Raw genomic sequence first — 144,179 nt, forward strand, 5'->3', positions numbered from 1 at the left:
GAAGATGACAAACACAGTATTTTACCCAAGTAATGAGATTTATCTCCTTATAAGGAGCACAGAGGACAAAATAACATGCATAACTTCAATCTAATCATGTGGAGACATCAGACAAAGCCAGAGAGATATTCTCTAAAATTCTTGACTACTAGGGCCGGGGATTTAGCTCAGTGGTTCCAATGCCTGCCTCTCAAGCGCAAGGTCCCGAGTTCGATCCCCGGTACCAAAACAAACAAACAAAAAAAGCCTGTGTCAGGTAAATGAGATTCTTAACTATTACTAATCAAAAGTCAAGATCATAAAAGACAAGAAAATAAATTAGAATAGGATCAAGAAGCACAAATTGGAGGAGAACAAAATTGTACAAAAACTAAATGCAATGTAGGATTCTGAATTGGACCCTAGAACACTAAAGGGACATGAGGGAAAAATTGGTAAACTGTTAAGGTCTGTGATGTAATTAACACTATTACATTATTATTAATTTCCTGAGTTTAATCATTATATTATAGTTATATAAGTTTTTAATCTTTGGGGAAGTTGAGCAAAGGATATATGTGAATTTTCTATACCATTTTAACAAATTTCTGTAAGTCTAAAATTTTTCAAAATAAAGATTTTGAAACAATATTTATGTGAGTATGTTACACTGTCATAGTCTAACCTGGAGCAACATAGGGAAAAGGATTCTGGTTCACTCACTTTGGCAGCACATATACTAAAACAGGATTCTGGATCATGTGATACCAGGCTCATCCTCTGTGAGGTAGAGAGTTCTGCAGAAGGAAACAACAGTGATAACAAGTTGTGACAACAGACCATCTGGCATATTCCAGCCCCCCCCCCCTTTTTGGTACTAGGTGTTGAACTCAGGACCTCGTACTTGTGAGGCAGGCGACAGCACCACTGAGCTAAATCCACGGCCCTATTCCAGCCCTTTGAAAACAGCATGCATACAAACACTCGCTCATGTTTAAAATGCCAACAAGTAATAATAATTCCATCAAATTTTTAGGAAAAGAAAACGAAAATCTATGCCTCAAAAACTTAAGTCATGCAGAGAAGAGATTTGGAAATTCAAACGTGTGACTTTTGACTCATTAAAGCTAAAGATGACACACAATTACTGGCTACAACCAATTAGAAAAGTATAGTCTTTCAGAAGCTGAAGAAGTACTTTGTAGTCACAGTTGGGAGTGTTGCATAACAAGGCTGGCTGATCCACCACCCAGCAACCACTGACAGCAGTAGAAATTGGCCCTTTAAATTAAATCTATCGATGCCTTCCTCTATACTCAGAGAGAGGAGTTGAGTCTGTGGGGTGGGTGGTGGGAGCTTATGCATCTCCTAGCCTCCATATCCTCTGCAAGGAAAGAGACAGAGCAGCCAAAGGGAGGGGAAGTGGTATAAAATCTTCGTAGCAGGAGAAGGCACAAAATAGACTCCTTTCTGAGGACAGGAACTTCACCAGGCTTGTGATGGAAGTGCCATGCTGTGCACCAGGAAGCTGATCTGGTCATGAGTTTTGTCTTGCAGGGAGTAGTTCATTTTCGGGTGTCCGATCTCAACATTGTTCGTGGAATCAGCCCGCTGCAGACAAGCAGGTCTGCGGGCGCCGTAGCAACATCGCGAGTCGTGCAGAACGTGCCAAATCAGCTCACGCCCCGGCAGCAATCCACTGGACCGCTCCCTCCCCGCCCCGGGCTCCTTTGTACAGCCAACTGGTTCCACACTACAAAGATGCAGAGGACACCGGACCACCAGACCACTGTACTGGGTAAGTTGGAGTCATCTTCACCTCCCATCAGGACCGGGACTATCTTCAGGGGAAGGGCAGCTGGAACCTGCAATACAACTCTACAGAGTTCAACCCTACAGGAGGACAGGGAGCTCAACTTGGGACTTGTAGCCAGAAATCTGCCTGAATCTCATAGGTCTGCGACTAGCTTGCTGAGACTCATTGACTTATATCTGTACACTGCAACCCATGTTATCTATTGTGACAGCAGAGACATACCCTGAAAGAGGCCCTTCATCTTCATGGTTATTTTTTATTCCCAAAATTAGTTTTATTATTTTGTTTTTCTCTTTTCTTTTCTTTTGCTCCTCTTATCTTTAATTTTTTTCCTACTCTTTGCAAATATTTTTCTCTCCTTGTTTTTCTTTTCTTCTTTCTTTTCTCTTTCCTTTGTCTCTCTCTAACACTCACTCTCTTGCTCTCCCACATTGTTCATCTTCCCTTTTTGTCCCCGTTTTGGTCCTCATTCAGAGTTCTTCTTTATTTTCCTAGTATTCTCTTGTTCCTTCTCACCTGTGTCCTCTGACCACACTGCTAACCTTCCCCGATCCATCTTCCCATCTATCCCTCCCTCCCCAACCCCTTCTAACTCCCCATCCCAAAGGGTAAAGTCATTATATTGAAGAGTTTATTCACTATATGTTGGGTTGGTCCTCGATCTTGATTTAATTCACACAGCTAAAGGTGAAAGATTAATAACTACCACAAAATGTCATTTTCAAAGATGTACTTGATGCAATGGTGTTGCTGATTGTATCACTTGGACTAAGATGTTGTTATTGATCTAGTCAATGACCTTCCTAGTATAAGGAAAATGAGATAGCCTTAGAGTCATTAGAGACTCAAAACTTAAAGACCAGCTATATCTGGAAGACACCTCTGAGAAGCAATCATTCCATAAGGGTTCTAATTACAAGCAACAAAGATACCTACAATAAACAATTTCAAACTATCAACCCTGGAGTTAAACTAAGGACAGTACCAAAAACAAAAATGAGGGGCCGGGGATTTAGCTCAGTGGTTTTGCTGCTTGCTGCGCAAGCGCAGGGACCCGAGTTAGATCCCTAGTACCCCCCAAAAAAAACAAAAACCAAAAAAACAAAAAAACAAAAATGAGAAGACATTTAAGCAAGGCACAAACTCAGACTTCCACCCCACCAAGGGTAAATCCTGGGGGAAATGAGATGGAAAAGTCCCATAACCAACCACCTGGATACCCTGAACTGATAGCACAGGAAGTAACAAAACAGATGAATGAGGCTCTAGAAAAATTCAAAGCAAAAATAATCTCCCAGATATCTACAGAGATGTTGAGCAGAATGAAAGACATGATTAGAGGATCTAAAACAGAAACAGATAAAAAAAATAGATGAGCTCAGAAACATGCTGGAAGCCATGAATACTCAGCATAAGAAAGAAATGGAAACCATGAAACAGATTCAAACAGATATTCAGGAGATTAAAAACTCCACTGAAAGTATCCACAGCAGATTAAGGGAATCTGAAGATAGAATATCAGATATAGAAGACAGGATCGTGGTTAGAGACCATGAAAATAGAGATTTCTTAAAAATAGTAAGGGACCATGAGAAATCAATCCAACAACTGCTAGACGATGCAAAGAAGAATAACATAAGGCTGATAGGAGTCCATGAAAGAACAGGAAAAAGCACAATTGACATAAAAATCTGTTCACAGAAGTAACAGTGGAAAACTTCCCAGACAGAGGTAAAGAATTGGACATACAGATAAGTGAGGCATATAGAACTCCAACTAGCCATGATCAAAAAAAAAATCTACATCTAGTCATATAATAGTCAAGATCCCAGAAACCCAACAGAAAAACAAAATCCTACAAGCAGTTAGAGAAAAGAAACAAATCACCTACAAAGGAAAGCCCATCAGAATCACAGCAGACTTCTCAAAACAATTTTCCATGAAGGCATAGTGGGTTAAGGGAGAAATTGTTAATACAGCAGGCATAGCAAACACGAGAATCTGAGCCACTTGTTACTGTAACCCACTGTGCCTTCAGGACATGTTCAGGCAGTCTCATTACAGTTTCCACTTGATGTTGAATTACTGGTGTGCATGAGCAACTTTATAGAGTTATGGGTCCAATAACACTTGTATCAGAATAAGCAATGAGATGAGATGATAATTATTAGGAGATGTTTCTTAGAGAGGGACTAGCTACCTTATAAGGCGGCTTGACTTTGTTCCTGCAAAGATTCCCTATTGGATTTCGTTATGGATCATACTGCTTGAGTCACTTAGAGAATCATTGGATCTGCTGGGTCATAAGGCTCAAGTAGCAAACAGCTAGTAATAAAGCTTGAGTCAACTGCTATGCCTTTGCTTGCTTTAGCTGCCACTCAAAACTGAAATAGTACAGGTTACTCAATAAGTAAGTCTAGAAACACAACTGTGTAAATTCTCTTCCGTGATCGTTGATTGTGGTATGTCAAGTTGACTCAAGCAAGAACAACCTAGCAGATTAGTAAAGTGTGTCTGTGGATGATTGACACATAGACTGCAAACTGAGGCAGGAAGACTCACCTCATGGCACCAATCAGCCGATTTCTAGCCCAGATGGTATCAAATGGGAAAGAAGAAAGTCCCTCCTTTTCCTTCTTTGGAGGAACTCCAATCTTTACCACTGCTCTTGTATGTGTGTCTTCAGTTCCTTCAGGCTTCCAGCAAAGACTTTTCACCCTTCAAGGCAGACCCTTCAGCTTTCCTGCATAGACTAACAAGGAACTCTCAGTGAACTCCAGATCTTTGACCTTCGGCTGGATCCTCTAGCTGTTTAGTGCACAGTTGGCCATTTTGCATTCTTCCATCCCCGATTCCACAGGTGGCCATTGTAAGCCTACCTAGTAAATCCTATATGTAGTCATGTACATATTTTATAGTAATCTGTTCCTCTAGGGAACCCTAAAATCCAAAGTAGACAACCAAAAGCAGTGTCTCTTTATTAGTGGTAGTGATGCAAGATGTAGCAACTCATCTTTCATTTGAGAAGGAATACTTCAGCAAACCCCAAACTACAGAACATCTAGAAAATTCAATATTCAGCCATACGTGTATCTTACAAAGACATCTAGGATATTTGAAATATCTTCATTATCATATCTAAACAGCATCATATGCTGAAATATAGTAGAGCAGAATGATGATTAAATGTTATTTCTTTTCTCTCTCTCTTTTTTTTTTGCTGGTGGTGGTACTGGGGATTAAGCCCAGGACTTTTTCACAGCTCCTTTTTATTTCAAGACAGGGTCTCACTAAGGTGCTCCAGGTGGGAATGAAATTTGTGATTCTCCTGCCACAGCTTCCCGGAGGGCTGGGAATGCAGGCATGCACCACCATGTGCATCTAAAGATTGAGTTTCTTTCAGACTAGATTATGACATGGAGTTAAAAATTTAACACAGATCTGAGGAAAGATGGTAAGAATACATTGCTGGGGGCTGGGGATTTAGCTCAGTGGTTCTGTTGCCTGCCTTGCAAGCGCAAGGTCCTGAGTTCAATCCCTGGTAGCAAAAAAAATTTAAAAAATTAAAAAAGAATATATTGCTGATTTTGCTAGGTGAAAACAACTTCTGGTAGTTATTCTTAATTGGTAGTTACAAAAAGTTATTGTCAATATCAATTGCTGCAAAACAGGTACCAGTGGATATGGCCATTGTGCTAATAAAGAGGTAACATTAACAGCTAGGGATGTAGTTCAGGGGTACAGTGTTTGCCTAGCATGCATGAGGGCCTAGGTTTGATCTCCAGCATGATATACACACACGGGGGAGGGCAATAATAGGAAATCAAATATAATTTAAATTTACAGTAATCCATTGTCCACCTCCACAATTATTTGTTTGCACAAAGGTAACAGGCAAATTAAGTGGGGGATATTTATGTTCTTTATTGGTTACATTTAATCTCTGAAATTTCCCACAGAATCTTGTATTGCCTTTTTTTTTTTTTTTTTTTTTTTGTGGTACCAGAGATTGATCTTGGGACCTTGTGCTTGCCAAGCAGGCGGTGGAGCCACTGAGCCAAATCCCCACCCCTTGTATTACTTTTGAGGGAGTGTTGCAGAAATTCCAAGACTTCCACTCGGCACTTCCTGTTATACTGGTAGCCTCCATTCCATGGGTTTGATTCCTAGCACTGAAACTAAAAGGAAAAAAAATTCAGGTGAGGTTCTGAGAGAGATTGTGTTGGATCTCTAAATTACATACTTCTCAAGATGAAATTAGGTCCATGTCCTATACTACTCTTAACAGAAGAAAAATCTGAAGATACTCTGAAAGGAGCTAAATTCCTTTTTATGAAAAAAGAAAAAAAAGAAAACAATTAATTTTTGTGCATGTGGCTAGAGATCAAACCCAAGGCCTTGCAATGTTAGACAAATGTTCTACCACTGAATGATACCCCAGGTCCCGTGCTTTGCATTTTTATAGTTAGAATTATCTTGTGGATTTTTCCTAGGCAGTCATTGTGGATCTGCTACCCAATTTGTCCTTAATTTTGAGATTATATCTACAAAATTTTAGCTTTTCCTACAAGAATGCCAACTTTCAAATGATTGTGAATGTTTTTCTATCATTCCAAAATGGTGTTTTTTAAAACTTGATTACTCTTCTGGATCAAGGGCCTCATTTTACCCCATTTGTTCCTTAGACCTAACAATCTTAACTATTACAACTTCCTACCTGGTAAAACTTCCTCCTTAAGATTTTAGTCTGTTATTCCTGGCACTTTTTTTTTTTTTTTCGGTACCGGGCATCAAACTCAGGTCCTTGCACTTGTGCAGCAGGCAGCGAAACCACTGAGCTAAATCCCCGGGCCCTTCCTGGCACTTTTTCAGCTCCAATAAGTATAAATTGCTCTCTTCCCGTTGCCTAGAAAAACCTGACACAGAAATCCCTAAATTTCTCATTGTGAGTATACTGAGGGCTCTCCAGTAGCATGATTTATCACCCTACTTGGGATACTTTTCGGAATGGAAAGGGTCAATACTAACAATGATACCATGACAGCAGCACCATGTAAGCCAGGACTGTCCAGAGTAGCTGTGGAGGGGCCAGGGATTTAGCTCAGTGGTTCCACCGCCTGCCTCGCAAGTGCAAGGACCCGAGTTTGATCCCTGGTACCAACCCCCCCAAAAAAAACAAAAACAAAAGGTACACTGGTCTCCAACTCTCTTCTTGGGTGTTGCCTCCAGTTTCCATTTCTTCCAGAGTAGCTGTGGATGTGTGGTCACGTGGACCTGGTCCACGTGGTATGAACTTCAAACTTGGGATAATTCCTGAGGGATTGTGGGAGATTGCGAACTTTGCTGCCTTTATATTAGGTACATGTCAATGAGGTACACATTGTGCTGTGAAGAGATAGTCTCAGTATTGTATTAGTTAGAAAACATCACATTTGCCTTTCGTGTTAAACAAAATTTAATTTCTATTGAAAGTGCTTGGCAGAAGCTTCCAGGAGAATCCCTTTGGTAAGAACTGAGGCTCCCTGAATGAATGACACTTTCTAAGATCAACAGGTTGTCTTTAAGTAACAGAAACCTCTAGTCATTGAGTATAAAGCTGGTTATGAATGCTTGATTATGTTTATAAATAGAAAGCAATTTGAACTTAAATACCATTGCAAACATTAAGATTGTTAGCTGTATATATTTTGAAGCACTAATAAAAATAGGGGCAGAGGGCCAGGGATTTAGCTCAGTGGTTCCGCCGCCTGCCTTGCAAGAGCAAGGACCCGAGTTCGATCCCCGGTACCCAAAAAACCCAAAAAACAAAAAAACCAGGGGCAGAACAGTGTATATAATGTACTACTATTTCCATGATGGAACCAGACCATTTATATACACTTACTTGCTTGTAAAATGCATAGGCAATCTTGAGACTGACAAAGAACTGGTAAGAAGAGTCTCCTCCAGACAGAACCGAGAAGCTGAAAGACATGAGTTAGAGGACCTTACCTTGTCCACACTTTTATGACATGTGAATGCATGTCCCACTGAAAGAGTAACACTTGAAACTGAGATAGAAGAATGATTAGGTTATTTGTGTCTAGGAAACTGGGACCCTGTATGTCTGGCCTCTTAATCAGAATCAAGACTAGTTCCTGCTGAACCATTAAAAGGGAGGCCCAACGGCTGGCCCTTGGGAACAGTTGGAAGCAACATTCTGGCACCTGATGCCCATGGAGGCTGATCCACCTTTGAGAAGCCACCTGGCTGGCTAGCTGAATAACAAAGGACCCAATCCCTTTGAGGACCCTACTGTACCTCATGACAACTAAGTAGTATTAAAATTTTATGTGTTTGGGCTGGAGTTATAGCTCAGTAATAGGGCATTTGCTTAGAATAAATAAGGACTTAGATTCAATCCTCAGTATGAAAAAAAAATGAGAGCAAAAATGTAGCTCAGCAGTAGTGCTCTTGTCTAGCATGCACAAGGCCCTGGGTTCAGTCCTCAGCACTGAAACTAAAAATTCTGTGTTTCCTTCTTCAATTGTCTGTCACGTTAATCTATACTATACCAGCCTTCATGTAAATGTAAGTGGGATGAGACCTATATTTTAGTATTGTTCCTAATGTTTCACTTTAGTAGCAAGAAACCTTTATTCCATTTTATTCTTTATGATTCTAGACCTTAAAGTTTAGCCACTACTGACATTGTGTGTGTGTCTTGCTAAGACTTGAACCCAGGGCCTTGTGCATACTAGGCAAGAGCTTTATCAATGAGCTACATAGCTAGCTCCTTGTTACTGACATTTTAAAAAATGAGATGTATTTTCTAGCACAGTTGTTCAAAAAAGAGGCAACTTTCAGTCCTCAGTGGCATCTACTGTTTTACACGTATAAGTTTTCTAGCTCAGGTAACTGAGAAAAAATGTAGACATTTCTTAAGGTATTCCTTGCTCACCCTCTGTGACTGTTTCTCTAAGTTTCAGACAGAGTGGGCTATGATGGTGCAGTTTGCAGTCAGGTACAGATCTGCCACAGTGGAATTACTTTGCCCCAACATGGTGGAGCACTCTGGTAATCCAAGCTACTGAGATGCTGAGGCAGGAGCATTTCAAGTCTAAGGCCAGTCTGAACAACTATATGAGACCCTGTTTCAAAAAAATAAAATAAAAAACAAACAACAACAAAAAGAACCTAAGAAAGAAGGACTGGGGCCATGTGTGGTGGCACACGCCTGCAATCCCAGCACTCTAGATGCTGAGGCAGGAGTTTGAGGCCAGCCTGGTCTACATGGTGAGTTTGAGGCCAGCCTGGTCTACATGGTGAGTTTAAGGCCAATCTGGACTGCACAGTGAAACCCTGTCTCAAATAAATTTAAAAAAAAAAAAAAAAAAGAAGGACTGGGGAATACAGTTCAGTGCTACAGTCCTTGCCCCTAGCAGGCAGGAGGAGGGCCTGGGTTGACTCCCCAGTAGCATTACTACTACTAATAAGAATGACTTTGTAACAAAAGTTAAACAGGTGTTAGCATAACAAATGTCAATTTTGTAAAATAATTAAATTTTGTAGGAAAATAGTTTTTAAAAAATTAATATTTGAACATTTTTGACATAATGATCACATTCATCATAGGTAATTTGTACTTGTACATAATATATCTTAATTTTTTCCCATTCTTCTCCCCTCCCTTCAACCCTTCTTCCCCTCCCTATTTACAAAACTTGTTTCTATTGTTTTCCTTCTATTCTTTTTTTATCCCTATTTCTTTCCTTCCTTTCTCCCACCCCATCCCTTGTTCCCCTACCCATTTGAACATTTTCTCCCTACTTATCAATATCTAACTTCCTTTTTGCTCCTTATTTACACTTTGGGTTTCTCACACAAGAGAGACAATGTAATATTTACACATGTGACAAATTTATTTCACTTAAAATTAAGCTCTCAATGTCCATCCATTTACCTAAAAATGTCTCAAGTGTATCCTTCTTTACGGTAGAGTAGTACTCCATGGCATATAAAAACCACATTTTCTTCATCTTTTCATTGGTTGATGGGCATATGGGCTATTAGTTATAAACTATGGTGTTATAAACATGAATGTGCATATATTGCTGTGGTATGATACTTTTAACTCTTCTGGGAAGATTCCCAGAAGGGGAATAGCTGGGTCAAAAGGAACCTCTAGTTTTGGTTTTTTGAGGAATCTCCATACTGATTTCCATAGCGGTTGTACCACTTTACACCCCCACCAACAATGGAGGTTTCATTTTCCCCCACAGCCCCACCAGCATTTCTTATTGGTTGATTTCTTGATGATAGCCATTCTTTCTGGAGTGAGATGGAATTGCAGTGTTGTTTTTTGGTACCAGGGATTGAACTCAGGACCCTGCGCTTTCAAGGCAGGCACGGTGCCACTGAGCTAAATCCCCAGCAGTGTTGTTTTAATTTGTATCTCTCTAGTGAGCAATGATGTTGAATATTTTTTCATATATTTATCTACCATTTCTACTTCTTTGAGAAGTGTCTATTCATTTCAGATGCCCATTTTTGGATTGGGTCTTAAATTTGGGGAGTTTGATTTTTTTGAGTTCTTTATATATTCTAGATACTAGTCCTTTGTCGAGGAATAGCTGGTAAAAATTTTTCCCACATTTTGTAGGTTATCTCTTCACTCTGTTGGTGGTTTCTTTCACTGTGTAAAAACTTTTTAATATGATGTGATCCCGGTTGTTGATTCTTTGTAATATTTTGTGTGATCAGGGTTTTGTTCATAAAACCTATGCCTACACCTGTATCTTCAAGAGTATTACCTATTTTGTCTTCCAGAAGATTATTTCTGTTTTGATATTTAGATCTTTGATCCATTTCAATTTTAATTTAGTACATGGTGAGAGATATGGGTTTACGTTTAATCTTTGGCATGTGGAAAGCCAGTTTTCCCAGCACCATTTACTAATGAAGCTATCTTTCCTCCAGTGAAGATGATAAGGTAGCCGAGTGTGCTTGGAGTTGTTTCTGTGTCTTCTATTCTGTGTCACTGATACTTAGGTATGTTTTTTTTCTACCCTGGTACTATGCTTTTTATCATGATAATTTTGTCATCATGCCTAACTTCAAGTTATACATGTAGTATAACTTCAAGTCAGGGATTGTGATGCCCCCTGCCTTGCCTTTGTTTCCCAGAATTGCTTTTGCTATTCTAGGTCTCTTTTGGTTCCATATGAAGTTTAGGATTGTGTTCTCTAGTTCTGTGAGGTATGCTATTGGTATTTTGATTGGAATTGCATTAAATCTGTGTCACAGTTTTGGAAGTACAGTGGACCCTTGTCTTACAAACTTGATCAGTTTCTGATGGCTGGTTGTAACTCAAGTTGGTTGTAAGTCAATAAAGCTGAGATCTGGATGTTTACCCGGGTACATGCTATAGACAACAAGAGGCAGATGAATTGTCCATTAACCTAATTAACACAAGTTGTTCGTATGTCAGGCTGGTCATTAACTTCAGAGTCCACTGTACATATGGCCATTTTGACAATATTGGTTCTTCCTATCTAAGAACAAGGGATATCTTTCCATTTTCTGATACTCTTTTCAAAAGAGAAAATTATTCTTAAGGAGTGCTTACTGAAGTATCTTAGAGTAAAGCAACTTTATGCCTGCACTTACTTTCCAAAGTATGCAAACACAGTCATGCATACACATGTGGGGGAATGAGTGAGGGCACAAAGAAAATAGACGTGCAAAATGTTAAAAGTTGTTGAATCCAGGGCCGGGGATTTGGCTCAGTGGTTTCGTTGCCTACTGTGCAAGCGGAACGATCTGAGTTCCATCCCCCGCACCAAAAAAAAAAAAAAAAGTTGTTGAATTCAGATGGATGGAATATAGCTGCTCATTATAAGATCCTTTCAACTCTTCTGTGATGTTTGAAATATTTCAAAACAAGTTGGGAAAAGAAAAATAATATATTGAAGTACTTCTAACAGTCATATTAGCAAAGACTATTGCTTTTTCTTAGATAGAAGCCTGGAAGAGATTGGTGACACATATCTTTGCCCAAACTGGTTTCTTTCTGAATATAACCACTGCACTATTTGCCAATATATGAGGACCCAAATAAGAGAGTGCCTAGTACTGACAGTGAGACCACTCTCAGCGTCAGCAGTGAAGAATCTGTCTACATCTTGACCACCACAAAGATAAATGACAGTGGTAGACAGAGATTGGTGGGAAAACAGACCAGACAGGCTACATCAAATAGGGCATTCCTGCCCAAAGGATATCAAAGGACATCATTGCATTTAGGGTGTGTGGCCAAAAGATGAGCTGCACTCTCCAAGACAGCTGGTAATTCAAGCTTCTGGACCCCCAATTCATCCTCAGAAGGTGCAAGCCTGCTCCTTCTCCTCTTCCTCATTCCTGGGGATCCCTCTAGAGGCCAAAGTGAGCCACTGACATATGGGCTGTACTGGGGCTGAGCAGTGCTGGTTTTCTTCCAGATGACCTTTACAAGTGAGGTTCCCTGAAGGAGAGTTAGTAGTGGTCCCTACCTGCTCCATGAAGGCAACAGTCTGCTCCTGTGGGAGCACAGAATCCTCCACGTGCTGGCAAAATGCCAGAATGGGAGTACCTGTGCATGGGAAAACCAAAGGGGAGGGAAATCCTAATCCCTGTGAACCAGCAGGCAGGAGTGTTCATGGATGCACTGGCGATATTCTATATATCACTGATGAAGCAAAGTAGGCAAAGGAAAGGTGGACATCATTGGACTACAGGCTTTTTCATGGTGCTAACATGCAGGTTACGAGGCAGCATTCTAAGTATGAAATGATGTGGTTAGGGAAGCCACAGAAGTAAGACCAGCACCCTCCAGAGGCAAGAATAGGTCTGCCAGTACCTGGAATCGAATGATACCCTTTCTGTAGTTGGTGACTTTAGTTGTTTTTTTAGCCATCAGCTACCTAGGTGGCCCTGGGTTGCTAAAACACCTTCTTCTGGATAGACCTCCGCTTTCCTAAATTTACAGGCCTGTGGGCCATTTCCCAGCTGGTGCCAGTGCAGGGCCACTGCCCTTGGGCTGTACTGATGGAGCAGAGTTGTTAAATGAAGAGACATCCTTGGGATGATGTTAAGATGAAAGTAGTCTTCAGTTAGAAGTCTTGTTAGAAGGACAGTCCTGGTAGTGGCCAAAGGATAGGTACTGGAAGAAGCAGATAAGAAAAGAGCATGGAGCACAAAGAAGGCAGGACCTGAGTCCATAAGAATTTAGCTGTCAAGAAAATGTTCCTAACTTTTTATCTGCTACAGAATTTCTTTGATGCTCCTGTGAAGCCTGTGGACCTTCTCAGAAAAGTGTTTTGTCTGGTTGGTTTTTGGGGCCATACTGGGGGTTGAACCCAGGGCCTTGTGCATGGTAGGCAAGCACTATACCACTGAATTGCATCCCCACCACCTCAAAAATGTTCTTAAGTGCATAAAATAAACTGCACAAGGTTCAAAAGTGAACATATTATATACACAAATGGTGTCATCCAAATAAATTTTAAAATATGTCCTTAGTAATACTTATCAATGCATTAAATACCAACCTTTATCAGTCAATAAAATAACAATAAACCTTTGATATGGTGATGGATGTAGTTAGTGTTTTGAAGTACAATTTGTGTAATTTGACTAGGAAATATATGTGATTTCTATAGGTGACAAAGTTGCAGTTGTGGCTAACATTCCTAAAAGCTATTGCTTGTATTTATCTTGGAAGGAAATGCAATTTTCATACAGGCATTAATGAAAGTAAATGTTCTGTTTTCCTATTCAAGGTCTAAATTCTAAAAGATGATTATATCTAAATTTTGTTCCCAAATTCCACCTTAGAACCCTGCTATGGAATCCCATGGCCTTAGAGGCCATATCTTTTTTCTTATCCCTCCTCTGGATAATGTGTCCAGGGTTTCTCTAGGTTTGCCTTGTAGAAGCTTCTGGTTCAGCTGTCTTGTTTCAGAGCAAGAGGCAAAATTCTTCATTTCTTCTAACTTTGTGTTTTTCAGAATTTTTATCTACAGCCCATGATAAGAAATGCATCTTGCATTGAGACCAGTGTCTCAGTACACAATACACACAATGAAACCAAAAACCAATACCCTACTCCACGTAGAATATTAATTTGCTAGGGCTGTCATAACAAAATATCACAGAGCAGGCAGCTTAAACAAGCATGTCCCTGGGGTTGTGCAGGCTGGCCTTAATCTTGGATTCCTCCTGCTTCAGCCTCCTCCTTCAGTATCCAGCTATCCAAATTTCTTCTTCTTTAAAGGCCTTAGATCCAAATACAGTCACATTCTGAAGTCTTAGGGTTAGGAATTCAACATACGAATTTAAGAGTAACACATCCCAGCCCATAAATGAAAACAAATATATTTACATAAAATACAGTGTATTACTTACTAATATTTAAATCCAATAGTCTTAGGCCATTTGGGCTGCTATGACAAGAGTCCCATAGACTGGGTGGCTTAAACAACAAACATTTATTTCTCACAGTTCTGGAAACTATAAGACTGAGATTAAAAAAAGAAAGTAAAAAGATTCTGAGATAATTCATAAGTTTTTTAAAAAAAGGATTGAGATTAAAGACCCTGGCAGATCCAGTATCTGGTGAAATCCACCTTTTCGGTCTGCCATATTTTCACTGTATTCTTACATCACCAACCTCCTTTTTTGGTTGTTTTTGTTTGCCTGTTTGGTTGGTTGGGTTTTGTTTTTTGGTTTTTGTGGGGTTTTTTGAGACCAGGTCTTGCCTAGGTTGTCCTTTGACTCGTTATCTTCAGCCTCGTCCTCCTGAGTGTGGTGATTACAGGTGTGCATCTCTATCTATCATCCTGTTCTATAGTTTTGTTTTGGGCAAGGTCTTGCTAAATTATACAGACTGGCCTCAAACTTGTGATTCTCCTGCATCAGCCTCCTAGGTAACTAGGATTACAGGCATGTGCCACCTTGCCCAGCCTCCCATGTCTACTTTATAAGGGCATTAATCCCCTTATGAAGACTTTACCCTCAGACCTAATTATTTTCCACACCCAGTTCCTAACACTGTCACATTGAGGTGTTAGGCTTCAACACAGGAATTTTGGAAAGGGGACTGGGAACATTGAGTATATTAACAAACAGGTGAAAATGCATCCCCCGCCCCCCCTAAAAAGACTTAAGAAAGACACATTGTAATAGATATGCTTGCTTTTTGGTAAACTTAGTACAGACTGAAACATATGGAACAATACCATATGCACGGTGGATGTGCAGACAAGTCTTGCTTTTGATTTTAATCCAGTCAGGATTGAAACTTTAGTTGACACTAAGGAATGATGTCTGGCCCACATTAGGCAAGAAATAAATATATGAATAAATAAGCAAATACTCCATATGATACTCTTACCACATGTACCAGACTAAAAGGGTTGCGAGACTTATACCCTTAAGGTATACTGCAAATCCTATAAACATTCTTTCCTTTAAGGTATATTTTTATTAGTTTTGAGAATTTTTTTTTTTTTTGGTACCAGGGTTTGAACTTGGATCCTTGTGCTTTCAAGACAGGCAGCGTAACCACTGAGCTAAATCCCCGGCCCTGTGGTATATTTTTATTAGTACAAGACATGTTTGGAGTACAACTTAAAGGTATTTTAAAATTTATTACCTGACATATCAAAAGTCAAATGTCCTGCTGGGGATTTAGTTCAGTGGCACCGTGCCTGCCTCACAAGGTCCTGAGTTCGATCCCCAGTACCAAAAAAAAAAAGTCAAATGTCTTATACCCATGCATGATGGAAAAGATTCTTTTTCAATTATTTAGTTATTTTTATTTTGGAAGAAAATTTTTATATGTCCTCTTCATTTGCCACATAATATACCATTAAATATGATAGTTGCAGGCTACTTCGTTAATATTTACATGGCAAACAAGAAATTGGAATAAGTTTATTTTTTTCCTCTTTCCTTGAACATACAAAAAATAGTGAATGTTTAAATTAAAAAATTATAGTAAAAGACACATTGCTATGAATCTCCCTCAAAATGCTCAAAAATATTCCCCCTCACTTTGAACAAACATCCTATCTTTTTTGGCAATGTGTCTTTTACTGCACTAATTTTTAAAATTTAACTATTGTTTATTTCAAATCACCTTTTGTTTTTGAACGGTTTACCTCCAGTTCAGCATGAATTAATTCTTTTTTCATGGAACAAGCATGTGGTGATTTTTTTTTTGGTCCATTATTAGGGATTGAACTCAGGATCTTGCGTTTGCGAGGCAGGCACAGGGGCACCACTGACCTAAATCCCCAGCCAAGTGATTTTTATTAAGAATAACTTTGGGGGAGTCGCGCTGAAAACACCGAATCAGCCTGCTGCAGACAGGCAGGTCTGCAGACGTGGTCCAGTGGACATCCTCGTCTTGTTCCTGATTTTAGTGTGAAAGATTTCAGTTTTTGACCATTTAGTATGATATTGGCTGTTGGTTTTTCATAGATGGCTTTTATCAGATTGAGGAAGAGATCATCTATTCCAATTTTTTTGTAGGGTTTTTATCCTAAATGCATGTTGAATTTTTTCAAATGCTTTTTCTGCATCTATGGAGATAATCATATGTTTTTTGTTCTTGGCTCTATAGATATAATCTATTACATTAATTGATTTGCGTATGTTAAACCATCCTTGCATCCCTGGGATGAGGTTCAAGTTTTTCCCATTATGAACCCTGGAACCATGGGCAAATAAATTAATGTTCTTGAATCTTGATTCCTCATCTGTAGCATAGAAGTAGTGGAAATGCTTTTCTTCTAGAGTTGTTAGGATGATCAGAAAGAGTTTGTAAAAATGAGTGGGACACGGCAGATGATGACTATCATCACCATTAAACTAACAACTGTACCCTTTACTGTACTAAATACTCTAATAAATCCCCCACCCCCAAAATCCAAAGAAGTCAGAGCATTAAAGAAGAAAAGCTTGGTGTTAAAACCTCTAACATAGCAGATGACATGATACTGTATATAGAAGACCCCAAGAATTCCACCAAAAGTCTTCTAGACTTAATAACCAAATTCAGTCAAGTAGCTGGTTACAAGGTCAACACACAAAAATCAATAGCTTTCCTCTACATGAATGACAGACTCAATGAGAGAGAAACAGGGCAAACAATTCCTTTCACAAGAGCATCCAAAAAACTGAAATACCTAGGAATCAACCTAACAAAAGAAATCAAAGACCGCTTCTCTGAAAAGTATAGCACTCTGAAAAGTGAGATTGAAGATGATATCAGAAAATGGACAGATATCCCCTGCTCCTGGGTAGGAAGGATTAATATAGTGAAAATGGCCATACTTCCAAAACTGCTACATAGATTTAATGCAATTCCAATTGAGATCCCAGCAGCATACTTCACAGACCTTGAGAAAAAAAATCCAAAAATTCATTTGGAACAAGAGGAGACCTAGAATAGCAAAAGCAATTCTAGGTAACAGAGACATGGCAGGGGGTATCATAATCCCCAACCTGCAACTCTATTACAAAGCTACTGTGATAAAAACAGCATGGGACTGGCAAAGAAACAGACCTGAGGACCAGTGGAACAGATTAGAAGATGTAGAAACAACACCAGACACACTCAGCCATCTTATCTTCGATAAAGGAGCCAAACACCCTCACTGGAGGAAAGATAGCCTCTTTAATAAATGGTCCTGCAAAAATTGGGTTTCAACTTGCCAAAGATTAAAACTAGACCTATATCTCTCGCCATGCACTAAACTAAAATCGAAATGGATTAAAGATCTAAATATTAAAATAGAAAAGCTGAACCAGTTGGAACAGAGGTTAGGTAGAACTCTTGAAGACATCGGTGTAGGAAAAGATTTTATGAACAATACCTCAGTTGCCTGTGAACTAGCACATACAAGCAACAAGTGGGATCTCTTCTTATTAAAAAGCTTCTGCACAGCAAGAGAAACCACCAGCAGTGTGAAGAGACAACCCACAATGTGGGAAAAAAATCTTCACCTACTCTTCCTCAGACAAAGGTCTACTATCTCGAATCTATAAAGAACTTAAAAAGATCAGACCTCCCAAATTTAAAGACCCAATCCAAAAATGGGCATCTGAAATGAATAGACATTTCTCAGACAAGGAAGTAGAAATAGCAAATAAATACACGAAAAAATGTTCAACATCACTGGTCATTTGAGAGATGCAAATGAAAACAATGCTGAGATTCTACTTCACTCCAGAAAGAATGGCTGCTATCATGAAATCAACCAATAACAAATGCTGGCGGGGCTGTGGGGAAAGAGGAACCCTGCTCCACTGCTGGTGGGAGTGTAGACTGGTGCAAGCACTGTGGAAATCAGTATGGAGATACCTCAAAGAACTAGGACTGGAAGTACCATTTGACCCCGCTATTCCACTGCTGGGGATCTTCCCCAAAGAATTAAAAGAATCATACCACAGTGATATATGTGCACCCATGTTCATAGCAGCACAGTTTGTGATAGCTAAAACTTGGAAACAGCCCAAATGCCAATCAACTGGAGACTGGATAAAGAAAATGTGGTGTTTTTTTTTATAAAATGGAGTACTACTCAGCCATAAAAAATGAGAAATTAGAGACATTTGTAGCTAAGTGGATGCACATTGAGGCGATACTCTTCAGTGAAATAAATAGGACACACATGTATAAATACTGAATAGTTTCTCTGGTGTGAGAAACTGAAAGTGTAAATGGGGACTAAAATGTATGATAGGTAATGTGAAATAGGAAGAAAAGGGGCAAAGGGGAAGGAGGTGGGAGGGGTAGGGGAAAGGATAGAAGGGAATGGGATTAATATGAGAAAATGGAAAAATAGGAACAAAATCTTTGCAAATAGGGAGGAATGGAGGGGTTGAAGGGAGGACTGGGCAAGGGTGAAAGATGGGAACCAAGAGAGATTATGTAAAGGTGCAAGTTTCCAACGATGAATGTCATTATATTGTATACCTAAAATGTACCAATGATTAGGATGAATAATTGATAATGCAAAATAGGAAGAAAAGGTCCAAAGGGGTAGGGGTAGTGGGAGGGGCAGGGGAAAGGAAAGAAGGAAAAGGAAAAATGCTGAGAAATGGAAAAAATGGAAATAAAGTCTTTGTAAATACGGAAGGGTGGAGGGGGTGAAGGGAGGGCTAGGAATAGGGAAAAAATAAGAACCAAGATGCATCATATAAAGGTACAAGTTCCCAATGAGAAATGTAATTGTGTTGTATATCTAAAATGTACCAATGAAAGAATAATAAAAAAAAAAGAATAACTTTGAGGGCTAGGGATTTAGCTCAGTGGTTCCGCCTCCTGCCTCACAAGCACAAGGACCTGAGTTCAATACCCTGTACCAAAACAAAAAAAGGATAACTTTGGTTCAGCCAGAGATTAAGCTCAGTTGTTCCGCCACCTGCCTTGCAAGCGCAAGGTCCTGAGTTCGATCCCTGGTACCAGAAAAAAAGGAATCACTGGTTCTAAGAATTCCACCCTCAATTCTGTAATACTTTCCATTAAAAACAATTACAAAAGAGTAAATACAAAATATATTAAATTATGAAAACACATCCATTAAGGCTCCCTTTAAATATATACACTCAGACAAGGCAAGATTTTCCAGTGAAGAATAAAGTCAACTGTTATAGCTTATAAAGCAACACTACTTTACTATCAGACTATAAAACACTCAACTATTTTAAGAAAACCACAGAGGGCCAGGGATTTAGCTTAGTGGTTTCGCAGCCTGCTGCGCAAGCCCAAGGACCCAAGTTCGATCCCCAGTACCAAAAAAAAAAAAAAATGGAGCCATTTTTACAAAAAAAAAAAAAAGTGGTTCAGAGCACAGGACTGTGAAGGTGTTCCTGAGTCCACAGGTCTGGACAGAACAGCGTTGAGGAGAGACTAACTACCTTCAAAGCTCCAGCCTGTGATCCAGCTAACCAGACTTCAAGAACCTCAAAACCTGTACCTCTGCTATTTAGCATAGCCCATTACTTTATGCTATTTACAAATCTTCTTCTGGCTGGACCTTGTAGCACTAACTACAGATAACTCTGCAGATTTGTTTGTGATCAGGAGAGAATGCTTCTTTAAATTAACTTTTTCTCAATGATGAGTGAATTCTAGGGAAGTTCTAGAAACAGAATTCATCCTTGTCAAGGAGCCTGGTAAGGCCCTTGAGAATTTGGTCAAGTGGTAGAACTGCTTCAAGGACACAGATAGATAAAAAGTCCAGTTAGATAAAACAATTTGAGTCAGGCCAAATTTCTACTTTACTAACCACACCATCAGTCCACATATACAAAAAAAGAGCTCTGAATGAACATGCAGTCAGACATGTTCTTTCAAAAATCATCAGTTACCACACTTTCTTCTCTTAAAGGAATGGTGAAAAAGAGATTCACACTCCAATCTTTGAAAGCAAACTATTATAGAGCAATATTTATCTTAAGCATCTTGTATTTTATTCAAATAATACTTGCTGATGAGACAAATAATCCATTTCAGATGTAATCAACTAACATATTTTTCTAACTGTGTACCAGCCTCCACTTACTCTTATCCTGTTCACATTAGGATTGTATATGGTCCCGTCAACTGCTAAAACTAAAGCACTTACACAGAAACCTAATGTCTACTGTGCTAAGGAAGGTCTCCAAAGCCCTGGTCCAGCTCTCTATTGTCACTAGAGGAAGTATAGGCAGAGTTTTCAATGTAAAAGTTACTGGCTGAGCCATCTCTATGAAGAACATACTAAATCCACCAACATTATACTAGCAGTATAAAAGTACTTTTGCATGAGAATGGGGCTGCTCTTGTAACTTGGATGTCTGAGGAGCACGTTAGCCAGCGTGAGGAAGATGAACCAGCCTGCACTGCTCCTTGGCTTTTCTAAGAGATGCAATAATACAGTAGTCATCAACACCACCTCTCTCAACACCACTGGGCTGAGAGAGTGGCAGAAGTCTTTCTGCACGAGGAAAAAAAATAGTAAAGAAATATTTGAGCATTAATCAGAAATTATCAAAGTTTGGATTCTAATGATATCAAAATATACAAACACTGTGTAATGTTCCCATAAAGCTCCCCATGAACGTCCCCCTTATGGCTTTCTGGAGAGATTAAAAGCTTCTGGGCCCTCTACTTCTGAAATTGTAGACTATTTCCACTTTCCAAAGGACTGCAGAACCATTTCATCTAGAAGGACTAGCTCAGCACAAAGTTTAAGTGTGAAACTGCAGAGAAGCCTCACTGGCTGTCAAAGCAACACTGAACCTGCACACTGCATCCTCCTGGGTGTGGAATACCACCACATCCACACTGCCCCACAGCATGAATTAATTTTTACATACAGTTTGAGATAAGGGTCAAGGTTTTTGTTTTTCTTTCCATGCGAGTATTCAGCAACATTTATCCAAAAAAATGGCTATATCCCCCACGCGTGTGTGGGGGGGTATATTTCTAGACTGTTTATTTTGCTCCAGTGATCAACACATTTGGGGTTTTTTGGGGTTTTGTTTTTGGTATTGGGGATCGAACTCGGGACCTTGTGCTGGAGAGGCAGTCATCGGTGCCACTGAGCTAAATACCCAGCCCTCAACACATTTGTTTTTGTTTTGTTTTTTATAGTGCTAGATTGAACCCCAGGACCTCATGCAAGCTAGGCAAGTACTCCACCGAGGTATTGGCTTGCGCGACTGTACATGACACAAAGGGATGTGAACCCCGTTAATTTTTTTTAGAAGGTACTGGGAATTGAACCCAGGGGTCCTCTACCACTGAGCAACATCCCCAGTTCTTTTTTTTTTTTTTTTTGTGGAAGCGGAGATGGAACTCAGGACCTTGAGCTTGCAAGGCAGGTGTAGTGCCACTAAACTAAATCTCCAGCCTCTCGTTTTGTAAAAACTAATTACGGGCCAAAAATAGCACCTAGAAAAGGGAGTCGTAATCTTTTATCAGACTGGAAGTGTGCCTCAGCAGCCTTGATTAAGACTTCTACAGGCGCATCAACTCTCCATTCCAAACCTCGCGCCGCCTGCGCTCCTCTGTGACTGGAGAACGCCGGCAGGCGTGCCGCGCCGTCTGGAGCCTCACAGCGCCGGCCTGCTGGAACTGGCGCGGACCCGACGCGGACGCCCCTACGCGGCACGGGACTCCCGCCACGCCGAGGCTCAGACGGCCGCGGTATCCGGCGGTGACATCCAGACCCACGCGCGGCACGGGAACGCGGGCACACTCGAGAAGCTCTCAGGCCAGCTTGCCGCCGCCCCCGCCCCCCTCCACTCCTCCACTAACCTTCCCGCGTCGCACCGCCCCACCTCGGAAGAATGAAACCCAGCGCCGTCAGACTGCGGCGAAGGGGTGGGATCCACTATCTTCCCTCTCAGAGAAGAGAAAAAGCTGAACCTACTCCACACAGCACAGGGACGTGTTGCTCCAACCAGGTCTTTTGAGGCCCCGCCCTGGAGCTCACCACCTCCTTCGCGGCCCGCCCTCCTGGCGCCCGGAACTACACTTCCCAGAGACCTCCGAGGCGCCGAGGGGCAGAGCCGTCAGCTCTCCCGCTCAGGCCAAGAGCTGAGTGGCTTTCTGGAAGGTGGGCGGGGCCATCCGTCACCAATCGGCAAGAGGCTCGTTACGGCGGCGGAAGCAGCGGCGCTAGAGTGGGGCGGGGAGCAGAGTGCTAGTGCCCCGGCGGACCGGCGACGCGGGTCCGGAGCCCGAGGACGTCGACCTCACAGGCGGGGAGCGCACGGAAACGAGCTCGAGGCGGTGTGGCGGCCACTCGGCGAAGCACCCAGGTAATGGCGGGACGGGCGCCTGGGAGGGCAGAGGCGACGAGGGGGCGGGGCGGCCGAACCCGACTGCAGTGTCCGTCCCGCTGCGCGTCCCCGGGGAAAGGCAGCGGCGCCTCAACTCCAGTACCAGTATCTGGGGCCGCGGCTCTTTCGCAAGCTGGACACCACGGCTGAGCCGGCGGCAGAGGCAGGGTGTCCTGTGGCGGGGAAGGGAGAGGCACCAGGAGGGGTGGGCTGACTGCGGCGTGGGGGCGTGGCGGCGTGGCGGCGTAGGCCTCGGCTGGGAAGCCGAGCGGCCCGGAGGGCGCGGGCGGGCGGCCCGGGGAGTTTGGCTCCTGAAGCAGTTTAAAGTGACTCTCCACATCCGGGCCCTGCGCCCGCCGCTTTCAGACCCCGACAGAGGCGGGGCCTCCCTGCTCCCCGCCCTCCTAGCCCGGAGTGCCTCTCTCCCTCTGCCATTGGCCCAGCCTCGAGGGGTTTGGGTTGTCCCGGCAACACTCGCGCCTGATTGGCCGGCGGGCGGCGGGAGGGTGGGGCGGGCCCAGAGCGCTCAGGCCGCTGTGGATTGGTGTCGGGCCTCCAGTGACGCTCCGGGCGTGGGGCCAATGGGCGGGCGGGGGAGGAAGGGGCTGGTTCGGGGGAAGAGGACTGGGAACCGATCTGCGGCCGGGCGGCAGGGTGAGTGGGGCCGACGGGATTGGACAGCGGCGGGCCCGGGGCGCCCCGGCTTGAGCTCTGTCCTTGTCCCCGGAGCCCAGCGTTGCCACTGGGATGGGCCTTCCGCGGCACCCTCGGCCCTGCGCCCTGGAAGCGGGAGGTATGGGCGGCGGGCGGCGGCCACCGGTAAAGAGGCACACTGCTTATCCTGTCGAGGGACTCGGCAGGACGCCTGCCCATTGCCGGTACTCGGAGTCGGACTCCCGAGGGGTCTGGAAACCCGTGACCTCCGATCTTTCCAGGGATTTGGGGTGGGGTCGGGGCCAAGTAGAGGAGATCCGTAGAGTGTGGCTCCTGAAAGCAAAGTGGGTGATGTTTTTTAAAGAAAATAGAGGTCTGGGGTCTCTCTGGCTAGGGGCCAGGTGAGGGCGAGTCTGTAAAAGAGAAGAAAAAATCCGTAAATGGAGGCCTTTACAGAAAAGCATGTGAAAATGCCTTTCACTTCACTTCCTAATGTAATATTTCTAATTCTTTCTTGGGGCTGGCGTTTCTCCTCTGAATCTTCTTATGACATACTAATTACGGTTCTGTTTACCTTCGTGTGAGGTTTGAGTCTTTCAAAGAGACATGCTGTTTTCCAGAAAACTTTACAAAAGATGCATATGCCTTGTGGTAACACGCGGCCTTCATAATTTAGATAATGTCTTCATTTACATTGATCACAAGTTACTGTTTTAGGTAAACAATGCTGCATTTGCTATTTTATGGGAAGATACCGTAGATGCTAAAAGTGTCTTGCTTTCTCAATATTGGTTCCAAATTTACAAGCTAGTAATAACTGTATGACTGTGTACTGCAGGTGGAAATGAGCTCTCAACAGTTTCCTCGGTTAGGAACCCCTTCCACTGGGCTGAGCCAGGCGCCTTCACAGATTGCAAACAGTGGTTCTGCAGGATTGATAAACCCAGCTGCTACAGGTGAGATGTGTACCATTCTTCTATATTGTTTCTTGTTTTAAGAGTGTTGCCAGTTTTATAACTTAAAAATTAACAAATTCCTTCTAGGATTTTAGTAAATACTAGTGTATTGCATTTGAAGAAAGGTTATATTACTATACTAATTTAAATATATTTTCCTCTTATTTTAATGGCTTCTTTTATGTGTAGTACTTATGGAACTTACAGTAAAGCATGCTTGTAAGAACTGATTTTTAAATGCACTAATATGTGCTCATTTAATTAACACCCACAGGTATAGTAATAGTGCTATGAGGGACCCCAGTGGTGCATAACTCTTATAGGTCTTGCCTCTTAGGAGTTTACTGTCTAGGAAAAGAGGTCTTTAAAAAGTACATATGAAAGTTAGGCGCGGTGGTGCACACCTGTCATCTCAGCTCATGTGAGGCTGAGGCCAGAGGATTGCCACGAGTTCAAGGCCAGCCTGAGCTACATAGTGAGTTCAAGGCCAGTCTGAACAAATAGTGAGACCCTGTCCCAAAAAGCCGAAAAAAATTACATATGCACATATGCAGCTTGGTGTTTAGTCATGGTAAACCTTGTGAGCACTATAGTGATTCTCTGTAGGTGGTGATTTTCCCTCCTGAAGAATGTTGGGACAGTATCTGGAGATATTTTTGGTATCACAGCTCCGGAGTGCTACTGGCATCAGATAGGGGGAGGTGAGGGATGCTGTGTATTCTAAAATGTACCATATTGTCCCTCTCCCCTCAAACATCTAGTTAACAGTGGAGAAGTTGAGGAGCTCCTTCAAATACTTTTTTTGTATGCACTAAGTAAAAAGATGGCATTGAAGTACATTTTTTATGTTTTTTTTCTTTACCATGAAGTTTTGTGGGGAATGGGGATTAGGTGGTATTGGGGATTGAACCCAGGTCCTTCCATTGAACTACAGCCTAACCCCTTCCTTTTTTTTTTTTTTTTTTTTTTAAAAAAAACCTTTACACAGGGTCTTGCTAAGTCACTGAATGGTGTGGGTTGGGCTCAAACTTGTGGCCCTCCTGCCTCAGCCACCAGAGTGCTGGAAAGGCAGGCATGTGCTATCATCATGCCTGGCTTTCACCACCCAGTTCTTGTGTTCCATATGATATATAGTGCCTCTGTCTCCTCATAGCTCAAATCAAGAGCTGAAGCCACTAATTGGTCTTTGTCTCTCACCTGTGGGTGGTAGCACTTCTCTGTTTTAACTTCACTTTCTGGTTTGCTTCCTTCCCACCAGCTTAGTTGTTACAAGTTTATTTTAATTCCCTTTAGATTTGAAGTTCCTTTAAGCTTCTTTATGCCTCCTATGATGCTGTATCTACTCATATTTTCTGAATGAATAATGTAAAGTCCCAATTTTTATGACGTTGAAACTTCATACATTCTTTTCCTGTGTCACAGTCTTTTGTCTTGCTTTCCCCATTTACTTGACTGATTCTTGTTCTTCCTTGAGGTTTCATCTTAGATGTTGTTTACTCTGGGAGTCTACTGACTCCATCTTCCACAGCAACTCAAGTTATGAGAGCCAGGACTGTTTTTCTCATGCACCTTTGTATGTGCTGTGCTTGCTATTGAGGAGGGGCATAGTGTGCTCAGCAACTTCTTATATTTTTGGAGAGCCACCTGAAGTTCTTTATTCCTTAACAGATATTTTTGACAGTATTTTGTCTTTGGTATAAACTCACAACAGATAATATAAAGGACTGTAGCTCAGGAGATCATTTTAAAACATCTATTCTTTGCAGAGAATTGCACTCTCTGTTTAAAAAGGTGTTAGCAATAATTGTCCTCAAATTTTGTTGAAAAAAGAGATCATTGACTTAGACCAAAAATGTTGTAATTTACTTCTGAAGAGTGCACCTGTGTGTTTATTCTTTCAGAGGCCCTTAAGAAAATACAATAGAAGTTTTTCCTAAATAGTTAAATATTTCTCTATGTTTCCTGTTGCTTGTATCGTAAGAGATGATTTAGGATCCTAAGCATGTTGGGATTTCAAGCACAAGTTCAAAGTTAAGCATAGAGAACTAATACTTCATGCTTCTTTTCTGGTAGAAATGAACTAAATTAAATCCAAATGTCTGAAAGGAAATGATGAATCCCCAAAGAGCCTAACAGGAAAGGATCATTACGAAGTTTTTAAAAATCAGTCTTCCTGTACCGATAGGAAAATGTCATGAAATTGTCTATTTCCCTTAAACATTTTATTAGAGAAAAATTATCTAGACCAGAAGGAAAGTTAAAAATCAGTACAAAGTGTAGAAACAGTAAAACTGTCTTTATTCATAAATAAAACGATCATGTATGCATAAATCCTAAAGAATCTTACTTGTATTTTTTTATTTCACTTATTTACTTCGTGGTACTGGGTATTAAACCCAGGGCCTTTGCAATGAGCTACATCTTCAGGTGTGTGTGTGTGTGTGTGTGTGTGTGTGTGTGCATGCTAAGTTTCCCAGGCTGGAACTGAACTTGAGAGCTTAAACTTGTAATCATCCTAACCCAGTCTCCTAGAGTGCTGGGAATACAGGCAATCACCACCATACCAGGCTTTAAGAAATCTTTTATTTCTGTATTTATTTCCAGTGCTGGGAATTAAACCCAGGATCTCTGCACTGAGCTATATCCCCAGTCCCCTCCCTCTTTATTTTGAGAAGGAGTCTCACTAAGTTGCCCAGGTGTGACTCAGACTTGTAGTCCTCTTGCCTCAGCCTCCCAAAGTTGTGGCATTACAGGCATGTGCCACTGCATCCAGCTCTGGAAAAATCTTCTAAAAAAACCAATTAGAATTGATGAGTAAAATTAGTGAAGTTGAGCCAGTTGTGGTGGCCTGTAATCTCAGCACTCTGGAGGCCGACACAAGAGGATCGACACAAATTCCAAGCCAGCCTCGGGTACAGAGTGAGTTCAGGGCCAGCCTGCACTACATAACCAAGACCTTGTCTCCAAAAACAACAATAACAAAATTAGTAAAGTTGTAGAATATAAGATCCGTGTACCAATATCAATTACTATGTATGTTTAAATACTGGCAATGGAAAATGAAGTTTTTACAGTGTCATTTATAGCAGCATACAAAACAATAGTGAAGCTGGGCATAGTGGTACATGCCTGTAATCCTAGCATTTGACAGGCTGGAGTAGGAGGATTGAGAGTATAAGACCAGCCTGGGCTACATAGTGAGTTTGAGCCCAGCTTGTATCATATAGTGAGACCCTGTGTCAAAAATACACAACAAACCAACAAAAAAAATCTCGTGATACAACAAAATATATGTAGAGCATGGAGTTAGAAGATTGTATGATTGCTAAGAAAACTAGGTAAGTGGAAAGGTTTGTCATGTTCATGAATTTGTAAACTCAATATTTTTAGTGTATCAGTTCTTCCCAATGTGATCTGTGCAGTCAAATTCTAGTTGAAATTCCAGCATGCTTTGCTTTTTTTTTTCTTTTTGGTGGTACCAGGGATCGAACTCAGGACCTTGTGCTTGCAAAGCAGGCACAGTGCCACTGAGCTAAATCCCCAGCCCTGCTTTTTTTTTTTTCAACTTGACAGTCTGATGCTAAAATTTATTTAGAAATCCAAAGAACTTAAAATAGCTAAAGCAGTTTTGGCCAAAGAAAATTGGAGAGCACTACTATCTTATTTCAAAACTTGATACAAAACTCCACTAATCAAGATGGTGTGGTATTAGGATAAAGATAAAAATATATATCAGTAGAACAAAGTGGTGGATGCAGACACATGTATGGTCAGTTGACTTTTGACAAAAGTGCATAATTCAATAGGGAAATTATAACTGTATAACAGAATAGTATTGGAACACCAGGCTACCCATATAGGGAAAAATGAACCTCAATGCTTACAATCTCCAAATTAACTCAAAGGTATCATAGACCTAAATGTAAAATTCAGAATATCTTAAAAACAAAAAGCCAGAAGAAACTATTTGGGACCTTGGGGTAACCAAAAAACTAATCGTAGAAGAAGTAGTTGATGCAAATTAAAAATGAATGCTCCTCAGAAGACACTTTTAAGAAAATCAAAGGTCATGCTGTGCCTCAGAGACAGGACATTTTCAATGTTTAATCTATTAAAGGAAACATTTTGAATATATAAAGAATTCGTAACTCAGTAGTAAAAATATTTGAACAAAGTATTTGAACAGATCAGAAAGAATATATAGATGCTAAAGAAGCACATGGAAAATCACTCACATTCATCATCAGGGAAGTGCAAATTAAAACCACAATGAGAAATGATGGTACATCCACTAAAGTGACTGTTAGAGATATTGACAGTACCAAGCATTGGTCTGTGAAGTACACAGGACTCAATATACTGTTATAGGTGGGAGTGCAAAAAGGTCTGATCACTTTGGGAAACAACTTGGCACAGTGTCTCATAAAATTAAGCATACACTTAATATATGCAACGAGCAATCCCATTTCTTAGGTAAATGGAAGATAAAAGAAAATGTATGGTTATATAAAGTCTGGCCAGGGATTTAGCTCAGTGGTGCCGCCGCCTGCCTCACAAGTGGAAGGTCCTGAGTTCAATCCCTGGTACCAAAAAAACCACAAAGAGATACAAAACAATACAAAGTCTTGCACTTAAATATTCTTAGATGTTTTATTATAACAGCCAAATATGGGAAACCCCAGAGCTAGATAAGCAGATTGTGCTGTATCCACAATATGGAATACTACTCAGCAATAACAAAGACCAGGCAGACTACCAAAATATGTCATAGCATGGATGGACCCCCCCATGTTGTAGTAGGAAACATTCTACTAAAGGAAGGCAAATGTACAGGAGCACAGATTGTGTGATTCTGTTTATGTGAAAGGTATAATGACAGAAAGGAGATTGATGATGTCTAGGAATAGCAGTGGAAGGGAGAGAGTTGACAGCACAGGGCCATGAATAAACTTGTTGGAAGGCTGGGGATTTAGATCAGTGGCGCTGTGCCTGCCTTGCAAGCTCAAGGTCCTGAGTGTGATGCCCAGTACCAAAAAACAGACAAAAAAATAAACTTGTTGGAGTAATGGGAAATGTTCTGTATCATTGTATTGTGGTTATACTACTGTATCCTTTTGTGAAATTTTATCTAATATTTCATAGAGAATAAGAATTTTATATTAAATTATATCTCAGTAAAAGCCGATTGATTAAAATGGTTAAAATGAAGCTATTCTTCACAAAATAAGATGTATGTGGTCACATAAAAAGATGTTCAACATTGCTAGTCATTGTGAAAATAATAAAGCCATGGTGAGCTGTCACTGCACTCTCACTAGAATGGCAGTACATCAAACATTGTTGAGGAGTGACTAGAATTCCCATACTTTGCTGGAGGACATAAAATGGTGCAGCTTCTGTGGAATGCACTTTAGCAGTTTCTTAGAAAGTTTTAAATGTGCTTAACATCTGATCAAATCATTCTGCTTATAGGTGTTGCTGAGGAAGTTTCTTTTAAAAAAAATCATTGAATTTACTACTCATAGAGTAGCCATTTTATTGTATATAAATTCAGTTGGTTTTATAAATCAGAATTTTAAAACTCCAAATGATCTGGGAGAAAAATCAGTATGTGACAAAATAGATATTTATCAGTCTTTTCATTCAGCATTTCTGTTCTTAGAAATTTTTTACCTGAAGAGGCGTTAATAGCAAAAATTTGAAAATAACTTAAGATAACCATCAGTGATATAGTGGCAAAAAAACCTATAGTACATATATGTAGTACAATCCCACATAGCATTTTAAAAATGATACTGTATACACGTATTCTGTATTACTCTGTAATTATACTCCTAGGTATATGTCAACTAGAAATGGTCTGGATGTTCACCAAAAAACATAAATAGAAGAGTATCACTGGCAATATTGTTATTTATTATAACAAAAAACTGAAAATATCTAAATTAATGGTAAAGTGGGTGGGTTTGTGGTCTATTCACAAAATGGCATATTTTATAGCGTTGAGAATGTAGAATTCTCTGCAGTAATGTGGCTCAGTCATATCTGTAAGAGAAAAAAAGCACGACACAGCAGAGTATGTGAGTTGTTTGTTAGTTAAAGTTTGAATAGACACTGATGTTGTGTGACAGGTCAGGGCAGCGGATCTGGGTGGGGAGGGCACGGTGACTAGGCTGGAATGGCACAGGCAATGTCTGGGGCTCATGCTGCTTGGTTTCTTGAGCGCGGTCTTGGCGACTCAGTTCTGAAAGTCCATTGTACTACACAGTTAACACTTGTGCATCTAGCTTTATGAAGGTTAGACTCCAGTGAGAAATAGTTAAATAAAAACCCACCCCAAATTCAAAAGAGGTGAGAACTCTGAAGTTTTGCATATTTTATTGAAATATTAACTGTTGGTGCCTTTATGAAATAGATCTTGGGACACCTTTACTTTCTTCATAGTGTTACAAATAATTTAAATTTTCTTCATAACTAAATATTTTTATGCCCAGAAAAAATAAGAATGCTATTTTGGAAAAAGGATAAATAAGTGTGTATTAATATTTCCACAAACTCTTTAGTACGTTAGTATTTGTTCCTTGATTTTCATAATTTTTCAATAGGTTCTGTGTTCTGGTAGTCCAAAATTAAAAAAAAAAAAAACAGTGTCAGTGGTAGAGTGCTTGGCTACCACATGCAAGCCCCAGTACCATTTAAACAGTAAGCATACAGTAAAAAATATCTCTCAGGGCCAGGGATGTAGCTCAGTGGTTCCACCGCCTGCCTCGCAAGCGCAAGGACCCGAGTTCGATCCCTGGTACCAAAAAAAAAAAAAACCCATAAAAATATCTCTCATTCCTGTCCCTCAGTCTTGAAAAATTACATGTTGTTAGAGTTAGGAGCTATACTAAATATTAGGTTTATGTAACTTAAACTTTTTTTAATGAAATTTTCTCCTATCCTGTAATGCACTTTAAACTATTTGAGCTTATTTTAAATGGTCATCAGGCCCTTTGTTCATAAGATGGGAAAGCTACCCTATCCAGAATCCTGTAAGTGCCACTCTTGTCTGTGTGCTGTATTAATTTAGTTGGGAAACTGATATGTTTCCTCACTCTTCACATCTTTTCTAGTCAATGATGAGTCTGGTCGAGATCCGGAGGTCAGTGCCAGGGAGCACATGGGTTCCAGCGGCTCCCTCCAGGCCCGGGAGGAGAAGCAAGAGCCCGTTGTGGTAAGGCCCTACCCACAGGTGCAGGTGTTGTCTACTCACCATGCTGTCGCATCGGCCACACCTGTTGCGGTGACAGCCCCACCAGCACACTTGACGCCAGCAGTGCCACTCTCATTTTCGGAGGGACTTATGAAGGTAATGGAGAGGGCTAAGATTTTATACTGAACCATAGCAAAAGATAAAACTTTTAACAAAAATTTTAGGCTGTGTCCTTGGCTCAGACTTCATATTTTCTTTTTGCCCTGTCAGTTCAGCTCCTTGTAACTTAGAGCTCTGCTGTTCTGCAGTGCTTAGACTTTTGCCGATGGGCAGGGGCCATCACGAGATCTTTTCTGGTAGCCATATTGATGTTGATGTTATTCAGCTTAGGGGCATGCTAACTTGGAGCAGCACTTGTCTTGTTTTCGTAGCTGAAATTTGGGAGTATCTGAGCATATGGCCTGTGTATTACCTTGGGTTATTTTTTAGTTACTGGGGTTTTGTTTACTTCTGCACATACTTGGGAGGAAGCATTGTGTAGAAGAAAGAGCTTGGGCTATGAGCCATACAGATCTGGGCTTTAATCTCAGTTCTACTAACCATCTCCGTGGATCTGAGAAGTCACTTAGCCTTGGTACATTCCCTCTATTAATTGAAAATGCTAGTGCTTCAGTGCAAAAGCTGTGTTACTGACAGATAAACCATATAGGACTAATTGCATCTTTACTAGAATTCTTCAAGATGATTAGTGTACTTTTTAAACTCTAGAGTGAAATGTATCATTAGAACGAGCTGTTGATATGTTTTGTGTGGTTTTCTGTTCACAGCCGCCCCCGAAGCCCACCATGCCTAGCCGTCCCATTGCTCCTGCTCCACCTTCTACCTTATCACTTCCCCCCAAGGTTCCAGGGCAGGTTACTGTTACCATGGAGAGTAGCATCCCTCAAGCTTCAGCCATTCCCGTGGCAACCATCAGTGGACAACAGGTGTTTTTCTCTTAATTTGCTGATTTTCAACTAAGATGCCAAAATGTTGATTGTTATATATTGAATAAATACATTGACCAATATCCTAAACAAAAAATTAAACAGGAATTGATATCTGCAAGGGAAATATAGTAGGTTTGAGAAAGAGACTAGAGAGAAGCTAGTCTTTACAAGTGTCTGCTGCTGTGTTCTGGGGATTACCCTACATGTGGGTTACAAATCAAGTTATGTCAGGCCGTGTCCATGAGGAGTCAGAGTCCAGTTTGTCTTTGGTTATACACAGATAGCTCTGAAGGATTGAGAACCATCTTAGCATTGAGCATTGTTTCTCTGGGTTTTCTTGGAGGACTGCAGATGTGTCCCTCTTAGGATACTGGCATGGTCCCTCAGACACCCAGTTGTGACTGTTTATTTTATTTTATTTTTTCAGTTTTACAATACCCTTCATTCAAGTATATTTGAGTGAGCTGAAGAGCCCATAGGGGAGTACCTGTTGAACACTGACATTTAGAGATCATCAACAGCATAAAGAATGATGTATGCAGAGACATAAAGGAAGTAGGAAAAATTAAGCCTTCAGCTAGGGAAGAGCATGAAAGGCTAGTTGGCGATGAGAGTTTCTAAAAGTAGAGTCAAATATATCATCTTACTGGGTTCTAGCATCTAGATAGGCCTGAAGCGTTTGAAGGCTCCTTACAGTCACCTGTGACATATCTAATGCCATGGATCGTTACGGAGGATGGTGTGAGAAACAGCTAAAGCTATGTGTCCTCAGCTGTTTCTCTTGAAAGTTCTAAGAGGAGCAACCTGACCCATGTATGAGGCAAATGGCTTCCTGGAGGTAATGTCTATGATGAACGGAAAGATGATTGTATCCTGTTTCTTCCAGGGACATCCCAGTAACCTGCATCATATCATGACCACAAATGTACAGATGTCCATTATCCGAAGCAATGCTCCTGGGCCCCCACTTCACATTGGAGCTTCTCATTTACCTCGAGGTAAAAACTCTTATGTTTTGCCAGGTGTGGTGGCGCACTGTGTAATCCCAGCACTCAAGAGACTGAGGCAGGAGTATCACCATGAATTCAGGGGCAACCTTGACTACATAGTGAGTTCAAGGCCACCCTGAACTACATAATGAAACCCTGTCAAAAAACAAAAAAAAGACTCCATGTTTTATTCAAACTCTCGAAGTACAATGGCACATACACACTTGGTAGAAGATGTGGTCATATAGAATGTATCCAAAGTCAGCTTATTAAAGTTGCAGAACAGTAGAACTAAGTGTAGTATATGTTTTTAACATAGTCTAATATATGTTTCTTAGATTGCATTAAAGAAGTCTATGTGGAAACTTAAGGCAGTGCAAATTTTTCGTGTATTTTAAAAAATTGTTCTTCAGAGGAACTCCTCAAGGCTATAATGATCTAAACATGGTCTTTTATTTTTAATAAAGTCAGAAATACTAATAGTTGGATATCTTTTTTTTTTACAATGCTAGGAATTGAACCCAGGCCCCTGTGTGTGGTAGACAGTGCTCTACCTCTGATTTATACTCCGAGCCCAGTTGTGAATATTTTTGAAATTTACTGATAATGATCACTCATTTTTTTAAAGTTCACATAGCAATACGTATTTATTTATGTAGCAGTAATTTATAATTAAGTTCTCATAAGTTGTAATAAATTACTAGTTTTGACCAGAAATTATTACTTTCTATTGGAGAGTATAAAACAATTGATTGTTGGCACGATCAGTTTAGCAAACACAAAATCAGGTTTGTTCAGTCATAGCATAACTCCAGGTTTCCCAACATGTGGTTCACAGGCCCTTTGGAGGGGGTGTGTGATGTCAGCCCATTTTCGTGAAGACATTAAGACACTTCCTTTTTTACAGTGTTGACGTCGGCATTAATGGAACAAAGCCAGTGTTGGGTAAGGTGAAGTGTCCCTGCCTGGTGGTTAAAGCCCTGGAACCTTAGAATCCAGGCAGTAGCGCCACACTGCTGTTTATTGTGCTTGGTACTTGCACAATAAAATTAAATTGCACAATAAAATTGTAAAAAATTTAAAAATAAAGCAACAGCTAGTTTCATTTAAGAATGTCCTTGAAGACACAGTATGAATTATTAATCTTATTAAATCTCAATTCTTGAGTATACATTTTCTTAATTTTTTTTTTTTTTCTTTTCCTGAACTACTGGAGCCAAGCAAGGTTATACTGTGTTGGTCCCCTGAGTGGATGTGCCACCATGCCCAGCTTTTTCTTACTTTCCTTTGTGAAGCAATGGGAGTATAGATATCATACTTCAGCTGAATGCCAACACACTGAGTTTTAGAAATCTATTTAAAGTGTGAACTCATAAGCCATGCTAACAAAAAAAAACTTTTTTCAGGTGCAGCTGCTGCTGCTGTAATGTCCAGTTCTAAAGTAACCACGGTCCTGAGGCCGACCTCACAGTTGCCAAATGCTGCCACAGCACAACCAGCAGTACAGCACATCATTCACCAACCAATCCAGGCATGTTGGGGTGCGGGTGCTCAGCCAGCAAGTGCTTTGTGCCTGATGGGGTCATTCACTCTGCCAGGCAGACCACAGTGTGCCCTGGGGTGTAGGAATGGAGATGAAAGGGAGTAAGGGAAGGCTTTTTGTTGAGATAGGAGTGGTGATGAGGATTCAGAGAGGTGGAGAGGAAGTGAAGAGGGAAATAAACCACAGCAAGAAAGAGAATAATAGTTACAGACAATGTATAGTGAAGTTTGGTTAGGACTGAGAGGGAACCAGGCATGGTGGTGCATGCTTGTAATCCCAGAATTCGGGAGGATAAGGCAGGAGGATCGCCATGAGTTCAAGCCCAGTCTGAACTACATACAAGTCCCTGCCTCAAAAAATAAAAAATTGAGAGGGTTTTTTTGTTTTGATTTTTGGGTTTTTTTTCCCCTGTACCAGGGATCGGACTCAGGACCTTGTGCTTGCCAGGTAGGCGCAGTGGCACTGAGCTACATTCCTGGCCCTGAGAGGGTTTTTAATTTGGATAGGGATCTGTGAACTCCTGAAAGTTCTTTTACACATTCTCATGCATATGCTTTTCTAGGAGGATGGTCTATGCCTTTCACCATTTTTTGTTTTTTTGGTACAGAGGATCGAACTTGGGACCTTGCGCTTGCGAGGCAGGTGGCGGCACCACTGAGCTAAATCCCCAGCCCTCACCATTATTTTTTCAAGGAAATCTATGGCCTCAGTACTACTGAAGTAATAATATAGGAGATAGTATTATCTATTAACTGGGGACACTAAAATGCGGAGTATAAATTGATTTGATAGTAGTGAGCATCTGCAGATTTTTTTAACTAATATATGATTTTTAAAAAATCTGAAAGATTAATGTAGCTGAATTACATAAGGAAATGAAAATCCAAATGCTTTTAGGAATCATAGATGTAACATGAAGCAGCTGTGTTTAAGATAATAAGGAAGAGTCCTGATTGGCTTTCAGAATAAAACAAAAGGCCTTGCTGGCCAAGAAAATGTAGTTGGAGGGCACTTAGGCCCCTAGGAGTACATATAGAATACATGATTAATTGAAAAAAGGTGAGCATCAAGATATGGCATTCACTAGTGAGGAGAAGTAGCAGTGACCCCAGTGAGAGACAAGTAGCTATACACAGAAGTAGCGGATAAGAGAGCCAAGGTGAAAAGAAAGGGTAAAGAATAGGTGGAGTTTGCTTGTACATGACCTTGTATATACCAAGGTCAAGAAAGAGGGTTGAATCAAGGTCTTCAGAATGATGGTGGACAAGCAAGGGAGGCCCTGTGTGGAGCTCCTTTGTCAGATAATGTTACACGTAGATGTAGTGGTAAGGACTAGGGCTATCTAGCCATATGAAAAGATGGAGAAAGCATCTGAGCTTTTTTTCCATTGGGCACTGTGACTCGTGACAGCACAAAGTACTGTTGTTTTTTTGCATGCTAGCTTGTCCTGAGAGCCAAAGTGCTATCCAATTTGCATTAAGAATAGGGGACTGTTTTGGCCCCAGTCATGTTTGGAAAGAAGGTCTCCAATACGGTCCAGCCAATTAGGATTTTTGATAATTCCAACTCTTTTTTTTGTTTGTTTGTTTGTTTTGTTTTTGGTACCGGGGATCGAACTCGGGTCCTTGTGCTTGCGCGGCAAGCGTTGGAACCACTGAGCTAAATCCCCGGCCCGATAATTCCAACTCTTGGTCTTAAAATCACCCTGTTTGAAGAACTCTAGTCAGAATGATGAGAATTTATTTACATTAGGAGACAAATATGCTCATTTGGAGGTCCAAGTTTCAAATTGTACTTTTAGTGTTTTGCTTATTCTCTTTTAGTTTTCCTTTTGTTTTAATGAATTTTCTCTCCTGTTGGTAGTCTCGTCCCCCTGTGACCACCTCTAATACCATGTCCCCTGCTGTGGTAGCAACTGTCTCGGCCACCAGAGCTCAGTCTCCAGTCATCACTACGACAGCAGCACATGCCACTGATTCAGCATTGAGGTATACAGAGCCATCCTCCCTACTCCCTTTATTGGTCCTTGCCTTCCTTTATTCCTGTATTTAACTCATTATTACTAAGTACTTTTTTATGTTCTACATACTCAGAATAAAGCAGTGAGCATGCAGAGAAATTTCTGCCCTCATAGAGATTCTGTTTTTGGGAGCTATAGTTATAAAAAATAGGTTTTTTGGGGCTGGGGATTTAGCTCAGTGGTTTTGCTGCCTGCTGCGCAAGCTCAAGGACCCAAGTTTGATCCCTGGTACCAAAAAAAATTTTTTAAAATAGGTTTTTTTGTTTGTTTTTTGTTTTGTTTTTTTGCCGTACCAGGAATTGAACTCAGGACCTTGTGCTTGCCAGGCAGGTGCAGCTCCACTGAGCTACATCCCCAGCCCTAAAAAATAATTCTTAGATGATGAGCATTGAAGAGAAGTAGAGTGAGGGTGCTTTGGAGTGTCAGAATGGTGGTCCAGAAAGCTTACTGTTTCATATAAGGTGGTCGGGGAAGGCTTTGTGGGATAAGAATACATTTCAACAGATAATTGAATGATGTAGTAAAGTGAGCTATAGGGTTATCTGAGAGAATTGTATTCTGGGCAGCAGGAAGAGTTAGTGTGAAGGCCCTGAGACAGGAATATGAGTATGTTTGTCATGTACAAGAAGCAGCAAGGAGACCGGAAGTAAGAGACTGGTAACATTCATTTAGGCGGTAGTAGGGGCACCAGATCACAAAGGGCCTTATGGAACACTCTAAGGGTTTGGGCTTTGCTGTGGTGTGATGGGAAGTCTCAGTGGACTTTTACATGGAACAGAGCCATGATCTTAAGTTGTAGTTGGATAAGTTGGTTCCTACAGGCTGTAGAGAGGCAGAGTTGCTGCAGAGAAGCTATATGGAGAGTATCTAGCCAGAATCTAGACGTGATGGTAAAGGTGGAACAAATGGTTAGATTCTGTATTAATTTGAAGATGCAGGGTTGTGTTTTGTTTTGTTTCTGGTACCAGGGATCTAACTCAGGACCAAGTTAGGCATGGCATCACTGAGCTAAATCCTGAAGATGCAGCTGAGAATTTCTGAAGAATTGCATGGTGGTTTGAGAAAAGAGAAGGAGTCGGGGTTATAGTGGTACTAGTTGGCCTGTGCACCTCACAGGGTGGAGTTGTGTTAACTCAAGATGGAGAACAGTGGAGAAGAAGTGGCGTTTTAAGGTTGTGATGCTGGGAGAAGCTGATAGATAAGGCCAGAGTCCAGGGCAAAGAGCCAGAGAACACAATTTAAGTACACAATATAGCTGGGGAAGAGGGTGATGTGAGAGAATAGAGCACCCTCTGGAGAGGAGGAATATTCTCAGTGGCTGAGGTTCATTAAGACAGGAAGGGAAGGGCCCATTCAGAGAAGAAGTTGAGTGTGTAGGATATATCTCTTGCTGTAGAGCAGTGGTGTGAAACCTATGGCACACATATTTGTTTTTCTTTTAAGACAGAAGATATTAATGTATGAGTTGTTTTTTCTAAACTAAAACCTCAGTACTCAAGTTTATTTGCAGTGTTGGCACTTTTTGGTAAGTATGTGGGTTTTGTGTTCCAAAACTTGTCTCTCAAAGGTTCACCATCACTATAGATGAATTGTAAGTCCAGAGGGTACAGTGGAAAGGCTGCGTGTTTGAGAAGGGAAGGTAGTGCAATTGAAAGATATGCAGAGTGACGTGTGGATGAGGTCTGGTTAATAAAGAGTGGCACAGGCTTTTTGTTAGTGACACTGTGATACTGATCCTATCTGTGGAAAAACAAGTGGCTGTTGTCAGCGAGTTGTTGAAGAGATATGTGTGGCAGAGGTAAGAGTTTAGAAGTGATCAGCATGTGGGGCACAGTTAAAGTTTTGAGGTAACTTGAGTCTGTCCAGTCAGTGGATGGACTAGAAAGAGGCTTTAGAACCCAACCCTGAAGAAAGTAACATTGAAATGGAGAATAATGCCTAGGACTTATTTTCACCACGTGTGACATTAAGCAGGTTTATCAACTCCTTTCATCCTTAGTTCCCTCCAGTAATTTGGGATACTTTACTTTGTGGTAATTAAATAGGTTGCCTGAGGTGTAAAGAGATATAGCTGCTGAACATAAAACACTTCTTCATTTTAATTTTATCTTAACTTTAGAAAGTTGATTATTCAAACAGTGTGATGAAATTCAAAATGTGTACATACATGTACAATGAAAACTGGGGTTGGGCTTTTTTAAATCAAGTTATGAAAGTGTTTTTCTGCACAAATTAAGTGTTTCAGTAAAAGATAGATGTTGAATTTCCTGAGTGCTTGTTCAGTATTCACTCATAGAGCAGAAGTGCATTGTGTTTGCCTCCTCTGTGCCAGGCACTGTGCTAGGCACAAAGTTGAAGACCAAAATGGAAATGGAGCTTTTGCAAATGGGAAGGGGAAGAAGATTTAGAGGGAGCAGGGAGGGGTGGGAGGGGAAGGGGACAAAACATAAGAATTAAGATGTGCTATATATATGTCCAAACTCCCCATGATAAATGTAATCATGTATTGTAAAATGTACTAATTTTTTTAAAAACCTGATCATCAGTTGAGATGATTTTTCTATTTATATCTTTATAATTATGATAGATTCCTAATATCTAGGTCTTTTTATATTCTGTAGATAGCATGTTTAAAACAAGCCAATTTATATGAAAGAAGTAGATGATAGAATTTAAAGCACTGTCTTCCACCAGGCTCAGAGGGCTCATAGAACCTGTCAAACATTTGGATCTGGGTATCATGGCACGTACATGTAATGGAAGCACTCAGGAGGCCGAGGCAGGAGAATTGCCATGAGGTCAAGGCCAGCCTGGACCACATAGAGACCTTGTCTCCTAAAAAAAAGGAAAAGAAAAGAATTGTACCAGACTCAAAGGCCAAAAAACCTATGTAAATTGCTACAAGGTATACAAAAAAGAAGTAAAATTCAAGAAAAATTTCAATGGTTTTACTTTTTTCATCACATGCATTCAATCCTGCCTGCCAGTATTTGATTTTTTTTTTTCCTTCCACTTGTCATTTGGTTGACTGTAATTTGTTCTTTATTACTTTCTTCAAAAAAGGCAGGCTGGCTGTCTGTCCTTCCTTCCTTCCTTCCTTCCTTCCTTCCTTCCTTTCATTTTTGGTGCTGGGGATAGAATGGAGGTCCTGTGCATGCTAAGCACATACTCTTCCCTTGGCTATGTCTCAAGCCCCCAAAAAGGCTTATTTTAAAGGACCAATATTTTGAATTTTCACATGCCCAAAATCACTTACTTAGGTCTTTGCACATAACCAGCAATTGGCTGATAGAATTTTTTTTTTTGTTTCTATGATCCTTCCTTGAGTGCTTTATAGGTGTTTCTCCCCTGGATAATGGGAGCTGGATGATGCTGAAGCCCGGCTGGCTTTTGTTTGTTTGTTTATTTATTTCATTTATTTGTTTGAGACAGTCTCACAATATAATTCAGGCTGGCCTTGAACTCACTACAATCCTCCTGCCTCTGTCTCCTGAGTGCTGGGTTTACAGGCATGCGTCACTGTGCCTGGCTAGCCTGGTTTATTTTTTAACCCCTAAAAAGACCTTCATCTTTCTTGATTGCCCCAGAGCCTTCATCTTTAAATTTAGCAGCATTACCAGGATATATTTTATAGTCACTTCCTTCATCCTTACATAGGACATAGAAACATAGTGTACCTTTTTGATATGTAGCATAAAAGTGTATGAAAAATTTTCTTGAATTCTAATTTTATATATTCATTCTATCCCATGTTATCAGGAGGTACCTAATTATGATATGTTGAATCTTTTTACATGACTTCCTTATGTAATCCTTTCTATTCTCTTTAGATTCTGCTTATGGTTCTCTCCTTCCCTTTCCATGTTGTCAGCATTCATGTTTTACTCTTCACATTGCCGTCATTCCTGAAATCGATGAGTAATTGTCTTTTGTTTTTCTTCTGCCTGCTCATTTATCTCATTGGTTGTTCACTGGAGCGTCACTTCCAGTGAGCTCCTGTACCTTTTCTTTGTATTTTGATTTCATAGCAACAATTACTAAGTTTTTTTTTTTTTTTTTTGGTACCAGGGATAGAACTCGCTTACTATGTTTTAAAATTCATGGCACAATATTCATCTGCCCAATGAGAGCTCCTTCCCACCTTTTTTCTTCTGTCTGTAAATAGATCTTGTGTTGGTTCCCTTGTAAGTTCTCTTCTTTGATCAGATATTGTGTATTCTGGATCAAGCATTTGTAATTGTTTCTTGTTATAGCCCGAGCTGTACTGGATTAGGAGACATTTGTTGAATTATTGGATATTCTGTGTTTTGGGTTTTCCCAGACACTACTGCTCTCCAGCTGATAGACCACTCAGTGGCAAAGCCTCTCTCACCACACACTGTGTTCCCCACTCTGCATCTGTGCAGTTACTGGTTCAACTGTATGTCCTGTGCTGCCAGCATGGTACCCACTGGTATAAACAAAAGACCTTGCTTTCTTGTGTCAGAGTATGCTTCTCACTTTGGAGAATTATACTTTGCTCAGGTTTATACCTGAAATAACTGTGGAAATCCTCTGTCCATTGGCTCCTGCAGCCCTTTTTAGTTATCACTGCCTTTGCCAGTTCCCCTCTCTTCTATGACTTAAAATTTCAAGTGTCTACTAGTCTTGCCCAAGATGGAGACTACAATTTTCTGTTTTCATTGCTACTGTTCTCTGAGAGGAGGAGAAAATACCAAACTAGTAGTCTCTACCTGCAGCTCTCCTACTCTGAATAAGTCAGGCAAGGACCCAGCTGAACACCAAAGAATAATCACAATGGGCCGGGGATTTAGCTCAGTGGCACCGTGCTTGCCTTGTAAGCACAACATCCCGAGTTCAGTCCCCAGTACTACAAAAAAATAAAAAATAAAAAAAATAATAATCACAAGACCCATGATTGAAAACCAACTTCTTATTTTCTGTAGATGTCAAATTACTAAATTGGGTCTCTATCTGAAGTTGCTTTTCAGGTTACTAGAAACAAAGAGAGCCAGGCATCATAGTGTATGCCTGAGGTCCCAGCATTGTGGAAGGCTAAGGTGTAGGAGGATTGCACATTTGAACCCAGCCTGAGCAACTCACCAACTTAGTGAGACCTTGTCTCCAAATAAAAAAAGTAAAAAAGGGGGCTAGGGATGTATCTCATTGTGAAGCCCCTGGATTCAATCCCAGTGTGTGTGGGTGGGGTGGTGGGGCAGGGATAGAGAAAGAGAATATATATAGGATTAAGGCAACAGATTTGGGAGCACTTTCTAGTTAAGCAACTTTAATCTCTGGCCTTGTTTCTTGGTAGAAGAGGTTATTGCCATGGTGCTGTGGATATTACATTTATTTATTATGTTTTAAAGTCCCTTTCTTTTTCTCCCATTTGCCGTAAATTTGGCTGGCGAGAAACCCCCACTTTCTCTCTTTTGGAGGGGAGCGGTATCAGGATTAAACACGGAGCTTCATGTATATTTTATTTCAAGGCAGGTCTCACTAACTTGGCCAGACTGGCCTCAAACTGTTCCCCTCCTGCCTCACCCTCCCAGGTAGCTGGGATTATAAGCATGCATTCTCGTGCCCAGTGAGAAGCTCTACTTTTTTTGTCATGTTATGTGTATTAAGCTCTATCTTACTTTCTCTCCTTCTCTAGTCTTGAAATCAGCCATATCTCCAAGATCCTTGTTTCCTTCTGGTGGAAAAGAGTATTTAAAACCCACTATCTGGGTGGTAGGGGTGCTCATTGCTTCTAGGACATAATTTTTGTGCTGTTTTTCTGTAGACTGATTTCCAAATTAAATTTAGTCTTACACATTTCTTTCTTGCATTCTTAGATTTTATATTTGTACTTTTCTCTTGCCTTGTGTATTAGTTTTTCATTTCTAGGACAAAATAAATACCTGATGTGTACAACTTAAAGGAGAAAAGATCTATTGTGGGTCATAGTTTCAGAGGTTCCAGTCCATGGTCAGTTGGCTCCAAGACAGAATCATCATGGCAGAGAAAAGCTACAAAACTCATGGCAGCCAGAAAGCAGTCAAAGAGCCAGACAGCAAGGGGCCAGGGACCAAAAGTGGTCCCCAGGGGATGCCTCCTTGACCAATCCAGATAACCCAAACAAGATTAGCTATCACACATTGGATTCCTTTCTTAACAGTAGATTCCAGAGGTGACTCCAGATTAGTATGGAGAGCTTTACTCTGTTGTTTTGGCTGCATTACACCCCAGCATATCATTGTGTTCTGGTTTGGCATATGCAGTTAAGCATTTGTGATGATGCAGTCATGCATCATTAAAGCACTGGGGATGTGTTCTAAGAAGTGCATTGTTAGGCAATTTCATCTTTGTGTGAACCTCCTACAGTGTGCTTGATCCTACAGTCTGATAGGTGAGTCCTTCAGCATGGCTTCTTGGTACAGTCAATATACACAGTAACCTCAGGTAAGCTGCTATCAGTATGAAATGATGTCTTGCTTTACAGTACACGTTTTAATAAGTAGAAGGACACTATAGTAAAGGTGAAATGGATAGTGTAGTAAATGCAGAGACCATAACAGTGGTTAATTATTATCAAGTATTACGTACTGTATGTTATTGTATGGACTGTAGTATTATACAACTGGATCACACCCAAGGACTCACAGGTTAGGCAAGTGCTCTGCCACTGACCTACACCACCAGCTCCTTTCCTAATTTATTTTCAGGTGGTACCAAACTAGAAGCATAAAAGGTATATAGTGATTTATTTTCTCCTATATTTTCCATCACCTAAGTTCCTGTTAAATTCTCTTTGCTTTCTTTTTTTTTAAAATTATAATTTCTATTTTATTTTTTTCCCCAGAGGACAGATTTTCTTCAGTCCTTCTGGACTCACTTTAGCCAGGCATGGTAACATGTATCTATAATCCCAGCACTCCAGAGGCTGAGGCAGGAGAATTACAAGCTTGAGACTAGTCTGGGCAATATAGCAAGACCCTGTCTTAAGGGGGTCTCAGTAAAAAAAGTCTTGGAATTAATCCCCAACTACCATCCCCCCAAAAGACCTCACCTCCTTCCATGGCTTTGTGGTTGTGGGACAGCTCCAGCAAGTTTAAACAAATGGGAGTGGGGGGGGTCCTTGTTTTGGGCTTTACAGGATTAATTCCTATCCTGCTGTGAGTAGCACATCTCAGACAGTGATGTCATTTCAGTACAGCTTTGGGAACACATAGGCATTGAAGACACTTGCTTCAGAAGTGTCCCTGACAACTGACTTCTACTGTATTTCAGTTTACTGCCATTTGTGCTACGCAATTGCTTCACCAATAAGCTATGCCTCCGACCCTTAGTTGACTTAGTTTCCCAATGGCTTTGTCCTTTGGCAAATATCCGTGCAGTTCCCAGGCAGAGAATTGCTGTCTATGGCCAGGCCTTGTTGGCACAGTCATTGTTCTTTTTCTTGTCTCCTTGGCAAAGACCCAAGAGAGCCCTTTGCCTTTCTAAGGCAATTTGTTCATAGCTTTTTGGGTATCCTTTCAGTGTTTCTTCATGCAAATATAGTTAGATTCAAAAGCAGTTTTTATTTTTATTCTTTTTATCCAAAGAATATTTAATTCACATATCCCTCTTTGCTTTTTTTCATATAATATGTACTGAAAGTTTTTCATTTCAGAAATTGAGTTCCATCCTTCTTTTAGTAGCAATATAGCAGTGTGTTATATAGATCCATGTGAGGTGGCTGCTGACCCTTTATTTTCATAAATAACATCACAGTGAATAACCTTGTATCTGTCAGTACACATATGTGCATGTATATCTATAGTGTAGACTCCTAAAGTGATCAGAGGGTATGTGCAGTTGTAATTTTGATATCCTTAGGGCATCAACACCTTCCTGGGGGTTTATAACCAGTAACGCTCCCTCTATGTTTAAAAAAATCTTACTGGGGGGCCGGGGATTTAGCTCAGTGGTTCCACCGCCTGCCTGGCAAGCACAAGGACCGAAGTTCAATCCCTGGTACCGAAAAAAAAAAATCTTATGGGTGAACAATGGTGTCTCTGAGTGTTTTAAATTTTATTTCTCTTTTGAAGAATGAGAATGACCTGGGCACTGTGGTATGTGCCTGTAGTTCTAGCAGCTAATTTGGGAAGCTCAGGTAAGAGAATCCCTTGAGTTTAGGAGTTCAGGACCATCCTGGGTGACATAGTGAGATTGTCTATCTGTCTCTCTCTCTGTATTTGTGTCTGTCTGTCTGTCTCCCTGTTCCTTTCCCTCCCTCTCAGCCATACCTGGGATTGAATTCAGGGCCTTTGCACTGAGCTATGTCTCCAACTTTTTAAAAACAATTTATTCTTTTTTTGAGACAGTCTCAGTAAGTTGCCCAAGGCTTGAACATGCTCTTTTTTTTTTGCCTTAGTGTTTCATACTGCTGGGATCAGAGGCATGTGCCACTTTGTTTTTTGTTTTCTTTTTTTAGTTTTTTGGAGCAGGGTCTTACTATGTAGTTCAGACTGACCTCACACTCACTATGTAGCCCAGGCTGGCCTTGAACTCACAGAAATCCTCCTACCTAAGCCTCTGGAGCACTAGGATTATAGGCAGGTACCACCATGCCCAGATTATCTTTTCTTCCTTAAACCATTTGTTTTCTTTTTTAGTGAACTGACTGTTTACATCTTTTGCCCTTTTTTATTGAGCTGTTATTTTGCTCTTTGATTTCTAGAAACTCTTTCATAGTTTTTGGATTCTGAAAGCTTGTGTGTGGTACTGGAGATTAAACCCAAGGCCTCATCCGTGCTAGGCAAGCACCATACTGCCAAGTCACATTCCAGTCCCGGGAGGCTTTGGTAGTGAGAAAAGTGAGAAAGCTCTCTCTGGCTCTGAAGTTATAAAAGAATTCTGTTGTCTTTTCTACATGTACATTTTTTTTTTTTTTTTTTTTAGTACCAGGGTTGAACTCAGGACCTTGGGCTTCTGAGGCAGGTGGCAGCACCACTGAGCTAAATCTCCGGCCCTACACGTACATTTTTAATTGCCCGAAGTCTGATTTTGTTAGTATTTATCCTGGTATACTGTGTGAACATGGATCCAATTTTATTTTTTCCAAATGACTGTGTAGGTTTACTAGTACCATTTATTAAATAATACTTTTTCCCCCCCAAATTTGAGAAGCCAACTTTATTATAATATCACTTTTTCTTACCATTGTTAAAGTTTCAGTAACTTGCTACCAAATAATTTGACATACTCTTGCTATCCTTTTCAGTCATTGGTCAGTCATAACTGTAACTTTGTATTGTTTTAAGAATGTTTTTTCTAATAAGAAATGCTGTAAAATTGGGGGAAGTCAGTGTTTTGTGTGTTTTGTTTTTTGTTTTGAGGAGGTTTTTTTTTTGGTACCAGGGATCGAACTCAGGACCTTGCGCTTGAGAGGCAGGCAGTGGAACCACTGAGCTAAATCCCTAGCCTATAAGTCAGTGTTTTGAGAGTCACAGATTAGGGTGCTGTTAGTCATGGTTTTCTGTCAGTTTCCCCCAGGAAACTTGTCAAAACTTCCTAATATGAGAACTTTATTGTACATCTTCAGATTTTCGCATAGACTGAAGTGTAATTGTTATAGTAATGCTCACTCAAGATTGCTGAAGAGGGTTGGGGGTGTAGCTTAGTGGTAGAGTGGCTTGCCTAGCATGTGTGAGGCCCTGGATTCCATCTCCAAGCACCAACCAAAAAAAAAATTGTTATGTCGCAAGTGCAAGGACCTGGCTTCAATCCCCGGTATCACAGAAAAAAAATTGTTATGAGATGTGAATTAAATATATTGTCACTAAGAATTACTCAGTACATACTGATAACATCTACAATAAGAATGAGACAGTTTTAGGAGAAAAATCTAGGGGGTCATTTACTTCATTGGTGTGACTAAGACCAATTATCAGTTTAAGTGTGGGTTTTACAGACCAGTGAAAAAATATGAGTTGTGTGACTGGATTCTAGCACAAGATAGTAAACAGCCTTGTCTGCCTACACTGGTCTGTGGGCAAGTTGTAAGTCACATAAAATCTTTCTGTCTTTTAGTCGGCCTACTTTGTCTATCCAGCATCCACCGTCTGCAGCAATTAGTATTCAGCGTCCTGCCCAGTCACGGGATGTGACGACAAGAATCACACTACCATCTCACCCTGCATTAGGGACACCAAAACAGCAGCTTCACACGATGGCTCAGGTAAACCAGAGTTGAGGAAACGTATGTGTACTTGATGAGATAAACCCAGTGCTGTGCACAGCTTAAGGACTGGATGAAGTGGGAAATGTTCTGGCTTATAACTCTGTGTTGTGGGGTTCTCCCCACAGAAAACCATATTCAGTACTGGTACACCAGTTGCTGCAGCAACAGTAGCACCTATTTTGGCAACCAACACCCTTCCTTCAGCAACCACAGCCGGTAAGTGGTGAGCTAACTTTTCATTTCTCACCTTCAGAGAAAAAAAACAGGCTAAAAAAATTCTCTTACCTTTCTCAAGAGCTTTTCCAACACTTTTAAGAATCTGTAAGCCTAGTGTGGTGGCACACACCTGTAATCTCAGCACTTAGGAGGCTGCAGCAGGAGGATTGCAAGTTTGGGGCCAGCCTGAGCTACATAGTGAGTTCAGGGCCAGCCTGTACTACATAGCAAGAGCCTGTCCCACTCACCCCCAGAAATAATCTGTAATGTGTGCAGAGAGGCCTTTGTTAAAGAATTTCCTTTTCTCCCTCATTTCAGGATCTGTGTCACACACACAAGCTCCCACGAGTACAATTGTTACCATGACAATGCCCTCCCATTCATCCCACGCGACTGCTGTGACCACCTCCAACATCCCAGTTGGTAAGTGCTGTGTGACCCTCACACAGAAGCCTCTCAGGAATTTTTCAGCCCCTTGACCAGGCCCTCAAGTTGTTGTTTAGTACCGGTTGTTTTTTAATTGCTGATTTTCAGAACAGCACTGAATCTGACTTTTAGTAGTATTTGATATACAGATTTGGCATTGATGTTTGAAAAAAGAAAAAACAGTCTTTGAGTGCTCAAAGTAAACTTTAACTCTGATTTTGACTTCCTTCTCAAACTTTACCTCTTCTTTGTGTACCTTGTATAGAAATGTTAACTTTACTGATAGAAACAGGAAAAACTGTCTGGAATGAGGAGAATGTGTACACTGGTAGATGGTTCAGAGAAGAATCTCTGGGTAGTAGTGTAGCAGTGGGAGAGCACTAAACCGTGAGGTGGTCACGGTTTTCTTCTGCGTGCTGCCCCAAGGGACTTCATGACCATCTTGTAATTTCTTTCAACTTTGTTTAGTCCATTGTTAGGTATATGCATTTTTTGGTTTTATGAGACAGGGTCTCACTGTGTAGCCCAGGCTAGCCTCATACTCATTATGTGGCCCCAGCTGGCCTTGAACTTGCAGTCCTCTTGCCTTAGCCTTCCCAGTGCTGATTATAGGTGTGCACCACCATTCCCGGCTACGTGTGTTGTTTGAATATTGAATCTTTAGTTTTTTGCAGCTAAATATTAGTCATCAGTTGGCAATGGTTGGCAAACTTTTTCTGGAAAGCCAGATAGTAAACATTTTAGGCTTTAAAGGCCGCATAGGTCTGTGTCACAACTGCTCAACTCTGTTTTTTGTATAATGAAAGCAGCCATGGATTGTACATACACAAGGAGTGTGCCTCTTTTCCAAGAAGACTTGGCTTATAGAAAGAGAAATGTAAATTTCTTATCATTTTCATAGTTCATGAAGTACTCTTGATTTTTTCCCCCCTAACCATTTAAAAATGGAAACCTATTTCTAGTGCATAGGCCATACCTAAACAGGCAGCAGGCTGGATTGGTCCACAGGGCTGTGGGTTGCCATTGTCTGTTGTAGGGACTGATATCTTGTTGCCACCACATCCAAAGCAGAGTCTGAGACCAAGAGGCAGAAAACAGCTCTTGTAGACTCAAGAGCCGCAAGGCTTTAGTTTCTAATGTTTTCCCTGATTTGGTTCTGTAATGATGAATGTGCTATCTTTATTTTGAGATAGGGTCTTGGTTTGCAGTTCAGACTATCCTTGAGCTCACTGTGTAGCCCAGGCTGGCCTTGAACTCAGCAGTCTTCCTGCCTCAGCCTCTGGAGTGCTGGGATTACAGGCATGCACCACCACACCTGGATGAATGTGCCATCTTACTGTTCTCTACTCCCAAAGATATTAGGTAGCTGCCCTATTTTTTTTTTTTTTCCCTTGTTACTGGGCATCAAACTCGACCTTGTGCTTGCAACCTATTTTTAACATAGTGTATTTTTAGAAGTAAGGCTATTTGGGCTGGGGATATAGCTCAGTGACGCCCTTGTGCCTCACAAGCACAAGTTTCTGAGTTCAATCCCTGGTACCTGAAGGAAAAAGAAATAAGGCTGCCTTTTTTTGTTGTTGTTGTTTTTCGATGAGGACACATAGACAAACTGAACTGTCAAAAGTCCATTGACCTGACATAGAGGTGTGGCTTCCCTATTTGCCAGTCCCTTTCTTCTTCTACTTATGAGAAGGGTAATGACTCCCCAAGCTCCTCAGTGACCCTTGAGGACACTTTTCTGGAATAGTGGTCCAAGCCAAGAAGTTTCCACTCTCCTTCTAGGTAAGCAGGGCCACACCAGCCTATGTGCTTAGCCCCACAAAAAGACTTTAGCAGAGAGAATCCTGAGGCCAGTCTTTCTTGTCCTGCTCACTGTGACTTGACAGTAAATTGAGCCAACTTGTCTCATACTCTTTTCAGATTCATTTTTATGGAAACAAGTTTGTTATATATGAATATGTATTGCTTTAGTCTCAGTGCACTTCTGTTGGAAAAGACTGAATTATTCCATATTGTCATTCAGACCATTTTCTGGCTTTACCTGATAGTGTCATCAGCTATCTTCAGTCCCGTAAGAACAGAGCTAAGTCTTTTTAACTTTTGTAGTCAGGAACATCACTTAAGAATCTGTAACTACCAAGAAACTCAGACCAATAAAGAAAGATTTGTGCCTTAGGGGGATGTTGGTTTTCCTTTGACACACACCCCCCGACATACACACGGTTTTGAACAGGTTCTTTTTGTTAGTGTTCTGGTGTCCTCCTAACAGATCACACTGGAAGTAAACTCACTACAAGTATCAGGGGACATAAATGTGTTCACTCCTAAATTCCATTAGGTTATGCTCTATCTAGTTTTGTTTTCTTATATAATAATCCAGGTTTTTTTTTTGTTGCATCATAATGGGATCTTTCTTAAAAGTTGAGAGGGAAAACCCAGTATAACTCCAGAGAATTGATTTTCAAGTTAATGTTTACGAGATATATTGAAATCAGTTCAGTGGCTTTTCCTAAGTTGTCCTTGCTTTTTGCAGTTGACATTAAATCTTGAATTTAGCTGTTGTTGCTAAACAATGTGGACCATATTAGGTTATGGGGAAAAAGCCTGGCTCTGGTATAGAATGTAAACTCTGCCATTTTTGCATTTAAAATTTTGTTGATTTTTGTTTTTTAAGAGTTTACTCCCGTTTGGCTGGCCATTCTTCACTTCTGCATGGTGGCCCACCCTCACACTGTAGGGTGCAGTTCTTTTCTTTCTTTATGTTTTTTTTTGGGGGGAGGGGGTTGGTACCGGGGAATCAAACTCAGGACCTTGCACTTGTGAGGCAGGCTCAGTGCCACTAATCCAAATACCTGGCCCTGTACTTCTTTTCTTTTACTTGGCCCAGACTTGCTCTGCAGAACCTGTTTCTTTTCCTACCTTTAATAAAATTTTGCTACCATTTTTAAAAAAAAGTTTACTCCCTTTTACAAGGAGGAGGCCTTTAAGAAGCTAGGTTGAGAGAAAAAGGTCTGGTTCCTGATACTTTATAATAATCATTACCCAAACTTTAACAAGTAACAATATGAATACATCAGTGGATTATTAGACAAATAATTCAGTTGAATCTTTTTTACTCATCTTTTATTTATTTTGATTAAATCTAAAACTCTAGGCATATAACTTGTTTGCATTTGTGAAATTGCTGTTAGCCAAGAATGTTTTGGCATGTCAGTAAAAACATGTGATTGTTAATGTAATGGACTTCGATGTTTGTAGCTAAGGTGGTGCCTCAGCAGATCACACACACTTCTCCAAGGATCCAGCCTGATTATTCTGCAGAGAGAAGTAGCCTGATTCCCATTTCAGGACACCGGGCCTCTCCAAATCCTGTGGCCATGGAAACACGAAATGACAACAGGTAGTAGTCAGTGTACCAATTTACCCTGTATCAATGTGTTATTAATTGTTTGGAATTTTCAAGAAAACAAAATGTCCTACAAATATGGATAATTTCTGTTTTAAGGAACTGTGCTTTATTTGTTAAGCCATTCTCCTTTGAACGGATGTTATCCTGATTCATTTTTGTTTTCTTTATCTTGAGCCATTTGAAAGTCAGGGTTGGGCCAGGAATTTAGCTCAGTGGCACCGTGCCTGCCTCGAAAGCTCAAGGTCCTGAGTTTGATCCCCTGTACTGGAAAAAAAAAAAAGCAAGTCAGGTTTGAGGCATCATAACCTTTACCTATAAGTACCTCCATTTGCAATACCTCAGAGCAGTATATTCTCTTTCTTGACCACAGTTACAGATACCTGAAGCAATACTTTATCTTCTATTTCATATATTGACATTTTTTAAGGAGTATACTTAGGTCAAGCTGGGCATGGTGGTATATGCCTATAATCCCAGGACTCTGGGAGGCTGAAACAAGAATTGCAAGTTCCAGCCCACCCTAGGCAACTTAGCCACTTAGCAAGACCCTGTCTCAAAAAGGCCTGGTGATTGTAGCTAACTGTGAAGGCCCAGGTTTGATCCCAGTATCTTAAAAAAAAAAAAGAATATGTGTATACCAGTTGTTTGGTAAAATATTCTTTGATTTGGTTTTGTCGGGCCAGGGATTTAGCTCAGTGGTTCTGCCACCTGCCTCGCAAGTGCATGGCCCCAAGTTTGATCCCTGGTACCAGAAAAAAAAAAGAGTTCGCTTTTGGGCCGGCGATTTAGCTCAGTGGTTTTGCCGCCTGCTGCGCAAGTGCAAGGACCTGAGTTCGGTCCCCGGTCCCCCCCGCCAAAAAACAGATTCTTGATTTGATTTTGTCACATGTTTCCTTATGGTTAGATTCAATTTACACATTTTTGTAAAGCTCACTTAAGTGATATGTTCTCCCTGATGTTATATCAGAGAGTTCACATTATCCATTTGCCCTAGTATTGGTTATATTAATTACTTAATGAAGGTGATCTCTGCCATTTTTTCTTACTGTAAAGGCATATTTTTCTCCTTTGCAAACAAATATTCCTTATGGAAAAACTTTGAGACTATAAAAATCCTGTTCTTCAGTTAACTTATACTCAATTTTAGTATCAGTGATTCTTGGCTGAATTATTGATAGTTGCAAAATAGTGACTTTTTCTGTTATTTCTTCTACATTTATAAGTTGGCGTGCTGATATGAATTAACTTTTTCTTATCCACATTTTTTATTTTGAATATTTTTTTAAAACATTCTGGATATAAGGATTTGGTTTTGTTCATTAGTATAATCCATTAATGTCATTTACTTTGGTATTCAAATGGTCTCTAGTTTGGCTTTTGGGTGCCCCTTCAAATTACTACTGTGGGTTTACTGTGTCCCCTCCAGTCTAGATCTTCTGATAACTGCAGATCTTACTGAGTACTAGAATCTGCTGCTTTTCCCAAGGAGCCTTTTAATGATTTAGAAGCCAACATCTAGGTATTAGGTCTTTTGCTTTGGATTATTACTTCTCTGGGTCCTTCAACAAGCAGAGGTACGAAGTAGGTGAGATTTTTCAAACATTTGAATACATGCTGATAGCTCTAGTTCCACCTTATTCCTTTCCCCATTTTATGTTTCTGTCTCCTCTCCCAGTGAGAATCCAGTACCTTGTACATAAAGTTGTTTCAGAATTGGATAATTTTTAAACATTCCTATTTGATTATTATATATAGGGATGTTTATAGCTTTTGTATTGACTTTGGGCCCATCTACCTTGTCTTCCCATGATAAACCTTATTTGATCATTATGTATTTAATTTTATAAGAGATTTGTTTTACTTAGGAATTTTTGTGTCATTGTAGAGAGTTAGATCCATTTGTAATCTTTACTCTCTTTGTCCAGTTTTCATGTCAAGACTATAGAGCTCAAAAAATAAGTTGGATCTCATTTCTTTTTGTGGTCTCTGAATCAGTTTGTATGAGATTGGGGTTATCTGTTTTATATATGTTCAATAAAATTTGCCAATAAAAACATTCTGTCTTACAAGTGGGAATGAGCAGGAAATATTCTTGATTACTGAATTTGCGAGTCGCTTTTGCTCATTGTTATTCTCAAAAATTACCCATAAAATATTAAGCTACATTTATTGACTTAAGTATTTTCAATAACTTATTTTGTAAATGCTTATACCCTCTAGGTATATGTCCCTTGACCTAAGAAGTTGGGGCACAGTTTGGGAGAAGCTGGTATGCTAATTATAAAGGGTATCAAATCTAGGTGAGAGGATCATTGGAAGGTAAAAAAGTAAATAACCACTTTGTTTCGTGTGTTGTGTGCTCTATCCCTAGACCATCTGTTCCTGTGCAGTTTCAGTACTTTTTGCCAACTTACCCACCCTCTGCATACCCCCTGGCTGCACACACCTACACCCCAATCACCAGTTCTGTGTCCACTATTCGACAGTACCCAGGTATGATCCCAATTCTAAGATGACATTTTACATTTTCATTTTTTCCAGCAATAAAAAATTAATCAGGGAGGGTTTCCAGTACGGAGTTTAATTATTCTACCTTCTATTTTCAGATTCAGATAAGGCTTAAATGTGAAGCCGTAAGGCCTTTAATTCCATCTTTGTGATCTGTGGAAAGGTTGTTACTTATTAATAATATTTGCAAATTTGATCCCGCCCTCAGGATAATCATGTTAACAGTAATTTTATTAAAATAATAGTGTAGTTAAAATGAATAAAGCTTACTTTCACAGAACTTCTGTTGTTTTGTGGGATATCTGTTAATTTTTAATTTTAGCCCAGGTATATTTGTGCCTTGCCAGCCTGATTGATTTTTTGGTAATTCTCCAGAAAAAACAATCTCTAAATCTGAATTTGTGTGAGCTTTGCTTGTGGGACCCTTGGCTCATTTTAGACCTCAGAAACCCTGATTATCCAGATTATGGACCTTATCCTCCTGCTGTGTGGTCCTGTATGGCAGCCAGAGCTCATGTGCAGATGATTGCTTGAAGACAGGTGTCAGTGCAAATGAAGAACTGAGAGCCAGGCATGGTGGTATCCACCTGTAATCCTAGCACTCAGGAGGCTGAGGCAGGAGGTTCACCACGAGTTTGAGGCCATCCTGGGCTACATAGTGAATTCTAGGCCAGCCTGGATCACAGAGTGAAACCCTGTCTCAAAAAGCCAAAAAGGAAAAAAGAAAACAAACTAAATGAAAAATTGATTGCTTTATTTGAGAAGTTTTGGGCTGGGGATTTAGCTCTGTGGCACTGTGCCTGCCTTGCAACCACAAGGTCCTGAGTTTGATCCCCGGCACCAAAAAAAAAAAATTAGAGGAGTTTCAGACATGTTTTAAACTACTTTTTCACTCATACACTCTATGAAATAAAAATATAAGTTAAATTCTTCTGATAAAAATTTAGAGGGCCGGGGATTTAGCTCAGTGGTTCTGCCGCCTGCCTCGCAAGCGCAAGGACCCGAGTTCAATCCCCGGTACCAAAAAAAAAAGAAAAAAATTTAGTATCTGAATTGAGATGTGCTTTAAGAGTAAAATGCACTCTAGATTTCTAATACACAATAAAGAATGTAAAATATCTTAATAATTTTATATTGATTATATTTTTAAAGGTAATATTTTGGATATACTGGGTTAAATAAAATTTATTATTAAGATTAATTTGACCTGTTTTTACTTTTTTTTTGACACAATATCTTGATATGCACTTCAGGCTGGCTTTGAACTGACTGGCTTAATAATATTAATATTAATAATATTTTTGGTCATCTTGTATTTAAATAATTGGACTGGCAAGTGGCTATAAGCATAGCAAACTTGCTGGAAGTAGGGTTTTCAGATGTGTGGAGCTTTGCATGGACCAGAGTTCCTGACTTTAGTGATTATGAGTACTTTTTAAAGATTTTTTTTTTTTTTTTGGCATAAGTCAGCTTATGGTGAAGTAACCCTGTCAATAAAAATACAGAGAGGGGCCCGGGGATTTAGCTCAGTGGTTCTGCCACCTGCCTCACAAGCAGAAGGTCCTGAGTTCGATCCCTGGTACCAAAATAAAAAAAAATACAGAAAGTTTATAGTTAAGATGGCATATTGAGGTGCCCCTGTCTCTTCAGTATACATACTCTTACTTTTTTCTTTCTGAGTGTGTAACGTAATATTTCTAATAATTTGCAGAAAGACAATATTACATTAGTAGGAAGTGAAAAGAAAAAATAGTTCTTAGTATACAGTTTCAAGTAGCTGTGGTTTTTCTTGTTTTATTTTGTTCTTTAATGGTACAAAGTTTTAAAATTTTCCTGGGAAACATTTTCATTTTTTAAAACTAGAGTACACTTTATATTGTTATTATAATATTTCAGTGAACACATTCTTTAATATACCAAAAGGGATTTAGCTAAATTATATATAGGATTTAGATCTTATGCAGTGGAAAACTCTGTTTTCATTTTAGTAGTTTTTCCTTATGTGGACCATACCTAATCAGAGCTAAGCTTCTGGTAGTCAACATTTCTCCTAATTTTTAGTTTCAGCTCAGGCTCCAAACTCTGCCATCACAGCTCAGACTGGTGTTGGGGTAGCATCTACAGTCCATCTGAACCCCATGCAATTGATGACAGTGGATGCATCACATGCACGACATATCCAGGGGATCCAGCCCGCACCCATCAGTACACAGGGGATACAGCCAGCACCCATCGGGACACCAGGGATACAGCCAGCACCAATTGGCACACAGGGAATCCACTCAGCAACTCCAATCAACACTCAAGGGCTTCAGCCTGCACCAGTGGGTACTCAACAACCACAGCCTGAAGGAAAGACTTCAGGTAAATTTAAGTCTTTACGTGGAAGGTGCTATGGTGAAAAGAAGTGTATTTGGGTTTTAATCCTGGCTCTGCAACTTGCTGTTTTTGTGGTTTCTGGTAATATCTGTAGGCCCTAGTTTCTTCTGAATTGCTTAGAGTTGCAACTCTTCTGAGTTGCTTAGAACTAACTTTTCTTTGTAAACATTAGAAATAGCATACAAACAGCCTGATATGCATTTGCATATTGTGAGAAGCAGTCTATAAAACACACTTAATTGAGGGAACAGATTTACCTTACAAGTAGTGTTCTCATTTAGTTTACGACTTGTGAGAGACCAAATAGGAAGAATGAAGCCTAATTTGGCCTCCTTGGTGAGCAATAAGAAGAAGGGCAGCATGCAAGCATGCTGATATGCTGCAGGAAAAAGTAAAAACACCTGAGATCTTGTTTACCCAGACAAGTGCCATGGAGGGAGGGAGACAAATGAGTCCTGTGGAACCCTAATTGTTTGTGCCTGTGTCTGAGTGAATAAAGCTGAGGCGCACTAGTCACCTGGGGCACTCTGCTGAAGGGAGATGAGCCCTCTGCTGCCCCACCCCCACCCCCATTTTAACCTGATTCTGACTCTTTACTTACATCCTCATCGCCCCTTGGTCAGGTTCGAGCTCAGAGACTGGTTCCTACAACGACTGTCTTCAGATTTGTATGTAAAGCTGTAAAATCTTATACTAATGTTATCTCATGTTGTCAGTGCCTACAAAGAAGTACTACTAGAATAAATATTTTGTAAAATAGAATATGTCCCTATGTTTGGAGTGTTAGCTAATTAGCTACTTCTCTGATGTGCTCGACACATTTTCACTGTCTTGAACACTGGTGGTCCATGCATGACTGTCCCATCAGGCAGCTTGTACTATCAAATTGCTTTTTTTGGTCTTTTTACTAATAAAATTAATGAGAAGTCTATAAATGGACCAATCTAGCTGGTGCTTGAATTTGAATACTTAACTGTCCAAATATAAATTAACATTATTTATACCAATTAATTATTAAATTAACAAATCTGTTTTATTAAATGAAAAGAAATTTATTCCATTTAAAAAACATATTATACATAAAGGCAGCTGATTTTTGTGGAGCGTGCAGAATACCATAACGTTTGGCTTTTTTGCAGTAACAGTGGCACCCATGTTTTCAGAGTCACGCATGTGCCACTAGTGTTTCAAGCTGTCAGGATGATCAAATTCAAATCAGAGCTGCCCGGAAGCAAGATAAAAGAATTATGGCCCATCCTGCACATGTTAAAGAAAAATTGTTTCTCATCCAGAGTGTTGATCTTAAAGATCATCTTTTACAGCAGAGCATGATGCCGCATACTTATAATCCCAGCACTCAGGGAGGCTGAGGCAGGAAGGTTACAAGTTGAAGATGTTGTCTCAAAAATATAATGTCTTTTACATGAACTATAAAATGAATAGGTAACTTAGAAGTAAATTTTTGTTTTGTTTTGCTTTTAGTTGTTTTTGAAGTGCTGGGAATCAAACCAAGGTCTTAACATATACTAAACAAGTGGTCTGCCACTGAGCTATATCTTTGGTCTAAAACTGAGAATTTTAATTGCTATGTAGGTCTTTGTGTTTGTTGCCTCAAGGACCTTTGACCTATATTCTCATCCCTTTTCTTATTTTTATTTTTATTTTTATTTTGAGATAGGGTCTCACTAAATTGCTCAGGCTGTGCTGGAACATGTGATCCTCCTGTCTCAGCCTCCCAGAGTGCTAGAATTATAGGTGTGCACCATGACATTCAACCTGCTATATAGATCTTGAATTTATTTAATCAGTCTTCTCAAACTCTTACTAAATGACTGTGATAGAGGTGCGATTTGCCCATAATAGCCCAGTTGGAAGGATGGTACACCTGCATCTATAATGGTGTATAATTGTTTTTTTGGTTTTTTTTTTTTTTTTGTACCAGGGATTGAATTCAGGACCTTGCACTTGTGAGGCAGGTGGCAGCATACTGAGCTAAATCCCCGGCTCCCTAAGAAACTTGTTTGGCATTGACTACTATGAAATTGCTGTTTTTATAGGTCAAAAACTGTCAGTGCAAGTAGTTTGTGATTATGGTTGCCAGTATTTTGATGCTAACTTTATGTAATTAAAATACCTGTTGGATGAGTGTCTTCCTAAGGATAAACTGGAGGATAGCCCCGTTCTTAGAATGAAGGGGAGTCGTGTTTCCAGAAACTGCATTAGCCCCTCTTGTAAGGGTACTTTAGAACATGCTATCAAGCCAGCATGTTGGTCTTCATTTTATTAGACTTTTAGTTTTCCCATTTTTAAAATAGAGATTTAAAATAGAGGTTATAATCATAAGAATTATGTAAGTAAAAAAATGTAGAGATATTTTGCTAGATACTCTGTGTACTTTGTCTGTCTTACTAGTAACTGATATAGAACAAAGAAAAAAGTAAGTATATCATTCTGTCAGTGTATCAGAATAGATTTCCTAACCTTCCCCACTGTGCTGTCTGCTTTAAAGCATTTGCTGTCCTTACTCTTTTTTTTTTTTTTCAAAGCTAGGGATTAAACTCAAGGGCATGCTAGGTATTCTCTATCACTGAACTACATCTCTCTCCCCAGATCTCTTTATCCCTTTTTTGCCCCCCAGGTACTGGGGATTGAACCCCGGGCCTTTGCACTGTTTTATGTGACATTTTAGTAGTTTCTTCTCTTTCATTTTCTTCATTGTTCTTTTCTGCCACCTCTCTTTCCTTCAGCAGTGGTGTTGGCAGATGGAGCCACGATTGTAGCCAATCCTATCAGCAATCCATTCAGTGCTGCTCCCGCAGCAACCACGGTGGTGCAGACCCACAGCCAGAGTGCTAGCACCAATGCTCCTGCCCAGGGCTCATCTCCCCGGCCAAGCATCCTCCGGAAAAAACCTGCAGCAGATGGGTAAGTAGATCTGGAGGTGCTAAGTGATGCCTCTAATTCTGGATGTAACTGGCATAAACAGTAGGCTCTCGTAGCCAATGCAGGAAACAACCTAAGCTTTCATCTCTGTGACATTTTTAAATTTCCTCCAAAACATCCTGACTTGAGGATTATTTGGGAGAATCTCGCCCAGCTCAGACTGTAAGAAATGAGGAATCTTCAAGTCAGTGGGGTTTTCAGTTTCTAAGTATCTGTGCTGCTCTTGGAGATCTCATTGGTTCTCGAAGTTTAATCACACAGCTGTAGCATAAAGTTTTGCTAAGGACAAGTCATTTTCAAAGAGTATTAAGGCTGCTCGTAGTTGATGGTGTTTTGTGTTGCTATGGAAGTTTCTCCATTGATGGGTCATAGGAAGGTGTGTGCTGTGCTATTACATATTCTGGTGATGGGAGGTGAGCAGCACATTTCAGAGAAGGGAGTTTCTGTGGCTCTGCTGAGCTGATAACATCAGCATTGGAAGATTAACCACTGAACAGTTCACCCTGAGCTCACTGGGCACTGTGTTTGTTTATGTCCTGACTGTCCCCAGCTTCGCTCGGGAAGGTGGGGAAGGTGTCGTTTCAACCAGTCCATTCTTATTTGCACGAGATAGACTAGTATGTTTGTTTATTTGTTTTATATCCACTATTTTGTGCATACTTTTTAATTTAGAATGTTGTATACACCTTTGATATTTGTTTCTAGTGAACTCTAATAAGTTCTGGTTATTTTACTGATTTGTGTTTATTTGTGAAAAAAATCCCTATAATTTTGTGCTATAATCTATTGTAAAAACTTATAAGTACATTAGATATAGTTTGTTGTTGTTTGGGTTTTTTGGGTTTTTTTTTGGTTCTGGGGATCAAACTTGGGACCTTCTGCTTGCGAGGCAGGTGACAGAACTACTGAGCTAAATCCCTGGCCCTAGATATAGTTTTTTATACTTCTCCAGAACTTAGTGATATTCTTCTATAATACAAAACAGACACTGAGGCTGAATAGGAAGGAAGTCCGAAAAGATCTGCAAAAGAAAAAACTGAAAAAGGGAGAAATGTTGGCATTTCAGAGAGCAAAAGTCTGTGTTATGAAATGGAAAGACCAAAAAGACATCTTCTTACTGTCAACTATTCAAAATATAGAAATGATAGAACTTGAAAGAAGTGAAACTAAACAAATCCCAATAGTGGTTGATGATTATAAAAATTCTGTGGGTCGTGTTGACAGAGTTGACCAACATCTAACAAGCTATCTATCCTGTAATCAAAAGTGAGGAGAAAATGTTATTATAAAATAGTTATGCACCTTCTGGACCAAACAATATGGAACTTGTTTATTATTTATTCAAAACAAGGGGGTTCATTTACAGTTTAGATTGGGTCTGATAGTCTAAATAATTGAAAAATATGGGATAGCAAAATACCAACCAGGATGTCCATTATCAACATCTTCACCATTATATTTAGTGGATAGACATTTTATTGAAATTATACCACCCACAGAAAAAAATGAAAGGCCAACGACAGTATAAAGTGCGTTCAAAGAAAGACACTAGGGCCGGGGATTTAGCTCAGGAGTGCCACCGCCTGCCTCACAAGCACAAGGTCCTGAGTTTGATCCCTGTATCAAAAAAAAGAAAGACAATAAGGAAAAAGAATTCTGAAAGAGACTAGATGCTACTGTCCAGATTGTAACATTGCATTGTGTTGAATGTTGTAAGATGTTATTGAAATCAAAGATTATTGAATAAATTCAATAAAAGTATTGTTTTCTATATTTTGTATTACATTATCTTATAAAAATAAGCAATTGTTGGTCATCCTGTATTTAAATAATTGGACTGGCAAGTGGCTAAAGCATAGCAAACTTGCTGGAAGTAGGGTTTTCAGATGTGCAGAGCTTTGCATGGACCAGAGTTCCTGACTTTAGTGATTATGAGTACTTTTTAAAGATTTTTTTTTTTTTTTTTTTTGGTATAAGTCAGCTTATGGTGAAGTAACCCTGTCAATAAAAGTACAGAGAGGGGGCCGGGGATTTAGCTCAGTGGTTCTGCCACCTGCCTCATAAGCAGAAGGTCCTGAGTTTGATCCCTGGTACCAAAAAAAAAAAAATACAGAAAGTTTATAGTTAAGATGGCAGATTGAGGTGCCCCTGTCTCTTCAGTATACATACTCTTACTTTTTTCTTTCTGAGTGTGTAACTTTTTGTATATGTGGTACTGGGGATTGAATCTAGGACCTTTACCTTCCTTTTTTTTTTTTTGTTTTAAATTTTTCAGACAGTGCTTTATCTCACTAAGTCCCTAAATTGCCCAGGCTAGCTACATTCAAATTTATGATCCTTCTGACTCAGCCTCAGAGAGTGTTGGGATTATAAACTTCATCACACCCAGATGAATGTGTACTTTTTTTTTTGGTACCAGAGATCGAACTCGGGACCTTGCGCTTTCAAAGCAGGTGCCCGAACCACTGAGCTAAATCCCTGGCCGAATGTGTACTTCTTTAACTTTGCCTAATAAATCTTTTCTATGCCTCTTAAAAAGTAAAAGATAGATTGATTGAGCACTTCCAAATTCCTCTCTCTCTTAAACCCCTACTGTACTTATGTGTTTTAAAAAGACTATAAGTGCGAGAGGAGAGGAGACTATAGCAAGAAAACTTGGAAGCTGAAAAGCAGCTAGGCAAATACAGTAGTCACAGCCTTGCCTGTGAGAAAGTTAAGTGCTAAGCTTACATTGGGGTAAGTTAAGGATCATCTTTATACTGCAGAATCTTGAGGAGGACCAAGGACAGGAAGAGGTAGGGGTAAAGGAAGAGGCCCACTTTTTAAAGGAGAGTAGGCTAAACTCTGTTGAGAAGCAGTTAGAGCCCAGAATATGATAACAAAAATTTAAAACGTGATAGGTTGAAAGATAAGAAATCTGAAAAGTGGAGCAAAAAGGCAGAGAAAATAGGAAAGAAAAGACACACACACACACACAAAATCCAGTTGAGGAGATCTAGTCTCTGTATAATGAGTTTTCTACAGAGAGATCAGAGAAATGGAGAACAATTTACAAAGTAATTCACAGAAAATTATGGGAACTAAAGGTTTCTGATTTAAAGAAATGCTTAGCACAGTACATGCAGGGGATACAATAAACCCATGCCAATATTCTGAAGTTCCACAGCACTAGAGACAAAAGATCAGCCCCTTTCCTATTTTTTGTCACCTCCCCAGGATTCTTTTGCTGTTCTCTGTAATATACATTTCAGTATCTGAATGTCTTCTGTCCTTATCTCTGGTTTTTTTTTTTTTGAGACAGGTTCTCACTATGTAGTTCAGGCTGGCCTTGGCTTTGAACTCACTGTGTACCCAGGTTGGCCTCAAACTTGGCAGTGATCTTCCTGCCTCAGCCTCCCAAGTGCTAGGATTACAGGCTTGTGCTGCCATTCCCAGCCCTCTTTCTTATCCATGCCTTCTTGCTTTACCTGGCTGTTCCTCAGGGACCCTACTTACCCTGCGGTTCTCCAGAGCGGTGGCTATGAATCTTCTGTCCCTTAGTTTGGGTCTGGTAGGCATCCTTGTCATGCCTTACTACAATTTGCAGCCATTTCTCCTCAAAAGCATTTAATCTGTATTTAGATTTCATCACATACGTAGTGGAAAAAATGCTTTCCCATAGCCAAGTTATTCCAGGCTCAGTGAAATGTTCTCCAGTAACTGAATTGAGTATCTGTTTTTAAGTTCAGATGAACACTATAGGCCTGGGAGTATAGAGTGGTAGAGTGCTTGCCTAGCATGTGCAGGGCTCTCAGGTTTCAGTTCCCAGCACCATAAAAAAAAATTAAAACAAAAATAAATAACATTACAAATGTTGTTCCTCAGTTATACTGGCTCCACTTTAAGTGCTCAGTAGGTCCACATGGTTCCCTCTTGGACAAGGCCAATCTAGAGGCTTGACAAGGTTCAAGTTTGATTTTGCTGGGATGTTTGTGCCTGCAGAAGTAGCACATAATGTCTGATTGTCATTTGTGATGATGGCGTGCCTGTCTTTACTGTTACCTAAAACTGTCAGACCCCCTTCGTTACTTAAGCGCCATCCCACCACACACACATACACACACACGCACGTGCACACACACACACACACACACACGGCCTCCCTGAGCTTTGTGTGCAGGCCAAAGTAGCTTCATTAGAACACACCCTGCAAGCCTCCTGGCCTCTTTCTGTCTCCGTGTCCCATATCCCACTCTGTCTCCCCACCTCCCTTCTAGCAGTTCTCCAGCTCCCGCCAGACCACCAGGAGCCTTCCATCCATGGAGGCTTCTGCCTTTTCAGGATGCTTCACTATCTTCCACAGTCCCTCTCTGCTCTTCCTGAACAAAGCTATCACTTGCCTCAACTTCCTTGGCCTCCTCTTCACTTTGTCAGCTCCAATGCTGGACCTCAAACCCACTGGGATGTTGTAGTGGGCCCACAAGAGTATGTTTTCCTGCACCATCCTCTTAGGACAGCTATTCTGTTTCTCCTCTCAGAGCCTCCAGGCCTTGCCCACCTTCACTGTTAGCTAATGGACTTGATTCTTACTTTGTTGAGAAAATGGAAGTGATCAAAGGGGAGCTCCCACAGACTGCAGCTCTCACTTCTTCCCTGCCAGCACCATTGCCTTGTGCTGCTCTAGAGAGAGCTCTCTGGGCTCCCCTTCAGAGTGCCTGAGTAATGCTCTAGAGCCATGGTGGCAAACCTGTGGCACGAGTGCTTCAACGAGCATACAGAGCCCTCTCTGCAGTGACATCACAAGTCGTATGAGTTGTTTTTTTCTAAACTAAAACCTCAGTATTCAGGTTTAATTGCAGTGTTGGCACTTTGTGATAAATAAGTAGGTCTGGGTTTGCAGTTTGGGTACTTGCCTCTAAATAAAAGGTTTACCATCACTGCTGTAGAGGGAGCTCTTCACTCTTCCTACAGCATCTGGTTTTGTTGTTTTCCTAGAGGATCATTCACTTATGTTCAACCTCTGTGCTATCCTTTCCACTCCCAGGCCTGGAGATCAAGCCCAGAGAGTCAGACATCCTAGGCAAGTGTTCTGCCACTGAGCACCCCCGCCCCAATCTGGACATGTCATTTCTTCTGTCTTAAAAATATCCTATTGATCCTGTGTTGCTCCATCATCTATTCCCCACCAGCCCCATTTTTTTTGTTGTTGTTTTTTTGTTTTTATTTTTTTTGGTACCAGGGATCGAACTCAGGTCCTTGCGCTTGCAAGGCAAGCGACGGAACCACTAAGCTAAATCCCCGGCCACACTAGCCCCATTTTTAACTCCTCTTAGCAAAGAAAATAAAGTTGATGATATTTGCTCTCTCCAGTTCTGCTAGTATTTGTTTCAGTATTTTCATGGAAGTATATAGGAAGTAGCCAGATAATACATAAACACCCTGATGACCTGGCAGTGTCTGACTGCTGTGGCATTTAGCTGGCACCTTTTCTTAGAAGTAACTAACAGTCTTTTTAAGTTCTGACCCCATAAATAGAATCATATACAGTATTATGTATTTTTCATGTAATCTGAAGTTTTTCACTTGGTTTTGTGTAGTACGTCCACATTTTGAGACAGGGTCTCACTGTGTAGCTCAGGCTGGCCTCCCGAGTGCTGGGATTACAGGTGTGTGTCACCACACCAAACTTCAGTGCATGTGATTGTAATTTTTCTCTTGATGTATAAAATATCATTGTGTAACAGTACCATAGTTGATCCACGGATATCGGGGTTTTCACGTTTTTGTGTATAATGCTGTCGTGAACATTTTTGTACAAGAGTTCTGATTCATGTTTATTTTGTTTTTGCTTATGTTTTTGTTTTGGTACCAGGGATCAAATTCAGGACCTTTCGCCTTCAAGGAAGAGTTCTGATTCATACACAAATGTATTTGTGTTACCTCCTGAGGAGAGTTGGTTAGGCTGTGAATGTGCTGTTGTTTGTCTCTAGTAGATAGCGCAGGTGGCCTTTCCAAGTGGTTACATTCATTGACACTATCCAACATCACTGCTTCATCCTCACCAATCTTGCTATTTGAGTGTGTTTATTTCAGAGTTTATAGTCCTGTATCTTTGGGCTTTCACACTGAGCTGCATTCCCAGCCCCTTTTTATTTTAATTTTGAAACAGGGTCTCAAAAGCCCACACTGAGCTTGAACTTGCAATCCTCCTGCTTCAGTCTTCCAGAGTACTGGGATTACACACCTGCACCACTGCTCACAGCTTTGTAAACTTATTGTTGTCCTTTTGGTACTATTTTATTGCTGATGGAAGGAGGGTTGGTCTTATGAAAAGTTAAACATAATAAACTTTGAATGTATGAATACATATCCATCCCTCAGCTTCAGTTATCAGCTTAGCAGCTCATGGCCAGTTTTGTTTGTGCATGTGCCTAATCGCCACCTTCTCCGAAGTAAGTTGTGAACGTCATTTTATTTGTATATATCTCACCAGGCATCTATTGAGAGATACATACTTATTTAAAAAAAAACCCTTAATAAGCCATTTGTAGTAGTATATGCTGGTAATCCCAGGTACTCAGGAAGCTGAGGCTGGAGGATCACAAGTTTGAGCCCATCCTGGGCAACTTAGCAAGACCTTATCTCAGATAAAAAATAGAAAGGGATGGGGATGTAGCTCAGAGGTAGAAAGCCCCCTGGGTTTGATCCTCAGTACCACTGACAACAAGAAGAAAAACATCAATATCCAGTCAATATATAAATTTACAGTGGTCACAATTGTCACAAGTTTTGTTCTGTATTATTTAATCAAATCTAGTTTTTTCTTGGTGAATTTGCTTGAAGTTTTTAGGTGATCTTTTTTTGTTTTCTGATGAAGCTGGGTGTATAGAACTTGGTAGGCAGATGCTCTGCCACACCCAGAGCCCTGAATCAGTTCATACTTTCATGATGTGCCTACAACGTGATTAGTTTGTATGACCCTTAAGACTATTTTAATATATAGGCTTTTTCTATCTTTTTTCTTGCAATTTATTTATTATATAAACTTGATTTCCTTAACCCTACCTCTGGATTTTCTCAGCAGCCTTCACCACTGTATAAATTTTCTAGTGCTGCTGTAACAAATTACTGTAAATTTTTTGGCTTAAAACAACAGAAATTTATTACATTACAGTTCCTTTTGGGTTTTTTGAGACCCAATCTTGCTATGTGATTCAGGCTGGCCTTGAACCCTGTGCAGTCCTCCTGCCCCAGCCTCTGGAGTGCTGAGATTATAGATGTGTGCCACCACGCCTGGCCAAATTACAGTTCTGGTAGCTAGAAGCCTGAAATCAAGGTGTTGCAGGGTTGGCTTCTCCTAACAACTTAAGGAAAAACTGTCCATATCTTTTCTGTAGCTTCTAGTGGCTGTTAGCAGTCCCTCACATTCCTGGGCTAGCAACATTGCACTGCAACCTCTGCCCCTACATTCACATGACCTTCCTACCATTCACTTTATTTGAGAAATACCCTAATTCCAGAGTGATCGTCTCTCTCTTTTTTTTTTCCATCGTATCTTAAAATTCTTCATGTAATTATGCTTACAAAAGCACTGTTTTCAAGTAAGGTCACATTCACAGGAGCTAGGGATAGGTTTACAGGGTACTCACAGGGAATTCATTTCAGCTGACTCTACTCCAGTGTGGTTTCTCTTGTTCTCTTATCCTTTGCATTCTTTGTAAATTGTTACCTGAATCTAAACAATGGGTTAGATACACTTTACTTTTTGGTTTTGCTTCTGTGGGAAGACTACTTAGTTGGGTGATTTAGTCTTTTATCGGGGGACATAGCATCTCTGTGACCATTTCTGAAGTGTTAGCACCCTAATGTAGGCACTAGAAAGTGGCATATTCTGGTCTCGCCATTTTCTCAAACCATTTTCACCTGGCATTTGTTCTGCACACTGTATTCAAACTACACATATCAAGATCACTGGTGCTGTCCACATTGCTAAACCCAGTGGTAAATCTCAGTCAGTGCCTTATGTGACTTCTGCTGCATGACACAGTTGATCCTTAATTCTTTGATAATTTTTTTCCACTTGGCTTCTAAGAACTTGCTTATGGTTTATGGCAACACTTAGACATAATGACTGTCAGAAGTTGGTAGAAGTTAAAATTTTAATAACATTTGGTAGAAAAGAGGTGTGGCCTGCTAGAAGCACCAGCTAAAAGACTTACAGTGATTTCTTCCTGAAGGGAGATAGCAGAAAGCCAGTAGGAAAGGCAAAGGGACCTGACCTTGTTACATTTTGTTAAAAGCCTTTTTGGGCTGGGGATTTAGCTCAGTGGTTCTGCTGCCTGCCTCGAAAGTGCAAGGTCCTGAGTTTGATATCCGGTACCCCCTACCCCCAAAAAAGCCTTTTGGTATTATTTGGCTCATTCAATAATGTCCCTCTGTTATTTGATATAATAAAAATTTATTTACAAAGTACCTTGTCAATATATTGCTTTTATTTTGCCATAGGTTTGCCTGGCAAATGTGTTTCTCATACCCTTGGGCTGCTATTTTCTGGGTTTGTCTCTTTCAGAATGGCAGTTCGGAAAACCCTCATTCCTCCTCAGCCTCCTGAAGTGGCTAGTCCTCGAGTGGAGAGCTCTATTCGGAGTACATCCGGGTCACCTAGGCCTGCAGGGTGAGCACCTAAGTGTTTTTAACCAGTCTTATTTTCCATTACACATTTTGGAGGAAAGTCTAGTAAACGTGCCCAATTTCACATAATTTTTCTGGGTGCGTCTTTTTATATGGCTTTTCTGACTTTATGACCTGAAAACATTTCTCCACCTCTCTGATTTCCATTTGCATCATTTATAAAGTGAGTGTATTTACATTTTGTTTCTCTTTTCTTTTCTTTTTTTTGTAATGTTTTTGAGATAGAATCTCGTTGTGTAATTTAGGCTAGCCTCCCTCAGCCTCCTGAGTGCTGGGATTAAAAGTGAGTGTATTTAACAACACCTGCCTCATAGAATTCTTGTATATTTAAACAAGTTGATGGGCTTAGTATAGATCCTCCCTGAAACACACACTCAGTCATTACTGCTGTCAAAAATGGCATCATAGCAACAGGTAATGCATGGTTTTTCTTTATTCATAATTTAATTCCAAAAGTAATGTTTTTTTGGAAAAATAATCAGATGATATAAAAAAACAGTATGAAAAGGTGGATATAGGGGCCAGGGATTTATCTCAGTTGTTCTGCCACCTGCATCTCAAGTGGAAGGACCCAAGTTCGATCCTGGTACCAAAAAAAAAAAAAAAAGCTCTGGTGGGCTGGGGATTTAGCTCAGTGGTTCTGCTGCCTGCCTTGCAAGCACAAGGTCCCAAGTTCAATCCCCGGTACCAAAAAAAAAGGAAAAGGTGGTTATGTTATTGTATGCTTCTACACCCATTTATTACTGAATCTGAGGTGGGATCGGTTGAGCCCAGGACTTTGAGACCAGTCTAGCAACATAATAGGACTGTCACTGAGCTAAATCCCTGGCCCTATGTGAATTTATAAGGTAGGTTTACAATGACCACACACACAGTCAGGTCTGGAAGAGTGCAAAAGGGCTGTCTGAGCACTGGAGTTCCAAAAGATGCAGTCAGAATTCAAAAGCCTAGAGCTCAGTATAGTGTCTGAGCAAGTCCATATCAGGAAGACAAAGGGTTGGTGCTGGAACCCAGGAGACAGGCCTATTGGTTGGTGCCACCCACACCCAGGGTGGGTCTTCCTTCTTCAATAAATCCCTTAGACACATCCAGAGCTATGCTAAGCCAGTCATTTGGGATCAGTTGGGCCTTTCTTACTCAGATTGACACAATAGTTAACAATCATAAGAGGTGATATATATTCAGAATATATTCAAAATCATTGTGTTCTCTACCTACCTTGTTGGTCCCACCCCTCAGAATGATACTGATTGGTGACAATTTTAATGAGTATCTTTGCACATCTTTTTCTATATACACATTAGATAGATTGTCTTTTTATTTTGTTTTTGCAATGGGTCTCACAGTGTTCCCCAATCTGGTCTTGAGCTACTAGGCTCAAGCAGTTCTCCCACCTCAGACTCCTGAATAGCTGAGATCATAGGTGTGCACCTGTACGCCAGTAATTTAATATATTCTTTTAAAAGGAACCTTGCTAATTAGGTTAAATCCTATATTTTTACTTAATAATAGATCTGTTTCTTCATAAAACTTTGTTTAGGGAGAAACATTATGAATGCCATGTTTATGCCAGGGAAGATACACATCATTTTAGGATCTGGGGAAATACTGCAGTGACTAAGATGGTACAAAGTCTCCATTACTCTATAGAGTGGGTTTAACAAGGAATGTATGATGAAAAGAAATAGTGTAAAGAGAATAAAAGGTGAAGGGAGTAATCCCAGCATTCAGGAGGATCACTGAGTTCAGTGCCACACTGGGATACATAGTGAGTTCAGGACCGGCCTAAACTACATAGTGCGACCTTGTCTCAAAAAGGGGGCGGGGGCCTGGAGATGTAGCTCAGTGGTGCTGCCTCCTGCCTCGCAAGTGCAAGGTCTCAAATTTGATCCCCAATGCAAAAAAAAAAAAAAATGAGGGGAGAAAGTGATGGTGTACAGAAAAGCTTCTGTGGGCAGAGATTTAAAGAGCATAAAGGAATATGCTACATGCTCCTAGAAGTCAGGACGTATCTGTCAGGCAGAGGAAAGTGCAGGGACCATTTCACAGTGAAGTGCAAACCCCAAGAACTAACCACAGATCTAGGCATAACACTTCAGATGGCTTTGTAGTCTCTGTTTTTTTCATCTTCTCCAATTTTCACCCTTTAGTGATAATTTTAATTGACCTTTTTGTGCCTCTTTCTCTGTTCTTTTTTCCTTCTCTACCTTTCAGACCATCTTTACCTTGTGTTCCACTTCTATAGCTTGCTTTCTCCTCTTGCACCTTACCTGTCTTTTCAAACTTTTTACTTGCTCATTTTCCCCCAGTGCCTCTTTGTGGGACAAGGAGCAGTTATCTGATCATGAGTTATCTGATCACTATCAGATGTAGGGGTACTGTCTTAATTTTGTCTCCTTACGGAGACAAAATACCCAACACTGAAAGTTAAAGGGAAAGGGTTTATTTAGCTCAGAGTTTGTAGAGGTTTCAGTCCATAATCAGCTGGCTCCAAGGTAGAGTGGCACATGGCAGAGGGGCAGCAGTTCATGGCAAACCGGATGTAGCAAAGCAACACGGTACCTTAATAGCATCTTCCTGCCCCTTATTTTATCCAGATGATTTAGAGCGGGTAGCACTCAACACTCTTAATCCTAGTGGTCTTTTGAGTCTAGCATTGCACCATGAATCAATTCTAGCATTACACACTCCAGATCCAGCCACCTCCAAAAAAGCCCCACCTTATTCCCATGAGGCTTTAGGAGGACATCTAGACACAAGCCATATCAGGTATGTACACATTTGTTGCTTTACATGTTAGTGCAGGAAATAAAAATAACGATGCAAGCTGAACTGCATAGTGACCTTATCAGTGGGAAAGATTACAATGATTGTGACCTTTAAAAACTTTTGTAAAAATACTAAAACTCTCTTACTCTTTGTTGTAATATGTAAGAAAATGAAAAAATAATGAAACCAGTATTTACTTACTACAGTGTAATTTAAAATGTTAGAAACTCAAGAGTGGTTAGGATGCTGCTTGCCTTCTTATGGTATAACCTGATCCAGAGCAAGAATTCCAAGCTTCAGTTGTTACACTCATTTCCAAACTTGGATCCATTTCTAGCCTTTTATCCATTGCATTTTCAGTGTTGTGAAGTATCTCCAAGAGTTCTTTCCTGAGAGGAGTTTTGTTAACATCACCTCCAGGGACTTCATCTTTTGCCTCAGAACTGCTTGTCTTTACAGCTGCTTGGACTTGGTGCAGATTTCACAGAAGCAACTTTAGCAATTAAGACCAATTATTTCATAGTAACTTGATGAAGTCAGCCTTTACTCAGAGTAGAAAGGTATCTCTACTTTCCTTGCAACATGTCAACTAACTTACCTTGAATGATTATGATTTTTTAAAAATTATTCTCTCCAGGGCTGGGGATTTAGCTCATTGGTTCCGCCGCCTGCCTCGCAAGTGCAAGGTCCTGAGTTCGATCCCCGGTACAAAAAAGAAAATTCTCTCCGAAGTATTCCTATTTTTGCCCTAACTTAATTTCTGTTCCTAGTGCAATTTTAATCTGAAAGGTGTTACTAAAACTACTTTACATTTTTTTTTATGATCATAGAACTTTCAGTATGCCCATGCCATTGTATGTATAAGCCTAGGGTTATCTCTCTTCTTGCTGTACTATTTTTAAATCTTTATTCACATCCAGCTTCACTTCCAGTATTATCATTTTTGGGCTTTTAGGGTGCATTTTTCATCCTTTTTTTGCTAGTTCTTTATTTCATTGTTTCATTTTCTGTAAATTTTACATAGATTTATCACTGAGAAACGAGAACAGCACAGCTACACACTTTTCTACCCTCCTGAACTATTATTCAGGTGTGTAGTAACCAATCACCATGAGACATTTGAAGAAGTTATAGGATTGGTCCCTGAGCATGGTTCCTGGCTGTTAGTTGGAACTATATAGCTAGCCACAAAGTTTGTGCTTCATGCAGTTATGGTTAGTATATGAGGTGTGGTCGCAAAATCCAGTGAATGTTTACTTTTTTTTTTTTTTTGGTACTGGGATTGAACTCAGGACCTTGCGCTTTCGAGGCAGGAGGTGGAACTACTGAGTTAAATCCCAGCCTACATTGTTTAAAAGAACACATAATTACCATAAAAGACACGTTGCCATTAATTCCCCTCAAAGTGCTCCCCTTCATTTGAACACACATATGCCATCCTTCTTGCCACTTTCTGAAGCAGTTTTGGAAGTTCTTTTTTATGAATGTCTTCATAACATTTCCTTTTTATGGTTATTTTGACTTTGAGGATGAGCCAGAAGTGCCACAGTGCCAGTGAGAAAGGTAAATGAGGACACACCATGTTTTTTCCAGCCTACCTTTCAATTGGATGGCTCTCAGCAGCAACATTCACCATATTTTCAGTTATACCTTTTAAAGACTTTCACAAAAGAGGACTTCCAGAACCGCTTCAGAAAGTGGCATGTATGATGGAATAAGTGTTCAAAGGGCGGCGCGGGTGGGGTGGGGGGGTGGGTAGGGTGGATTTCGAGGTAGAGTGATAGCAATGTATCTTTCTGTAATAAATTTTTTTATTTAAACATTCACCATATTTTTTTTTCGCATGTCATATGGTGGCTACGGATCAGTGTTGTTGAGGGACTGGTGTACTACAACTGTTATGGCTTGTGTTTAGCTGTCCCCCCAAAGCCTCATGCTTTTTCTAGGTGTCTGACTAGAGTATGTGATTGATTCATGATGGGGTAAGCCCAAGGGCACTGGGATTAAGGGTGGAGTGCTACCCGCCCTAAGTAGTCTGAATAACATGAAAGAGACAGAAAGACACTGTTAATTAAGGTCCTTTTGCTTTCCCTACCATGTGGGCATCATGAACTGTTTCTCCCCTGTGATGCCCTCTGCCATGTGTCACCTTGCCTTGGAGCCAGCTGATTATGGACTGAAACCTCTACAAACTGTAAGCTAAATAAACCCTTTCCCATTTAACTTTAGGAATCGGGTATTTTGTCATAGCAATGAGAGAAAATAACACAACAGCTAAGTATATATATATTACAAAATCCATGCATACTGGCATTATGCAGAGTGTCAACTGCCTGCACATTAGGAATCCACAGGAACAGCATGGAAGATCAGACTAGAACAAGGGAGAGTCGTAGAAGATGTTTCATAGATAATTGAAAGCTAAGTTATATCGAAGCTTGTGGGCCATCCCAAAGCCTTGGATTTTATTCTGAGTAAGAGAGCAATTAGATGGTTAAGGAACAGGAGTGACATGACTTAACATACTTTTTAGAGGATCGCTATAGCTATTGTAGTTTGAAGTTGCAAGAGGTCAGGGTTGGCAACAGGGAGAGGCCAAATGATAGAACCATAGCTTAGTGGCTTGGAGAAAGTGGAGATAATAAAATTTTTTTTTTTTTTTTTTTGGTGTTTTGAGACAAGATTTCACCATGTAGTTCAGACTAGCCTTGAACTTGCTATGTAATGCAGGCTGACCTCAAACTCATGGCAATCCTCCTGCCTCAGCCTCAGCCTCCTGAGTGCTGGGATTATAAGTAGGCAACACCACGCCCAGCCTGGAGATAATAAAATTCTTAAGTATTTGGGTTTTGGATACTGGGTTTGGGTGTTTGTTTGTTGCTGTCCTGGGGATGAACACAACTTCTCATTCAGCTACATCCCCAGTGCTTTTATATTTTAGACAGGGTCTTGCTAAATTGCCCAGGTGGGACTTAAATTTACAATCCTTCTGCCTCAGCTTCCCAGATCCTGGGATTACAGGTGTGTGCTACCATTCCCAGTGTAGATTCTGGATATGTTTTTAAGTACAGCTGACCATGTTCTGATGAAGTGGAGAGAAAGGGAGGAGTCAAGGATATCTCCGAGATTTTGCCCAAGCAACTAGAGAATGGTATTGTCTATTCTAAAAGGAAGAAACTGCTGTGAGTAGTAGGGAAAAATCAGGAGCTTGGTGTTAAACCTTTTACCTTGTAATATCCAAGTGGCTAGACACATAGATGAAGATGTCAAATATAAGGTTGAGTATGAAACTCTGAGGTTGTAAAATTGAAGGCAGCAGTCCATGCTGGTGATACAGATATGGGAATTGTAAACACATACATGTTCTTCAGAGCTACAAGAGCGGAAGACAGTATAAATAGAGAATAGAAGTGGTGCAAGGTCCACACCTTAGGACATACCATCTCCAGAGGTCAAGAAAATGAAACAGGACAAAAGGAGACTGTATTTCGGTACTAAGAGTTGTTACTAGGTGTGTTGATGCCATAATTAGTCTTTGTCAAATGAATGCTTCAGTTATTTCCTTTTATCACTGTAATAATACTGTCATAAATCTCTTTGTTCCTGTATCAATGAGCTCTTATGCAGACATTTCTCTGAGATGTATTTCTGGAAATAGGATTGCTGGGTCAAAGCAAATGTGCAATTTAAATTATGGTTTCTGGCCACAGAATGCATTACATCGTCATGAAATATGCCTCCCACTTTTCCCCACATTCTTACCAACATTTGATGCTATTTTTTGGTTTAGTATTTTTTGGTGGTGCTTGGGACTGAACGCATGGCCTTGTACATACAAGTGTTCTACCACAGAACATTAACTCTAGCTCTAGATAATACACTTTTACTTATTTTTATTTTTTTGGTACTGGGGATCAAACTCGGGACCTTCTGCGTATGAGGGTAGGCAGCATAACCACTGAGCTAAATCCCCAGCCCCTGATAATACTTTTTTTTTTTTTTTTTTTTGGTACCGGGGATCGAACTTGGGTCCTTGTGCTTATCCAGCAGGCAGTGAAACCACTGAGCTAAATCCTCGGCCCTGATAATACATTTTTAAATGAAATGCATTTTAAACACAGTAATGTAGAGTTGTTTTTAAAGTACTAGATCATAATCTAGTTCCTAAAGGTGAAGAGCATGCCGTGAAATATACATGTCTATTCCTGTAAGTAACAGCAGGTAAAGAGGGGTTGTTTGTAGACTCTTGGGTTTAGTATGGTTCTTAGAAGTTGTGGAGATCGGGCCCCACACCAGCACTCAGAATAGCTTTGCATGCAGTAGTCAATTTACATTGTGAAAAAAGAATTAGGTGGAGGAGGAAGATCCCCTCAGGTACCCAGGTAAAAGGAGTCTCAGATAAATGGCTATTTTTAGGAATAGCCCAGCTTACTCATTGATGAGTAGTAATAGAAAATTTTATATGAAGATAACTCAAGTGTAGGGTGAGCCAGGGATTTAGCTCAGTGGTTCCAGCACCTGCCTCACAAGCACAAGGTCCTGAGTTCGATCCCCGGTACCAAAAAAAAAAATTAAAGCATGGAGAAAGTGCAACAAAGTATCATGAATTCCTTAAAGCACTCACAGAGGACAGGTAATATTTTTTTAAAGAACATTCCACCATAAATTTAAACAACTTAATCAAATAACCGCACGGTCTATGAAGGAAACACAAGGATGAAATGCAAAGACTACCGGAGTAAATAGCAAAACAAAGAGATAACGAGTTAACTAGATGGTACCACAGAATGAAGGCAACATTAAAACTAGCAAGAGGCAGGGATTTAGCTCAGTGTTTCTGCCACCTGCCTCGCAAGCACAAAGTTCAGAGTTCAATCCCCTGTACCAAAAAAAACCCACAAAAAAACAACTGTAGCAAGCAGTATAGGGCATAAGGATAGAAATGAGGGGGAGCAAAATAAAACCCATAAAGAACATTATATAGAAGTGAGATCAAACATGTCCTGTTAGTCATGGAAATGGCCTTATTACAGTTTGAACTGTGCCTTCTTCCTTTATTGAAGTCTTAATTCCCAATAATTCAGAATATGACCTTAGTTGGAAATAAGGTCATTGCAGATATATTAGTTAAATGAGGTGATACTGGAGCAAAATGGGCCTCTAATCGAATTTACCAGTATTACTATAAAAATGGATAGTTAGGACACAGATTTGAATGAAGGCAGAGTTTAGGATGATGACACAGAACGCTGAAGACTGCCAGCAAACCCCTGAAGCCCAAGACAGGTCTGGATGGGACTGAGGAAATAGCTCAGTATGAAGGCCTTAGGTTCAATACCAATACCACCCCCACCCCCCAAAAAGAAAAAGATTTTAAAGTACTTTGTGCTGCATTTTGGCAGTTTAATTATGATGTGACCAGGTGTGGGTTTCTTTCAGTTTATCCTACATGGAGTTTGATAAACATTTGGATTAATGTTATTCCTCAGACTTAGGAGTTAGGGATTTGGCTTGGAGGCCCTGGATTTGATCCCAGGCATCACAAAAAAGAAGGGAGGAGGGTTGTTTAGGAGATGATTATTTTTCAAAAACTTAACACACTCTTCAACGTATATAATGTAAATTTACAATTCCCAGAGAATCTTAATTTTTCCTCACAATTTCCATTTTTGTTTCCTATACTGGATAGTCTCAGTTGACCTGTCTTCAAGCTTACTTTCTTGTACCTGCGGATAGGCAGTTGAGCCATTCAGGTACTTCTTTCCTTTCAGCATTTAGGCTTCACTTTTCAACTCCAGAATTTCTATTTGATCCTTTTTATAATTTCTCTCTCCTACTGATATTCTCAATTTGCTAAGACACCATTTTCATACTTTCCTTTAGTTCTTTAGACTTAGTTCTTTCTACTGTAGTTCTTGGAACATTTTAAATAGGTGATTTAAATTCTTTGTGTAACATGTTTGCTTCCTCATGACTGTTACTGCTTTTTCCCATGTATGGACCATACTTTGTTTCTTTACATAATTTTTTGTTGAAAACTGAACATTTTAAACAGTATATAATGTGACAGTTCTGAAAATCAAATTCCTACCTCTTCCCAGAATTTATTCTATTGCTATCTATTGTAGTTGTAGTAGTTTCTTTAATGCCTTTTCTAAAAGCCCATTCTCTACATTCTGCCTTTGCCAGGCATGGTGTTGCATGCCTGTAGTCCTAGCTACTGGAGAGGCTGAGGCAGGAAGATTACTTAAGCGCACGAGTTTGAGAACAGTCTAGGCAAAATAGCATCCATCTTTCCTGCCCACATGCACCGCTCTGGACATATTGTTATGGCCCTTCCTCAATGGCCAGAAGTATGTCAGTATTTTCAAGTCCCTGTGGATATTTCATTCCTCAGCTTTTCCTTTAAGCTTTTTGGACAGACTACTCTTTGACTTTTCTTTAGATTTATTTATTTAATAAATTTTATTTCATTTTTATCCCATTCCCTCCCTCAGGCCCCCTTCCTATGTACAAAAGCTTTGTTTCCATTTTTTCCTATTTTCACTTTTTTTCTTGTTCCTTCTTTCCTTTCTCCCTCCCTTCTCCCTTGTTCCCCTTCCCATTTGAACACTTTCTTCCCATTTCCCAACATCCATTGTACATCTCAGTCCTTATTTCCACATTCAGTTTCTCACACCAGAGAAACAATGCAGTATTTTTGAACATGTGTCCAGTTTATTTCACGTAAGAGTATGGTCTGAAGGTCCATCCATTTAGCTATAAATGTCTGAAGCTCATCCTTCTTTATAGCATGGTAGTACTCCATTGTATAAAAAAACTCCACATCTTTATCCACTTGTCCATTGATGGACATTTGGGGTGTTTCCAAGATTTAGCTGTAACTGTGCTGCTATAAACATGGAATGTTTATATCATAAACTATGATATGTGATATGCTTTTAATTTTAGGGGGAAGATACCAAGAGGAGGTATAGCTGGGTCAGATGGAACCTCTAATTTTAGTTTTTTGAGAAATCTCCACACTGATTTCCACAGTGGTTGCACCAGTCTACACTCCCACCAGCAGTGGAGGATTCTTTTTTCCCCATAGCCCCTCCAGCATTTGTTATTGGTTGATTTCTTGATAGCAGTCATTCTTTCTGGAGTGAGATGGAATCTCAGCATTGTTTTTATTTGCATCTCTCAAATGATCAGTGATGTTGAACATTTTTTCATATATTTATTTGTCATTTCTAATTTTTTTTATCCGAGAAGTGTCTTTATTTCAGATGCCTGTTTTTACCCTGGATCTTTAAATTGGAGGGATTAAAAAATTTTGAGGGATATGAGTTCTTTTAGTTCTTTATATATTCTAGAGAATAGTTCTTTATCTGACTTTCTTTTTTTTTTTTGTTTTGTTTTTTAGTACCAGGGATCGAACTTGGGACCTTGAGCTTGCGAGGCAGGTGGTGGAGCCACTGAGCTGAGTCCCCAGCCCAATACAGTCCTTTATCTAAATAGCTGGTGAAAATATTTTCCCACTCTGTGGGTTGTCTCTTCACTTTGTTGATGGTTTCTCTTGTTGTGCAAAAGCTTTTTAATAAGATGTGATCCCAGTTGTTGATTCTTTGTAGTATTTCCCGTGTAGTCTGGTTTTTGTTCATGAAGTCTTTACCTACGCCTATGTCCTCAAGTGTTCTACCTATTCTCTCTTCCAGCAGTTTTAGCGTTTCTGTTTTAATATTTAGATCTTTGATCCATTGCGATTTCAGGTTAGTGCGTGGTGAAAGATGTGGGTCTAGTTTCAATCTTTGGCATGTGGAAAGCCAGTTTTTCCAGCATCATTTATTAAAGAGGCTATCTTTCTTCCAGTGAAGGTGTTTGGCTCCTTTGTCAAAGATAAGGTGGCTGAGTGCGTTTAGAGGTTTTTTTCTTTTGTTTTGTTTTGTTGGGGTTTTTTTTGCAGTACCAGGGATTGAACTCAGGACCTTGCGCTTGCGAGGCAGGTACACAACCACTAAGTTAAATCCTCGGCCTTGCTTAGAGTCTTTTCTTGCATCTTCTAGTCTGTTCCATTGATCCTCAAGTCTGTTCTTTTGCCAGTACCATGCTGTTGTTTTTTGGGGTTTTTTTTTTACCACACTGTTTTTATCACAGTAGCTTTGTAGTATAATTTCAGGTCAGGAATTCTGATACCCTCTGCCTTGCCTTTGTTGCCCAGAATTGCCTTTGCTATTCTGAGTCTCTTCTGGTTCCAAATGAATTTTAGGATTGTTTTTTCTAATTCTGTGAGATATTCTGTTGAGATTTTGATTGGGATTGCATTGAAGCTGTACAATTTTGGAGGTATGGCCATTTTCACTACATTGGTTCTTCCTATCCAAGAACAAGGGATATCTTTCCACTTTGTGATATCTTCAATCTTCTTTTTCAGAGTTTTCAATATAGAGGTCTTCTTTTTCCTTCATTAGATTGATTTCTAGCTATTTCATATTTTTGGATGCTATTGTGAAAGGGATTGTTTCTCTAATTTCTCTCTCCATGAGTCTGTTATTTGTGTACAGGAAAACTATTGAATTTTGGGTGTTGACTTTGTATCCAGCTACACCACTGAATTTGGTTATCAAATCTAGAAGTCTTTTGGTGGAGTTCTTGGGGTCTTTTATGTGTATCATGTCATCTGCAAATAATGATAATTTAACTTCTTCCTTTCCTATCCTGATTCTTTTTATTTCTTTTGCTTGTCTAATTGCTCTGGCTAATGTTTCCAGAACTATGTTGAACAAAAGTGGTGACAGTGGACATCCTTGTCTTGTTCCTGATTTTAGAGTGAAAGCGTTCAGTTTTTGTCCATTTAATGTGATGTTGGCTATTGGTTTGTTGTAGATGGCTTTTATCAGATTAAGATGAAGACCATCTATACCAATTTTCTGTAGGGTTTTATCATGAATAGGTGTTAGACCTTATCAGATGCTTTTTGTGTATCTGTTGAGAGGATCATATAGTTTCTGTCCTTGGCTCTGTTAATACAGTCTATTACATTTATTGATTTGTGTATGTTGAACCATCCCTACATCCCTGGGATGAATCCTACTTGGTCCTGGTGTATAACCTTCTTGGTGATTTGCTGCACTCTGTTTGCCAGTATCTTATTAAGGATTTTTGCATTTATGTTCATTAGGGAGATTGGCTTGTAATTCTCCTTTTTGGTTGGCTCTTTCTCTGGTTTTGGAATCAGGGTAATGCTTGCTTTGAGGAATGAATTTGGGAGTATTGCTTCCCTTTCAGTTTCATTAAAGAGTTTGAGGAGTAGCAGCATTAGGTCTCTAAATTTCTTGTAGAATTCAGCAGTGAATCCATCAGGGCCAGGGCTTTTCTTTGTTGGTAGTTTTTAAATTACATATTCAATTTCTTTGGCTGATACTGATTTATTGAGAATTTCTATATCTTGATTCAGTTTTGGTAATTCATCAGTATCTAGTACTCTTGTCTATTTCTTCTGTATTTTCCATCTTAGCAAAATACAGTTTCTCAAAGTAGGTATTGATCTTATGGATCTCTGCAGGATCTATTGTGATTTCTCCCTTTTTGTTCCTAATTGCATGGATTTGAGTCCTTTCTTTCTTTTGATAAGGTTTTGATAAGGATTTGTCAATTTTATTTAATCTTTCCAAGAGCCAACTCCTCATTGATTCTTTGTATTGTTTTCTTAGTCTCCATTGCCTTAATTTCTGCTCCAGCTTTTATAATTTTCTCCCTCGTGTGAGCTTTGGGCTTGACTTGCTCTTTTTCTAGAAGCTTGAGGTTCAACATTAGGTTGTTTGTTTGAGTTCGCTCTGTTTTCCTGATATGAGAATTCTCCACTATAAATTTCCCTCATAGGACTGCTTTCATTGCATCCCATAAGTCCCGGTATGTTGTATTGTCATTATCATGTAATTGTAGAAATTGTCTGATTTCTTCTGTAATTCTGTGACCAATTGGTTGTTTAGGAGGATGTTATTTAATTTCCATGTGTTTATGAAATCCGTGTGGTTTCTTTTGCTGTTGATTTCCAATTTTATTGCACTATAGTCCGATGATATGCATGGGATAAAATCATTTCCTTTGTATTTACTTGAGCATGTCCTGTGAGCTAGTATATGGTCTGTTTTGGAGCAAGTCCCATGTGCAGCTGAGAAAAATGTATATTCTGATGTTGTGGGGTGGAGCACTCTGTTCAAAAGTTTGGTTCAATTCTTAATATTTCATTGTTGATTTTTTGTCTAGTTGATCTGTCTGTATGTGACAGTGGAGTACTGAGGTCCCCCATGACAACAGTATTACTGCTTACATGATTTTTCATGTCCGTTAATATTTGTTTTGTATAGTTGAGTATGCTGCTATTTGGTGCATGTCTATTTAGGATCGTTATCTCTTCCTCTTTGATTGTTCCCTTTACTAGGATATAGTGACATTCTTTGTCTCTCTCTCTCTGTTTTTTTGCTTTTGTTTTTGTTTTTTTGGTTTTTGTGGTACTAGGAATTGAACCCAGGACCTTGTGCCTGCCAGGCAAGCGCGGCACCACTGAGCTACATCCCTGGCCCGTTGTCTCTTAATCACTCTTGGCTTGACATCCACTTTGTCTACAAGTGAAATAGCTACTACCCCTGCTTTTTTCCATTTCCTTTCACGTGGAATAGTTTTCCATCCTTTAACTTTCAGTCTGAATTTGTTTTTTTTTTTTAATTCTTAAGTTCTTTTATTGGTACATTTTAGGTATACAATACATTTACATTTGTTATTGGGTGCTTGTACCTGTACATGATGTATCTTGGTTCTTATATTTTCCCCGTTACCTGTGTGCCCTTCACTCCCTCCACACTTCCCTATTTACAAAGACTTCATTTGCATTTTTTTTCTTTTCTCATAATTTTTTCTTTTCCTTCTTTCCTTTCCCCTTCCCGCCTCCCGTCACCCCGTCTGAATTTGTTTTCAATTAAATGTGTTTCTTATGTGCAGTATATTATTGGATCGTGCTTCTTTATCCATTCTGCCAGTCAGTTTCTTTTGATTGATGAATTGAGACCATTAATGTTGATGATTATAACTGATATGTATTATCTCTGTCATGTTATTGTCCTGCTTTTGGCTTACTACTTTCCTTTTCTGTTTAATTCCTTGCCTTATCTAGTGAATTCCTTCTGTTGGGGTTCATGGAGTTGTAATCCTTACTGTTTCTTTTTAGAATATCCTTCAGAACACTTTGGAGTGTTGGGTTGGTGGTCATGAATTTCTTCAGGTGTTCTTTGTCATGGAAATATCTTATTTCTCCATCAATTTTGAAGGATAGTTTTGCAGGGTACATCAATCTGAGTTACAGGTTGTTTTCCTTTAGGGCTTGAAATACTTCAAGTTCTCCTTGACTTGAGAGTTTGTGTTGAGAAGTCTACTGTGATTCTGATGGGCTTTCCTTTATAGGTGATTTGTTTCTTTTCTCTTACAGCTTTTAATATTCTGACCTTGTGTTAATTTCTGGAATCTTGACTATTATATGCCTTGGGGAAGATTTTTTTGATCATGGCTAATTGGAGTCCTATATGCCTCACTTATCTGTATGTCAAATTATTTTTCCCTGTTTGGGAAATTTTCTGCCATTACTTCTGAGAACAGTTTTTTTATGTCATTTGCACGATCTCCTGCTTTTTTCATTGACTTCAGTCTTATGTTCTTCTTCTTTGCATCATCTAGCAGCTGCTGGATTGATTTCTCATGGTCCCTTGCAATTTTTAAGAAATGTTTCTTTTCCTGATCACTAACTGCATCCTGTCTTCTATACCTGATATTTTGTCCTCATACTGGCTCATTCTGCTACATATACTTTCAGTGGAATTTTTAATCTCCTGGATATCTGTTTGAATCTGTTTCATGGATTCCATTTCTTTCCTATGCTAGACATTCATGGCTTCCATCACATTCCTGAGCTCCTCTATTTTCTTATCTGTGTATTTCATTCTGATCACTATCTCTGTAGTTATCTGGGAAATTATTTCTGCGTTGATTTTTTTTCTAGAGCCTCTCTCATCTGCTTTGTTACTTCTGCTGTTACAACTTCAGAGAGTCCAGGTGGGTGGCTTTTCGTTTGTTCCACTTCATTTCTCCCCTGGGGTTTGCCTTTGGTGAGCTGAAAGTCTGTGGGGGTTGGATCTTGTTTAAATGTCTTCTCATTTTCTATTTTTTTAAAGTTTGATTCCTGAGTTGATGCTTGTAAATTGCTTATGGCGAGTAGCTTTATTGCCAGTATTCAGAATCCTTAGGAAATTACTTAACTTCTCAGAACCATCTTCCAGGTGTAGCTAGCTTTTGGGTTTTGAGTATGTTGCAGCATCCTACCTCTTCAATTTATTGTGGATGAGAAGTTTTTGCCTACTTGGCTCAGCTGCCAGTACTTTGGCACTGGCCTGTAGGATTTTTGGTTTGGTTTGGTTTGGTTTGGTTTGGTACCAGGGATCGAACTTGGGATCTTGCAGGGGAAAGTAACTCGAGGCAGGCAGTGGTACCACTGAGCTAAATCCCCGGCCCTGTTTTTTGTGTTTTTTTTAAGACCCTTGGACAATCTCAGTCTTGGTATACCAGGAGGAACAACTGATTAGCACAATTTTGTAACCTTAGCTAAAGTAGTACAATCAGCAAGAACAATAGCATCAAATACAGGCTAGGAAATAACAGATTGTAGCCCTTAATATGGCTTTTTTACCCTTCAGAGAAATTATTTAAAAGGGATAAGGAATTCGCCTCCTGCTGCGCAAGGACCTGAGTTCGATCCCTGGTACCCAAAAAAAGGTGGGTAAGGGAGTAAAAGACAAATAAAAGAAGAGGAAGAGGTCAGATGCAAGGCTGGAGGATAAACTTTAGGAAACTGGTGAAGAAGACAGGTAGGAAAGAGAAAAGGAAAAAATAAAAAGAACAGAACAACAATAAGAAATAAACTGTGTTCAAATAATCAAGAAAAAAACTAAACAAAACAAGAACTAGAAAGGAGGAAAAACAAAAAAGATTTTTAAAAACTCAAAAGTGCCCAATTCAAGGTGTGTCTCTGCTGTCACTGTTAGGCAGTGTGGGCAAACAGAGTCCAGAGCCAAATTGGATAATCCCAGCCAGCCTGCCCCTTTAGTTCCTCTGAAGTTCAGGCTGGTTTCACGGGCTATGGGGATGGAACCGGATTCTTTGAGCCTACAACAGTATGTGTCTCCTACTGGCTTGAACTCTGGTCCCTGACCTCCTGCTGACTTGAACTCAGTATCCGTACCAAGACACCGGAAGCCACTAGATGGAGCCTGCCTGCAGCTGTTCTGAGTTCCGAGCTTAGTGGGCCCCTCTCCAAGATGGCTACCAACCAATCACTGTCTCCTGGGGGAGGTCTGAACATGGGTCATCCACTGCTCCTTCTCCACGGAGGCCTCTGGGGTCATCAGTAGTCACTGTGCAGTCTGCGGTTTTGGCCCATCCTTCCCTCGAGGAGAGTCCGGGCTCTTGGAGAGAGCTGTTTGGTACCTCCCTCCTCTTCATTAAAGTCTTTCTCTTCACTCTCCCTGTAGACTTCAGTTCTCACCTCAGAGCCTTCCTGGGTCTTGGGGACCCACTTACCTCCTCCTCTTCCTCCTCTCGCTGCTATATTCCAGTGTAAGGACACCACATTTTGGAAAAGCTCTCTCTGCTGCTCACCACTCCGCCATCTCCCCAGAAGTCCTGTTTCTTCTTTCCTCCTATTTCTGATACTTTTTTTTTGAATGAACACTTAAGTGTTAAATATATTCATATTGCTGTATAACAGATCTCTAGATCTTTCTCATCTTTGCAAACTGAAACTTTCTACCCATTCAATACTCACTCTCCTTCCTCCTCAGTCCTTAGCCCTTGCCAACCACTGCTCTGCTCTTCCATTCTATGAATTTGACCACTCTAGAAAACGTTCATGGAATCGGAAGCACACAGTGTCTGTCCTTGTGTGACTATCTCATTTTACTTACACGTGACTTCTTATATACATTGTAAATATTTCCTTCCCATCTGTGTCTGTTTTTCAATTTTTTATAATTGTCTTTAACAAAGCAAAATTTTTTTAAATTTTTATAAAGCCAAATTTATCTTTTTTGTTTTGTTTTGGTTTTGGTTTTTGAAAGAGGGTCTTGCTATTAGTTCAACTAGGCTGGCCTTGAGCTCACAGCAATCCTGCCTCAGCATCACAGGTGCTGGGACTACAGGCATGCACCACCACGCCCAGCAAACATCATTTTTTTATCAATTATATTTTTTAATTATTCTAAGAACTCTTCACCTAATCCTAATTTTCTTTTGTATTTTTTTCTAAACGTCTTTTTTTTTTTTTTTTATGGTTTTTGAGACAAGGTCTGGCTGTGTAGCTCAGGCTGGCCTTGAACTCACTATGTAGCCCAAGTTGGCCTTGACTTCATGGCACTCCTCCTGCCTCAGCCTCCTGAGTGCTGGGATTACAGGCGTGTGCCACCACACCCAGCTATAATTATTTTTATATTTAGATCTATGATCCACTTTGAGTAGATTTTCACGTTCAACATGAAGTTTAGGTTGATGATCATTTCTTTGCATATGGATATCCAATTTTAGCCTTCAATTTGAGGAATGTTGTGTTGGTTTTGAATACCTCAGTTTTTGGCAATAGTAATAAAGGTGAAGTATTATGTCTATTTAGTGAAATGTTTTACCACTTAAAGTAATTTTTATAAATACTTTGACTTAAGAGAACTTAATAAATTCTTATAAAATTGAAAAACTAGGGCATACAAGGCCGGGGATTTAGCTCGGTAGCACCACGTCTGACTCCTAAGCACAGAGTCCTGAGTTTGATCCCTGTTACCAAAAAAAAAACTAGGGCACACATTTTTGACAATGTATTTGTAGCTATTTAACCTGCCTAGTATCTCTAGAAAGTTGTAAGAGTGGTCCCTTGGTAGACAGCTGGGTGTAGAAAGAAAATTTAATTTTCAATTTGTATTTCTTTGTACCCTTTGAAACTTTGCCACTTGTATGTGTTTTCTCATTTATAAGAAATAGATTCATAAGAAACTATGAATACAGCTGTAGTTTAAAAGGAAAAAAACTACAAAGACAACATAAATAGTAAAGAATCTGGAGGAAATAATGCATTCATGAAACTTGGTAGTTCATGTACAATGATGTGACTTCGAATGATTTTTTTAAAATGTTGTTTTCTAAATTAATTGAATTACTGCTTATAAAAACATGACAGGATGGGATTACATAGGATGTTTTAAAAACATGAATTCCAGACTAGATGTTTAGCTCAGAGATAGAGCAGTCCTTAGGATGCACAAGGCCCTGGGTTTAGCACCCAGCACCATAAATGAATAAATACCTTACTTACCTTTAAAAGTTACCACCAAGTTTAGAATCAAAGAATAGTGTCAGTTATGCTGTATGTATGCTGTACAAAAAGAATGAGGCAAATACCCATCCTCCAAGATGTTACAGGCTAAGGTGATTTATGTCCTTTGCTTTTATGTTTCAGTGCCAAACCTAAATCTGAAATCCACGTGTCTATGGCCTCTCCGGTCACTGTGTCCATGGAGACCGTATCCAATCAAAATAATGATCAGCCTACCATTGCTGTCCCTCCCACTGCCCAGCAGCCGCCTCCAACCATTCCAACCATGATTGCCGCAGCTAGTCCCCCATCCCAGCCAGCCGTTGCTCTCTCAACCATTCCTGGAGCTGTCCCCATCACTCCACCCATCACAACTATTGCAGCTGCACCACTACCAACAGCCACTGTGAGTGGCAGCCTCTCCTCTGTCGTAGGCCCCCCTATACCTGAGATCAAAGTGAAAGAGGAAGTAGAGCCAATGGACATCATGAGGCCAGTTTCCGGTAAGTTCATTCACAGAATACTCTCCCTTGACAGTTACTTCTTTCCTGCTTCCTAACACTGCACTCTAGAGTTTACCTCTTTTTTAATGTGACCACAAACCAGGACATATGACTCTGTGGTGCCCGGCTTTAAATGTTGCATTTCATTTGTTTTTAGTAAATGGAAGGCACTCCTTTTAAACACAAAGACCATTTTGGTTGCCTTTTTGTCATTAATTTTAATGTCTAACTAAAGTCATGAGAGTAATAGTTCCCCGTGTGTATCTTTTAATATAGATTCCTTGTATTCATTAAGAAAATATTACAGCCAGGCCTGGTGACACACACCTGTAACCCTGCATGTGAGAGGCTGAGGCAGGAAGATCACAAGTTTACGCCCACCCTGGACGGTGTAGTGACTTAGCAAGACCCTTTCTCAAAATGTAAAAGCTAATAAAAAGGGCCAGGAATGTAGTTCAGTGTGAAGGCCCTGGGTTCAGTCCCTACTAGCACCCAAATAAGTGAGGGAAGGAGGGAAAAAGGGGAGGAAGAATATTGCCTTGACAAGGAGTCAAGATATGATCATAGCTAAGTTCTGTTTATTTACACTGTGGAGATCTACAAAAAAAAAAAGACTTGAAGCTACAAGGGAGATTATTAGAGAGAGGGTGAGAGGGCCAGGAGGGTTAGGAACTGTTGAGGGTGCTGTGATCCAACCACGCAGGGCCAGGGACTTAGCTCAGTGGTTGTGCCGTCTGCCTCACAAGCGCAAGGTCCCGAGTTCGATCCCCAGTACCAAAAAAAAAAGAAGTATGTTACATGCATGTATGAAAATGCCATTGCAAAACCCAGTATTGGGGGCCGGGGATTTAGCTCAGTGGTTTGGCCGCCTACTATTGCAAGCACAAGGACCCGAGTTCAATCCCCGGTACCAAAAAAACCCAAAATACAAAAAACCCCAGTATAGGCACAACAAGTGACATGCAGTTTTGGTTTTGGTTTTGGTTTTTTGAGACAAGGTCTAGCTATACAGTTCAGGCAGGCTGTAAACTCACAGTGATCCTCCTGCCTCAGCCTACTGAGTGCTGGGATTACAGGCTTGCGCCACCATGCTAAGTTTAGATTTTTATAACATACTAAAATTGGGGGGGGGGTTATAAAGATAAGATTTGCATTTTCTTCCTTTTCAAATTTTTGTACAATTTCTGTATGTTTTCTTGCACAGCAAAGTAAGATTCCTTGTTTTAAAATACTCTCTTGGGAGCGGGAATTTGGCTCAGTGGCACCGGAGCCTGCCTTGAGAGCACAAGGTCCTGAGTTTGATCCCTGGTACCAAAAAAAAAAAATTCTCTTGATAAACTTTTATCTGACTAGTCAAATCCTAAAACTAGTCATTACCTCTTTTCTCCTTCCCTTCAACTATAAACTTCCAGTTTGTGAAAATCAAGTAACTTTAGAGATTTTATTTTGTTGTTTGTAAATTAATTTTGGATTAAAGTCCCCCTACCTGTATGTGCCAGGAAGCTGACAGTAATCTTACCTCTACCCCAGAAATTGTTCTCACATTGATGGTACAGCTTTGTGTAAATAAGTGCATCTCCCCACCCTCAGAGATTACTTTCTAGCAAGGGAGACAAATAGTAAAATAATAAAACAGTTATTAGGTGTGTGCACACTCACATGCACATACATGCATGTAGGTTTGCTTATTTAGGTGTTAGGTTCTCAAAAAAAAATATTGTATAGGAAAAGTTAGGTTTGAGGCTGAAACTATCAAAAAGGGGTACTAAGGGTCTCATGGAGGAAATGACATTGGAGTAGAGTCAGGAAAGATGAAGCGCTGGCCCCGAGGCTGTCTAGGAAAGGAGCATTCCAGGCCTAGAGAGCAGCAAGTGCAAATGCCTTGTGATTAGAGTGTGCCTGGTGTGCTCAGAGTTAGCAGAGGACATGGTCAGAGCTGAGGTCAGTACTCACAGGCCTCACTGTGTAGGACTCAGGCTGCACTGGGGCAGTGGGAAGCTACTCCTCTTGAGCAGAGGAATGCCAGGAGCTTGGTTAGGCTATAACCACAGCACTCTGGCTGCTGTGGGAGCAAAGATGGAAGCTGGGAGGCTTGTCTTGAGCCTGTTGCGCTACCTGTAGAAACAGGCCTGGCCAGGGTGGTAGTAGTAGACATGCTAGGAGGTAGGTGGATTCTGGATTTTTTTTCCTCCCAGTGCTGTTCTTCAAACCCAAGGCCTTCTGTATGCTAGGCAGCACCCCACCACTGAGCTACACCCCAGCCCCTTCATATGTTTTTAAGTTGCAGCCGAGAGTTTGTGGGGGTTGTTTTGTTTTGGCCCTACTGGAGATTGAACTGAGGGTGAGCGATATCCCTAGCTCTTTTTTTCAGAGTGGATCTAACTAAATTGCCTAGACTAGGCTCAGACTTGCAGTCCTCTTCCCATAGCCTCCCAGAGTCCTGGGGTCATAGGTGTGGGGTCACTACCATGACAATTAAAGATCAGATGGTGAAGATGAGGTGTTTGGCCTTAGCAGCAGGAGGCCATGGAGTTGATATCAGCTGAGATACAAAGGGTTGCAGAAGGACCATATTTTGTTTGGAGAGATTAGAGGTTTTTTTGGTCCAAGTTTGAAGTGTCTGTTAGACATCCAAATGTAGGCATCAAGTAAAAGGTTTAATCAACAAGCCTGGATTTTGGCATGGAAAATGAAGTTGCAGATAAAAATTTAGGAGATATAAGTATATATATAAAAATTATGTTCCAAGCCAGAAGCCTGGATAAGTGGATACAGTCACCTAGGAAATGAATGCACATAAAAGCTGAAGCAGTTCATAGACAGCTCTAGAACACTGCACCTTTGTGAGGTGGGAAAAGAGGCAAAATTCAGCAGAGGAGACTGAATAGAGGGGCCAGAGTGGTAGGATACAAGTTGGAGTATGAAGTGGTATATAAGGCAAGGGCAGAAAATTGTGGGAAGAAGGAATGTTTAGCTGGATCACATGCTGTTGAGAGATCGAGGGAGCTGAGGACTGAGCAGGTGACCCTTAGATTTAGCCACACAGAGGTCATGGAGATCTGGAGAACAGTTTCTGTGTAATGATAATAGTAAAAACATGATTGGAAGTAAGTTCAAGAAAAAACTGGGGGCTCAGATTGGCCTGGGGACTGTTGGCAGATAACTCTGGGTAGGTTTTGAAGATGTGGATTTGAGGTCTTTTGTGATCCCTGCCTTTCAACCTCTGGCACTGTTTCCCCCTCAGCTGCCTGACCACCCTCTTCTACCATAATGTTCTAGCCTTGGACACAGGGAGGATGTACTGGCTCCCTTACAGCCAAACAAACTAAACCTCTCCTCCTTTAAATTGTGGGTGTTGGGTATTCAGCTAACCAGAAAGCTAACACAAAGTGTTTAAAATGTAATCGAGAGGCGGGAGGGGGGAAGGGAGAGAACTGGGAGAGAAATAGAAACATGGTGTACAAAAACATTATAGAGAAGTTTGCTGTAAAGGGATAGAAAAAGAGGGTAATAACAGAAGGGAAATGATGTCAAGAAGTTTGTTTTTTTGTTTGTTTTTGTTTTTTTGCAGGTCTGAGTCTCTTGGGCTTTCCACTACACCTACATCCCTGGCCTTTAGTTGTTTTGTTTTGCTTTGTTTTGTTTTTGTTTGAGATAAGAGTTTTATATGTTAGTGGGAGTGATTAATTAGAAAGGGAAGAACTGATAATGTAAGAGAAAGCAGTGCAGATTCCTGGGGCAGTGTCTGAAGAGGAGGGGGTGGTGGCAGGATCAGTGTTTTCTGAAAGGTTTGGCCTTTGCTGAAGAACTGAGAGGGGAGAATATACAGTCACTGTGCGATGGGGCGGTGTAGGGGGTACCTCATGGACATAGCTTTCTGATTGTTTCTTTTTCAGTAAAATAGAAGCAGGATCACTAAGAGTACAGGTAGGGAAGAGGAGTTGAGAAAGTGTAAAATACTCATCTAGGGGCAAATAGGATGTTTACCAAGTGAGAACAACCAGCTTGCTGTGTGGTCATTCCAGCTACTTTAGCACATAGGTGCAGACTAGCACAGGTTGGACAGTTGGTGTTTTTTTTTTTTTTTTTTTTTTGGTACCGGGGATCGAACTTGGGACTTTGCTCTTGTGAGTCAGGCTACAGAACCACTGAGCTAAATCCCCAGCCCTGGAGAGTTGTATTTAAACCTCTTCTGCTTTTGCCGAGTTTGGCGAAGCAAGAAAAGGGAAAAAGATGGAATAAAATGAGTAAAATGTGGAATTTGAATCTACCAATGGGAAAAAATGGACATGAAAAGAGACGTGACAGAAAGAAGCATGAGAAGGTGGATGGGCAGGAGCTACTAGTGCAGTCAAAGGATTGTTGGAAATTGGTTACTAATAAGAGTGACCTAGGCAGTTGGTTTTGGCTAAAGATTTGAGTACTAGAAATTGAGATGGGTGTGAAGCCAGTTGTAGTTATTGTTGATAACAGTGTAGGGCAGTGGTGGCGAACCTATGGCACATGTGTTATTATGTTTTTCTTTTTAATATATGAGTTTTTTTTTTTCCTTAACTAAAGCCTCAGTATTCAGGTTTAATTGCAGCGTTAGCACTTTGGGACAAATAAGTGGGTTCTGGGTTGCAGTTTGGCAGTCGATTTTTTTTTTTTTTTTTTTTTTGTACCAGGGATCAAACTCAGGACCTTGCGCTTGTGAGGCAGGTAGCAGAACCACTGAGCTAAATCCCTGGCCCTTGGCACTCAGTTTCTAAAAGGTTCGCTGTTGCTGGTATAGGGAGTGGGTAGCTGAGTGTGAGTGGAGGAAAAGGATGGGGCAAATAATGTGGCAGAGTTGAGGTGAACCGTTAGCATGATTTTTAAGTTCCTAGATGTGTGGTCCTAGAAAACTAGGATTTACTTCCTCACTCTGGAGGCTTTTTGTCTGAACACAGTATACTGTGGTAGTTAACAGTGCAGAGTCAGAAGTGAGGCTGCCTCTGCCACTTCACATGTGTGTGGCTTATGCCACATACTCTTATCTGTAAATTGAGGGATGTATTGGTCTGTCTTCCTGTTACTGGGATACAATACATAACTCCCACAGCTTAGAAGGAGAGGTTTAATTTGGCCCATGATGTCAAAAGGATTCAGTCCATGGTCACGTGACTCCAAGGCAGGAACATCGTGGTGGAATGGGGTGGCAGAACAAAGCTGCTTTGTTAAGCAGAGTAGGGGAATAGTGCCAGAGACCATGCGGCTAGGGACCAGATACCATACCCAAAGCTGCACTTCCGTGAGCCCCCAAACACACCCAGAAATGTGCTTTACTAATACCGAGTCAGTGATGGTGAACCTTTTAGAGACCGAGGGCCCAAACTGCAACCCAAAACTCACTTATTTGTCACAAAGTGCCAAGACTGCAATTAAACTTGAGTACTGAGGTTTTAGTTTAGAAAAAAACGAACATGGTAACTTGGCTTGCTGTGGCTCATCCCTGCCCTAAGTTATTCCCAAGCTAATAAAGTTGACAGTCCAGATTAACTGTCAACAGGGGATAATAGTAATGTTTGCTTATTCTGATTGCTTTGGAGGGGTTGGTTGGTACTGGGGATTGAATCTTGTGCTTGCAAGGGAGGTGCGGCACCCCTGAGCTAAATCCCCGGCCCCTGATTGCCTTTTTAAGATTATCAGTTAATTGGTTACCTGCTAGGAATTTGTTTAAAGTCCACAAGAATAGTGACTTACCTGTGTAAGATTTTTATCTCCCTTGAAGCAAGCTGTATGTTCAAGAATAGTATGTGGATTCTATCAGATCCTTAGCTCCTTCCCATTTTTCCCTGCATGAACCTGTAAGATTTGACCTTCATGCTCTTGATTCATAGCAGCTGCTGTAGCTCTGGCTATCACAGCTAAAACCTAGGGCACAGAAAGAAGTCAAGGAATAGAAGATGACATCTTTGTTTTCTTTTCCCTTTTTTGGATGGGGGAATGGGATACTGGGGATCAAACCCAGGAAAACTCTGCCACTGAGCTGTATCTCCCGGTCTTTTTATCTTTTGAGACAGAGTCTCATGAACTTGCAGTCCTCCTGACTCAGCCTCCCTTAGTGCTGGGATTACAGGTGTGCACCACCTCATCTGGCTAACATGTAAGGAAACTCCCTGAAAGTGCTGCAGAACACTCCTTCCATTTTATCTGATCACACCTATAACAAAGGCTAAGTAATACATTGTTTTAGCTAAGTGACGTGGTACCATGTCAAAGTGAGACTCCTGGAACCAAGTACGGTGAAGCTGTGGAACATTAAAAAGCATTCAGTAGTCTCCACCACAGCTAGAGTGCTGGCTCTCTACTGTCCTCTTGTTTGTTGTTGCTGGGAATCAAGTGAAGCTTTCCATTATGTCTGGCTTCTCAGAGCTGTCTGTGCTCCATTTCCTCTGACAGCAGTTCCTCCGCTGGCCACCAACACTGTGTCTCCATCTCTCACATTGCTGGCGAATAACCTGTCCATGCCTACAAGTGACCTACCACCTGGTGCCTCCCCAAGGAAAAAGCCTCGGAAACAGCAGCACGTGATCTCAACAGAAGAAGGGGATATGATGGAGACGAACAGCACTGATGACGAGAAGTCTACTGCCAAGAGTCTGCTGGTGAAGGCTGAGAAGCGCAAGTCCCCTCCCAAGGAGTATATCGGTAAGGATCCTCTAGGCTCACTGCTGCCCCATGACACTTCCTGCTGCAGCCTGGAGGACATCCCAGAAGTGTTCCCTTAGTCCATTTTCCTTCCAGCTCTCTTGTTGGAATTGAACCTCATGGATTGTTGGGAATATGTAATAAGCCATTTAATGCCTTCTTTTCTTGCCCCTTGAATAGATGAAGAAGGTGTGAGGTATGTCCCAGTTCGTCCAAGACCTCCCATTACTCTGCTTCGTCACTACCGGAACCCTTGGAAAGCTGCCTACCACCACTTTCAGAGGTACAGTGACGTCCGAGTCAAAGGTTAGTATCCAGTTTTAACACATGAAATTGCTGTAACCCTTGGCTGTATTATCACAGCAGGAACCTGTAGGTGTACCTCAGTGACAGAACATCTTCCTAGCCTGTGACAGACCCTGAGTTCAGTCCCCACCACTGCAAAAAGGAAGAAAGGGGGAGAGGGAAAGAAAGGAAGGAAGGATCACAATTTTTGTTTTAAAATCTTGAAGCAAACTGTTTACATGAAATATCCTGTTGAATGTAAAGTTTGGAAAAGTACCTTTTGCCTATATATATTTGTTGCAATCTAAATCTACTTACTGAATGATTGAAGAATACAACCTTGGTTTGAGTAAAAAGCTTCATGTGCTTGCAAAATGACCTTTAGTCCCCAGAGTGGCAGTGGGAGATCTGTACTAGATTGCTATTTAGCATAATCCACAGTAGTTGCTAGGGTGCTAAGGTGTGCATACATCATAAGCACTTTCTTTCCAAAAGACATTTTATTTAAAAACATATATGAAGCTTTTGAAATGGTCTAGGGCAAGTCCTCAATAAGTGTATTGTCATTGTTGAACCTGAGAATAACATTCTATAAACCTACATATAATGAAAATGGCTGATAACATCTTACAGAAACTTGATAAATATTTATCTGGATGGACTTTAGTGTCTTTCATCTTTGGTGTCTTTGATCTCAAGTACAGTAGACATACAGGGAACTGTGAGTTTCCAGAGAACTGCTCATACTTCCCATTCTTTTGTGTAAATTCAACTTGGACACTGCTGTTAGAGTTTTCCTGGGGCGTCTGGTTGAGTCCAGTTTGGATGGTACTGTTAGACATTAGTGACATGCATGAAGCTTAGGCCCTGAGTGGCAGTGTAGAGGTGATTGCACTTCCCAGCTCTTCTTCCTCACAGTACGTAGCTGTTCTTTGATATACGTGAGGAATTGGTTTCAGGACTCCCCACACATGCCAGGACCCATGGGTACTTATGTTCTGTATGTGAAATGGCATGGTGTTTGCATATAACCTATGTGCATCCTCCTGCCTACTTTATCATCTCTAGTTTACTTGTAATACATAATACAAATGCTATACAAATAGTCAGTATTCTGCATTATTTAGGAACAAGGCCTGCACATATTCAGTATAGATAGATCTCATTTTTCAAATACTGTCAAGCTGTTGTTAGGCACAAGGCCCTAGGTTAATTCAGTGCCAGAAACCCATAACCCCAGTCTTAATCCTGAGAAAAACATCACATGCAAGGGCGGAGGATGACTTTTTTTTTTTCTTGTGCTGAGGTTTGAACTCAACATCATGAATTTTAATCAAGGGGTATCAAACAATATTTGAACATTACTCTTCAAAACTGTAAGGTTCATTAAAAACCCTGACAGAAAAGGCCAAGAAATGGCCTGAGGAGTCTAAAGAGACAGTGACAAGTGAATGTGACATGGAGTCTGAGGGGTCCTAGAACACAACATGACAATAAAATTTTTTAAAAATATAGCGTGGCATGGTGGTCCATGCCTATAATCCCAGCACTCAGGAGGCTGAGACAGAAAGATCAGCGGTAGTTCAAGACCACCATGGGCTACATAATGAATTCAAGCCCAGCCTGAACTGAACTACACAGCAAGACCTTGTCTCAAAACAACAACAAAAAATCAATAGGGCTAAGGATGTAGCTTACTTAATATATGTGAGGCTCTGGGTTCAATCCCTAGCACAAACACACACACAAAAATGTTCAACATCCCCACCCACTAGGGAAATGCAGATGAAAACACAATGAGATGTCACAATGCACCTATTAAAAAAGGTGAACTAAAAAGAGAAGTAACAGGGCTCGGGGTGTAGAGTTCCTCCCTAGCATCCACAAGTCTCTGGGTTTGATCCCCAGCACCACAAAGAAAAACTCATAATTGGGATGGAGTGTTGTTCCAGAGGGATGCCTACCATGTGTGAGGCCCTGGTTCTGTCCCCAGCATCACACATGCAATGTTAATGGGAAGTTTTGGAGAAACTAGGTCCCTGAGAGTGTTATCCCACTGCCTTCCAACCTCCATTGAGGTTTTCACTATATTTGAAGTTCCCTTGTAAATGAAGTGATTTTTTTTTTTCCTTTTCCTGCTACGAAGATTCCCTCATTGTCTCTGACTTTGAGATGTTTGTGGTTCTGTTTGCATTTGTCATGCTTGTATGTCCTTCTACTTCTTAAATTTGTAAGTAGATTGTTTTGTAAATAATTTGAGGAGTTTTCATCTATTTTCTCTTTGAATATTTCTTTTTTTGGTTTATATGTCGTGTTTTGGTGAGGCCTTCACACATGTGCTGATTGTGTTTTTTATTTATTTGGCAGTGCTGGGGATTAAACCCAGGCCTCACACATAAGAGCCAAGCACTCTGCCATTGATAGTCTACCAGCCCATGTTGGTTCTCTAATGGTGTTCCAGTTATACTCCTTCAAAGCCATTGTTGAGCCCTCTCCTGCAGTTTTTTTTGGTACCAGGGATCGAACTTGGGACCTTGTGCTTGTGTGGCAGGCGCCAGAACCACTGACCTAAATCCCCGGCCCTCTCCTGCAGTTTTTAATTTCAGTTTTTGTACTTTTCAACTCTAGAATTTTCATTTTTGTTTTTTTTACAATTTCTCTTTTCTTTAAATGATACTCTGTATTTCATGGGTCATTGTATCCTAACTTCCCTTCTCCCATCATGCTTTCTTTTAGTGCTTTGAATGTATGTTTTCAGGGTACTTGAAATCTTTTTGGGGGTTAAATTTGAATATTTGGCCACTCCTATAGGCATTCTCTAATGCCTACTTTCTTTTAGGAATATTGGTCATATTTTCCTGCCCTGTAATTCTTTTTTGGAAACTGAACAATTTAGATAATGTATTAAAGCAGAGCTCAGTGCTAGTCTCTTGGGCCTGTGCTGTTATTTGCTTGTTTGTTTGGTGATAGGCTCAGTTCATGTAGTAATACTAAGTACTGCCCTCAGCCCTGATGCCACTTCTTGGGGAGTTGCAGCTATGTTACATGCTGGTCCCCCGAGATGACAGTGGTTTTGCTAGGCTTTCGTCCACTCTTTGCCTGATCATACCCAGCTCATCAGCCCATTCATTTCTGGCCATTTTCTCAGCTTTCACCAGTGCTGTGGTGTACAAAACTAACCCAGTCGAAGTGTTTCTTGGTCAGTAAAGTGTTTGAGGTGAGCGTCCAGAATTTTTCTGCCCTCAGAAGAAACCCTCCCATGTGTTTTATACTTTGTTTGCCTGCATACAACCTAGATTGTTTCTTCAGCCAGTTGACAGATTTCTCAGCAACCTCCTGGTCTTTGGAGCACCTTCAGGCTTGAACTCCTCCAGACTCTGGCAGAGTCAGGTCCACTGAGAAAGACAGGAAGTCCTCTGCTTTGCAGCCTGCCACCTTTTCCGCCCGTATCCCACAGGCTCAGTCTTGGAGCCAGGGCTCAGAAGGAATGTGGGAACCTGACCGTCATCTCTGTGAAGGACAGCCCTGCTCAGGAGAGCCACACAGCAGAGGGCAGGAGGGAAGGAGCAGCCCCTAGCACTCCTCACAAGCCAGGCAAAGCGTATGGTCCACATTCTCAGTGTGCTTTGAATGGGGGTCGGGTGGGAGAAAAATGCCCATGTCCCAGTTGCATTCCCCAAGGACTTAGCCTCAGCCATAGGTAGCTGAGCCACGATGGGGAGCACAGATGCCCTTCCCTTTTCCGGAATAAGCTGGTACTAGAGGAGAGACGGCCCCATGTCATGGATCCTTGTAGTCTGGCATATAGGGTCTCACTCGGCTGAGCCGGGAGGAAAGAACAGCAGTCAGGTTCAAATACCACAGACCTTCACCTTACTTAATTTTAGTACATTTTCTTAAATATTGCTTCATTTGCCCACAAGACCATTTCCTAAGGTTTAACCTAGTGACCATTGTGATTTTTCACTGATGTCACTGGGTAGTGGTCAGTGGTGTGCTGTTAGGCCGAGAGTCAGTCATCTCCCCTACGGTCTTGAGCTGCTCCACAAGGCAGATCAACCGCTTCTTGAAAATGAAGCCCACCCTCACATGCTAGCCAGCAGCAGTTGCAATCCTGGGAATTGATCCCAGAGAAAGAACAACGTGCACGCAAAACCTGTACACAGATTCTCGTAGCAACTTTTTGTGTAATAATGAAAAACTGGAAACCCCACACAGCCATCAGTAGACAAATGATTAAACAAACTGGTGGCATTGAATGATACTCAGGAGTGCAAAGGAAAGAACTTTCGAGCTAGGTGTAGTGGTGCTCTCCAATAGTCCTAGCACTGGGAAGCTGAGGCAGGAGGCTCTCTTAAGTCCAGAGTTTAAGAACAACCTAAGCAACATAGTGAGACCTGTCTCAAAAAAAAAAAAAAGACCAGGCATATTGGCTTTGGGAGGCTAAGACAAGAGGATAAAGTTCGAGCCCAGCTTGGGGAACTTAGTGACTTTGATCTCGTCTCAAAAGATGCTAGGTTCAATCCCTGGCATAACAAAAAAGCCAGTTGTGGTGCATGCCTATAATCCCAGTATTGTAGGAGGCTGAGCCAGAAAGATCATAAGTTCAAGCCCAACCAGGGCTATTTAGCATGACCCTGTCTCAATAAAATGGCTTGGCTTGTCTGGGAGGCTAAGATAGGAGTATCACAAGTTTGAATGCCATCTGGGGAACTTAGGGAAACCTATCTCAAAATGAAAATTTAAACACAGGGTGGTAATATGGCTCAGTGAGAAGACCCCAAGTTCAGTCTTAATCCCCAGTGCCACACACACACAAAAAGGGGTTTGGAGGAACCCTTAACTCATGCAACAGTATGGATCTCAGGGCACTGTGCTGTTAAACTTACTGGGGAAAAGCCCAAATACATATCAAAAAGTACCACGATTCCGTCAGTGTGACAGCCTCAAAATAACAAAATTACAGAGGTAGGCAGCATATTAGTGGTTGCCAGAGGTTGATGGTCAGGAAGGCAGGGTGTAGGGGTGGCATAAGAGGGATCTTTAAAAAAAAAAAAAAAAAAGGATCTTGGCGACAGTGGGAAGGTCTGCGTCTTGAGTGCAGTGATGGTGTACAAATACATGCAGCAGCAGAGCCCATACCCACACCTCACCTGTGGCACTTCCTTGGTGTTGGTGTAGCATAGTTACATGTGATGTGAGCCGTGGAGAAACTGGCTGAAGGGCTGTGTCTTCTTACAAGGTTAGAGGGAGGCACAACATACACAGTGGTTCAAAAGCCCCAGTTCTCACACTTAGGATCTACAAAAGGATCAACTGTCTATTAAGTAATAATTTTATTACACGGCATACAGTTCACCATGAAAATATACAATTTGATGATTTTTATATAGTAACAGACTTGTTCATTCATCACCAGTCTTAAAACTTTTCATACCTTTGGCCATCATCCTGATTCTAGCAGTACCTTCCCCCAGTGATTTCCTAGCACTGGACATTAAATATGAATGTATTGTATTCCTGGCTTCTTTCACTGAGCAGAATGTCTTCAAGGTTCATCCAGTTACACCATGTCCCTTCTTTTCTTTTAATTTTTTAAATTTTTGGCACTGAGGATTGAACCCAGGACCTTCACACTGAGCTACATCCCCGGCCCTTTTCTTTCTTTCTTTTTTAGTGTCTTATTTTGAGATAAGGTTTCACTGAGTTGCCAGATTAAACTAGAATTTGAGATCTTCCTGCCTCAGCCTCCCAAGTGCTAGGATTACAGGTGTGTCCCCCCAAAATGTAAGACTTACAGTGAAATATACAAGTACATGAAATATATAAGTACATGTAGAAATGGTGAAATCTGAGTAAGGTTGAGGGGCTGCGGCAATGTCGTGGTTGTGGTACTGTACCATAGAGATATATAATATAGCTATTATACCATATTACCATTGAAGGACTAGATGTAGAGTACACAAGATCTCTTTTCTTTCTATCTTTCTGTCTGTCTATCTATCTGTTACGAAGTACTAGAGATTGAAACCAGCATCTCATAGAATGCTGGGATTACAAACACACCTGGCTTCCGTTGGGAGGGTGGTACTGGGGGTTGAACCCAGGGCCTTCGCACTGAACTACATCCCCAGCCCTTTTTATTTTTTTATTCTGAGACAGATTATCAGTAGGTTACTAAGTTACCTAGGCTGGGCTCTATCCTCCTGTCAGCCTCAGAGAGTGGTGGGAGTATAGTTGTGACCACCACACCCCTTTTCTCTGTATTCTTTTTTCTTTTTTTTTTTTGGTACAGGGGATTGGACTCAGGACCTTGCGCTTGCGAGGCAGGTGTCGACACCCTGGCCCAGTCTGTATTATTTCTTACACTTGCATGTAAATCTGAAGTTATTTCAATGTGCTGACAACCTTTTAAATCATATTCATGCTAATATTTTGGTATCTGCCAAATAGGGATTTTTAATGAATTAACTTTATTGGATAGGGGCAGTATTAGATTCACAGCAAAACTGAAGACAAAGTAGAGAGTTCCCATAAACTCCCTGCCTCTACATGTGGACATTTCACACCACAAGTGAGACATTTCTTAAAATTGATGAAAATTCAGAGTTCATAGTATGCAGCAGGGCTCACTCTTTGTGTAGCCTGTGAGTTTGAGCATATGGACATATCTGGGTTTTTAAAATCAGTTTATACAATAATTTTTAATTAACCACATTACATATGAGAATCTTAAGTTCTACTTAAAAAGTAATTAAAGCTGGGTGTTTTAGTACACCACCTGTTAATCCTCTAGCTGCCTAGAAGGGGGGACAGGAGGATCACAGGTTTGAGGTCAGCCTGGGCAGTTAGCAAGAGCCTATCTCAAAATAAAATTAGAAAGGGCCAGCGAGATAGTTCAGTGGTATAATCCTTGCCTAGCACACATGAGGCCCTCAGTTCAATCCCCAGGTACTGTAGAAAAATCTTACAAATAGAGCTAAACTCAACGTTGTCCAACATCCCTCAATTCTAGACTTGATATCTTTTTTTTTCTTTTTTCTTTTTTTGGTACCAGGAATTGAACTTGGGGCCTCATACTTGCCAGGCAGGTGCTGTACTGCTGAGCTACATCCCTAGCCTGATATCTATTTTATATTTACTTTATTACACCACTGGTCACTGGACTTTTCTCCCAAATTTGAAATATAATTCCCACTTGATTCATGGGATTTCAGATCTAGATAACACCAAAAAGCTTCCAGAATTCCATGTCCAACCCTGCACGTGCTTATATGCATCACATACTGAGCAAGTCTGAATCACTAAAGACCATCACCCATCTTATAAGAGATTAGAATATTAACTTGGTCTTTTTAACTCACTAGAGTAGTATATCTTCAAAGCTTTCTTCTGGAGTGACCAGAAAGGTAGAAAGCTTTTATTCGTGTGGTTGAATCCTTTTTCTAATGGCTTAAATGCAGAGAAATTACTTAAAAACATTTATGTAAAGAAATCTTGCTTAAAAATTATGGCACTAAGGTTACTTGAACACAGATGATTTAGCCATATAAAAATTGAAACACGCTTATTTTTACATGATTCCAGAGGAGAAGAAAGCTCTGCTGCAGGAAATAGCTAATCAGAAAGGAGTATCCTGTCGTGCCCAGGGCTGGAAAGTCCACCTCTGTGCTGCCCAGTTACTACAGCTGGTAGGTGCAGTTCTAGAGGATGCTGGAGATGCTCAGCTTCTCAGAACGTTTGTCTCTTGAGTAAATCTGAAGCATTCCCTACTAACATGGGTCATAGTACGTTTTCTGTGTGTTGCTATGTAATATCAAAACTACTATATCAGTTACTTGTGCTTATGATTAAATCTTAGATCTAAAATGTATGGAACAGCTGTGGTGGAAAACCTAAAATTAAGATTTGATAATTAAGGCCGGGGATTTAGCTTAGTGGTTCCACCGCCTGCCTCACAAGTGCAAGGACCCGGTTTTGATCCCCGGTACCCCCCCCAAAAGATTTGATATTAAGTAACATCTGAAACAGGGAGCCATTAATGGCCTACCCATAATGCCCTCCTCCCTAGCGTATCACTTAGATAAGGTCCTTTGTCTCAACAGCCCTCCTCACCATGGGAACCAGGCACAGTCCTGTTTCTCAGTTAGCAGTGGGCTTAATTTCTCTGCCAGCTTCAGATATTGGTCAAGCCAGTCACAGACTCCCTTAGGGAGCAGGGGCACCCCTTCCCTCTTGATACTACAAAGCCTGCTTCCCACAGCTGCTCCTTTTCAGTCTGGTCTTGTGTGCAATTCATGTGCCCCTGCATGGCATGCTGTGTCCTCCCTAGACCGTAATGTATGTGACTGGTAAAATGCTGTCAGTCTCCTCTGTCCAATGGTGGATCCTCTATGTTCAGCCAATTTCATGAGCCTAGGATAAGAATCTCTCCTTCATCCATTGGGTGAAGAGAGGATACAGTGAAAACAACACCCTGATGAAGTTTCCCCATATTTGAAGTAGCAGTGATCTCAAAAACATGGTCTGTTATCAGTATCTATAAAAGTGAGTTCCTTGGCTTTTTATTTATAAAAATCATAAGTTTTTTCTCAAAACTGGTAGAATTTGGGCTGGGGATTTAGCTCAGTGGTGCCGCTGTGAGCCTTGAAAGCGCAAGATCCCGAGTTTGATCCCTGGTACCAAAAAAAAACTAGTAGAGTTGTTTTTCAGAGAGAGGAATTGTGAATTCAGGGCCATATTTAAAAGTTATCCTTGAAGGGAACAAGAGAGGAGGGAGGGAGAAAGGAAGGAAAGAACAAGAAAAAATGTGAAATGGAAGGAAAAAATGGAAACAAAGCTTTTGTACATGAGGGGAGGGAGCTTGAGGGAGGGAATAGGATAAAATAAAATTTATTTTAAAAGTCAAAGAATTAAATTTAGTGATTCCTTGATAAGTTAAACATACAATTACCATGTAATTTGGCAAGTCCACTCCTAAATATAAACTCAAAAGAATTGAAAATAAGTGTTTCAAAAAAAAAAGTTAGGGGCCAGGGATTTAGCTCAGTGGCGTGCATCTGACTCACAAGTGCAAGGTCCTGAGTTCAATCCCCGTTACCAAAAAAAAAGTTATCCTTGAAGAGATGAACCTAAATAATGTCAAAATAAAATGCAAATCACTATTGATCAATTTTCATGACTGTTTGTTAACCTTAATACTTTAGTCCTTTAGAGAAAGGACTTTAGGCTGGGAATTTTCACTCAAACACTCTTACAATAGTTGGCAACATTGACTTGAGGTGGGTTCCGTTGCCTGAGGCTAATATAGAACAATATCTCTGAGTCACATGCTCCCTCTTATGTGTTGCAGACAAATCTGGAACATGATATTTATGAAAGACTTACCAACCTACAGGAAGGAATTATCCCAAAGAAAAAAGCAGCAACTGATGATGATCTGCACCGAATAAATGAACTAATACAGGTTGGATATGCCCTTTCCCACCTGATCACATACATAGCAGGTTATTTGCTAGAGTCCTCCTCCCATTGCCCTCCCTCACCCACTAGTGTCTTTATTTTTTTCTTTTTGGTACCAGGGATCAAACTCAGGACCTTGTGCTTGTGAGGCAGGTGGCAGAACCACTGAGCTAAATCCCTGACCCCTAGTGTCTTTCATAATAACAGCTTATTGTTATGACCAGTGTGGTGGCACGCTCTAGTAATCACAGCTATTCTGGAGGCTGAGCCAGTCATATCACAAGTTTGAGACTAACCTGGCAACTTAGTGAGACCATGTCTCAAAATAAAGTTTTTAAAGTGCTAAGGATGTAGCTCAGGGATACAGTGCTTGCCTAACATGCATTGAGGCCCTGGGCTCAATCCCCAGCACTGATGGTGGGGGAAAGCCTATATTACCAAAAAGCACTCTATGTGGAAGTCTTAAAATGGCCTCTCCCCAAGGGAGCATTTCTGTCAGAGCCGTTCCCTCCTCATGACTGCTCGCTGATGATGTGATGTCTTCTGTTCCAGGGAAACATGCAGAGGTGCAAGCTTGTGATGGATCAGATCAGTGAGGCCAGAGACTCCATGCTTAAGGTTTTAGATCATAAAGATCGTGTCCTGAAGCTTCTAAACAAGAACGGGACTGTGAAGAAGGTGTCAAAATTAAAGCGAAAGGAAAAAGTCTAGACCAAGAAGAATCAAGAGTTTGGAAACAGAATTTATGAAGAATGATGGTGGGGGTGGGGGGAGGGTTTTGGTTCTTTTCAAAGGAACATTGAAATAAAGGTAGTGTTCCTTCATTTACACATGAAAGCAGAGGGGGACCCGTGGCATCCAGTGGCGCGCGCAGCTGACTCGACACAGCGAGCCCTGTTTTTCTTTAGGCACATCCCTGTTACATCTGCCCTGTGTCACAGTGACTCCTGAGGTGCAGTGACACAGATGGCTCCCTGGCGTTTTTCAGCATCAGTTTATAGACTGTATCTGGTGGATTCCGGCAGGACCCACACGGCCTGGATTGAAAGCATCCACTCAGAGCATCTGTTATTTCTCTACACTGAAAATAAAGCCTCTTCTCCTTGCCCCAGTCAGTTCTTCTTTCTGACCTTCAGATGCCCTAGTTGGCCTTTTACAGTAGTGCCACAGCACCAAGAGAGGCTGCCACATCACACACTAGAGTTTGAACTATCAGTTCTTGTTGCTTTTTTAAAGAACCATTTCCAAGTGAAGTTGTTACACCGTTTATCCTGCGTTTGTCAGAATTGGATTTTTATGGAGGTTCAGAGCAGGCAACACCAAATATTGCTCTGAGATCCTGTTCTGAAGTACGTTCCTGGATCTCTGTACTTCTGTAGCTGGTGTGATGCTGTTAATTGTACCACACATCTCCAGACGTTAATAAAGGACTCAAAGAGGTTTTGTACATAATCAGTGTGCATCCTTTTCTAAAGCATGTTAGTGCTGTACTGAACATGTCTTAAGTGTCCACCTTGCTGTCATTTCTCTGTTCTGTTTTATTATTCCACATAGAGCTCTGCTTATCCCGGTAATTTGAACATGTTACACAGTGAAGTCTTGGCTCTTGGTTGTCTTAAATACATGAGTGATACAAATTGGTCAAATTGTGAGACTGTTGAAGCTACAATACCTGTTAAGGCTGCAGTAAGAAGGTGAAGCTTTCAAGTGGGTAAATTCTCTTCACAAATCACTCTTAGTTCTCTCAAGTAACCTCTAGTAAAGCAGCCCAGTCTTGCTTCCTGTGGACACAAGACCACCCATCACATCTATTGCTTCTACAGGGAAGACCCGACCACCCTCCTTCTTTAAAGCACAAGTTTCCAGCTCCTTGAACAGAGCTGAGACAGATCAATTCCCCTTCTGCCTGCAGGACCAACACTCCAGCTCCCAAGACAGCCCTGCTGGTACTGTATTAGAATGGTGACCTTGGGGCTGGGGATTTAGCTCTGGTTTTGCCGCCTGCTGTTGCAAGCACAAGGACCCGAGTTCAATCTCCGGTACCAAAAAAAAAAAAAAAGAATGGTGAGCTTTCCTTGGAGTGGGCTTGGGCTAGAAAGAAGCAGTGCAGACTGTTGGTCTCCGGGAGCCTGAGTAGCCAAGGGGCAAGAAGTCTTAGGAGCTGGTAGAGGCTGCATCACCAAAATGCTTCCTTGCAAAATGGAGGCAACCTAAAAAGATAGCCACTGTCTCCTAGGCACCTGCAGAATGCCTGCTGGAACAGACCATTGTCTGGTCTCATCTGTGTACACATTCCCAACCCCTGACCCCACCCCGTGATCCTATGTGGTCTGCTGGCTAGTGTGTGACAAGGTTAGGTATTTGGGGTCCTGTGTTACAGATGTGCTGTTTAGAAGTCTGTCACCGTTTAATGAAACTTAACCCTTCTCAAAGGAAGCTTGCCAGCATAAACCTTAAAGTCATTGCAGGCTAGGGTGGTAGTTTTTCATTATTCCCTCACCTTGTGAGGACAATACAATCAGAAGTTGGGAGAGGGCTGAGCATGTAGCCTAGTGGCAGATTGCTTGCCTAGAATGCACAAAGCCCTGGGTTCTATCCCCAACACTGCCAAATGGGATGCAAACGCAATAGTTCTGAAACATCTCCATGTAAATTATAACAATATACAATACACACAGCTTTTAAAAGTGAAAAAAAAAAGATTTTCAAAATGATTAAAGAAGGGGTTGGGGATTTAGCTCAATGGTGCCACCGCCTGCCTCAAAAGCGAAAGGTCCTGAGTTCAATCCCCAATACCAAAAAAAGTCAAAATGATTAAAGATATAGTTGACATTATAACCTAAACTTTTTTTGAGACAGGCTCTCTCTCTAGACTGGCCTTAAACTCATTATGTAGCCCAAGCTGGCCTCAAACTCGTGGTGATCCTCTTGGCTCAGCTTCCTGAGTGCTAGGATTGCAGGCATGCACCACCACAGCTGGCCCTATAAACCAAATATTTTAAATGATGTGATACTGTGTAACCATCACCACAGTCAAGGTAGTGAACCTTGAGTTTCCGTGAGTCATGATTTCTTGCCTTCTTCCCTTACCTGCTTCCCCTCTTCCAGGCCAATTTCTGTCACTAGATCAATTTGTATTTTCTGGGATTTTAACTAAATGAAAATACAGGACGTTTTTGTGGGGAGGGAGTCTGGCTCCTGTTACTCAGCATAGTGGAGATTTTCCCTGAGATAAATTTGTTTTGCTTGTTTGAATAGTTCATTGCTTTTTGTTGCTGAGCAGGATTGTGCCGGTAAGTTATTCCACAAGTTGCTTATTCACTTGTAGAAAGACATTGGGTTATTAGCAGATTTTTAATATTGCAGGTAAAACTTTATGCATTTGTATTATTGTATGGACATATACTTGCACACAACTTCTCAGTTGGTGGTGGTGTGTTAAATTTGCTTACTCCAGGAATTTATGACCAGGAGGGAGCACTGAGAGTCCAGAAAAGGATTCCACAAAAATGTCATTCACATACTTAAAAATCAGAGAGTTGCACTGTATTTGTTGTAAGACTTGATTTCTGATATTTACAATGGGAAATCAAAGAAACAGATCTGGAAACGAGTCTTAATTCACCTGCCTGGTCTAGAAAACCTCTCATGCTACTTTTGAATCCTAGATATTTGAAAAGATTATTAAGTAGAAAATGCCAACAAGGGCCAGGAATTTAGCTCAGTGTTGCCACCGCCTGCCTTACAAGCACAAGGTCCTGAGTTCAATCACTGGTACCAAAAAAGAAAATGCCAACAGGTTTAGTGTAGTAATAGAGTCTCATAAAAGGTGATTGAAAAGTTACTTGGAGGTGATACAGTACAACCCAACGTGATACAATGGACAATTTAACACAGCTATATTTAGGTTGGGCATGCCTGTAATATTACCCAGCACTCAACAATCTGAGGAAGGAGACACAAGTTTATGGCCAACCTGGGCTACATAGTCCAAGGCCAGCCTGGAGTTTAGATTAGCTTTGTCTGCCCTTTAAGAATAGATTTAGAGGGCTGGGGATTTAGCTCAGTGTTTCTGGCACCTGCCTCGAAAGCGCAAGGTTCTGAGTTTGATCCCCGGTACCAAAAAAAGAATAGATTTAGAGTACCTAATTCTTTGTTACTGGCTTTTTGTACATTCATCCATTTGTTAAATGTCAATAAAGTTTGTTTTTGTTTATTTTCTTGCTGATGGTATTCTGTGTACATTCTATTCTGTGCCACACTGGTTTAGCTGTTTCCCTGTTGAAGGACATCTTGTTTGCTTCCAGTTTGGGGCTGTTATAAATGAAACTATAAACATTTGTGTGCAGGTTTTCAAGTGGAAGGCTGAACCTAGGATGTGATTTCAGGATCTTGAGGTAAAACTGTTTAGCTGTGTAAGAAACTGTCCAATTGTCTTTCAGAACATGCTGTGGGAATTTCCCATTTCTACCAACAGTGAGAATTTCTGTGGCTCTACCTACCTGCCAGCATTTGGTAGTGTCGGTGCATTGGTTTTATCCAGGGCAGTGTGATATTTCACTCTTTTCATTTGTAGTTCCTAATGGCATATGATGTTGAGCATCTTTCGATGTGCTGATTCCCATCTTTAGTACCACCTTTGGTGGTGTAACTGTTCAGATCTTTGACCATATTTTAATTTACTGAGTTTTAAGAGATTTTTGCATATTTTGTATTTTTCTCTTTTTTTTTTTTTTTTTAAGTGTGCAGTCTAGGGCCGAGGATTTAGCTCAGTGGTTCTGCTGCCTGCCCCGCAAGCACAAGGACCCGAGTTCAATCCCTGGTACCAAAAAAACCCCAAAACAAAATGTGCAGTCTCACTAGCCCAACCTGGCTTCAAAGTCCTGGCTCCAGGGACCCTCCCACTCAGCCTCCTAAGTAGCTTGGAACTATAGGCATATGCCCCACTGTGGTCAGGTGCCTCTCCCCCCACCCTTATTTGCATAGTTTAGATACAAGTCCTTTACCAGATGTGTATTTTACTGATATTTTCTTTTTCTTTTTGGTACCGGGGATCAAACTCGGGACCTTGCACTTGCAAGGCAGGCACCAGAACCACTGAAGTAAATCCCTGGCCCTACAGATATTTTCTTACTTGTCCTTGGTATTTATCTTTCCATTCTCTTGTTTTCTTCTTGGTCCTGGGGATCAAACTCAGGTCCTTGTGCTTTCAAGGCAGGCAGTGGAACCACTGAGTATCTTTCCATTCTCTTAATAGGGCCTTTGGAAAAAAAAATTTTAATTTTAATAAAGTACGGCTTATTTTTTACTTTTCATGAATCATGTTTTAGGCATTGTATCTAAAAACTCAAGGCCTGAGAGTATAGTGCAGTCGTCAAGTACTTGCCTAGTATTCAGTGGGCCCTGGATTCAATCCCCAGTATGGCAAAAAAATTAAAACATCAAATCCAAGATCACTTATGTGTTCTTTTGCTTTCTTCTATACATTTTAAAATTTTATGATCTCCACTTAGGTTTATAGTCCATTTTGAATTTTTATGAAGGTGTAAATTCTGTCAAGAATCTTGTTTCTATAGCCACACATGGTAGTACACACCTGTAATCCCAACAAGCTTTGGAGGCTGAGACAAGAGGAATGTAAGTTAGAGCCCAGCCTGGGCAATTTAGTGACTTAGCAAGGCCTTGTGTCTGAATGAATGAATGAATGAATGAATGGGATTATAGCTCAGGTTGAAGGCCATGGATGCAATCCCCAGCACTACCAGTAAAGAAAAATCTTGCCCTGCCCATATGGTTGGAAAGATATCCTTTATCGATTGAGCTACCTTTGCTCCATTGTCAAATACTAGCTGGCTGTATTTTGGAGGTTTATTCTGTTCCCTAGGTCCACTTGTTTGTTCTTTAACCAGTACCACTCTTGTCTGACTTGGTTACTGAAAGTTGAGTAGTATTTTTTATCTACCTTTTGGGGGGGGCAGTACTGGGGATTGAACCCAGGGCCTTCACAGTCAGATACATCTCCAGCCATTTTATTTTTGACAGGGTCTTGCTAAACTGCCAAGGCTGGACTCAGACTTGCAGTCCTCCTGCCTCAGCCTCCTAGAGTGCTGGTATAGGCATATACCACCACAACCTACTATTCTTCAATATTGACTTGGCTTCTCTGGGTCTTGTCTTTGCATATAAATTTTTAAATCTGTGGATGTCTACAAAATACTTCCCGGGACTAAGATATCATAAAGGTTGTGCATGGTGCCACACCTCTAGAACCCAGCACTCTGGGAGGCTGTGGTCAGAGGTTACAAATTTCAGCCCAACCTGGACAATTTAGGGACTTAGACCCCATCTCAAAATGAAAAACTTAAAAAGGACTCATTTCCAGCCGGGGATTTAGCTCAGTAGCTTTGCTGCCTGCTGCCTCTGCCGCTGCCACTGCCGCTGCTGCTGCTCAAGGACCTGAGTTCAATCCCCAGTACCAAAAACAACAACAAAAGGACTCGTTTCCTTCTCATATACCAGTGTTACATATTATCAGATTTGTACCTGGATTATAAATCTTCATTACTACAGTGAAATACCTGAGGCAATTAACTGTATAAAGAACAAGGTTTAACAATGGTTCTGGAAAGTCCAGTCTGAGATCAGAAAGCAGCCACGTTGCTTTAGGCCTGTAGTGAGGGCACAGCAAACAATTTAGATCATAATCCAAGAAGCAAAGGGACTGAGAGGAGGGTCCCTCGTGGCCCTCGACCTGAAGGTTGGCCCCAAGGCCCCATCCCTGAAACCACCAAATGGTGTTAGCTAATGCATGGGATTTGGAGGACACTCATCCAAATCACAGCAATTTACCCAAGTATTTGATTGTTTGGTGCTGTGTTCTTAATCCCCCAAATTCCAGTTGTTTACTGGTGCTATATAGGAAAGCAACTGACATTTATATAATACAGTATTAAGTCTGGGTACTCAATGTTGTTATATTTGCAGAAGGTTTTTTGTGTGTGTGTTGATTGAGAAACAATTATAACATCTGTAAACAAACAGTTTTGTTTCTTCTTTTCCAATCTGTAACCGGTTTCCTCTTCCTGACTTAGTGCATTAGGTAGGAATTCCAGTAGGATGTTGAATAAGAGTAGAGAGGCCATCCTTGCCTTGTTCTCCATCCTAGGGGTAAAGTATCCAGTTTTTCACCACTAAGTATGATTTTTTTTTTTTTTTTTGGTACCGGGGATCGAACTTGGGTACTTGCGCTTGCACAGCAGGTGGTGAAACCACTGAGCTAAATCCCCGGCCCCACTAAGTATGATTTTATCTGTAGGGCATTTTGTAGATTCCCCCCAACCCCACCCCAATACTGGGGATTAAACTCAGGACCTTGTGCTTGCCATGTGGGCAGGGCACCAATGAGCTACATCTCTGGCCCAGTGGTTTTCTTTTTTGTACTATCTTTGGTTTGGGTATCAGAGTAATGCTGGCCACACAGAATAAGTTAGGGAGGATTCTCTCTACTTACATTTCCTAGAAGAGATTGTAAAGAATTGGTTATTTTCTCTCAAATGCTTGGCAAAGTTCACTGAAAACATTTGGGCATGATACTTTCTTTATTCAAAGGTTATGAACATCGGCCTATTTGCACTGTCTGTTTTTCCTTGTGTGAGTTCCACTAGTTTCTGTCCTTCAAAGAACTGGGCTGTCTCTTCAGAATTATTGAATTTGTGGATATGAAATTGTTCGGAGGGCCAGGGATTTAGTCCAGTGGTTCTGTCGCCTGCCTCGAAAGCGCAAGGACCCGAGTTCGATCCCTGGTACTAAAAAGAAAAAAAAGAAAAAAGGAAATTGTTCTGAGTATTCCTTTACCATCCTTGTCATGTCCATGGGACCAGTTGTAAAATCTCTGTCTGTGTCTGTCTGTCTCTGTCTCTGTATCTCTCTCTCTCTGTATCTCTCTCTCTCTCTCTCTCTCTCTCTCTCTCTCTCTCTCTCTCTCTCTCTCTCTGCCTCTATCTCTGATTAAACCCAAGCCTGCACTGAACTACATGCCCAGCCCTTCTTTTTTATTTTGAGACCCGATCTTGCTAAGTTGCCAGGCTGGGCTTGAATTTTAAATCCTCCTGCCTCAGCTTCCTTGACTTCTGGGATTATAGGCATGTCCCACACCCACCTAATTTTGTTTTGAGATGGGGGGTCTCACTGTGTTGCCCACGTTGGCCTCACACTCCTAGGCTCAAGCAGTCCCCTCCCATCCTCCCAGGTAGCTGACACTGTGCCATGTTCCACCACATCTGGCTTTTATTCCCCTTCTGGAAACAGTGTATTGAGATAAAGTTCACACATTCACCTGCTTTGAAGTATATAATTCAGTGACTCACTATATTCATATAATTATGCATTTTTACCATAGTTTTAGGAACATTTTCATGGCCCCCAAAATAAATTCCTCCATTTCCTCATTTAATCCATGTAAAGTTGATTTTTTCATATGGTGTAAAGTAGGTAGTCCAACTTCAATTTTTTACATGTGGTTAGCCACTTGTCCCAGAACAATTTGTTGAAAAAACTATTTTTTCACCCTTTGGACTATAGTGATAATTTACTGAGGATCAATTACTTGTATATGCAAATGTTTATGTACCCTTAGGCTACCATAACACTTTTATTTATTATAAATTTGTAGTAAGTTTTGTAGTTGGGACATGTGATTTTTCCATTTTGTTAGTCTTTTTAAGATTGATCTAGCTGTTCCTTTTTTTTTTTTAATGAACAGAGTCACACTCTGTAGTTCAATGCTGGCCTCATACTCATGATGATCCCCCTGCCTCAGCCTCCTGAGTGCTGGGATTACAGGCATGCACCACCACACTCAGCCTAGCTGTACTTTTAAATTTCCATATGAATTTAGAGTCAGCCTAACAATTTCTGCAAAGAAGCCATCTGAGAGTTTGATATGGGTTATATTGAATCTGTAGAATAATTTTGGAAAAGTTGCTCTCTTTTTTTTTGGTCCCGGGGATCAAACTCAGGGACCTTGTGCCTTCAAGACAGGCAGTGGGACCACAGAGTTAAATCCCTGCCTCAAAAATTGCTATCTTTTATTTTTTTTGGTATGAGGGATTGAACTCGGGTCCTTGCACCTGCCTGGCAGGAGGCAGAACCACTGAGCTAAATCCCTGGCCCAAAAAGTTGCTATCTTAATAAGTCTTTTGATCCACAAACATGGATGTCTTTCCACTTACTCAGTACTACTTTAATTTCTTTCTTTCTTTCTTTGTTTGGATTTTAGCATCTGTAGAATTTATTCAGCATAACCACAGAGGCATGGTCTTCATGCTTTCACACACAGACACAAACACAGCTATAGCACAATATCCATATTTAGCCCAAGTGCATTCCTTCTGAGGTTCATTTATATGTCTTCATATGGCACAGCCCATCATTTAAATAATGGATATTTTCAATGCCAATTCCTTTGTTGACTTTCTCAATGTCTTCTGCAGACATCTTCATGACTCCAACACATAAAGCATGCTGTTTTCCTTTGGCCATGATTGCAACAATGCTATCTACTGCAGCAGGATAAAGCTTAGCTCCTGGAGAAGTTAAGCCAGGACACATGATATTTGCTCCACTGAGTACAAATTTGATGGCTCCTTTATCAACCTGCTGGTGTGGCAGGATAAAAGGATTTCTTGAACATGATCCAAGGTGAAGGGGGCTACGATAGGGAAGGGCCCAGAATGGGAAAGAAATTGAATTAGCAAAGGTCTAGCAGATCCCCTTACACGAGGAAGGCCAGCACTGACAGTCTGCTTTAATTTCTTTCAACAAAGAATATTTTTTATTATTCAGAGTCTAAGTTTTTCACTTTATTTGCTAAATGAATTCCTAAGTACCTTTTTGTTTTGTTTGTTTTGTTTGCAGTGCCAGTGTTCAAACCTTGGACCTTATGCAAGCTAGGCAAGAGCTACTGAAATACACCTCCAGCCTTGCTTTGTTGTTTTTATGCCATTGTAAATGAGAATATTTACATAATTATGTTCTGTTTGCTCATGTTGCAGGATAGAAATACAATTGATTGGTTGATTCATTGATTGAATGTGAGTACTGCAGATTGAATCCAAACCCTTGGTAATGCCCTACATCCCCAGCCCTTTCTATTTTTTGTTTTGAGACAGGATTTTGCTGAATTACCCAGGCTGGGCTCAAATTTATAATCCTTTTGCCTCAGCTTCCTAGGGTTCTGGGATTACAGGTATGTCCCACCACACCTGGCTTACATATTTTAATATTTATTTATTTTAAACAGATTTGAGATATAATTTACATACCATAATATTCTCTCATTTAACACAATTCACTGGAAATACAGCTCAGAGGAAGGGCATTTGGCTATCATGCACAGGACCATGGGTTTGATCCCAGAACTGCAAATAAAGGTACAATTCAAATTTTTTGGATATATTACATTATTAATTTTTAAATTGTAGTGAAATATATAATAAAATTTGCCTCTTTAAATGTACAATTCAATGGGATTAATTATACTCACAGTGTTACACAACTATGACCACTATTTCCTTTTTGTTTTGTTTTGTTCTTCTGATACAGGATCTCACTATGTAGTCCAGGATCATCTTGAACTCACTATGTAACCCAGGCTAGCCTTGAACTCAAGATTCTTCTGCCTAGCCTCTGCTAGGATTACAGATGTGCTCCACCACACCCAATTACTACGATTTCCAAAATTTTCCATTATCCCTGTATTTATTCTTTTGGATTTGTCTTATTTCATTTAACATAAGGTTTTCAAGTTGGTGCATTTGTAATATGCATCAGAGTTTCATTCCATTTTATGTCTGAATAATATACCATTGCATATATATATTTTTTCATCTACCTGTTGGTGGATACTTGGGTTGTTTCCACCTTTTGGCTATTGTAAGCAATGCTGGAATACATGTATCTGTTTAAATTTCTGGCTTCTCTTCATTTGGATATATACCCAGGAATGGAATTGCCTGGCTCATATGGTAATTCTGTGTATTTAGCTTTCTTAGGAACCACCAAAACTATTTCCATAGAGATTGCACTGTTTAAAATTCCTAGGTGTACTTTTTGATGCTACCATAAATGGAATTATTTCTTAAATTTGCTTTCTGATTATTTGTTGTGAATATAAAATATAGCTGATTTTGCATGTTAATTTGTTAAATTTATGTCAAATACTTTTGTAGAGCTGTTAGGTCACATTATCTGTATGTGCAGGTAAATTTTCTTCCCAGTTTGCATGTGTTTATCTCTGTTTTCCCGATTTTCTAGGACTCCCAATGCCATGTTGAACAGAAGAGATAGAAACAGGTGCCGCTGCTCATTCCTGATCTGAGAGGAGACATTCAGTCTTCACCATTGCATCATGCTCATTACAGATCCTATTTCTGTTTCTTTTTTTAATTTTTAAAAAGTTTTAATTTTTATTAGAGCATGTTTGCAGTGCATAATGATTACATTCATTGTGTGGTATTGATACTTGTACATAACACATCTTCATTCCTTTTACTTCCCTGTCCCTTCCCTAGATCCTTATTTTTTTCTTTTTTTTTTTTGCGGTATCAGGCATCAAACACAGGACCTTGCGCTTGGGAGGCAAGCGGTGATGCCACTGAGCTAAATCCCCGGCCCTCTAGATCTTTATGTCTGAAGAGCTACAGGCATTTTATTATCCACCAATCCCACCCCTGAAAGGTTCCCACAGGTTTTCACCAATTAGCACTGTCCTCACAACTATTTCAGAGGGACTGCAGGCATGTCCACAGATTCCACATCTGACCCCCCACCATAGCACTCTGTGTCACTCAGCCTGAGCATATTGGTGGCAAACATGAAGAGGGCAGCAGCCAGCTGTTACCATGTGGCAGGGGCCTTGTATATGTGAGGTGGACCCTCGAGGATGTCATGGTCTCCTGGCTTAAAGTCCTTTGGAATTGAAGTGGCAAAACACTTTTCAAGAATGTGAGAGTTTTCAAAAGTTGAACAGTAAGGGGTGGGGATGTAGCTCAGTGGTACACAGCTTGTTCAGCATGTGCAAGAACTTGGGTTTGAGTCCCAGGATCGCCACTTAAAAAAAAAAAGAGCAGTTACTACTAAAATATATCTTCTGGAGTCTCTTCAGTTTGCTTTTTACAAATCACAAGCTACAAAAATCACTGCCATATCTGCCAAAGATAAATATCCCCACACCATCTATCAGAGAAGCTCATCCAAACACAAAATTCCAGTAGTCTCAGTTAAAAAGTTAGTTATTGCTACCCCCATAACAGAAAGCATCTGCAATTTCTTCTTTTCTAAAAACTTCAGGTTGAGCACTGCATGAATTTATAGGTTTTGTGCTCTATCGTTGACTAAAGGAAACCCACACTGCAGAAAAAGGAAAACAGTTGAGAGCCTTACTGTCCAGCCGTAGAAGAAAGTGTCATGATAAAACCATTCCACATATTCTTCACTGATAATTCTAGTGTCCCCTCGTGTTATGGGATTTACCATGAACTGTATATCAACACTGCCTTTCTCTGAGGCATATGTCCTTCTATAAGAATCATTAACAACTGTTGAAGTCCTTCGGAAGCCTCACCATAGAGAGATACAGTCTGATTGCAAATATAAGGAGATGAACAGAGTTCACCAGATGGTGGGAAGGCTGCTTTCCTCAATGCTGACCCAGCCTCTCTGTTCTCACACTGTGACCCACACACTGGGTTCTTGGAGAGGAGCACTGATTTACATATCTGTTGAGATGCTGCATTCTTCTGGTCCTCCAGAGGAAGATTCTACTTACAAGGGCAGTGTTTGGGCCCAGGCACAGAAGCATTGCATGGGGCCTTTACCACTACAAGTTCACCTCACACCACAGCCCATACCTCCGTTCATTTCTTTTTCAGCCAGTTTAGTTGATTATGGGTCTCTAGGAATTTGCTCACTTCATCTAATAAAGATTTCTAATTTGTTTGTTAATTGATTAGTTTATGTACTTGTAAATAGAGAATTGTTCACAGTATTGTATAATCCTTCCCTTTTCTGTAAAATTGGTAGCCACTGTCAATATCTCTGCTGTCACTGGTAGATAGAGTCCAGATCCAAGTTGATTAATCCTAGCAAGCCAGCTGTAGCTTTACAGTGGGGTAGTGGATAATCCCAGCAAGCCTGCACATTTAGTAATGATTTTTTGTGGGGTGTTTTGGTACTGGAGATTGAACTTGGGAACTTGCACTTGTGAGCCAGGCACCAGAACCACTGATCTAAATCCCTGGCTAGCCTGCACATTAAGTTCCACTGAAGTTCAGGCTGGTTTCTGGCTATGAGGCTGGAACCAGATTTGTTGAGCCTGCAACAGTCCATGTTCCTCCTGCTGACTTGAATTTGGCAGCCTCACCGAGACACTGGGAGCCACTAGATGGAGTCAGCCCATAGCTGTTCTGAGTTCCAAATTCAGTTGGCCCCTCTCCACCATGGCTATCAGCCAATCACCCTCTCCTAGGTAAGGTCTGAACCTGAATAACTCACCACCCACTGGAGTCTGCTGTGTCCACTGCTCTGTTACACTGGTGCATTTCTCTGTGGAGCCCTCTGGGGTCACCAGTAGTCACTGTGCATCTAGAGTTTTGGCCCACTTTTCCCACACCGTGAGTCTCGGCTCTGGGAGGTAGTGCTTGCTACCTCCCTCCTCTTCATTGAAGTCTCTCTCTTCGCTCTCCTTATGGACTTCAATTCTTGCTTCAGATCCTTCCTGAGTCCCAGGGACTCACTTCCCTCCTCCTTGTCCTCATGCTGGTATATATAGTCCAGTGTCTGATACCAAATCTTGGAGAGATTTGTTGCTCACCACTCCACCATCTTCCCAGAAGTTCCCCACTAATCACTTTCTGAGTTTAATAATTCAAGTTGTCTTTTTTTTTCTTAGTCAATCTAAACTTTTATAAATTTTGTTTATTTAACCAATTTTTAGTTTCACTAATTTTCTCTCTGTTTTTCTCTTTTATCTCTGTTCTACCATGATGATTTCCTTCCTTCTGCTAGTGTGCTGCTTTTCTTATTCTAGTTCCTTAAATATCTTTAGGGTTATTAATCTGACATATTTCTTCTTTATCACTATATGTACATTTACAGCTGTACATTTCTCTCTTAGCTCTACTTTCAGTGTATCCCATAATTTTTGCTTAGCTTTATTTTTATTTGTCTCAAATGTATTTTTTTACATAGAAAAACATTTATTGGTACATTTTAGACGCATACAATGAAATGTACTTTCTTTTTTTTTTTTTTTTGGTACCAGGGATCGAACTCGGGTCCTTGCTCTTCGCTTGCACAGCAGGCAGCAAAACCACTGAGCTAAATCCCTGGCCCTTCAAATGTACCTTCTAAACTTCCTTGTGATTTGATTTTGACCATAGGTTAAGACTTTAATTTCCACATGTTTGTGAATTTTCTAGTTTTCCTTGTGTTACTAATTTTTAGTTTTATTACACTGTGATTAGAAAAGATACTGTGTATGATTTTAGTCTTTCTAAACTATCAAGGGCTAGAAATGTAGCTCAGTGGTAGAACACTTCCTTAGCACCTCTGAGGCCCTGGAGCCTAACACATAGTCCATCTGGAATATTCTGCTATTACTAATGTGTATGTCTGTTAGGTAATATTGGTTTACAGTATCAGGTTCTCTATTTCTTTATCAATCCTCTATCTAGTTATTTTGGTGGGTTTTTTGTTTGGTTTTTTGTTTATTTTTTGGGTTTTTTGAGACAGGATCTTGACTTGTAGTTCAGGCTGGCCTCAAACCTGCAGCAGTCCTCCTGCTTCAGCCTCCTGAGTGCTGGGATTATAGACATGCGCCACCACACCCAGCTTCTATCTAGTTATTTTATACATTACTAAGAATGGAGTATGTAAGTGTCTATTACAGAACTATCTCTTTGTCTCTTCAATTCTGTCAACTTTTGCTTTGTAAAATATTTAAACTCCATTATTAGGTATAAATATGTTTATAGATGGTGTAATCTTTTTTAATTTTGTTTTTTATGTTATTAGTACATTTTTGTAGTACATGCATTTTATAATCATCTTGGGGAGTTGGTACATGTACGTAATGCATTTTGTTTCTTTTTTAAATCCCCTTCCTCCTTCTCTCCCGCCTTCTTATACCCTTTCCCCCTTTTCATTCTTGTTGATATCGATCTTTTTTATATTAATCTTAGCTCATGTTTATAGCACATAATGTCCACATTCATTGAAGTTATGAATGTTCCCTCCTCCTCACCCCCCACCCTTGGTCCCCTGGGCCACTTCTGATCTGCAAGCGATCCATCCCCTTGTCTCCTTTTAACCTTCAATTTCCTCTTAATTTGTACTTTGCCTTACTCAGATGAGAGATACCATACAGTATTCAAGTTTGTGTGATTGATTTATTTCACTCAACACTGTATTTCCTAGGTACATCCATTTTCCTACAAATGTCTCAAATTTGTTCTTCTTTTTAGCTGAGTAGTACTCTGTTGTATGTATATACTACATTTTCTTTATCCAGACCTCTGTTGATGGGTATACAGGCTGCTTCTAGGACTTTGCTATTATGAATTGTGCTGCTATAAACTGGTGTAGTATGATAACTTAAGCTCCTGAGGGAAGATACCTAAAAGGAGAATTGCTGGATCACATGGAATTTCTAATTTAGTTCTTTGAGAAATCCATACTTATTCCCATAAAGGTTGTACTAGTTTATATCTGGCTATATTTTGGTTATTATTTGCATGAAGTTTGTTTTTTGTTTTGGGTTTTTTTGTTTTGTTTTGTTTTTCGGAAACAAGTCTTGCTAGGCAGTTAAGGCTGACTTTGAACTCCTGGCAATTCTCCTGCCTCAACCTCCTGAGTGCTGGGATTACGTGTGCTACCACGCCTGGCTTCATTTATTTCAACAGTGCTAATGGTCAAATCTGGGGTCTCAGGCAAGGGATTTAGCTCAGTGGTTCCGGCTCCTGCCGTGCAAGCTCAGGGTCCGGAGTTCGATCCGCGGTACCAAAAAAAAAAAAAATCCAGGGTCTCATGCATACTAAGCAGGCATTCCACTCTGAGTTACACCTCCTTCAGGCCTCTAATATGCTTTTATAGCAGCCGTGGCTCCCAGTCAGTTTCAAGATCATGACAGAAACACTTGATGTGACACACTATACTATGTTGGTGGGCTATTTTGTTTGTAAACTTGGGTACATTAAGTACATTTTCAACTTAGGACATTTTCAACTTACAAGGAATTCATTGGTCCCTTTTATAAGTCAGGGACCATCTGCATTGCAGTAAGTTCAGGATTTTAGTTTAGTTTTGTTTTTGCATTACTGGGGATTGAACCTAGAACTTCATCCCAAGCTTCATCTTGAGCCCTTATTATTTGTAATTTTGAGATAGAGCCTCACTATGGTAAGTTGTCCAGGCTGGGCTCAAACTCGACCTGCCTCAGCCTCCTGAGGGCTGCAATTACAGGTGTGTGCCACCATGCCTGGCTCATTGTGTCTACTGACAGTTCTGGTGGCCCATATAACAGGACCCAGAGGAGACTTCCAAAGGACCTGAGCAAGCTGCCACTGACTACCAGGGTCTGTCATCTCCCTCCTGGGGCCCCAAGGCTGTAGTTCTCCTCAGGTCTGGGCTTTCCTCTTTGCGCTGAGCATCATCATCATTTCGACTTCCAAACCAAGGCCTACTTATGATGAGAGGACATGTGACCTTTGGGCACCAAGAGGTTTTTGTTGTCTCTTTACAGTGCTACATTCTGAGCTCTGGGCTTCAATTTAAAGGTAACCGATGGCACTTGCAGTAAGTGAAAGTGCTGGGTGGTGATCTAAGCTTTCAGAAATTGGTAAGGGTTTGGATTTTCTTTTCATTTATTTTTCTTGTGCACTAAGGGAAGGGATAATATTAGCTAAATGGAAATACATATGTCAAAAAAATACCCACAAGTTTCAAAGCAGCTTCCTTTAAAAAGCACAAAGAGGTTCTGGCTTGAAGTGCTGAAATCTCAATGTTTTTATAGTCACTGAACTAAATAATGTGATACTTGCCTTCACAGATTTAAAAACTCACTGAAAGGTTAAAGTATCCACTGTATTTATGAAGTCAAATTTATACTGCCTCAGAAATCCATGGGTACTAAAATGGTAACATGGAAGTAGAGAGGTCAGTTTGAAGTAGTGGTGAGTCACAATATTTAAAGAAAAGGATCAATTTGCAGAAAGTCATAAGAAAAGGTTATTGGAATAATTACTCAACAGCACAGTTACTCTCTAAAAAGTAATCTCACATGGGTTGAATTTTTGAGATCAAATAGTCATAATTGTGATCTTTGATCAAAACTTGGTACCTTAAAAAAAAGGTTGGTACCTTTAAGTAAATAGAGCCAGATTTAACACCATGTGGCATTGTCTCTACCACAGATATGTAGAATATCTCCAAATACATTATTCTCTGAAAAATAACTTTCCCTTGATTGCAAAGTACTGTTTATAAACAAAGCCCATAAGCCCATATATATGAAATATTAATTTTATTGCAGAAGTTTGGAGGTTATAATTATAGCATTTAAGTTTGAGTCTGTATTGGACAAATAAGCACTACAGTTTTCAAATGATTTTAAAGTCACATTTACTTGCCTCTTTATTTTGATGATGGTTTGATTTTTTTTTTTAAGTAAAATCACTAAACTTGTGCAATAGTAGCATGAACGTTATCTGAGGTGTCTTGTATGATTGTGCTTTGGCCAAGGTGGACATGGCTTAAATTATAAAAACTAAAGATTAAAGTACAAAGAAGTATAAGTTGCTGTCTGCTTCTAAGAGAACATATGTTCTTCATAACTGAGTAACATTATGCCACTGATTTATAGGGGGTTTAAATTAATTCTGTGGGTTAGAACACCAGAAATATTAGTGTCCATTTTCATCTAAGATCTATATTCTCTAATGTTATTGGTCCCATTGAAACATTTCAGTATATAAAAAAAACTACAATGTTAATATCCAAGAGAAAAACCATTTTCATGTATATGCTGGTCATCATGATCAGTGTGGTACAGTTTTTTAAAAAATAAACTATCATGCCCTTGAAAAAATTGGGAAAATAAACAGACATTGATGGAGTTAAAAAAAAAAATCTACCAAAGGGGACCGGGGAGTTAGCTCAGTGGTGCCACCACCTGCCTCACAAGCACAAGGTCCTGAGTTCAATCCCCGGTACCCAAAAAAAATCTTACCAAAGGGACCCTGTGCCAGCCCCTTAACCTTACAAGGTGCCAGCCACCCTAACCCAATCTACTTTTCTCAGTCTGGGGGAATTTTAAAAGCCAGAAGGCAAAGATGACAATGAGAAACCCGATCTAAAATTACTTATGGTAATGATCAGGCAAGACAGTTATAATAAGGATCAAGATGAACAGGGCGAGGGACCTTTGGAGTTGTTCCCCGCTGTAATGGGTGCAGTGGTTGAGGAGTAAGAAGCTGGATATCTTCTGAGGGACAGTTTGATAGAAAAGTAGAACAGATGATTGAAAGACTGGTAAACTCAAGGGGGAAGAAACTAGGAACTGGCAAATGAAAACCTTAACGAAAGCTGTAAGATCTTTGCATCTGTGTGTTACCAGACAAGACCTGTTTTATCCATAGTGTGGTGTTGTCATTCACTGAGGTGAAGAGTATTTTAAAAAAGAAAGAGTTTATTCACAAGAAGGCCAAACAAGAAAGGGTGAGCCCTAGAATCAAACCAACCTCCCCGGTATGAACTGAAGTTCTCTGAAGAAACTATATCTATGTTAAATATCCTGTATGTTATTTACCTTGGTTGACTAGAAGAGTGTAATTATGGGAAAGATAGAGTGTTATGGAATGAAAACCCAAATTTTCTTGGTCTCTCAGGTCCTTTAACAGCCAGAACTGCTGGATCTGTCCTAACATTCTCATGAGTATTAGTTGAAGTTGGTTGTATTGCTAATTGTAGTAGACTCCTCTCCTCCACAATCCTAAAGCCAAGAAGCTAAGAAAGCTATTGTTACCAGCCCCAAATCCATCTGCTCACCACTCAAAAGCGAATATTTGGGTGAGGGATTTAGCTCAGTGGTTCCAGTGCTTGCCTCTCAAGTGCAAGGTCCTGAGTTTGATACCTGATACCAAAAAAAAAAAGGCCAATATTCTGGAGACAGGAGTTAATAGGGGAAAAATCAAGTTTATTCAAGGACTGATACCCTAAGAAAAGTGTAGGTAGCTACAGTCTCCTGGAAAAGATAATCTTGGGGAATTCAGGTGTGTGAGAGGACCTTTGTAGAGAGGGAAAGGAATTAGAGTGGACAATGGGCAGGAAGGCTTATTAGCAAAATTGAGTCATCTTCCAGGGAAAACAGCACAACTGACCTTGACCTCCTGGGGCTATTTCCTCTAATTCTTTAGACAAGCTTTACTTCTCTGCAAGTTCAACCTCACAGCAACTTACAGGCTTTATATCAGTTGGTACACTGGACTAGAATAACAAGGGACATGACACATTCTGATATTATCTAAGGGCCACAAGTTGATATGGATTTGGGGATCTAAAGAAAGATTATTTAGAAGTTAACAGGTTTTTGTTTTATTGTGTTTTGTTTGTAGTAGGCATTAAACCACAGCCTTGAACCTGATAGGCCAGTGCTCTACCAGTTAGCTATATCATCAACCCTTTTTATTTTATTCTTCTTTGTGGACATTGCCCTCCTTGCTCGCCCTGTGGGCATCAGTTCTCTCATCCAATCTTTGCTGGATCTTGGGGACCCACTTCCCTCCTTCCTATCTTCCTCACATTGCTGCATTCCAGTGTCTGGACACCAAGTCTTGGAGAGGCTGTTTCTTTGCTGTTCACCACTGTGCCATCTTCTTGGAAGTCTACCCATCAAATTTTTAAACATGGCCATTTTAAGTCCTGTCATCCTGAAGACTTTGTTGTGCCCAGATCGCGAGGTCCCCAAAGACCACCAAGGAGCCGATTCCGATGCAAACACATGAGGGTCATTTATTCAAGCTCGAGCAGGGATTCTCATCCGACACCGACGCAGCGGGTTAGGATTGAGAGCCTCGACTCTAAAACACCAGGGGTTTTTATAGAGGTTACAGCAAGGCGCGGGGTTTCAAAAAGGTGCAAATCACACAAATGGCTAGCATTTAGCAAGTTTTGAAAGTTTAAACCTAATTGGTTGGGCCTTGTGCGCTGAACTGCAAACGGCTGTTCAAGTCATGGAGAAGAACATCTGGGATACTGGGGTATTGGGGTAACTACTGATTAGCTGTTGCAGGCCATCGAGAAGAGCATCTGGGACATTGAGGCAGCTACTGATTAGCTGTTGCTAGGCTAGTTGCTAGGGGACTGCTGAACATTATCACAGGCAGGTGGCCAAAGTGCATCTTGTGGTTTTTCTTGGAACTAGAATTTATGTCCAGGCCACCTTACTCTAAGATGGGGCCAAATTTTAAAATGGAGTTACTCAGGTCTCACACTGTTTTATTATAGACTGTGTATCTTAAAAAGGTAACAAAAAAGAGCTAGGGCTGGGTTTCAGTGATACAGTCCTTGCCTAGCTAGCAGGAGGCCCTAGGTTCAGTACTCATTCCTGCAAAATAATGATAATAACCAGGTAACAACATACAACATCATGACCTAATGCTGAAGGGGAATTACAAACTAGCAGTGTGACTTTCAGGGATGGAGAAGGAGACAATTGCTAAGGGTAGGAGTGGTAGAGATTTTGTGGTGGTAACAACTGAGCCAGATCTCAAAATGGAAGTGGACAATACTTACTGAACCCTGAAGAATGCTGTGAAGGTAGCAGAATGAACCAGTCTCTGCCTTCCAGGAATGTATCATCTGGTGGAAGAGACAAACTGAACCAAATGAACCTGGGAGGATTAAAAAGCTGGTCAATTAGAGATGGAATAGAGGGGGGGAATCCCACTGATTTCACAGCATCAGTGGGTGTCTGCCAGGTGGCTGAGGCTTAAAAACCTTTGCAGAAGAAAGCAGATGAGGAAATGGCAGCACTGAGGGACAGAGCGCAAAGGAAAGGAAGAATCTAGACAGAGGACACCAAAAATATCCAGAGGTCCTTGCAGGCTCTGCCACACACACAGTCTGGTCCTACATTAGAGGTTGGAGAGGATAGCATGAAGCACACCAAAGGGACCAAGGAGCACTGTTGTTCTTTCTAGTGCTCTTACTCTAGTGCCCATTGCTAAGCTAATTAAAATCCCCCTTTATCACTGCCTGTCTTATGCTGGGCTGAGGATGGTTCCCATTTCTATGCAGTTGATGAGATGATTAAAAGGTATATTCTGTGCACAGCTTTTAAGACAGCACCGAAGGTCCATCATGTGATGACTACTTTGATTAGGATGAAAAATCTCTAGGTCAGAAATGTGTGGAGGGGGGCCAGGGATTTAGCTCAGTGGTTGTGCCACCTGCCTCCCAAGCACAAGGTCCCAAGTTCGATACCCGGCACCAAAAAAAAAAAAAAAAAAAAATTTGTGAAGGGTAACTCAGCAGTGATAGTGAGCAAAGGCGTCACTCTGAAACACATCCCAAGCTGTTTGACAACTGAAAATGGAGCCAGGTGGCCTTGGTTCAATAGTACAGCATTTGCCTAACATGCGCCAACTCCTGGCTTCAGTCCCTAGCACCACAAAACAAACAACTAAAAATGGCTGGGTGTGGTGATGCACACTTGTAATTCAAGTATTCAGGAGACTGAGCCAGGGGCATTGCAAATTCAAGGCCAGCCTGGACTATGTAGTGACATCCTGTCTCAGAAAAACAAAAACTGAAAGTTATGCTGTTTTTAAAGTCATGACCTTATTTTTATACAAAAATTATACCCTTTCACTATTTAAAAACTGTAATCCACTCAGAGAAGGACAAAGTAGGTATTACTAAATCTCCCAAAGTTCCCCATTTAGACAAAACATCAACTTTAACCTTTGGTAATTAGAATTCTAGGTATTGCTCTGCAATGAGGAGGAAATAATGGAGATGATAGGCAGAAGTCATTTCACACAACAGATTGCACCATGTGAGCTATCTTTAACAAAAGCAGCATTAAATTGGACTAGGGATTTAGCTCAGTGGCACCATGGCTGCCTGGCAAGCGCAAGGTCCTGAGTTCAATCCTTGGTACTGGAACAACAACAAAAAAAGCATTAAATTTTATTTTGCTTTAATTTAAAGTGCTCAGTGTTGAGCTGGGGATTTAGCTCAGTGGTTTTGCCACTTGCTGTGCAAGCACAAGGACCTGAGTTTGATCCCCGGTACCAAAATAAACAAACAAACAAATAAATAAATAAATGAAGTGATCAGTGGTTGAGTGCTTGCTTGGCATGCAAGAGGCCCTGGGTTCCATCCCCAGTATCAGGGTGAAGAGTGCTTTTTTTTTTTGGTACCGGGAATTGAACTCAGGCCCTTGCACTTGTGAGGGAGGTGCTGGAACCACTGAGCTAAATCCCTGGCCCCAAGAGTGCTTTTTTTAAAAAAAAGGACTAAAGAATTACTGAATTTTAGCAAGTGATCATACTTCTTTTTAAAAATCACTCTTCAGCTGCAGTGCACAATGCTTGAAATCCCTAACTACTTGGGAAGCTGAGGCAGGAGGATTTTGAGTTCAAAGCCAACTGAAGCCAAATAGTAAGAGTTCATCTCAAAAAACAAATAAAGCTCTTTCTTCCTCTCTCTACTTCCTGGCTTCCATGATGTAAGCAGCTTTCCTCCACACAACCTCCCTCCAAGAAGTTTCTGCCTCATCACAGGTCTAAAAGCAAGGGAGCTTGCCAAACATGGATTGAAACATCTGTAATTGCAAGGTCTCGATACATAGTTCTAACTGGCCTTGAACTCACTATGTAGTCCAGGCTAGCCTTGAACTTGTGGCGATCCTCCTACCTCAGCCTGCCAAGTGCTGAGATTACAGGTGTGACCACCACACACAGCACATTCTTGTTTTCTTACTAAGTCCTCAGCATCTGTTATATGTTTTACACATATAGTAAATCTCACTTAGAGCAGCCACGGTCCAAGTAAAGTGCTCAGCAGCCCTAGGCAGTGATTATGGTAAATATAGCATGACACAACTTTTCCTAAAATGAGGACTTCTGGGAAGATGGTAGAGTGGTGAATGACAGAGAAACAGCCTTTCCAAGATTAGGTGTCCAGATGCTAGAATACAGCAATGTGAGGAAGACAGGAATGAGGGAAGTGGGTCCCCAAGACCCAGCAAGTATCTGAAGTGAGAATTGAAGCCCACAGGGAGAGTGAGGAGAGAGACTTCAACAAAGAAGAAGGAGGTGGCAAGCAGTGCTTTCTCCCTGAGCCTTGACTCACTGTGTGGGAAAGGTGACTCAATCCTGCAGACCCACAGTGACTACTGGCAACCCCAGAGGTGTCCATGGAGAGATGTACCAGTAGAACAGAGCAGTGAACACAGTGGACTGCAGTGCTTGATGAGTTATTAGGATTCAGACAGCCCCCAGTAGAGGGTGATTCGCCAGTAGTCATCTTGTAGAGGACCCAACTGAGCTCAGAACTCAGGGCAGCTGTGGGCTGTCTTTATCAGAGTGAGGCAGAACTAAGCTCAAGTCAGCAGAAGGTCAAGGAGCTGAGTTCAAGCTCACTGGAGACATATGGAGTGTTGCACACTAACCAAATCAGGTTCTAGCCTCACAGCCAGAAACCAGCCTGAGCTTCAGAACTAAATGTGCAGGCTTGCTGGGATTATCCACCAACCTGCCATAAATCTACGGCTACTTTGTTGGGAGTAATGAACATGTATGTAGCCTCTGTCTGATTACTTTGTCTACCAGTGACAGCAGAGACATGCATTGAAGTGGACATTACTTTTTCTTCTTTTTTTTTCTTTTCTTTTTTCTTGATTCTTCTTGTTTTTTTGTTTTGTTTTGTTTTGTACCAGGGATTGAATCATGACCTTGTGGTTACAAAGCAGGTGTGGTGCCACCAAGCTAAATCTCTGGCCTAGATTCTTCGATTCTTCTTGTTTTTGGTAATTGGCTTTTTTTTTTTTTTTTGTGCCAGGGAATCAAACTCAGGTCCTTGTGCTTGTGCAGCAGGCGGTGAAACATGATTCTTCTTGTTTTTATATGTGTGAACATTTTTCCTAGTTCTTTTGTTCTTGTTCTGTTCTTATTTTTTAGTATATGTGTTGCCAAAGTGAGCACTCTGTTCTTATTTTTATTTCTTCTTTGTCTCTCTTCTGTCTTCTTCACCAGTTTTCTCAAAGTTTGTGTAATCTTCCTTTATCCTTCAACCTTGCTTCTAGTCTCTCCTCCTCTTCCTCCTCCTTCTTCTCCTTCTTCCCCTTCTTCTTCTCCTTCTTCTCCTCCTCCTCCTCCTTCTTCTTCTCCTATTTCTCTATTCCCTCCCCTCCCGATCCCTTTTAAATGTTCTCCTCTGAGGGTAAAATCACCATACTCAGGGAATATTTACTGTATACAATTTTTTGGTTTGTTTTAGATTTTGTTATATGACCACAAATCTAGTTCATACAATTAAAGGTGACTAATTTTTTGTTTGCTTCTTTGTTTTTGAGAAAGGGCCTCACTGTGTAGTTCAGGCTGGCCTTGAACTCACTATGTAGCCCAGGCTGGCCTCAGACCATGACCACAGTTCTGCCTCAGCCTACTGAGTGCTGGGATTACAGGTATGCACCACCACATGCAATAAGAAGGGTGGATAATTAATAGTTACCACAGTTTGTCATTTTCTAGGCTATATTTGACGCTATTGTTCTTGCTGACTGTACTACTTTTTTTTTGAGGTGGGGTCTCACTATGTAGTTCAGGTTGGCCTCAGACTCATGGTGATATTCCTGACTCAGCCTCCTGAGTGCTGATTGTACCTAAAGTACCAAGATGTCTTAATTGTTCTAATCAGTTGTTCTTTCTGGTATGTTAAGACTGAGATTGCCTAAAAGTCATGAACAATACTATAGGCCAGTGCCAGAGAACCCAGGGCTAGGCCAAATAGGCAGCAACTTCTCATCTTCAGTAAGTTGAAGAGGTAGGATCTTGCAACAGACTCAATACTTAGAAGCCAGCTATACCAGAAAGGCATCTCTGAGAAGTAGTCATTCCCTAAGGGTTTTAAATACTAGCAATAAAGCTACTTGCCATAAGCAATTTATAGGCATCAACCCAGGAATTAAACTAAAAAAAAAAAAAAAGAAAATGAGAAGACACTTTAGCAATATGCAACCACAAATTTCCAGCTCACCAAAGGCAAACCCAGGGGAAAATGAGGTAGAACATTTTAAAACCTACCCACCTGGACTCTGAAGTGGCAAAAGTGAAAGTAACAAAGCAGATGAACAAAGCTCTATAAAAAAATCAAATCAGAAATAGTTTCACAGATAGCTACAGAGATGTGACCGTAATGAAAGACATGCCTAGTGACTCTAGGGCAGATACAGATAAAAAAAATAGGGGAGTTCAGGAAAATGACATGGTGGCACATTCCTGAAATCCCAGCACTGAGGAGGCTGAGGCAGGAGAATTGCCTCGAGTTCAAGGCCAGACTGGACTACATAGTGAGACTGTCTCAAAAAAGAAAAAAAAATGATGGAAACCATGAACACTCAACCTAGGAAAGAAATGGAATCCAAGAAACAGTTTCAGATATTCAGGAGATTAAAAATTCCATTGAAAGTATACATAGCAGATTGAGCCAATGTGAGGACAGAATATTAGATATAGAAGGCAGGATTGCAGTTAGCAATCATGAAAAGAAAGATTTCTTTAAAATAACAAGGGACTGTGAGAAACCAATCCAATAGCTGCTAGGTGGTGCAAAGAAGAATAACATAAGATTGATCAGAGTCGATGAAAAAGCAGGAAATAGCACAAATGACATAAAAAAATCTTGTTCACAGCAGTAATGGCAGAAAACTTTCCAAGCAGTGAAAAAGAATTTGACATACAAATAAGTGAGGCATGTAGAACTTCAATTAGAAAAAAAAAGAACTCCAATTAGCCATGACTAAAAAATCTTCCCCAAGGCATATAATAGTCAAGATTCCAAAAATTCAACACAAGAACAGAATATTAGAAGCTGTTAGAGAATAGTAACAAAATCACTTATAAAGGAAAGCACACTGGAATCAGAGCTGACTTCTCAACACAAATCCTCAAGTCAAGGAAAGGCTTGGAGTAAAGTATTTTAAGCCCTAAAAGAAAATAATCTCCAACCTAGATTGCTGTACCCCACAAAACTCTCTTTCAAGGGGACAGGGATTTAGATCAGTGGTGCTGCCACCTGCCTCACAAGCACAAAGTCCTAGGTTCAATCCCCGGTACCCCCAAAAAAGTGGTTTCAAAAAAAACTATCTTTCAAATTTGATGGAGAAATAAAATACTTACATGACAAAGAACACCTAAGGAAATTCATGACCACCAAACCAGCACTCCAAAGTGTTCTGAAGGACATTCTAAAAAGAGATAACAGGGCTGGGGATTTGGCTCAGTGGTTTTGCCGCCTGCTGCACAAGCACAAGGACCCAAGTTCAATCCCTGGTACCAAAAAAAATAAAACTAAATTTAAAAAAATAATGAAAACACTTAGAAAGAGATAACGAGGACTACAACTCATGAACCCCAACAGAATGAATACACCAGGCAAGGCAAGCAATTAAATAGAAGCAGGGAAAAGGGAACCAACAACAGGAAAACATGACAAGAATAAGCCAATATATATCACTTATGACCATCAATGTATATGGTCTCACTTCACCAATCAAAAGAAACAGACTGGCAGGATGGATCAAGAAACAAGATCCAACAATATTCTGCATACAAGAAACATATCTAGGGTCAGGGATTTAGCTCAGTGGTTTCACCACCTGCTGCACAAGTGCAAGGACCTGAGTTCGATCCCCGGTACCAAAAAAAAAAAAAGATCAGTGGAAGAAACATATCTAATTCAAAAAAAAATTCATAGACTGAAAGTAAAAAAAAAGAAAACAATACTCCATGTGATAGGAAAACCTGGAAAAAAACAGGGGTAGCTATTCTATTTGCAGACAAAGTAGATTTCAAGCCAAGACTGATTAAGAGAGACAAAGAGCCAGGCATGGAGGCACACACCTGTAATCCCAGCACTCAGGAGGCTGAGGCAGGAGAATCACTGTGAGTTCAAGGCCAGCCTGGGATGCATGGTGATTTCAAGACCAGGCTGAACTACATAGCAAGACTCTGTGTCACAAAATATTGAAAAAAAGAGAGAGACAGAAAGTTACCAAACCCTTGTAAAGGGAACAGTCAAAGAGGAAGACATAACAATCATAAATATATATGCACCAGATACCAGTGCACCCAACTATATAAAACAAATATTAATGGACATGAAAAATCAAATAAGCACTAATACAGTTATAATGGGGGACCTCAATACCCCACTGTCATGAAGAGACAGATCAACTAGAGAAAAAACCAACAAAGAAATATCAGAACTTAACCAAACTCTTGAACAAATGGACTTAGTAGATGTCTATAGAGTGTTCCACCCCACAACATCAGAATACACATTCTTCTCAGCTGCACATGGGACTTGCTCCAAAATAGATCATATACTAGCATTTAGAACATGCTTAAGTAAATGCAAAAGAATTGAAATTATCCCATGCATATTATCAGACCATAGAGCAATGAAATTGGAAATCAATGGCAAAAGAAACCACAAGAACTTCATAAACACATGGAAATTAAATAACACCCTCCTGACCAATGAGTCACAAATGAAATTAATGAAGAAATCAGACAGTTTCTACAATTAAACAATAATACAGTACAACATACTGGAACTTATGGAATGCAATGAAAGCAGTCCTATGATGGAAATTTATAGCACTGAATTCTCATATAAGGAAAACAGAGTAAGCTCAAATAAACAACCTAATGTTGATCCTCAAGCTTCTAAAAAAAGAAGAGCAAGCCAAGCCAAAAGCTCGTATGAGGGAGGAAATTATAAAGATCAGAGCAGAAATTAATGCAATGGAGACTAAGTAAAAATACAAAGACTCAATGAATCAAAGAGTTGGTTCTTTAAAAGATTAAGTAAAATTGGGCCAAGGGTTTAGCTCAGTGGTTCTGCCACCTGCCTTACAAGGACAAGGTCCCAAGTTTGATCCTCAGTACCAAAAATAAATAAATAAATAAATAAAATTGATAAACACTTAGCGAACCTTATAAAAAAAAAGAAAGACTCAAGGGGCTGGGGATTTAGCTCAGTGGTTTCACTGCCTGCACAGGTGCAAGGACCTGAGTTCGATCCCCATTACCAAAAAAAAAAAAAAAAAAGAAAGAAAGACTCAAATCCATGCAATTAGGAAATGAAAAGGATGAAATCACAACAGGCCTTATAGAAATCCTGAATATCATCAGTACCTACTTCAGGGACCTGTATTCTAATAAGATAGAAATCACAGAAGAAATAGAGTTCTACGTAATTGATCTTACAGCAGATTTAGTGTTTCTGTTTTAATATTTAGATCTTTGACTCATTTCAATTTTAGTTTAGTGTGTAGTAAAAGCTGTGGGTCTCATTTTGATCTTTGGCATGTAGAAAGGTTTATTTGGGTTTTTTTTCTCTTTATGTACAGATAATAGGTTTACTTTGTTCTTACAATTTTGGTAGTTTTTTTAAATTATTTTTTTTCCTTAAATTCTTTTATTGGTACACTTTAGGTATACAATACATTTACATTTCTCATTGGGAACTTGTACCTTTACATGATGTATCTTGGTTCTTATTTTGAAAGCCAGGTTTTTGAGCACCACTTATTAAAGAAGCTATCTTTCTTTCAGTGAATGCATTTGGCTCCTTTGTCAAAGATAAGGTCAAGAGGGGGTGTAGCTCAGTGTGCCACATCTGCCTGGCAAGTGCAAGGTCCTGAGTTCATTCCCAGTACCAAAAAAAGGTAATGTGGCTAAGTGTGTTTGGAGTTGTTTCCGCATTCTCTAATTTGTTCCACTGATCTTCAGGTCTGTTTTTTGTTTGTTTGGTTTTGCCAGTACTATGGGTTTTTTTAATCACAGTAGCTCTGTAGTATAATTTCAAGTTAAGGATTTTGATGTCCCCTCCCTTGCCTGTGTTGCTCAGAATTGCTTTTGCTATTCTACATTTCTAATGGTTCCAAATGAATTTTAGGATTGTTTTCTCTAATTCCGTGAGATATGCTATTGGAATTTTGATCAATATTGCATTAAATCTGTATACCAATTTTGGAAGTGTGGCTATTCTCACTATATTGGTTCTTCCTACCCAAGAACAAGGCATGTCTTTCCATTTTCTGATATATTCTTCAATCTGCTTTTTCAGACTACTGTAGTTTTCCATGTAAAGGTCTTTTGCTTACTTTGTTAGATTGATTCCTAGATATTTCTTTTTTTGGGATGCTATTGTGTTTGTTTCATTTTGGTTTTGGTACTGGGGATCAAACTTGGGACCTTGTGCTTGTGCAGCAGGCACTGGAACCACAGAGCTTAATCCCTGGCCCTTGGATGCTATTGTGAAAGGTGTTGTTTCCCTAATTTCTCTCTCAGTGAGTCTGTTATTTGTGTACAGGAAGGCTATTGATTTTTGAGTGTTTGCTTTATTTCCAACCACAATACTGAATCTGGTTATTAAATCTAGAAATCTTTTGGTGGAGTTTTTGGGGTCTTCTATGTGGAGTATCATGTCATCTGCGAATAATGATAATTTAACTTCTTTTTCTATCCTTATTTTTTAAATTTCTTTCTGTTGTCTAATTGCTCTGGCTAATGTGAAATTGGAAATTGTGAAGGAAAGATGGCTTCTTTATACTGAAACAAGTATGACCTGCTGGTCCTCACCCTAGACAATGCTCCTGACTGGCTGGCCATGCTTTTGTGGGATAGGCTGGTCACTCTATGTTTTTTTTCCTTCCCTGTACAATGAAATTTTTGGAGTGGACAGTTTCTATCTTAGTCACTTTTCTTGTTTCTGAGACAAAATACCCAACACCTAAAGTTAAAGGAGGAAAGATTTATTTGGCTCACAGTGTTTAGAGGTTTTAGTCCATAGTTGGCTGGCTCCAAGGCAGGGTAGCATGGCAGAGAGGGGCACCACAGGGCAGGCAGGAGGCAGAAAGCAGCAAGCAACAACCACCACAGGCAGCAGCAAAACAACAGAAGAAGCAGCAGCCTGCCCTTACATTCCATCTAGTCTATCTGTCCTTTGGGTGGTGCCACACACACTCGGGGTGGAGGACCCTCACTCCCAGCTTCACACTCCAGAGCCAGCCACCTCCAAAAAGCTCCACCTATGACCACTGAGGCTTTAAGGGGACATCAGGACACAAGCAATGAGTTTCTAACTCTTGAGTTAAATTTTCTTTCTATAATAGAGATAGGTATGTGTGATTATGGCAACAATAAAGACTAATATACAAGTTTTGAGTTCTCTTCTATTATTTTATAAATATTTCTATTTCTTTTGGGGGGGATTGAGCTAGGGGATGAAGCTAGATCTTGTGCTACCACTGAAATACATCCTGAGCACCCCTTTTTGTGGTGCTGGGGATCAGGCTCAGGTGTGCTCCACCATGGAGCAACATCTTCAGCCTCTTTTATGTTTTATTTTTAGACCAGTTATGCTAAGTCAATAAATTGCCCACACTGGGATCAAACTTACAGGCTTCCTGCCTCAGCCTCTGGAGTACTGGGATTATAGGTGCGCATCACTACACCAGGCCTGGCAATGTGTCTTTTACTGTGATACATTTTTTTTCAATTTAAGCATTCACTGTGTGTTGTTAATCAGATCTTATACATTATGTAATGTGAAAATCAAGTTAAACATTTATCTTTTTATACTTCTCATTTCTTTGAGGTAAAAACTTTTAAAATCTTTTGTAAGCCAACCTAAAACTTTCCTCCTTTAAAAGAAAACTTAAAAAAAACCTTGCATAATCCTTTGTTCTTGGCTTTCTTTGTTTTGTTTTTTACTCTGAGATGGGGGTCTCACTTTGTTGCCCAAGCTGGCCTCGAACTCCTGGCTCCAGTAGTACTTTGGCCCACTACTGAGAAGGTGGTGCTACATGCACAGAGCCCCACGCTGGGTTCTTCCAGCTTTTCCACATGTATAGCACATTACTATTGGAAGAGCACGCCAGAGCTCCTTGCTCCCATCAGTGCCCATTGGTCCGTATTTCCCCAACCTACTCTCTGTCCTACTCTCCCTGGCCTCTAATAACCACCACTGCACTGCCAACTTCTATAAAATCAACTTTTTTTTTTTTAGATAGATTCTCATTATGTAGCTCAGGTTGGCCTCAAACTCCTGATCCTTCTACCTCAGACTCCCAGGTGCTAGGATTATGAGTGCAACACCATGCCTGGCTAGAGATAAACTTTAAGGTTTTGCACATGTACTATGTGTCTTTGTGTGTCTGGCTTATCTCACTTTACATGAATACCTCCAGTTCCATCCATGTTGTTGCAAATGACAGGATTTTGCTCTTTCTCTGTCTGAATAATACTCCACTATACATACATACATATATATATATATGCGCCACACTTGCTGTATCCGTTCACCAGGTGATGAGTGCTTAAACTGTTTACATTTCTTGGCTCTTGTAAATTATGCTACAGTGAACACAGAAATTTAGACATCTCTTCAACATACCAATTCCATTTCTTTTGGCTATATAACCAATAGTAGGATGGCCAGATTACATGCTGGTATTATTCCTAATTTTTTAAGAAATCTTAATAGGTTTTCTGTAATGCCTATACTGATTACATTCCCACGAACAGCATGAAATGATTCCATTCCGTACATCCTCACCAGCACTTGGTATCTGGAGTGAGGTATTACCTCATTGTATATCCATTTTTTTTTGTTTTGTTTAGCTTTGTTTTATTTGCAGTGGTAGGGATTGAACCAAGGGCCTTATATATGCTAGGCAAATGCTCTACCACTGAGCCACACCTCTTGCCCTCATTATAGCTTTGATTTGCTTGCATTTCCCTGGTAATTAGTGATGTTGAGCATTTTAAAATATATCTCAGCAGTCTCCAAACTTTGGGCACCAGGGACCAATTTTGTGTAAGACACTTTTTCCAAAAACCAGGAGAGGAGGGAGCAATGGTTTGGTGATAATTCAAGCTCATTACATGTATCATACATTTTATTTATTTTCTTGTTTTATTTTTGTTTTTGTTTTGAAACAGGGTCTCGCTATGTAATCTAGGCTGGCCTTGAATTGACTGTGTAGCCCAACCAAACTCGTGGTGATCCTCTTGGCTCAGCATCCTGAGTGCTGGGATTACAGGCATGCACCATCATGCCTGGCTCTGTTTATATTACTATATTTTAATATATAATGAAATAGGGGCCAGGGTTTTAGCTCAGTTGTTCCGGCACCTTCCTCACAAGCACAAGGTCCTGAGTTCAATCCAAGGTACAAAAACCAAACAAATAAAATATATATATATAAAATGAAATAATTATACAACTTACCATAATACAGAGAGGGAGCCCTGAGCTTATTTTCCTGAAACTAGAGGGTCCCATTTGGGTGTAATGAGAGACTGATATCTGAAGTGTGTTGCTTATCTTCAATCTACTCTAAAATCTCATTTTGGTTAATGTCACTGCAGAAAAACCCCAATTCACAAAGACAGAATATTATAAATGGAAGGAAGAGTACCTGTTAGCTGTTCCTCAAGGGGAGACTTGAAGTTGTTTCAAATATACTTTGAAGGACACCATCATTTACACTCTCAACCATCTGAACCTCTTCCTGCTTGGACAAAGTCATTTTACGTGGCTAACTCACAAATGGGTTACAGGTCCATGCCTGTCTTGCTAAGGGGTCTCTTGTGGTTGGGAAGTGGTGTTCAAACTCTTTTGAAGGCTGAGATAGGTGATTATACACCAACTGGAGGAAAAAAAGGCCCTGGCACAGTCTTTTTAAAAATCTCTGCTAATGTTTGAAACATGTTGAAAATCCCAATGTCATCCCCATATTTCCAGTTTGGCTTTGAATGAATCCCCTTTATATGCTAACTTAAACACAGTTGTTGTTCTCCCCTGAAGTCATGGATTGAGTTCACTGAGCAGGTTGAATATGTCACATGAGTAAGCAGGTTTTGTGACTCACTCTGTGTCACTGAAATGTGCTGCCAGTAATGATTGGGGTTTTTTTTTGTTTGTTTGTTTTGCTTAAATTCTTTTATTGGTACATTTTAGGTATGCAATACATTTATATTTATCATTGGGTGCTTGTACCTGTACATGATGTATCTTGGTTCTTATTTTTTCCCCATTACCTGTGCACCCTTCACCCCTCCACCCTTTCCTATTTACATACTTCGTTTCCATTTCTTTTTCTTTTCTCATAATTTTTCCTTTCCATTCTTTCCTTTCCCCATCTCCTCCCACCACCCCTACCCCTTTGGACCTTTTCCTGTTTCAAAGTATCAATTATTAGTTATTAATCCTTTCGGTCCTTATTTACACTCTCAGTTTCTCATACTAGAGAAACTATTTGGTATTTACATATGTGTGTCCTATTTATTTCACTTAAGAGTATGGCCTCAATATTCATCCATTTAGCTATAAATGACTCTAGTTTCTCATTCTTTATGGCTGAGTAGTACTCCATTTTATAAAAAAGCCACATCTTCTTTATCCAGTTTCCAGTTGATAGGCACTTAGGCTGTTTCCAAGCTTTAGCTATTACAAGCTGTGCTGCTATGAGTATGGGTGCACATATATCGCTGTGGTATGATTCTTTTAATTCTTAAAAATATGGAATGCTTCATGAATTTGGGTGTCATCCTTGTACAGGGGCCATGCTAATCTCTGTATCATTCCAATGATTAGTTTTTAAAAGAAATCTCTGGAACAGCTCTTATAACTCAAAAACTCTGACCTATGATCTAGAACTGTCTCACTTCTGTGTGTAAGAGAGGACATGTGTGCTCTGTATCTACCTTCTCATGAAGCTGCATGAGCTGATGCAAGTTGAGGGCATGTACTTTAGGGTGACTGACAGTTTTAACTGTGTCCTGTTAAGTTTAGGTGACATTTTTTAGTTAACCAGCATTTCTCTGTAGATGACACAGGGCTTCGACTCATATTCAGAAGTGACCTCTTTGACCTGAGTAGTGAAACCAGAAAGCTGTTCAGTCATGCCAATGGGTTGTCTGTGGATATATCAACACAAAATGACCAGTGCAGTTATCCTAATAAGTAATCATCCAAAGACCTGAATAGTTCTACAGCTGTGGTGTTGACTGGCAACAAAAGTGCACATGACATGTTCTCATGTGCATCCTCCTGCAAAATGTGTCATAAAAAACAAGCACCATTGCCTGGTTATCTACATTGGTAGACTTATCAACCTAGATTGTGTACCACAATGATTTGTTAATCCTCTCCAACAAAGGTGCCTCAGGAAACTCTTCAGTTATACCAATTTTTCCAGTTATGGTGCTAGCCAAAAGAGAAACATATGCCACCCTCTGAAACTGCAGCTTCCCCTAAATGTTCATGATGAATGACTTCAGCAGCAGGCAGGATCAACTCTTCACACTTCTTAGCTTTAGCAATGCAGTAGCCTCTAGGAATGATGCAGACACATTGGATGAAATGGTAGCATTCAACAATTGCTTGTTTTCTAAATAATAATAATTTCTGTTCTTTATGTTTATGAGGTTTTTTTTCTTTTTAAAACTCTAAAGGCTTGTCTTTTAATGCAAGGTGCTTGGTCTTCATGTGACAAAGCAGTTTTGAATGTTCTCTGGTTTCTTTGGATAGCTGTCATCACACATTATACAAAGCAGGCTTGGAAAATGTGAATCACCTTTCGCAATGAACCTGTAATTTAAATAGGACTCCTGGTGTATTCTTTTAAGTGCAGCTTTCTTTTTGTTGGCAGTCTTAAGAGTCTTCTGCTGTCTCATTACTGGATCTTCCCCCTTTTTAGAAAAGTCCTCCAGTGACTTTTTTTTTACTCATTTTGGTTAGGGTTAGCTTGTAGACTTATAAAAACTGTGACTGAAGCCAGGCGTGGTGCCGCAGGCCTGTAATCCCAGCACTCAGGAGGCTGAGGCAGGAGGATCACTGTGAGTTCCAGGCCAGCCTGGGCTACACAGTGAGTTCAGGGCCAGCCTGAACTACAAAGGGAGACCCTGCCTCAAAAAAACAACAAAAAAACAAAAACCAAAAAACTGTGACTGAGGCAAGTGCACTGTGGGATAGAAGCACAGATAAAAGTGGTAAATAAAATAATGGGTAGATCACAGGTGAACCAAAATAAGTGTTGGATTATGACTTAAAGCCTATCACCAGATGCAGCTGTACAATTGAAGTCCATCTACTCACTTGCCACTGTAAAGCCTGCCACAAGATGCAGCTTAATTGGCACCTGCCAGTCACTGATAGGGTTTTGATGAGTCTGAAAGCACGTGACTTATTATGGTTTCTGTTCAGTTAAACCTCTGCTAATACTCATCTATATCTGCAGCTGCTCCCCAATGCTAGCATCAGTGCCTCAGCTCCACCTATGATCATCAGGCATTAGATTCACATAAGAAGCACACAGCCCAGATCTTTCATGTGCTCAACTCAGAGTAGGGTTTGCACTCCAATTAGTAGCAATGCTTCCACTGAGCCAATAAGAGGCAGAGTCCAGGCAATAATCAAGTAATGGGGAGTGGCTATGAATGCAGTGAATATTCAGTTGTCTGCCACTCCCCTCCTGCTGAGCACCATGGTACCCTGGTGTACCTGTTGGTCATTTATGTCATCCTTTGAGAAATGTCTATTTATATGTTTCCCTTTTTTTTTTTCTTTTTTGGTACTGGGGGTCGAACTCAGGACCTTGTGCTTTCAGGGCAGGTGGCAGAACTGCTGAGCTAAATCTCCAGCTTCTGTTTCCCATTTTTAATCAAGTTATTACTATTACTATTAATATTATTATTTTGCTGTAGAGTTTTTGGAGTTCCTAATAAATTGTGGGGGGTTTTTTTGCTCTGTTTTTTTTTTCTGGTACCTGGGATCAAACTCAGTACATTGCACCTGTGAGGCAGGTGGTACCACTGAGCTAAATCCCTGGCTCCCTAATACATTTTGGATATAAGCTCTTTCTCCCACATTGTAGGTTGTCTCTTAGCTCTGTTAGTGATTTCTCTTGCAGTGTAGAAGCTTTTTGACAGAAATTGATATAAATGGTTTGTTTTTTGGGGGGGCGTGCTGGGGATCAAATTTGGGTCCTTGTGCTTACAAGGCAGGCACCAGAACCACTGATCTAAATCCCTGGTCCTTATAAGCTCTTCCTCAAATGTACAGTTTGCAAATATTTTCTCTCATTCTGTAGGCTGTCTCTTCACAATGTTGATTATTTTCTTTACTATGCAGAAGCTTTTTATTTATATAATCCTGTTTGTCTATTTTTGCTTTTGTTTCCTGTGCCTTTGGGATCTTGTTTAAAAATAATCCTTGTCCATTCTGTTGTCCTGAAGTGCTTCCCCTGTGTTTTCTTCTAGTACTTTCATAATTTCAAGTCTTACATTTAAGTGTTTGATGTATTTTTGGTTGATTTTTGTAACTGGTAAGAGATAGGTATCTAGTTTAATTCTTCCACAAGTGGATATCCAAGTTTCCCAGCACCATATATTGAAAAGATTGTCCTTTCTTTTATGCACATTCTTAGTACCTTCATAAAAAAATCAGCAGACTGTAGCTGCATGGGTTTTCCTCTAGGCTTTTTGTTGTTTCACTGGTCTGTGTGTCACTTTTTATGACAATACTGTGCTTTTCTAAATTTGATTTTTTTATTGTATGAATTTTCACTTTTATTTTAGTGTCTATTAATTTAAAAAATACTGGTTTCAATGCATATATTTTGTTCATATCTATCTGTAGGGAACAAAACAGGGAAAATTACCAGAACCCCTGAAGCTCCTGGTCTCCAGTGAGCCACTAAAACACAAAGCAAGTTAAAGAATAAAGATAGGAAAGGAGACTTACAGAAGAAGCTGAGTTTTGGGCCTAATCAGTGCTATTCTGGGCAGCAAAGACAAAGGCACCCTAAGCTGGCCACTATTTGTTAAATTCATAGGGAGTATCAGATGGCTCAGAGGGTGGAGATAATCCTAAATTGACAAGGATTTTATAATCAGAGGAAGTATCAGATGACTTGGAGGGTGGCAGTAATCCTATGACCATGAGGATCTTATGCTGGTCAGAATTTTAGATTGATTAGGACAGTGAGATAAGAAAAACATTCTACAACAATAGGTGGGATGGTTTAAGCAGATAAGGAATGTGTCCCTTCCAGGTGAAATCTTTCTACTTGATTCTCAAAGACCCATGGTGTCTTCAGTTGATGTAATCTTGCCCTCCAGCATCACAGGACAACTGAGGTCTTTGTTGTGACCAGAGGCAAAAGGGAGTTATGTTTCTGCATGCCATAGCTGGCCCACAAGAAGACTAGGCCTCATAGAACCCTAATCATAATTTAATTGTGAAATGATTTTTTCCCCAAAATTATGTAGAATGGCTCCCAACATCTATCCCCTCATAACCTTCTCTTATACCCCTTTCTCCTCATCCCTTATTCTCTTCCTAATAGTTGCTTTTCTATTTTCATAACTTTTTTTAGATTCCACATATTAGGGGCCATGTTTCTTGGTTAGAGTATGTGCTGAAGTCAGGGAGTGTGATGCCTCCTGCCCTGTTCTTTAAAGGTTGTGTCCTTCCTGTATTTTTTTTCCCATGCAGTGTGTGCAGCAATGAGTACACTCATATCAAAGCATTTTGGCACCAATAAATGGGACTGCTTTGCTTGTTGTGGAGATGGTTTTTTCATTTCACAGCTCCTTGGGAGTTTTGTTTTGCCTTTTCCTGTCCTGGGGATTGAACCTAGGGCCTTTTGCATGTTTAAGCACTTGCTCTACCAGTTAGCTATCCCTCTAATCCCTCTGCCTGATTAGAGAGTTTTCATGGTCAGGGTACAGGGCTTGGCCTGGGGTCTTCCTTATATGAATATACCATAGTACATTGTACACAGGACACTCATTTTCCCAAATGATGATGTTCTCCCTTAAAGAAGAAATTAGGTTGCAAAAATGCTTAATTGGTACTGACGTTTTTGTGCACCTAGAAATGGGCCAGTGACATGTCTCCAGGGAAAACTGTTGACACAGTTGCCATGTATGCTTGCATCCTTTCTCCAGGCATGGCATGCAGACAGATGTGCACACACAGACACCCATGTTGCACATATGAGCACCGTCACAGCATCTGTGCACTGATTCCCAGCATGAGGAGTTTGAATTCTGATAGGTGTGGCCAAGTCACTTTTCAAAAGGGATGCTCTGCCTCTTCTCTAATTTTCCACACTTCTTAACACTGAGAAAATGGCAATAGTTTAAAATTTTACCAATCATGCCCAGCATGGTGGTTCATGCCTATAATCCCTGGACTCAGGAGGCTGAGGCAGGAGAATCACCATGAGGATCGCCATGAGTTCAAGGCCAGCCTGAACTATATAGTGGGACCCTGTCTCAAAAGAAATAAAAAATAAAAAATTTTACCAGTCTAGCCAGGTATGGTGGCACACACCTCCGAGGCAGGAGGATCACTGTGAGTTCTAGGTGGTCTGGGCTACATAGTGAGTTTAAGGCCAGCTTGGACTACACAGAGAGACCCTGTTTCAAAAAACAAACAAAACTGTTCTAATTCTCACTTTCTGGTTGTCAGGAGGATAGGTCATTTTATTGTGTTTATTACCCATTTGGAAGCATTACTTACATACTGCCTATTCACAGAAGAGCCATTTTTTCTTTGGGGAATATTTTTGTCTTTCACTTATGGTTTGCAATTAATAATTACTCTGAATACTAACCTTTGGACTGTTAAAGATGTTGTTAACCGAGCTGGGCACGTAGCTTAGTGTAGAGCATTTGTACAGGCCCTGGGTTCCATCTTTAGCACCACAAAAAAGAAAGAAATGTTGGGCCAGCAGTTTAGCTCAGTGGGTTCTGTCACCTGCCTTGCAAGTGCAAGGACCTGAGTTTGATCTCCCTTACAAAAAAAAAAAAGTAAATATTTTTCCCAGCATAAAACTTGCTCTTTGTCTAATACTTTTATTACTTCTATTTCATTCACTATCAGTTTAGCAAACATTTTCTAATGTCTTGATATCATTATCTCATTTCAAGAAAAAAACAAAACTAGTTTCCCTCTTTTTTTTTCTTTTGAGACAGGGTTTCACTCTGTAGTTCAGGCTGGCCTTGAACTCACAGCAATCCTCCTGCTTCAACCTCCTGAGTGCTGGGATTACAGGTTTGTGCCACCATGCCCAGGTCCCTCATTTTTATTTTTAAAAATTAGTGCCTATTAATTATACAGAACATTGGGTTTCATTATATTTTCATTTTTATTTATTCTTTGAAGTGCTGGTTATTGAACCCAGGGCTTGACACATGTTACACGAACTCTCTATCACTGAGCCACCAATCCAGCCCTCTTTTTTTTTTCAAATGAGGTATAGTGGCACACACCTGTGATCCCTGCACTCAGGAGGCTGATGCAGGAGGATCATTGTGAGTTTGTGGCCAACCTAGGCTCCATAGTGAGTTCAATCTCAGCCTGAACTATAAAGTGAGACCTCATCTCAAAAGACAAAAAGTTTTTATTTTTATTAGTACATGTTTGTAGTACACAATGATTACATTTATTGTGGGTAGTTGGTACATGTACATAAGACTTCTTAGTTTTTTGGGGTTTTTTCATCCCCTACCCCTCCCTCCTCCTTCCATCCCTTGGTCCACTTCCTATTTGCAAAAGCTCTATCTCCCTTTTATTTTCAATTCTTTCTTTTTTTTGGTACCGGAGATTGAACTTGGGTCCTTGCTATTTTGAGGCAGGCGGCAGAACCACTGAGCTAAATCCCTGGCTTCAATTCTTTTTTTTAATCACCTTTCCTTCCCCTCCCACCCTGCCTTCCTCCATCTCTTCTTCCCCTTCCCACTTGAAAAAAATCTTTCTACCTTCTATTATCTAGCATTTATGCTGTATTTTATTTTATTTTTTTGGTACCGGGGATCAAATTTGGGTCCTTCTGCTTGTGAGGCAGACAGCAGATCCACTGAGCTAAATCCCCGGCCCAATGTTGTATTTTATTTATATTTTGAGTTTCTCATATATTTCTGATATTTAAACTTGTGTGTCTGATTTATTTCACTTAATATTATGGTCTCAAGGGGCATCCCTTTTCCTATGAATGACTCAAGTTTATCCTTCTTTATGTCTGAGTAGTACTCCGTTGTGTATAAATAACTCATTTTCTTTATGCATTCATCCATTGGCTTACAGTTTTTCTTCTTTTTTGGTACTGGAGATCAAACTCAGGACCTTGCGCTTACCAGGGAGGCAGCAGCATCACTGAGCTAAATCCCTGGCCCCATCCATTCATCTGTGGATGGGCATGTGGGCTGTTTCCAAGCTCTAGCTATTAAATTATCATGCATTTGAAGTTAGATGAAGGAAAGTTTTCTTCCTTCCCCAAAACTCAAGGAGAGCACTGGGTGTGATGGTGCACACCTATAGTCCCAGCTACTCTGGAGGCTGAGGCAGGAAGGTCATGAATTTGAGGCCATCCTGGACTAAATAGCAAGACGAGAGAGAGAGAGAGAGAGAGAGAGAGAGAGAGAGAGAGAGAGAGAGAGAGAGAGAGAAAATGGGCATAATTTGCTTGGGCTACATAGCAAGACTTTCTCAAAACACTGAATTTGAGGCCAGCCTGGGCTCACAGAGAGCTCAAAGCCATCCTGAACTTCACAGTGAAACCTTGTCTCAAAAAAACCAGAAAAAGGCAACAAAAATACTACACATTACTGTAAGACCATGGGCCTCACCAAACGCTCCAGGGAGCTGACTACAGTGAGGATCACTCGGGAGGGAACACACCAGACAAATTGAGAAAGTAAAACAGACCTTTATTAGACTGGCCAGACGGCACCCTCCAAGCACCAAGCTTAGAGAGGCACTCAGCTCAGAGTCTGAGGTCCTTTTATAGGGGTCGCAAGAGGGAACTTGGCAAGCAGCAGTACAGAAGCAAGACATTGGCGGTTAGGGGAGTGTTGCAACTAATCATTACATAGCAGGCAACCACTATCTTGTTGTTTTTCTTGGAACAACAACAAGTACATTCCGGGAACTCGACATCCCCATGGTGACCCATAACAGAAGCAGACAAGATGGGGCCT

At 40.5% G+C, this 144,179-nt stretch overlaps 1 protein-coding gene, 1 long non-coding RNA gene and 1 pseudogene across 9 annotated transcripts; 1 reads left to right on the plus strand and 2 right to left on the minus strand.

Annotated features, from left to right (window-relative positions):
• Positions 1-5,699: 5,699 nt before the first annotated feature.
• On the minus strand, positions 5,700-22,384 carry LOC147829902 (uncharacterized). 2 transcript variants are annotated; one of them, XR_015446478.1, is made up of 3 exons: positions 22,243-22,384; positions 7,680-7,758; positions 5,700-5,973 (listed from the first exon to the last, which is right to left on the minus strand). It is a non-coding gene; the product is annotated as an uncharacterized LOC147829902 (long non-coding RNA). The 2 variants fall into 2 exon arrangements; XR_015446477.1 differs by having other exon boundaries at positions 22,128-22,384.
• A 111-nt stretch (positions 22,385-22,495) lies between these two features.
• LOC101726564 (histone deacetylase complex subunit SAP130) lies at positions 22,496-104,286 on the plus strand. Of its 7 annotated transcripts, none has more exons than XM_087198887.1 (21): positions 22,496-22,633; positions 24,147-24,264; positions 31,380-31,615; positions 32,287-32,445; positions 33,335-33,446; positions 34,844-34,968; positions 36,844-36,968; positions 47,057-47,204; positions 47,333-47,423; positions 47,742-47,846; positions 51,108-51,249; positions 53,630-53,751; positions 55,828-56,130; positions 58,893-59,070; positions 67,637-67,741; positions 86,057-86,415; positions 92,839-93,087; positions 93,268-93,393; positions 100,960-101,063; positions 102,725-102,838; positions 103,387-104,286. In XM_087198887.1, exons 2-21 carry the CDS (start codon positions 24,153-24,155, stop codon positions 103,543-103,545), a joined length of 3,174 nt encoding a protein of 1,057 aa, XP_087055013.1. In that variant the 5' UTR covers positions 22,496-22,633; positions 24,147-24,152; the 3' UTR covers positions 103,546-104,286. The 7 variants fall into 7 exon arrangements, with proteins under 7 accessions (XP_087055013.1, XP_087055032.1, XP_087055036.1 ...); XM_087198906.1 differs by having other exon boundaries at positions 58,896-59,070; XM_087198898.1 differs by lacking the exon at positions 22,496-22,633 and adding an exon at positions 23,235-23,308.
• Positions 104,287-136,704: 32,418 nt separating this feature from the next.
• On the minus strand, positions 136,705-136,800 carry LOC147829903 (U6 spliceosomal RNA; annotated as a pseudogene).
• Between the last annotated feature and the right edge of the window lie 7,379 nt (positions 136,801-144,179).

Source organism: Heterocephalus glaber, unplaced genomic scaffold, assembly GCF_053883595.1.
Source record: "Heterocephalus glaber isolate CG9 unplaced genomic scaffold, H.glaber_assembly_v1.0 deba00000347, whole genome shotgun sequence".
NCBI classification, from domain to species: domain Eukaryota; kingdom Metazoa; phylum Chordata; class Mammalia; order Rodentia; family Bathyergidae; genus Heterocephalus; species Heterocephalus glaber.

Excerpts from the sequence above, each read along its gene's own strand:
- LOC101726564 (XM_087198918.1), top strand. The coding sequence starts at position 23,749 with ATGGAGGCCTTTACAGAAAAGCATGTGAAAATGCCTTTCACTTCACTT. Across the intron at positions 34,969-36,843 it reads TCATTCACCAACCAATCCAG|TCTCGTCCCCCTGTGACCAC; the intron begins GCATGTTGGGGT and ends TCCTGTTGGTAG. Across the intron at positions 47,424-47,741 it reads TCCTTCAGCAACCACAGCCG|GATCTGTGTCACACACACAA; the intron begins GTAAGTGGTGAG and ends CCCTCATTTCAG.